This window comes from Ammospiza nelsoni, chromosome 16 (assembly GCF_027579445.1).
Source record: "Ammospiza nelsoni isolate bAmmNel1 chromosome 16, bAmmNel1.pri, whole genome shotgun sequence".
Classification (NCBI taxonomy): domain Eukaryota; kingdom Metazoa; phylum Chordata; class Aves; order Passeriformes; family Passerellidae; genus Ammospiza; species Ammospiza nelsoni.
The window spans coordinates 13,188,931-13,329,674 of NC_080648.1; the positions used below are offsets into that span (position 1 = coordinate 13,188,931).

Below are 140,744 nucleotides of genomic sequence, written 5' to 3' on the forward strand. Positions count from 1 at the left end.
GTGCAGTCTCTCAAATCCAGATGGAGTAGCAATCAAAAGGAATATGAAATTAAGAAAAATGTAGGGAATGCACATAAAAATGTGTCCTGGGGCGAGTTGTTTCCCAAGAATCACAGAATCAGAGTTTCTTTGATTAGGAGCATAATAGTGAGCCTGGCAAAAATGGGCTCAGTTGGGAAATGGCCCTTGTTTATGTGGTAGGACAGAAAGTAATGGAAGTTCTCCATGGGCAGTGCAGAAACTGGATAAAACCTGACACAAATAATTACTTACTGTGCAATTACCTCGGCACCAGAGCATCAGGCCAAGCTCAGCTCCTGTTAGAATTCAGCATCACTGTGCAGTGAAGTACTTGTCTGTCTGTCTGTCTGTCTGCATCCTCTCTCTGTCCTCAGGCCACCCAGAGGAGCACTATGGCTGTGGTTTATGTCCCATCAAATCAAGTTAAGACCAGCCAGTAGGTTAAAAAATTAGAGAGAATGGTAATGAGGAAGACAGAGTGAGCTGCAAAGCACAAACCTTGGAATCTATAAGCCATGAGTCCTTGAGAGTGCAAAATGGGCTGTGCTGCAGAAGGGCTGGGGGAGCTCAGGCACCTCGGGGTGAGGTGGGGTGGTGTCATTTGGTCACTTAAAGAGTCACTGACAAAGGTGTCAGCAAAAGCAGGTTTGAATGAAACTTTGTCACACTGCAACTTAACAGTTTGATGGGCAACATCCACTCTGTCACTTCCTATGTGGATGAAGCATACAGAGGAAAATTGACCAAAATCATCTTAAACGGATTTGCTTGGAGACCAGGGACACAAAAGGATAAGAGTGCAAAGGGTGAGGAAGAGCCTCCCATCGAGTCATGAGGTTCAGAGTGGATCCCCTGGCCAAACTTAGCCTGAGATTTGAACAACTACTTCGATCAAATATAATATATTATACATAGTATAAATATAATAAATAATTAATAAATATTTATTTATATGTATATTTAATAAATAATTATTTAATTTAATAAATAATATGTAATATAAATCTCATAATTATTTATTATTTAATACATTAAATAATAAATACAATAAACAAATATTTTATAAATTAAAAATAAATTTTATAATTTATAGAATCAATTCTAAATAAATTATTTATTGTTTATTATAATAAATATTTTATTTATTTATTTATTTACTTATTTATTGTTCATTATAATAAATAAATAAAAAATAATGAATATAAACAAATAATAAATATTATAAATAAGTTTTATAATTTATAAAATAATTTATTATATAAAATCTATAAAATTATTTATAAAATAATATAAAATATATTGCACTTATCATAAATATAATAAATAAATAAATAATAAAGATTTATTTATACATCTATATATTAAAGAAATATGTATTAAATAGAATAAATAATATTTATTAAAATGTCATAATTATTTATTATTTAATACATTAAATAATAAATACAATAAACAAATAATATTTTATAAATTAAAAATAAATTTTATAATTTATAAAATAGATTATAATTATTATAAATACAAATGTATTTGTATAAAGTGTTTAGCAAATGGGATGGGATGGGATGCGGTGGGATGGGATGGGAAGCGATGGGGTGGGATGGGATGGGAAGCGATGGGGTGGGATGGGATGGGATGGGATGGGATGGGATGGGATGGGATGGGATGGGATGGGATGCGGTGGGATGGGATGGGATGGGATGGGATGGGATGGGATGGGATGGGATGGGATGGGATGGGATGGGATGGGATGCGGTGGGATGGGATGGGATGGGATGCGATGGGATGCGGATGCCGTAGCCCGGCGCGGTGGGCACGGAGCCCTAAAGGGAGCAGGGCTCTGAGCCGCTCCGCTGCGAGTGGCAGAGCCCTCGGCTGAGGGATGCGGAGCGGGTCCCTCCTCTCTCCCTGCGCCCGGGCAGCCCCGGCACAAGCTCCCTGTGCCCGCTCCGCTCGGGCAGCGCCTCCCGCAGCCCCGGCTCCATCCCCGGCCGCAGCGCTCCCCCCGCCGGCCGCTCCGCGCCGCTGCCGCTGCCGCTGCCGGGGATGGCACCGGCCCGGGAGGAGCGGGACGGGGAGGGAGGAGAGAGAGGAGGCGCCTCTCACAGCTTCAGGGGCCAACAAAAGTGTGTGTGCTTCCCTCCCCACTGCCATCCCTCCCGGCCGGCCGCAGGAGATGCGTCCCTCGAAGGGTTTCCCCCGGCATTGTCTCCTCGCTGGAGGCTGGGCAAGATTTGACTGAGTTCGTGCATCTTTCAAACATAAGGGATTTTAAGACTAGAGGATGCTGCACAGGGGATAAGGGCAGTTTGGGAGCTGCTCCTCAGGCCGGAGCAGGGCAGATGGATGGAGGAAATCCTGGCACTGGGGGACACCCTCTGTGCCAGACCCATGATAAGATCCCCCCTAATTCTGGGGGTGCTTGAGCTGCAGTGGCAGAGAGCTGTGTGTGAGATTCCCACTGGGAATGCTGGCTCCATCGACCCCACCACCCTGGGTGCCTGAACACGGGGCAAAGCCCTCAGATACATGGTCAATCTTCCTTTGCAGGCCTGATTTTAGCTGGTGAGGCTCAAACCTGTGTGAAATACCAGCCTTCACACATGGAGCCTAAGGGAATGGTGTAAAGCTGTGTCAGGAGAGGCTTAGGTTGGATATTAGCAGATATCTAGAGGGTGTTGGGTGCTGGAAGAGGCTCCCGAGGGAAGTGGCCACAGACCCTGCCTGATTTTTAGAAGCATTTGGACAGCACATGTTGTAATTCTTGGGGTTGTCCTGTTGCAGGAGTTGGACTCAGAAATCCTGGTGGGTCCCTTCCAACTCAGAGTTTTCTGTGATTGCATGATTCTGTGCTGTAGGATGAGTTTAATTCCATGAGTTTCCAGTGTCACTGTTAGGTAGAGCAGAAGCAGCTCCAGGTGCAGCTGCACCTCACAAACAGTGGGGCTCTGAGTCCAGGCTGCTTCCAGGTGTGGCTTCCAGGTGTGTGACTGGAGTACTCCTGGCGCCACCTTTTCCATCACCTGCATTTTGTACATTTCAGCCACAAACCTCAATGCAGTACTTATGCCACAGTTTGTTTCTCTTACAAAAGCAAGGGTCAGGAAAACAGACAGGACAGCACAAATCTCTACAGAAATCTTTGTCTGACCCATCTTTCCTCTCTTGAATGCAGGAATGGCTCAGTGGGTAACTGCACCAAGAGGAGCCATCTCTGCAGATGCACTGTAGCACTTGGGTCAGGCTGGTGCTGGTTTTGGATCCAGGTTAGTTTTCTATTTAGTTTGTTGTGTTTTTTTCTCTTTTTCAGGTTTGCAAACTGTGTCCTCAGTCAGCACAAACCACAGGGAGAATTTCCACTCGGAAAGTACAGGGGAGTTTCTTTACTGCTGTGCAGCACGGGAAGGCTCCATTTCAGCTCCAACAGGGAAAGGGCTGTTCTGTTCCACCCTTTCTGACTGTCTGGGACTGAAAGCTCAAAGAGGCCAGCTTATTCCTCAAGTCCTGACATAACCCCTTGTATGGCATTTGCCCCAAGGCAGTGAAATTCCAACCACTTGATACTTCAGGCTGTGAACTTGGAAGGGTTAAGAGAGCCCCAGCTCAAACCTTCTGAGCTCATTCTGATGCTCAGTTAAAGCCAGGCCAGCTGCACTTTGTTGTAGCTCTGGGTTGGCTCCTTTGGGCTCTGCCAGGCTGCTGGGACAGCAGTGTTGTCCCATGGGGTGGGACATGGCCTTGGAGAGGGATCTCTGCACATTCAGAGCTGTGATAGCCAGCTCTCCTGGGGCAGCCTGTTGGCTTTCCTGAGCTTGCTGGGGAAGGCAGGGGAGAGCAGGGCTGGAGAGCCTTCCCCTGCACAGGACCCAAGCTCCTGTGCTGTTTGGTGGCACTGGCAGGAGGGCTGGGATGGAAGGAGAGGAGGAGCCTCTCACAGGGGAACAGGCCGAGGGTTTCTGGCTGAGAGGGAGTGACAGGACAGCAGTTTGCACTCATCTCCTGCAGCCCCTGCCTGTCTTCCTGTCCTCTCCCCTGCCCAAACCTTCTCCCAACAGGCCTGGGGGTGGGTCACATCCAGCTGGCTCTTGCAGGGGACATGGGCAGTGGTGCCCATCTCTGTGTCAGGTCTGCCAGTTTGTAGAGCTGCTCCCACGGTGGGGAGGCATTCACTGTGTCTCCCCTGAGAGCCCCCTTTGGCTAACAGCCCTGGGAGGCACTGTGGCCAGGGGAAGGGTGCTGTGCTTCACCTGGCCCCTCTGGGCTGAGCTTTTCCCCCCATCGGGGTCACACACCTTGGCCATGCAGAGTGTCTGTGTCCTGTGGGATCTGCCCTGGCAGGAGTGGCCCTGTGCGGGATCCTGACAGCACATTCCACAGGGGCTGCCAGCAGGGACCTCACAGCTGAGCCAGAGCTCTTCAAACCTGGCTATTTTTAGCCCATGCAAATGGGGGTGTTTATTTTACTACTCTCGTGCCTTTTTGCCTTTCCCAGGGATTTTATTGCTGATGAAACAAAGGGCCTGAGAGCCATGTGAGTGTCTGTGCTGGCTGCTGCAGTGACCCCATCTCTGCCCACATCCAATATTCCCCAAGCCCTTTACAGTGATGGGCTGGAATGGGCAGAAACACCTCATCTTACCTTGGACCAGAACCTTTTTGGGGCTGGGAGATCTGTGGGAACAACTTGAACCCATGCATGAGGTTGGTGATGAGGGGGCAGTCCCACTCACCAGGATGGGATAAAACAGAGGAACATTGCAGGCTGGTTTATTGTCAGTGTTTCAAATCAGTATTTTTTATTACAGAAACTCATCAGGTTGCTCACACTGTGGCAGGAATTTAATAATACAAGGCACAGGGAACATTCAGAGGTAAAAATGAGTTCTCAGCCTGTGAGATTTAACCATCACTTTGCTCCTGTCAGGACCCTCTCTTATAAAGCAAAATCCAAATACCTTCTCCCTTCCATCCTTTGCATCCCTTAAATCCACAACAGGAAAAAAACATTACAGCATTTCCCTCAAGCACGTGGCACACAGGCCACTTTCTGGGCAGAAATATCCCTTCCAAGTGTGACACAGCTTCCCTGGAAGAGCAGGGCTGGAATTGAGGCACAGCCAGGGCAGAGGGGTGGGAAGTGCTTTGGGGCACTGTGATTTGGGGAGAGCCAAGAGCTTTGTCTCACCTGCAGCTGAACCACAGCACCAAGGTGAGGCACACATACACCCTGGGGAACAGGCAGCCACACAGAAAACACAACAGCAGCGTGGTCATTGAGTGATGGTGAAGCATGGAGCACTTTCAAACCTTTATTATTCAAGAGGATTTTACAGGATGGGAATCATTTCATCTTATTTGTTTTAAATTCTGTGCGCTTCCCTATTTGCTGGTTGAGTTTATATTTTTTTTCTGTGCCCAATAACTGCTAAACCCTGGGAATGGGAGGGAAAAAAAAAAAAAAAGGAAAACAAAATCCTACCACTCTCTGTCTTTCTCACCCCTCTCCATCCTTCCTACCACGAGCTGGGTGGCCACAATGCCACCTGCAGCTGCTCTGCTTGAGAACCCAATCCTACATCCTCTGGCTCTGCCTTCCCTCGCTGGCATCTGCGCCTGGGGTGGTGAATCAGCTGAGAGGGTTTTGTGTCTGAGTGTCCAGGAACGTTCTGCTAGCGAGAAGTCAAGAGAAGTCTGAGAGCGGATGGTGAGGCAGAGCAGATATTTAGCACAGGAACAATCAGCAGTGAAGACGCAGGAGAGAGAAAAGGCTGGTGAGAGCGTGTGGAAACAGCTGGGTGAGTAATCTAGTGGTGATAGATAAGGCTATGAATGAGGACTGTTATTTCTCTTAGCACCGTTACTACATATGTTTTGACCTATATTAGCACCTTGTTCCCAGGGAAAAACAAAACAAAACAAAAGCAGTTTAAAAACCAAAGGAAGTGGGAAGGTTAAAACATGACAAAGTTGGCAGCAGAGCAGGAAGGTGAGCGTTTAGATCACGAGATCCTTGTCTATGTCCTCTGTGGAAGGAAAAGAGAGAGACAAAGTTAGGAGGTGGATGCTGCCAAGCTCCCACTGTTCCTGCACCCTCCCCACTCCCCCTCCTTCCCCTCACCCTGTGCTGCATTGTTTCATGTACATTGGGGGTTCTGGGGGTGCTCTCCAGCCTCCCCCACCCCATTCCTCCTGGGTACTTACTCTCCTTGATGCCAAAGCAGCTGGCCCACTCCTCCAGGGCGATGTACTTGTCGTTGTCCAGGTCGCAGGCCTCGAAGAAGCGAGTGGTGCAGTGCTCCATGGGGATCAGGGGGGCACGCAGCGGGGCCAGCTCCGTGTGGGACAGGTACCTGCCAGGGCCACCACACCCTCACTGCAGGGAAGGTGCTGCCCCAGCTCTCTGCTCTGGCTGCTGTCCCTGTGCCCTCCCAGGATCAGCTACTGAGTGCCACGAGGGTCAAGGGCTGGTCACAAAATAGCCACCAGCTGGGGGTCCCTGCCAGCTGCCCCCACCCCACAGGCCTGAGTGTGTGATCACTCCCATGCCCCCTCTGCAGCCCACAGCTAAGCCAGCAGCTGCTATCTCAGCTGCTGCAGTTATCCCAGCCTTTGCACTAAGATATTTTAGGGGACTGTCATAGAACAGTAAATCTGAGAAGAAACTCCACACCCAAGGGAGGTGGGAGCAGCTGGGGCTGGGGGAGGTCCCTCTTGCAGGAGGAAAAGGTTCTTCTACCCCAGCCTGGTTTGCCACAACCTCTGCCACCAGCCACCCACTTGTGTCACATCTCCAGCCTGCCTTGACACCTTCTACTGCCAAATCACCCTGCTCCTCAGGCAGGAGATGGTTCTGGGGTCCTCGAACTGCTCTGGTGGCACTCACCCATCAATGGGGTGCTGGTCCAGCTGCCCGAACTGCCAGTGCACAGGGAAGATGTACATGTTGTAGTTCTTCTCAAAGTCCCTGGCCAGGAGCTCCACGGTGTGGTCACCGGCCTCCAGGCGCTTCTCGTTCTCGTGGATCTTCTTCACCTGCCATGGGAGAGGTGGGGAGGCCTTGTCAGCAGGGAAATGGGGGCCAAGGCTCAATCCCCCAGGTCATTTGGATGTGCTGGCCTCCACTGTGGGGGTGAGCCCCCAGACCCTCGCCCTGTGCCCCACCTTGAGCTTCTGCTTCTCGGTCAGCAGGTTGTTGTCCTCGTCGCGCTCGTACAGCGTGATCAGCACGTTCTTGAGCCAGTCCCGCATGCGCAGGGGGAACTCGGTCAGCTCCGTGTCCAGGCAGGCAGGGATGACTGCAAGTCACACACAGGGCTCAGTGCAGCATCTGCACATGCAGCTCCATGCCCCGGTGCCCTCCCACCTCAGCCCCGAGCTTGCCACCACCTTTGCTCCCCACTGGGCTGTGCCCAGTTAGGGGTGCCTTTGTCTGAGGGAGTGGCTCCACTTACATTTGCAAGGCCCAATGTAGTCCAGGTGCAGCTTGTGTCCCTTCTTGGTTCCCTCCAAGGTGCACTTGGTGGCAAAGAAATGGCAGGAGGAGTCGTAGGTCTTGTTGTCAGTGCCACAGACCTGCACAGGAAGGGGAGATGCTGCGTGAGAGGCAGGCAGAGCCTCCAGATGAGATGTTTAACTTGTTCCTGGGGTGGGCAAGGGCTCCTGCTTCACCACCAGATGGGGACCAGCCACCCTGACCCTGTCTCCACATGCCACCATCTCTGGCACAGCCCACGTGGGTCCCTCTCTGCCCTGGGCACTGAGCAGATCCTGCCCTCACCTTCTCGAAGACGCCGGCGCTGGCGGGGCAGCTGGAGGGGTCCTGGCACACACACATGGGAGAGTTGTTGTCATCCACCTCACACACCTTGCCGTGCTTGCAGTGGTGGTTCTGGCAGGGGTCTGCAGCAGGAGGGGAGCAAAGTTAGAGCCAGCCACATCCTCACATCCCACGAGATGCTCAGGGCACCTCAGCGCACAGGGAAGACTGAGACTTCACCAAGGACACCTCCCACATGTGTTCTAACACTGGGAAGATGGACAGGTTTACAGAAGTTCATGTTAGCCCTGGGGTTTATACTGGACTCCTTTCTGTAGCCACACCAGTGGCTTTTCTGTTGCAAAGATGGGCTTGCAGAGAGCTGGAAGAGGCCACGTCCCTCTTGCTTTGAATGTGCATCCAGGCTGGCATTGTCCTTGTGCTACAGCCCTTCCCAAAGGAGCCCCTCACTGTTTGGGGTGACTAAAGCTGCCTCACACAGGGAGGGGACAGTGTCCCTGCCAGCTGGAGGGCAGGGGAGGTGACTTACTCTCTGCAACAATCTCCTCTACATCCTCGGTGGGTTCCTCAAACTCTCCCACCTCCACCTGGACAGGGTTAGCCCCCACGGGCTCCTGCAAAAGAGGTTGGTGTTTCTGCTGGGGGTGCACAGCTCCTGGGGGGCAGAGCAGCCCCCCATGGCTCCCCAGAGCTTTGTTTGGAGATGCTCTTTGCAGAGCAGTGGGTGCTGAGGGGATGGGTGAGGAGGAGGAAGGACAGAACCACCTACCTCTGTGGTGGGATCCTCGATGACCTCTGTCTCATCGGGCAGAGCCTCCTGCTGCAGAGGAAAATGCACATGAGTGGGGGTCCAAGGGGGATGACCCAGCCTCAAATTGTCCCTCATTCCTCAGTACTTTATTTTTTATAAAAGCAAATCCCCTTGGCTGCTCCAGATGAACAACCCTGTCAGCTCTGCTGTCTCCTGCACTTACCGGCGCTGCCAGGGCATTGCCTGCCAGGCAGAGAAGGAAAAAAATCCAGGCCCTCATCTTTCAGCAGACCTTGAATAAAGCAGAGGAAAAGGAGGGATGAGGAAGGAGGCCCCTGTGTGCTGCTGGGCTCCAGGCTGAGCAGACACTTCGAGGAAGGCGCTCTCTCCATTTCCTGCCTCGTCTGTTCGGTGTTACAGACCCACATGCTGGCTTCTCTAGGCAGAACCTTGGGCCAAATCATGTTTCCAAGATAAATTAGTTTGATTTTGCAAAATGAGACAGTGGGGTTTAGATGTCTGTTGCTCTCCTGGACGCCTTTAGGAAAATCACAGTAAAAATGGCTCCTTCCCTGGAGTTTTTTCTTTTTTCACCAATCCCCCACATTTTTCACATTAAAAATCCCCTGATATGAGTGCCAGGTACAAAGAATGAAACTCTATCATCTTAGTTGCCAATCAGAATAAATATGGAAGTGGATGAAAGAAAGAGATAACAGAGAGACAATGAGACAGAGTACTTGAGAGTTAAATCCTTTAGAAAACCCCTTCCCCCATGGACACAGACACCCCTAGCGGTATCAGAGACCAGTCCCTCATCCCCAGCACCCCAAAATATTGGTGTGTCTATTGTTTTTCCCTTTCCTGCTCAGACCTAGGGGTATCAGAGACCAGTACCCCATCCCCAGCACCCCAAAATATTGGTGTGTCTATTGTTTTTCCCTTTCCTGCTCAGACCCGAGGGTCCCCAGGCTGGATTTGAGGGATCTAAGGCACTTTGGGGTTGTGTCCTGCTGTGAGACCAGCTCCAGAAGGACGAGCCCTTTGCACCCCCCCCAGTCTGGGCTGCTGCAGAGCCCCTGCAGGAAAGGCAGAGGCTGCTGTGAGAGCCAGCAGAGCACAGCTGGTGACATCCCCGTGTCCTTGTCCCCCCCGGTTCCTGTTTGGCAGGGCTCAGTGCTCTGTGTGCGGGCAGAGGGAGCTCAGCTGCCCGCTTGGTATGCGGCTGGCACCGCTGCTGGAACATCCTCTGTGCCCTCCATCCTGCCAGCCAGGGGACCTGTGCCCCTGCCAAGCCTCCCCTTCCGCCTGCCCTCCTCCCCTCCACCTGCACGCAGCCCGCCCTGGGGCCAGCCACGGAGCTGTTCATGATTATTGCTGGGACAGAAAGCCTTGGGTGAGGTTTCTGCTTCTCCCCCAGCGTATCCGATGTCACTGCAGCCTTTTCCTGCTCGTTCACAGCAGCTCTCTGGGTGTAAAGCCACCCCAAAGCTGTGCTGCCAGGGCACCAACCCGGCTGGGCTCTGCTGCCTGATTTAGAGAGGTTTGGCCACTCAGAAAATCCTCTTTCCAATCTCAGGAGCTCACCCAGCCTCTAGTGGGGTGTGTGTGCAAAATAGGGGTCAGGGAAAGGAGGGAAGCTTTTTTGGGATGTGTCTGTGTAAAATAGGGGTCAGGGAATGGAGGGAAGCTTTTTTGGGATGTCAGAGGGCTGGGAGGGGGTGGTGGAGACGGCTGATGTGGTGGCATGAAGGAGAGGGGTGATGAGCTCTTTGGGGCTATAGGGAGGAGTGATCTTTGGGGCTGTGGGCAGGGGTGATGAGCTCTTTGGGGCCATGAGCAGGGGTGATGAGCTCTTTGGGGCTGTGGGGAGGGGTGATGAGCTCTTTGGCTCTGTTGAGGCTGCAGCTGAGCAGCTCCCTCCTCTCCTGCTTGGTGTGATCTGTCCTTTCCCTTTGTCTTGGTTCGTTCTGGAGGTTTCTGTGAGCTCTGCCAGCATTTGCCAGCAGAGATCACTGATTCTTTCTTCCTGCAAGGGTTGTTTGGGAAGCGAGGTGGAAAAGTACAGGTGATTCTGGCCATCTCCTCCTTGCTGGTATCCCCTGGCTAGGAAAGGCTCCTCCTGGGCTTGCTTGCTTTGGAAGGTGCTCTGAGGTTCAGTGGTGCCCAGCCTGGAGGAAAGGGCAGTGCATGCACATGTGGAAGGTGGCACTAAGAAGAACCCAACCCCATGCCAAGGCCATCTTAGATCATTTCCCCAAGCTTTAAAAAAGCCTTGAATTTCAAAGTCTGGGCATGCAGTCAGTGGGGTCAGGGAATTAGGTGTTTGCTAGGAGCCAGCGGACAGCTGGAGCTGCCAGTGTTGTGTTTGGAGGAAGAAGGAGCATGAAAAAGTCTGAGCAAACAACCTCTGCAGAACTGTCTTGTGCCTTAGATGGTAAAACAGATTTATAATAAAATAACAACTTTTTGGAGGCAAAGCTGTGCAGTGAGGACATTACAGAGTCTGTGAGCCCCTGGCTGGGTTGCAAATGGTCATTCCTGAATGCCTGGTGGCCAAAAGTCCTAAAATAACAGCTCAGGAGCCCTGCAAACGGGGTTGCTCTAGCAGGATAACATAGTCCATGGTGCAAGTCTCCCTCCTTGTGGAGCAACCACAGTCCTGCTGTCCAAGAGGATGCTCTTTGGAGCTCAGCATCCATCCCCCAGCTGAGGGACCTGGGAGGATCCCTGAGGGGCTCTGCACTGGGAATGCCTGGAGCTGCTTTGTGAGCCCCATGGAGGGCAGAGGGCAGCAAGGGAGGGGTGCAGCCATGCGGTCATTTTGGACAGAAGAAAAGAGGGGAAAAGATTTCAGCAAGCAGGGACTTAGGCCCTGCCGCATCCTGAAGCAATCAACAGACACCAGCACTTTGCAGGATGCTGGAAACCAGCACAGAAAAGGCTGTTGAATATAGAATATTAGAAGTTCCATGGTCACCACCCTCTCCTCAGGCCTGCCCTCCTGAATGCTGTGGATTGAGCAGACAACAGGGCACCATGGGCTGCAGGACCCACGGGCTGTGCAGATTTTTTAAGACCTGATCCCAGTTACATCCTACACGGGGACTTCAGCTCCCAGTCACTCTTTAAACAGAGTCTGGGGGCTCCCCCAAACTCCCCCCATTGGCTCACCTCTCCAGCACGGCCCTCAGCACCAGCTGCTCATTGCATTTTAAAGCCATAACCAAAAGAAGAAAACCATGGGGTGTAGAGAGGGCAGAGCCTGACCCTCAGCACCTCCATAAACCCCAAGCCAGCTGCTCAGGGAACTCTTTACCACGCTCCCCCCAAGCTTGTGGCACCACCATCAGCTCCTCCTGACAGGGAACATCCTGCAGGGATGCACAGAGAGTCTGTGACACTGGGTCTTTCCTGGGGACCCCAGACAGGGCCTCTGTGGGCTGGGAGGACACTGATGGGGCGGGTGCAGCCTCCAGGAGAGGCTCCATGGATGGTGGAGCTGGTCCATGTGGCGCTGGCCCTGGCCAGGGTTGCGTAAGCCCTTTGGGATGCCACGTTAGCGTGGGGAGGAGTCTCTCCCTGGCCCTTGGGCAGCTCCTCCTCAACCCCTGCTACCCCAGGCCAGGGCTCTGCTGCCTCCTCCCACTGCAGCCACGGAGGCAGGAATGGGCAATGGGGGGCACAGCCCTGCCTGCACCCCAGCCCACCAGCAGGGTCTCCTGCACCACCCTCCCTCTGCTCACTGCCCCTCCGAGCCTCTGGAGGATCTGACCTTCCCCCACCTCACACTGAGTGTGAAGGCAAAGCTGGTCCAGAAAAAGATTCTGCCAAACCCAACTGGGGTCACAGTGCTCAAGGTGCAGGTGGGTGACCAAGTGTGACCCCAGAGACACAGCACCAGGGCTGGGTCCCCAATCCTGCCCTGCCCTCCCTTTGCAGGCAAGGCCCTCTGAGCTTTGCTCAGCAGCCACTCCCAGGCTGAAATTCCATTTGAAGCAGGAGATGTTTGTGTGAGTTCCTGTGAAGCTCCCTGCTGAACACGTCCCTGCACGTTCGGTGCTGGCTCACCCAGATGTGCTGCAGCTGCCTGGGGAGCAGGGCACGGACTGGGCAGAAACCAGCCGGGCTCCTGCCACCTGCACAGACCCCTCTGACACACTCAAAGAGCCATGCAAGGCTTAGATGGAAGTGAAATTCCCTTTAGCTCACACTTTCAGTAAACACAGCAAGGGAAAAAAATCCCCCTACCCAATGTGCTTGTGTAGAGTCACTAAAGACACCACAGCACTGTGTGAGCCCATTCCCTGTGCTGGGAGCTCTGTGTGAGCCCAGAAATGCTCAGATCTCACAGGGCTTGTTGATACAACAGCAAGAGCCCAGCCCCATCACAGCTGTGTGCTGGAGCTGCCATAGTTTCTCCAGGTTACAGACTGAATCCATAATGGAAAACAATTAAATTAGTCCCAAGCAAAGAGCCTGGATGTGCTGTGGGCTGCAGGCAGCCGCTCATGGATGAGCTCTGTGCAGACAGGCGAGGCAGAATTTTGCTGTCCTGCCTGAGCTTTTCCTTTTGTGTGGGCTGGAACTCGGGCAGTGTCCAAAGCTGCCCGGACGCTTTGTGCCAGGTGCTGGAGGTCCCTCTGGCCCCGGGGGTGCCACCAGCTTATCCCACACAGCTCCACAAAGGAGAATTTATTATGTTCTCCACAAAGGGAATAAACTGTCCGATAAATATTCTGCAAAAAATGCAAACCATCTCCAGAGCACTCCCTGGACCTGCCCTGCCACAAGCGCTCCAGCGATAACAGCCCCGACATCTCTCGGACCAGAGGACCCAAAGGTTTCCATGGGAGCCGACATTCCTCTGGGGCTGAGTCATGGAAGAGCGGGGTGTTGTGGAAGGAAGGGCTTGAAAAAAAGTTAGAAAAGTTTATTTCTGCTCTTCCCCCTCCCAACAGCGCCCGCACCCCTGCTCCTGCCGATGTGGCAGACAATGGCTTGGCTTTAGTTGCTGTGCAGGACGCCACAGCTTTTATTTTCTGCTTAAAACTCGCCTGGCCGACCCTAACAAACGGCTGTAATTAATTTCTGTCCTTTTGGAGGGATGCTTTTTGGGCTGTTTCGAGTTGGTCCCCTCTGAGGACTCAAGAGCACTGGTGACATTGCCGGTACCCCCCGTTTCACTCCAACTTGGAACTTATGCCTTTTGTTTGGGTGGGAATTCAGCCCCCAACCGGTTAAATTTCCCCTTTTTTTGACTGGATGCTTTCTCAGAGAAGGGACACAAAGAGCAGAGACTGTCACGTCAGCGGGCCGGGAAGGACAGCGGCTGCCTTTAAAGGAAACGAGCCCTCGTCTCTTCTGTGTGGACCGAAAATTGTGCCCGATGGAACCCAAGTTCTTAAAACTTAAAAAAACTTCCCGAAAGAGTTTTGCGCCTCCTCTCCTGCAATCTCCGTCCCCCTAACAGTCGATCAGGCCGAGTTTGGCAAGCCAGGGCAGCAGACTTGAAAGGCATTCAGAGTTTGCTTGGAACAAAAAGCCGAGTGTCTTTTTTTTTTTTTTTTTTTTTTTTTCCAAAGGAGAAATAAGACCGGCTGCACTGAAAAAAAACCCGCTGACATGAAGCCAGCAGCTCTTTTGTTCTTCCTCTGGATACTCTGGTGAGTAAAACATCACCCTCCAACACACCTCAGGCTGGGAGAAGCGGGGACTGTTCGTAACTACATCTGATTTTTCTGCAGGTTGGTTTGATGTGCCCACACCTTGGTGTCATGGATCTCACTAAAGAACTACCCACCAGCTGAAAACACAGAGAGGAAAAGGGAGGAGAAAGAAGAATGAGGGCAAATCAAACCTTTACAGTCAGATGCCACCAAAGCATTAAAGCTCTGGCAGCGAAATTGAATACGAGACAGTTTAGAAGGGGAAATGCTGCGAAGAGGAGAAGGGGATGAAGTCAGGAGGGGTCTCTAAATGCACCGCGTCCAGCTCCCCATCCCGAGTGACGCCCTGCCAGCACTGGATGGGGACAGGGCAGGGACAGCGGGACCCTCACGAGTGGGGCCGTGGGACCCCCGTGCCGGCAGGGAAAGCGCAGCAAAGGCAATCGCGGAGCTCGGGCCATACCTCGCAGTCCCGGCAGCACGGCTGAGGGAACTTCAGGCGCTCGGACAGGCTGGAGGAATCTGCAAGTTTTAGAAGGAGGCAGGAGGAAGGCAAAGGGTGGGCTGGGTTTCCCTCTGCCTCTCCCCCTCCTCCTCCTCTCTGGCTTTCCAAATCGGTCTCTTCCTCTCCTCCGCTTCCCAGTGGGCAGTCCCTGAGCCTGGCTCCAAAGGATAGACCAGAGGAATCAAGCTGAAAATCAAAGGGTCCCTGTCAGGGACAGAGCAGTCCCCAGCAGTCACTGTCACAGCACTGCCCGCGCTGAGTTTTCAGTTCTCTGTCTCTCTCGGACTGACAGCACACGGGGATGGGGAAATGCCATCTCTCTGCCTGGTTCTGCACCTCCTAACACCTCGACCTGCTGTAATTATAATATTAAATGCTGTCATTTCTCAGTCCCTGAGCTGGTGTTTCCCATCCTCAGGGGAATGCAGAGAAAAACAGTTATTTTGCTTCTCCGTCCTGTCTCCTAACATTGCTGCTATCTGTGACTGCCTTGTGGAGAGGGAGAAGAAAGAATGACCCAGAGAATGTGGACGGTAGATAATTTCATATCTGAAATGCTATAAGTAGGCAGAGAAATGCTGGGCTTGTAGATGTGACTCTCAGCACAATGATCTCTCTGTTGTGGTTATCATCCAGCAGATCTGGACTGACTGAACAAAACCCACAGCCAGAATTGCCACTCAGCTGAATTTGGTGGTCTCTTCAGACATCACTCACTATTTACAGATCATAACTCAGCTGGAGCAGCTGCCCAGCCAGAGGCAGCCAAGCAGCAAAGCTGTTTGCAGTTGAGTTTTCCCATCTGTTCCTCTCTTTGCCCAGAGAGAAAACCCAGCTCCTCTCCCCTTGCTTCTCTCTGTGGCTGAGATGATCTGGGGTGCATCTGCTCCCCCAGCACCAGCATGGCTTTGGCACTGCACTGCAAAGGAGAACCAGTAGCCAAAAATTGCTACAGTTTGGGCATGCCCAAAGAATATCTCTGTGCCATGTCCTGAGCCCTGTGGATAATCCAGCTCTTTGCATCTTGTGATCTCCCTGTGGCTGCTCTCCAGGGCAATGGAAAGATGATGTCTCGTGTAGCCGGCAGGACTGAGGACATCTGGGCACCAGCAGTGAGATTGTGGATGCTGGGTGAAGGACACTGAGATCACAGCAAAATTCAACATTGTGTTTTGTCTCGGCTGCCTGTGGTTTGGGCTCATTCTTGATTATGTGCTATCTTTGAGAGGGCTGAGACATGGACCTGGGTGCTTAGCTCTTCCCACTGATGCTGCTGAGGATTTAGATATCAGCGCAGGGACTGGGCTGTGATGACCTGCCAGGCTGTGCTGGCTCCTTGCTCTGTGGATGCCTTTGTGTCATGGCTCTGTATCAGCTCACTCCTTACCCAGCCTAGCAACACTTCTGCTGCATGTGGGAGGTCAGATGTAAGACTGAACATCCCATGGCCAACAAGGAGAAAAATATAAACAGGACAGAAAGGGAAGGCAGAGGGGAAAGAATGGAGGAGGGGTTAATGAGAACTCATCATCACTTCCCAGTGAACAGGCAGTCTCTGTGATCAGGCAGCTTAGGAGGCTGGTGGCAAAGAACAAGAGAAGAAAATCTTCTTCACCCATTTCTTTACCTGGCTGCACACTTCCAAAAGCCATTCCTGGGTGCTGATACGTGGATGTTGATACCAGTCACAGAGACATTCTTAAATATTCCATGTGACTCTCCCAGCTCCCTGTGGAGGCTGGATTTTGTGGTGGTGTCTGCTCCTTCTAATGCAATTGACTGGAGCATCTTGTCCTGCCACCACAAGTGTCTGTAGATCCCAGGTGTCACTTGTAGGTCCAGTTTGGCTCCAAGAGGTCACACATCCCCTAAACCAAAGTTTAATTTGCTTGAGTCATAACCCAAGGAGCTGGACACAGCTGTTGAATGCTCTCTGCAGTGGATTAGTCACGGCTCGCATTGAAATTGTGCCACTGCTGGTTCTTCTCCTAAGGAAAAAAAAAAAAAAAAAGACATCTGGAAAAAATTTTAGAGAGGGGAAAAAAAAAAGGAGAGAAAAGAAACCACGACTTTTCTAACTGACAACGTGGCAATTGCTCTGCACTGCAGCCTGAAGTTAAGCCCTCTGCTAAGGGCTTAAACAAATGATAGTGCCACAGAGATAATTATAGCAGGGGTTTCTTTGTGGATGTGGTGTCTTAGGCCCTGGGTCTGAGTGAGAGCAAAAAGCAGTGGTGCACTCACATCCGGAAATGGCCCCCAAGCTCATCCAGCGAGCCCAGGGGGGTGGGAGTGAGGGGGGCTCATGGTGCGCAGGGTGGGGACAGCCAGGTCTGTGCCTTGGGAAGGACACAGTGCCAGGCATCAGCAGCGGGATGGAGGGGATCACAAAGAGCCTGGAGCAACAGCCTGGCTCTTTAAACTCAGCAGCTTTAAAGAGCTCCAGAAATGATTGAGAGCTTGCAAAGGAAGTCCTGGAAAGTCCTTTCTACTCTTGTAAGGCTTAGTGGGGTCAGCAAAGAGGAGATTTTGCTCTCAGGCTGCCAGGAGAAAACCTGGACCTCACACATATTTAGAAAGCTGTCTTATGCCATTTGGGGCACTGGATGGGCAGGAGATTGCCCAAGGGGTCTCCTCAGCCCCAGGAACCCTGGCAGGGCTGCAGCAGGTCCAGCTCAGGCTCCTGACCCTGTGCCAGTGAAATTTGGGCACAGCAGATGAACCCCAGGGCTCCCAGTGCTCACTCCCACCTCAAGTGACTGCACAAACTCTGATGGAAACAGCAAACAGAGCAGGACCCTATGGGGCCTGAGCTCATTTTACAGCAAAGCCAAGAGGTCTAGAGGGGTGAGGTTTGAACTCCAGCTAACCCCAGATGAAAATCCAAATTTCTTCATCCTGCTTTGAGCCAGGCTGGGCAGATCTGGGCTGGTGCAGTTGAGAAAACCTTGGTGCTTTACAAGAGGGGAACAATTCTGCTGCAAGAGATGGAGAAAAAGGCAAGTGAGCAGCTCTGCAGGAGTGATACAAGTGTAGATTAATAATCCTGCTGTCACAAATCTGTCAGTGTGAGGAGTCTTTCCTTCCCTCTGCTCTGGGAGGGATTCTCTAATGAGTTTTACTCAGAGGATGTGTCTGCATTAATTTCTGGTGGATGCTGCTGCAAAACAATGAACCCAAAGTGCATATAAATAAACAGGATGCCCTGGAACCACAGTGGGAATGTAATTTGCTAAATCTTCCTCCCTGGGTGTGTGGCTGAAGGCTGAGCTCCTCACAGGTGCAGGGCAGTGTGGAGGAAGTCAATGGCTGCAGGAGTGGGAGCACCAGCTCAGGAAAAGTTGAGAGTAAATGCAGAGCAGAGAGGAATCTGCTTATCCCAGGAATTTCCCATCTCTCCTGCTCTCTGGGAGTGTGTCAGCTGGAGGGGTTCTGGTTTTTTTCCATTTCAGAAGCAGATCAGAGGCAAAAGGGCTGTGCTCTCTGGGCTTGCACTAAGCAGATGCAGGGCACTGAAGCAACATCTGCACAGGGCAGGAAGAGCCCAAATGCACTTGGAACATGCCTGAGAGTGGCTGTGTTTGTCCCTATGTTTGTGGGGCAAGGAATTCTTCCCAGTGGGATGGGGCTCTGTCCCTCAGCTGAGCTGTGGAGCTGCTGCCTGGTTCAGATGGAGCAGATGGACACTCAGTGTCTTGGATGCCTGCACTGGGTGCTGGTCAGAAGCAGATGGAGAAGGAGGAGTGGATTGCAGATTCTCAGCTGTGATCCAGCAGGGCAGGGGATGGAAAGGCAGCTGTGCATGGCTCTGCAGTGACTCATGGCCTGGGAGCAGGCTGCAGAGCCAGAAAGCAGGACAGGCTTACTGTGAGATGTCTGGTTCTTTCCATGAGCTGTGGGGACACCCACAGCTGTCCCAGGGCTCTCTGGTGGAAGGCTCTTCCATGCCCCATGGGGAAGGTCTCATCTCTGCCTCCTTCAAACTGCCCCTGCATTATCATCTCAGTTACTTGGAAATGTGTGGGGCTGCAGGCCTGGGGGCAGCCTGTCTGTCCTCCCTGAAACCAAGCTGAGGCCAAACTGAGCTGTGCTGGAGCTGTGGAGCTGCATCCACAGTGCTTGAGGTGCCTGTGGTACTTGGGCCACCCTTGGCTGAGTGTGCACCCATCCGCCCTGAGAATCCACATTTTTATCTCCATTGCTCTGCCACTTTCTGCTCCAGCTGAGCTCACTTCAGAACAAGCCCTGGCTTGAACCAGGCTCCTGCATGCAGGAGGCTCCATAAACAGGCTGTCCCTCAGAGGAGGCAAAATGGGGTTGGTTTTGGCAAAATGCATTTGGGAGGATTGGGTACAGAGGGAAAGTGTTGGTGCTTGGTTGCCCACTGGGGTTACACAACCATAGCCAGTCACAGGCAGCCCTAAAAGCTGGCAAAGGAGATATTAGGGGAGACAGTGGGAAATATTTTTGACAAGACTTGGGGCAGGATATTTTTTGAGCCTGAGCCACCCCTGTTGTGCAGGAGCCATGTGAAGGGCTGTAGGGTCAGGCAGGCAGGGCTGGTAGGGGCAGTGCTGGGATTTTGGCATCTGACTGTGATTTACAGACATGGCCATGCCAGGCTAACACCAAGTGCAAGCACTGACCTCCACACCATCTCTGCTCGCTGGCTCCTTTCAAATCATCTCCCGTGCACCTTCGAACCTCTCTAAGCTCCCCTGTCCAGTGTGGATTTTACTCTGGGAAGTTCAAGTTCCTTAAAGTCTTCTTACCTTGAGCAATTCCAATCTTTAAGGCCACGTATAGGCCCTTGCAAGAGCCAGTCAGTGCAGGAATCATTCACATCATCTGTGTGGAGCTTGATGGAATTTCACTGATGAGGGAGTAAAGGAAACCCAAGAGGACACAACCCCCTTAGGTGGATGAAAATCCAGCGGACATATGTGGGCAGAAAATACCTCATCCATCAGTGCTTCAGTGTGTGAGCTGTGGGGATCTCAATTTAGCCCTGGAGCTTGTTTACTTCCCTTCAGAAACCACCATCCCCTCTGGCCGGGTTTGCAGAGCGGGGCTGTGGCAGCAGCAGCTGGGCTGTGGGAGGCCCAGGGCTGAGGCCACGCTGTGTCTGTGGGCTTGGGGCAAGGAGGGACGTGGGCAGCCCCAGAATAGCGAGGTCATGTGGGGCCCTGAGCAAACGCTGTGACTTTCCATCCTGTGCCTGGCCAGAGCAGGGCCCTCCCTCAGGAGCTGCTGCTAAAATTAGCAGTGCTTCCCCAGCCTATGCCCTGCATGTGTTATCAGCAGCTGTTTGAGGAGAGGGAGGGACCAAAATCACATTAAAAAAAAAACCTATCAAATTTGGAGAAGTCCCCTTTAAGCTTCTATTTTATGGGAAAAGCAGAGAGAAAGCATCCTTCCTGAAATGTGGGAGAGAGAGAACTCTGGACTCTCCCCTGTGTAATGCTGCTAATGAACATTAATTGTATCAGGCATCTGCAAAGACTAACCAGAAAATTTGAGAGATGAGACACAAGCCCTGGTGATGTCACCCCCCAGTTCCTTAACTTCAGACATGCCCACAGGTACCCACTGCAATCTCTCTCCTGTGCCTGCCCACGTTACCCCAGGGAGCAAGATTGCCCAGGATTTACTACCAGCATTACTGGAGTGGATTTTTAATGGCATGAACATTCAAAATATTCTGTTGTTCACTTAGGGGGAAAAGGTGGGAACTGGGAAATTATGGAAACAGCAGCTTTCTCAATGAGTGGGGTGGTGCAGGGAATTGTCTGAGCCCTTCTGGAGGTACTCAGCTGCAAAACAGGAGGGAGACCACACTGTGCTTTTGGATTATTGAAGGCCACCAGCAGGATCCAGGCACCATGGGGATGTTCCTCTGCTCCTTCAATAATGCACACAGAGGCTGTGGACAACAAGGGCATCTGGGCAGCTGCTGAGGGATCTTGGCTCCTGCTTGTGCCCAAGGGCTCCTTTCCTGTTCCTCTCCCCCAGGGAACTCCGGAGAATCCCAGAACCATACAAGAGTTTGGATTGGAAAGGACCTTTAAAGATCATCCACTGCAACCCCAAGAACAGAGGTCCTCACTGCCTGAGGTGTGCCTGGCCTGACACTGATGCCATCTCTCTCAAGGCCAGGCCATTCATGCTGGTTTTTCTCCTAGGTATTAGAAATAGTGAGTGCTACCAAGGGAATCTGTGCTGCTTCTGGATGGAAAGTGAAAAGGTGGGTGAGAAGTGACACCTCTTTCTCTGACCCCTCCCCAAATCTCTCTGTGTTCAACCATTTCCAGTGCCATCACAAAGTTCATCCCTCTCCCTGAATTTCTGCGGCTCTGGAAGAAATGAAGGGAGGAGTGAGTTCTCATCTCCTGGCCCCTCCTTTTGCACCTACCAAGGGCCACATCTGAAGCGTGGTCCCAGCCTGGTGTGTCTGGGGGGGCTCCAGCTGCTGCCCCCAGCCCTGGAGCAAGGTCTGCAGCCCAGGGAGGGCTCACTGCAGCTGGGACAGGGACACTTTCCCTCCTGCTCCCCACATGTTGTGAGGCTCAGACAGCTGGGGACAGAGGGACAATGCCAGCGTGGGGAGCAATGCCTGGCTGTCAGTTTTGTGCAGATACACAAACAAGTTTGCTGCTCTGGCAGGAACTGGCTGCTCCTCTGTTGGGGCTGCAAATCTGGAAATAACAGCTGGAGGTTTTCAGCATTATCCTGCTCTAGGGATGAATTTTAAAAACCTCTAGCACTGGGTTGGGTCTATTGTTTTCCACGGCAAGGAGCAGTTCATGCCCAGCTCCCTTTGCCTCAAAGTGGATCTTCAGCATTGATTCTAAGCACAGCTCCTGCTGTTCACTGGATCTCTGGGTGGCCCACAGGGAAGGTTTGTTGGCCTATTGTAAGGCCTGGGGTGCAGCTGAGCCTGTGCCATCCCACTGGCATGCTCTTTGGAGGAATTCTGAGCAGTTCTCTGCCAGGGGGAAGGAAAGCAAGGGTATGGCAGGAGGGGGTTGGAGACACTTTGCTGAGTTGATTTCTGGACTTCTTCTGGACACACCAGGACTTGTATCTTCAGCTGTTTATAGCAGAGGTGACCAGCACAAGTGGCAAAGGATGATGATTCATACCTGGGGATATACATCTGTGTCTGTAGCACATGGATCCTTGGTGAGAAGCTCAGCACAGAGCCTTTAGAGCCAGAGCTGGCCTCCTGCCTCCCTATGCTCTTGCTTTGACCATGCTTTGACACACTCTGACCTCAGGGCAAGGCAAACTTGGAGGGCTGCTCCTGAAACTGGAAAGCTGAAAATCCCCCAGCAGTTGTAAAGCCAGCTGGGAGGACTCTGGATGTGCCACATCTCTGCTTTTTTGGCCTCTTCCCTGGCAAAAGACAAGCTGAATTAAGAAAGCAAACGGAGAGGAAACTGTGGAGAAATAAGAGCGGCTCTGTGAGTCGAGGACACTCTGGACTCAGTCCCGTCCCAGTTGCCCTGGAAATTGGATCATTCCCACCAAGCTCCCTGCTTTGCTGGCTGCTCCTGGGAGGGCACAAGCATGAAGCACTGGACAGATGCAGGGGAAAGAAAAAACACAGGGAAACAGAGATGCAAATGTTGGTGTCAGAGTTTTTTCCACCAAAGGGAGACCCTGTGTCCCATGCCTTTGTGGGGATATAAAATAATACAATAATAATAATAACCAGCTGACAAAGGCAAGGGAGAAGCCAAAGGACCTTAGGCTTTATTTGTAGAGCAGCACAGCACAAGCCTGCACTGTGGCTTTTCCACAGACCCTGGGACAGCCCCAGGGACACCAGAGCTGCTCCCCAGGCACCCCCACCCTGGGCCCTGGAGACAGCCCCGTGTCCCAAGCAGACTGGTGATGCAATTGATGGGATCACCCTGACAATAGCTGTGTGGGATGGGGCTTTTTGAAGCTGTGCACAACAGATTAAGCTCGAGGGCCCTGTTGTCATTGCCAGGCATTGTGCACCCTGCTGACATTGGCTTCTGTGGGCCAAGCTCTGCCCACAGCCCTGCAGGAGCTTCAGAGGGAGGGAAATTGCTCCATCTGAGATGGAACAGGAGGGTACTTGCACACAGTGGATTCCTGCTCCATTCAAGCATCTCCTTGCATTTACAAGGGGATGAGTTGTGTTTGTTGTTTCAGCATTTTCTCACCCATCGTTGAAAATAGGTGAGCAGGTCACAGATGGGCTGAGATAGTCCTACCCCAGGAATTCCATGCCAGCTGGCAATTGTGGAAAAGTCAGAAATGCTGCAAGATCTCTCTTCTGTCTTGCCCCAGTGACAGCAACCCACTAGTGTGGAGTGATGAAGAGGAAACTGAAACCAGCTCTGCAGCACCCAGCAGTGCTTAGGGAGGTGCTCAGGAACAGACATGATGAGCAGAGGGACAATAGCAGGAAGGGCCAGGCTGAAGGCTCCCATCCATGCAGACCAGTTTCCCTCATCCCTTCAGGGTACCTGGACAGGCCCTTGTAGCAGAAGAGTCAGAGGGCAGATCTGCTCCCCACAGGGCAGCCAGGGTCCTCACGGCGTGTCCTGTGCATCCCACAGCCCCTCTGAGGGAGCTGCTCCCTTATCAGAGCTGGCTCCCAGCCCTTCCCTGCCTCTGCCCCAATGTGCCACTGCCTGCAGCAGCTGTGGGGCTGTGAACCTCGGCTCTCCAGAGCCCAATAAATTAAACCTTAGTCCAAAAGGGGCTTGGGCTGTCTTTTGCAAACAGAGGCTGTACAAAAGCTGCCTTTCTCCCTCTCGTTTGACTTTGTTTTCTCTCCCTCTCCATCTGCTTTTAGCCAAATGGTTGAATAGCTTCAGTATATACTGTGGGAGCCCAAAGCCAAGGCTGGAGCATGGGGAAGGATGCAGAACAGCAGTGCCCTGTGGCCGCTGCCTTCCGGAGGGGCTGGGAACTGTTTGCTACCCTTGCTCTGTAACCCAGCCTCCATCACCTCACTGAACCCTTGGAGAAAGCAGCTCCAAAAGAAAATATTTGTGCTCTGGCAAGCACACGTGTGCACATTTCCTGCTCTTGAAGTCCTTAATTAAGTCTGTTTTTTGTTTGTTTGATTTGTTGGGTGTTTTTTTTTTTCTATTTATGCTGCCACAGTCTTGGAGGGGGAGTCTGTCAGAACCCTGTGTGCTTTCCTGTTTTGGAGGGGGAGTCTGTCAGTCCCTGTGTGTTTTGCTGCTTTGGGAGCTGCAATGTGGAAAGCTGCCTGTGATAATCACTCAGGGAATCTGCGTGTATCAACAGGGCAGCTGGGAACCAGCCAGGCCTTTGATGTTGCTGTGTGTGTCAGTGCTGCATTGGGACAGTTCTGCAAATCACCCAGCACAGAGGGGCCTCAGCCCAGCTGAGGCAGATTGGCTCTTTGCAGACCTCTTTTAAGAGATTCAAGACCAGCACATTTAGCTCAGAGAGACCACCAAGCTTTTTCCAGCCAGTTTGAGGTCCTCCTGAGGGACACATCATTTGCAGAGAGGTTTGCCCACTTCAGGTGATGCTTTTGACTTTGAACACCCAGCCCAGGGCAGCCCCCCAGCCCAGCTGCACAGCTTTAGCTCAAAGAGCAGCTGCTCAGGGCAATGGTGCTGATGTTGACCCCAAAAGTGTGGGGGTATGATCCTGCCACCAGCCCATCACTCATGGTGCTCATCACCCCCCAGCTCTGCCACTGGGCTGGGAACAGGCAGGCAAGCGAAGGTGGAAGCCTGGGCTGGGCTGTTTCTCAGAGCAAACATTTAAAAGCACAGTAAGACTAGAAAATCCCCATCTTTTGGTAATAAATCCCCCATGGAACCATGCAACACGTGTGTCTTAACACCCAGATAGCCACGCCTGTGAAATTCCTGAGATTGTTGCAAACTGAACCCTTCTTTCCCACCCTGACATTTCACAGCAATTTACATCTCCAAGCCACCAGGAATCACCATTTGCAGGCACTGAGGGGGATCTCCCGTCCTTTGCCTGCTTTCTGCAGCCCGTGGTGCTATTTTGGAAATTCTCTCATTTACTGGGTGGTTCGACTGAGTACAACTGCTCTTTTGGCTAAAATCATCCCCTGCCTGTCATCAGGTAATTAGAAAGTGCCCAAAAGCCAGTGGTGCTTAAGGCAGCCCTGGGATAACCACGGCTTTTCTTTTGTGGACAAATGACTGGGCTTTGGAGGCTGCAGACTTTTTCCACCTAAATTAGATTTTTGTTTAAAATGTTGGGGAAGGTAACACTGGGTGAAAAATGACACCCAGAAGCACAGCAGCAATGCTGCAAACACACAGGGATGGGTGAGAAAAGCGAATGCTGTCTGCTGGAAACACTGTGGAGGGGGGGCCAGGGGGAAAGATCACTTTGAGGCAGGGGAAACAAAAGAACTTTTAGAGCCAGTCCCTCAGGGTTTGCCCAGCTCTTACTGGTGCTGCAGCTAGAGGCAGTTTGTGGATTCTCACAGTTCAGCTGGAGCTGGGCTGAGACCCTTCTGAAGAAACCAGAAGTGAAGAAATTAAATAAAAAGAAAAGAGACCAGCAGTGAAGCCTCCCTGCAGCTGGGATGCCACATTCATGGATGGCAATGAACCATGGACCTGACCAGCTGCTCATCCTGCTGACACATCACTCTTCCAGCAGGCCCTGGGATGTCCTGCACAGTCTGGTGTCTGTGGTATAGGAAAGCTCCTTTTCCAAGTGCCACCCTTTCCTGTTTGCACTGCAAACTGAGCATTTCCTTGTCTGAAAACAGCCTCAGTGTCTGGCATATTGTTTCCTGTGGAAAATACTGTGGTGATGTTATCCGTGCGGGCTTGTCAGGGTCCCTCTCCATGAGATGCAGTCAAGTTCAGGGTAACATGATAAATGATGTTGCAGTTGGGCAGTGGTGGAACAATGAAACTCTGCTTAGGTAGTGACTCTCCAACTCTTTTAGTCTATGAAGTTGTTTTTTCTCCCAAGGCTTTGCCATAAACCTCTCAGGCAGCCACCCTGCAGGCCTGCAGCTCTGTTCAGACTCAACCACCCCAGCTGTATCCAGCCCAAATGCAGCCCACACTCCAAAGTGAGGACTGTCACAGGATGTCATCACTCAATAGGCCAGAGCCTAAAGCAGAGTCTGCCCTCTGCCCACACTGAACAACGAAGGTGAGAGCTGGGAGACTGCAGCCCTGCAGATGGGTGCTGGAGCTTCAGGTATGTGCATGAACCTCCTGGCTGGCTGTGGACAGAAACCTTTCCTTGTCTGCCTCAGAGATAACAGGCTTTACCCAAAGCAGAGCAAGGAGGAGGGAGCAGAGCAGCCAGGGCAGCGTGGGCAGCATAAACTGCTCCCCAGACACCAAGGACGAGCAGCTTGGTTTCAGCAAGATGGAGTGGGAGCTGTCCTGTGTGTGCACCACACTGCCCCTGGCCCCTGCCAGCCTGGCAGACAGCAAGTGCCACAAGGATTGTGGCTCCAAGGCCACTGTGCCATCCAGCTCCTCGCCAGGTGCCAGCACACGTCCTCCCCAGCCACCAGAGCCGAGCCACTGGCTCTGGCCAAGCCTGGGAGGAAGATGAGAGCAATAAATAATAACTGAGCTTGGCAAACACCAGCTCAGGGCAGCAAGGGCAGTCCAGGGAAAGGGATTCACTCACTCCCCCGGACCCTGGAGGGGTCACACAGGGCATCTGAGGGCATGGACACAAAGCAGAAATAGGTCTTGGTTCTGGGTCTTGGCTCTGGAAACTTCCTGCCAAACTAGGAGACTTTAAGGCAAGAAAATGAAGCAATGATGTTACACTTGTAGCCTTTAGCTTCCCTTAATTTAAACAGTAATAAAAAGTGTCTGTAGCGCATTCCTTGAAGTGCTTCTCCAGCCCCCTTCAAGTCCACCTAGAGCAATTAATCATGCTTGGATCAAAGGTAAAGAAGGACTTTGAAGCAGTAAACTACTCTAAGAAAGAATAAATTGCAAAATTAATTTCAAATTAATGTCAAAATTAATTTAAATTAGTTACAAAAAAATTCTGAAATGCAGAGTAACCTTTTCCTCCAAACTTTAGTTGTGTTTCCTTTCTGTAGAACAAGCCCTGTCACTGGTAGGTGTGGGAGAATCCCCCATGTGAAACCAGACAGCAGACTGGGACACACACATGCGATCCCTCACTGGGCTGAAAACCTGAATTAAATGAAAGCAGCAGTACAGTCCACAAGGCTGGTCACTGGGCCAGGAAATGAGAGACCTTGGATATGCCCACACCCTAATCCTTCCTCCATCCCTTCTGTGTTTCTCATCAGGCCAGGCATTCTCTTTTGCACACTTGTGCCTCAAGGCCACATTGAGCTCTAAAGGACACTTGGTTATCCTTGATTTACAGGGGCTGCTAAAGTCCCTTCTTCCCAGCACTTGCATCTCAAATGGAAAGTTTGTTTGTTCTGTAATGGAAAAAGAATTTCCAAGATGCAGATTCCCTGAATCTAAGTGACATTCAAGCACAGTTCTCCTGAGATGTGTTCCTCTGGCAGAGGTTGCAGTCAGCTTCTAAGGATAGCTGCAATTTCCTGGGAGACCTGTCGTGCATGGAAAGGGGAGTTTTCCATCCCTAAAAGCTGCCTCTTTCACAGAAAACCACTTAAAGCAGTACAAAGACACACAGGACGCACAGACACACACGGAAAGTTAAAAGCAGTGCCTTCATTTACTGTGGGACTAGAAACACCACACAACCTCCTCCCCCAGCCCTCTCCACTTCTGGAGCACAAGGCCCAGCTGTCTCCTCCTGCCAGCCCTCTGCTTTCTGACATCTGGCAAAGGTCAAATGACACAGCAAGCTGGGACACATGCAGACTGTTAAGCCATCTTTTTGCTGAAGTCATGATTGAGTTCCTGCAAAATAAATACATAAATGAATAAATGAAGGGGAGAGAACAGCAAGGCCCAGAGCAGATAATGTTATACAGAGATGCCCTCTGTCGGTCAAGCAGGAGGAGGGCCAAAGGAAATCCATCCAGCAGAGCCAAGGATTTGCAACTTCCCTCCCTCCCTTTATAGATGGGCCCCTAGAAACATTCCCTATGTGCTGTGCAAAATTTAAATTTAGTGGATTTTCAGCCTGACTGCTGAAGTGATCTTGCAAGGGCAGTCCAGCCCCCTGCTCTCCTTCGTTTTGAGTCTTAAGATCCTTGGATAAGTCAAAGAACTTCAGTAAAAATGCAACAGGAAAACAAAGGCATCCAGAGAAATGTTCTGCCACGCTGGCCAGCTGAACTGACTCACCAGCTGCCTTGATGTCTTATAAGGAAAGAAATGGGAAAACTGGGCCAGGAAAAGAGACACACCCCCCTTATGTGAGACTGACTTTGCTGTAATAGTTAAATTCTGCAGACAAATAGTCCACAAGTCTCTGCAAGCTGTAACATCCCTTGCAGTCAATACTAGGAAACTGAAATACACTGAAAACTATTTAAGATACTGATCAATTCAGAACAGCCTCCGTCTGATAAGTGGGGTTGTTATTTGATTACAGCTATGATTTTAAATAATTTCTAAGAAGCACAGAGAGCTTGCTCAAATGATACAAACTGCAGATTTTAAATCTGTTGTCAGCCTATTAAGCAATGCAGATCCATTGCACACACATCACTATCAGCTCAGCTCTTTCTTGTATCAATTTAATTCCTGCTGGTATAAATCCCTGATTTAATTTACTGACTGGGAATTAAATCAGCATGAACTGGTTTCAGTGCATCTGTGCTGGGCATTTGTGATGATCCAACTAGACCATTAAAAAAATGTCACTGGATCAGAAAGCTGCAGTGACAGAAACAAATTCTTAGGAGATGCCATGTAATAATTTTGCACACTAAAGAATGATACATGCAGTGAGTGGGCAGCCTTCTCCCACTTTATTCTTTTCACTGAAATTGAACCTTGTCTGCCAATATATTTTACAGTCAGCACAGTTTTGTACATGTCTTCATAATGCTGGAATTCTGGGAAAATTGACAGGCTGCAACCATCAGGTTGTCATTGGAGTAGACAGTTGGCCAGGGAATGTGTGTACTGGGAGCTATTCTGAAACCCAACATTTTACATCCAGAAGAGTACCAGGGAGCTGCTGTTTTTCCATCCTTAAGTGTAGGGGAGGATTAAAAGCCTTATCAGGAGAATCAGCTGTTGGAGGTCCTTGTGCTGAGAGCCAGCCCACAGCATCTCACACCCAAAGGGCTCTTTGTGTCCCATCACCCTCCCACCACTCTCTCTGCCCAGCTGTTAAGTGTGTTTGGGATTTGTTTTCATGCACAATGTGCTCTGGCAAACTCTGGGTCCATCTGGGAATGGCACAGAGACTGTGTTCTACCTCTCCACTACAGCCAAGGCTGGCATCACACAGGCTGTGCAGAACAGCTAAGGGGTCCCTGTGTGTGCTCCAGCTGCTTCTCTGACATGAGGGGTTTGCTGAAGCTGGACCTGCAGATCTTTTTAAATTTGAGCTTTCCAGGAAGATGCTGTTTTACTGGGAGAGCTGGAAAAAGCTCAGATGTCTCTCTTCCACACTGGGTACAGCTGGAATATACCTAGCTCCTCACACCAGGCAAGGCTACTGTGCAGACTTTTCCCCAAGGTAGGAAGCATTCTTTCCAGTCTTCTTGAGGGTTTCCAAGAGGGTGTCAACGTTGTGCTCTGAGTCAATGTACACCTTCTTGTTGGGCAGGTCAATATCAAAGTTGACACCTATGAGGAAAAGCATTTTGCAGAGTTAGAAGCAGCCAAATGGTGTAAGCACAGGGGAAACTCACCTTCACACATCTCTGCTCCCCAGGGCATCAGTCAAATGGACATTTATCTCCTGCCAGCACACTCTGACACCACCACCAGCCAGCAAAACCAGCCTGCTGTCCTGACAGCAGTGGTATGAAGGAAGTTAAATCTGCTCTAGCTCCACATCAGGTATCAGTCTCTGAACTGCTTTAATCTGCTCACTCCTCCTTGGATCAACACAGTCACTCATGTAGGAATCTGTGTAAGCTGAGTTCAAACCAGCCACTAAAATTTCCACCCAGCTCAGTCTGTGCTCTGGTTTAGTGTGAATAGGGTTAGGAAAGGCTCAGGACAAGATGCCTAAACTGGCAGTACCACCTACCAGCTGGAAGTAAAAGGAGGAAAAAGACGTGGATTTCTCTGTGCCTAATAAAGGTGAGCCACTCTCACCCCAGTGAGAGGAACTGGACATGCAGTCTCTATCCAGTTATGTATTTCACAAAACCTGCAGGTATGGATCAGCTTTGAGAACTATGCCTCATCATCACTGAGGCTGATACTGGCCAGCCTGTTGAAGAGTGATGGAGGTGCTGACAACCACACACAGAGACAATGGAATTGTCACAGCCTGGTAATGGGGTCTGGAAGAAGTTGCAAGGCCTTTGCCTTGGTGGCTGGAAGCTGCTCTCCCTCAGAGGGGAACAGGTCCACACAACTGACGAGTGCAGGCCAGATCCTTCTCTCTTGGAAATGCCAGCAAACAAAAGATGGGTTACAATTTTTATAATTTTCCAGGTGGTACTAAAAATAGGCTACACAGACAAGCACCAAAGGCTCTGCTCAGCAGCTCTTCCCTGTGACTGCTGATGACACATCTGGGGAAGCACCACGGACACCCCAGGCCTCCTTGGAAACAGGGCCAGGCAGGACATTCACCTCCCTTCCCTCTGGCAGCCTGAGCAGGGGTCCACAGTGTCCTTCCCCAGGGCTCAGGTGAGGCCCTGGTGACTCAGAGCCACCTGCAGCCATGGCAGCTCCTCCCTCCCTTGACACTTCTCCAAGGGTCACAGACCTGCAAACAACCAGTGACTTGTCACCAGCTAAGAAGCAGCCTCAGAGCAGAGCAAGGACAAGTCCCACAGCGTTATCCTTGAGGATGGAGGAGCCCAGGGCACTGCCCTGGAGCTGGCTGTGCCACAGCCAGCACTGACTCACCTCCCAGCCTGTGCAGGACACGGGTGACTGCATTGGAACAGCCCTCACAGGTCATGTCCACGAAGAACTCGTGTTTCTGGAGACAAAAGAGGCAGTCCAGGGTCAGGGAGAGCACAGCTGGAAATTCACCATGAGCACTCCACACCTGCCTTTTTCCTTGGAGAGGTTCAAAGCCTCCCAAGTCAAAAGGTCCATACACACACCACTAAGGGATCCTCAGCAAAACTGAGAACTCTTGGTAGTCCTCCCTATGGTGTTCTTGTGCTGTCCCCCACAGCATAATCCTGAGGCACCTTTGGAGATTGTGTGGCTACCTCAGAGTCAGCACAAATGGCCATCTCCATGGCCTCTGCTGGACTCAGCCTGTCCAGGGGACCCGAGGAGAGGCAAATCTCCTGCCTCAGCTACTCGCTGTCCTGACTTAAGTCTGTGAGGTTCTCACCTCATCCTACTCTTCTTACATCTACAAGGCTTCTGGTCCCCAACATAATAAAAACAAAAGCAAAACAGAAATTTAAAGGCCATTAGTGCTGTTTTCCCATCCCTCCACTCCACTGGGGCCCCAGCGATATCTTCACTACTTGTGATCAACACTGGGTCAACAAAACACTGTTTGCCTGTAACCAACCACTGCCTTCAACCTTTGGCACCAGATGGGTCCTAATTTCCTTCTCTTGCACGTGCTTATAACTTTCCTTTAAAAAGAAAAGTAAAACTATTGTGCCTGCAACCCATATTTCCTTCTATTCAGAACCACCCTGTGCCCCCTGCCACTGTGAAGCTAAAACCCTCTTGGGATCTTTCACCCAGGAAGGAGCCTGGGATGGAGGCTCCCATTAGGGTTTTTTCAGTGTAATTGCCACTTTCTTCAGTTTTATTTCCTAAAGGCCCTGTGTGCTTTGGGGCAGTGTGCAGGCAGGGGGGAAGGAGGATCCCATCAATGGTGCCCTTCTGTGTCTGAGCCCTGGGGGTTGGGGGTGGCCTGGGGTTTGGGGGAGTTTGGGACTGGGGGAGCCTTGGGGTTTGGGGGAGCTGCAGGATCTGGGGAGGACCTTGGAGGGCTGGGGGAGCCCTGGGGAACTAGGGGAGCATCGAGGAGAGGGGAAACTCTGGGGGCTAGGGGAGCCTCGAGGACTGAGAGAATCGGGGGCTTTGGGGGAGCCCCAGAGCCTGGAGAAGCCTCGGGGGATTGGGGAGCGCGGGGGGCTGAAAGAGCCCCGGAGGTCCTGGGAACCTCGGGGACTGCGGGAGCACCGAGGGTCGGGGGAGCCCTCCCTGCCCCGCCGCCCGCCACGTCCCCCGGCCCCGCAGCGGCCCCGCACCCACCGGCATGGCGGAGCCGCTCCCGGATCCCGGATCCCGATCGCGGCTGCGGGCGCGGCGCGGAGGAAGGGGCGGGCCTGCCCCGGCCTCGGGAGGCGGGGATGCCGCGGAGGGCGAGGGAAGAAGCGGTGCAGGGACTTGGGGTGGTGGCTGGGCCGTGTGGAGCTCCAGCACGGGTGCTCTGCTCGCCTTCAGGCTGGGGATCAGCACGGACAAAGGGCAGCGGGAGGGCTGTGAGGACAGCCATGAGGATGGGCTCCTAAAAAGCTCGTTCGTGTCCGACTTTTGAGGTTTTGAGATTTATTGGCTTGGGAGAGTTTCGGTAGACTGGATATTGAGGGCAGGAGGTAGGAGGTTTGGGGGAAATCTCTAAAGCAGAGAAGCAGAGGAGCATGTTGAGAAGAAGGGTCCTGGTCCTTGAAGATGTGTCTGCTTTTTTTTTTTTTTTTTTTTTTTTTTTTTTTTTTTTTTTTTTTTTTTTTTTTTTTTTTCCCTGGCGGTATGGTCCTTTTGAAGGAAAAAACTTGGGTCAAGGTGGAGGACCTGGGAGCAGGGAAGCTGGAGAGGGGGCAGAGCATCACATCACACCAGGGCTGAGGAGAGCTGGCAGAGCTCTGTGTGTGTCACTTCCCCACCACGTGCTGGCTCTCAGCATCTTCCCCTTGAGAAGCCCAACCTGTAGCAGGCAATGTAACCAGCGTGTTTCTTGTTTTCTGCCTCACCAGCTGGGGGTCTGGGCATTTCTTTTGAGGTGCACAGGATGCTGCTGCTGTACCGATGGTTTTATAAAAGGGGAATTCCCTGCCCCACTATTGCTCTGCAGAGAGATGCCATAGATCCCCCTGGCAGAGTTTATTCGGGGCAGGCTGTTGTGCTGGGTCACTGGGCTCACGTTAAACTTTGTAAAAGTCTGCAGTGCTGATTTATGATCTGGCAGATTGCAGCTTGGCTTAGGCTAAAAATAGTCAGAGGTATTGGGGGAGGATATTAATGCCGAGGGTGGCCCCATGCCAACCCTGTCTATCCCTTGCAAGGCATGGCAGGGAGGGGTTTAGGCAGCACTCAGGGATGTGGCGGTGGGCAGGAAGTAATTTTTATAGGGTGAAATCCATCTCTGAGTGCTTCATGTCATAGATACGTGTGGGATGGGATGTGACACAAACAAATGGAAAGCTATGGCTGCCTGGAAGCTGCTTAGCTCTGGCTCACAGCCTGCTCCCATTCCCTCCTGCTCGCCGGGGTCCCTGGACCAGCACCTGCTGGTGAGCAAGAGGATCTGAGAACTTCCAGGCCTTGCTCCTCCTTTGTAGGTGTGTTAGAAAATGCTGCTGCTTGGCTTCCTCTGGGGCAGACGATGCTGAGTCTGCTTTGCTCAGAAGCTGTGAGGGAAAAGCAGAGCTGGGTGAGCCTCCCGGAATGGGCAGGGGTCAGCGACCACCACGGTCAGCTTGGCGTGAGCGGCCGGGCTGGGTGTGGTGGGGGCGCCTTGGGGCGAGCAGCTCCTTCCGCCCACCCGCACTGGGGGTTTCTCTCAGGTGCGTGGGACAGGTGAGCCCCAAGCAGCCAGTGGAGACACAGCCAAAGCGGGCGGCCACTGCCTGGGAGTCCGCAGCGCTCGGCCGCGGGGGCAGGGCCCTGATTCGCTCCTCAGCCCCCTCACGACGCCCGCCGCCATGTTAGCGCCCCCTCCCTCCCTGCAGCAGGGAGCGCTGCGGAGCGCGGGACGCCGCCCCGCGTGGCGGCCGCCTGCCCCTTTAAGAGCCGCGGCGGGGAACTGTCCGTCATTGCCGAGCGCGCCCTCCCATTGGCCGCCTCTCCCCGCGGGGCCCGCCCCATCTATAACGGGGTTTACCACCACCTTCTCAAGGGCGCTGCAGTGCGGCTCAACCACACTGCGGCGTCCGGCGCGCGCCGCCTTGCGCGCCTGCTGGCGAGGGGAGCGTCGTCCCATTGGCCAAAGCGCAAATCTATCTGCAATCGCCCTCCGCCTATTGGTTCACCTGTCTGTCAATCACTCTCCCCGCCCCGCGGAGCGCTGCCGCATGGTTGGCTAGCTGAGCTGTCCGTCAGCTCTCCGCCCGCCTCCTCACGGGTGTGAGCCAACCGGCATCCGAGCGAGGTCGAGCGCCGCTCTCTGACTGGCTGGGCCGCGCCCGCTGGGATAGGCTGCGCGCCGGATATATGTAGCCGGCCGTAGAGCACGCCGCTGCGTGAGGCGCTTCTCGTCCGCCGGGCCCTGTGGTGAAGCGGCGCCTCCGCTCCCGTCCCGCTCTGCCCGCAGGTGAGGGGGTGGGGGGCGTGGGGAGACACCGGCGCGGCCGCGCCTTTCCCGGGGGGACCGCGGGCCGCACGCACCGCCCCGGCTCCGCGGCGCCCCCGGCTCCCAGTAGGCCGCGGGCCGTGCGGGACGGCGCTGCTGGCGCCCCCCTCCCCCTCATCCCGCCCGCTCCCCGCCGCGCTTTGTGGCGGGCGCCGGCGCCTTCCCGCCCGACCCGCGGCCGCGCGGCCCCCGCGGGCTCCGCAGCCTTCGGGCGAGCTCCCGGTGCCGCGGCGGCCTCGGAGCTGCCGGCGGGAGCGGTGCGGGGCAGGGGGGGCGGCGGGGGAGCGGCTGCTCGCGGGCCCGCATTGTGTGAGGCGAGGGGTGCGGGTCGAGCTTTGTTCTCGCCTTTCCAGGCTCGGAGGTTTTTTCGCTCTCCGCTTTTAGGTTTTGTTTTAGGCAGGTGGGGCCGGGGAGGAGCCCACCCGAAGGCCGAGGTGTTCCCGGTTCAGGGGGAGCTGTGGCTGCGGATGGAGGGGCAGCGCTGGCTGCTCGCTCGGTCCGGACCTGGGTATCAGCTCGGGGTGCCTCCCTTGCTGTAACTTTATAGGTGAAGGAAGTTAAAATTCCAGCAGGAGAGCGTGGATCTTAACCTGGTTTATCGCATGACCTTGGCTGAATCCGAGATTAAGTTAAGATTTAAATGCGAAGTCGTGCTTGTAATGAGACTTTCCAGCATCCTGTAAGGTCCCAGATGAACGTTCTGGAGAAAGCCCAGAGAAAAGGTTTCCATACATCTTCCAGTCGCTCCCAGTGTTGATCTGGGTGTTCTACGGCATTACTCATTCTCTGCGGGCTTACCTGGTGACCTTCTGTGTCAAGGCTTGCATGAATAGAATAAGCAGTCTTTACCAAAAAAAGGATTTTTTTGTTCCACCACCGGGGGAAAGCAGCATTTGCAGCACGCCGCCATGTTTCCAGTGTGTGCTATTTTTGGCAAGCCCCTGCTCTCACAGCCAGGAGTGACAGATTTGGGAAATCTGGACACTGCTATCAAGCTTTGGAAGCTGATGCTTCCAGATGCCATAAATCAAACGTGGCGAGGGGTGTGTTGGATTTTTTTTTTTTTTTTTAGCTAACAAAGCTTGTTAGATTGATGTCATAAAGGGAAGTGCAGAAGTTGACAGACAAAAACTGCATTTTATACCTTTCCTGATTTTTTTTGCCTTCGACCAAATCTTCACTTTTCTTATTCTCTGTCTGTAAAGAATAAGCCAAACCATTTTTCTAGATAGCTCTGTGATACTTCCATGATGCTGATGGCAGCATCTTCTCATCCTGTGAACTGATCTCACCTTTCCTGGAATGTTTCAGTCACCATATATAACAATGTAAAGTTGTGAGTTTAGCTTTTTTGTTGTAGTGGATGGTATATGTAGCTAATTTGAAGGTTGGCTGGAAGTGTTCACATGCTTCAAGTCTTACATCCTTATCTTTGTGATGGAAATCTCACGATCTTTTTGACAGCATCACGTGTTGCAGGGACTGGTTTGCTTAAAGGCACTACTGAAACCTGCTAGAAAGTGTAATTGTACAAAGTCTGTTAGGAAAGGAAATCAATGCTGGGACCTTTGCAAATGTATGCCATAATTTTATAAATATAAATATTTTTAAAAACCTTAGGCTTGTATACATCAGGAGTAAAGAGTGGCCCCAGTTCCTGACTGGGGTAAATTTGCCCTTTTTTTGCTAGGTTGTGTTAAGTGTGGACTCCTTAAGTTTAAGGCAGGGAAACATAATGAAAATTCAAGAAGAAAACCTGGTGGAGAGGACTTAGTCAGTGTGTGCCAAGCCCATCAGGATTTCTGTTGGAAATCTTTGTATTTGCAGCCTGAGAAACAACAAAAGGATTTGTTTGTGCTGTGATGGCAGGACCACTGCTCTGCTGCTCCCTTTGGTGCTGGCACCACAGCATCAGTAGAGTTCAGCACATCTGGTGGAGTTTGAACACCTGAATTTTAAACAGAGTCTTTAGGCACTCAACGAAACAGCAAATTCTTTGTTTCAGAGCTTTATTTTTCACATTGCACATTGTAAGGCAAACATACAGAGCAACACTTTACTGAAATGGAGATAAAGCAAAGGTGATGTTGTTTTAAGTACATCTTGATATTTCTGTTCAAAACAGTAGGAGCTGATGAGAGAGCACTCATAAAGGGGCATAAATGGCCTGTTAGAATTAGAAAACACCATTCTGGTTTTTCATATTAGCACCTGGGCCTTTTTGCCTGACAGGGCTGATGGCTGAAGAATGAAGGAGGAAATCCAAGCAGAGCAGGACTTCAGCAGGGTGGTGCTGGATGCTGTGCTGGCTCTAGTCTGCTCTGCCTGGAACAAACCAAAAGTGATAGTTTGCTCTAGAAGTCCAGGAGATTTTTATTATTTTTTTATAGGTGCCTATATAAAATCAGCTGAGTTAAAGTAGTTTTTTGATTTCCTGGGGTACCTACTAGTAGACTTGATAACCTTAAGCTACCCCATTGAGTAATTAGAAAGAAAACCAGAAGTGTGATCCTCAGGTACTGTAAAAGAATCCTTAAACCTTGCAGGCAGTGAGTTGTGCTGGCTTGAGGTCCCAGCTTTGCTATATTAAGTCTGGAGCTCTTCCAGGAGGCCATGGCTGGTGCAGAGCAGCTTTCAGAGCAGGACCTGGCTGCTGTCAGTTATGTAGGAGTGATCTGTGCTGAACCTGACTCCTTGCTGAGGCAAACGTGCAGCTCTGCTCTGCATTGCCCACCCTCCATTTCCATCTGCTCTGCCCTGTGCTGTTCCCTGCCTGCTGCTGGGCTGGCTGTGCTTTGTTTTAATGTAACAGTGCTGGGATGGGTCAGTCCTGAGTGCCAGGATACAGCTGATACATCAGGTTTAAGCCTCTTCTGTGACCTAAGTGGGTAGTGGTGAAAGAGTTGATTCTCTTTACAGTTCTCTGTTGCTTGGCATGCAGAAAATATTTTGAATCTTAATCTTGGTGATTCTAATCTGAGTGGCATTAAGCTTGAATTCCGCTGTAGTGTTGGTGTAGCTCAGGGTTCTGATCTGCCTCTTCTGACTGCTGATGAGTAACTTTTGCTTTTTTACTTTAAGAAGCTGCACTGGAGCCAAATGGAAAATTTGCAGACCTAAGAGAAGATGGCTGGACCTGCTGCCAACTTCATCGAGATGTTGGAGCAGCTCTTGGATGTCAAAACAAAACCTGTTCTAATGGCAAAATCACAGGGTCTAAGTAGCTGCTTTATCATGAAGTGATCTGGAGAGCAGTAGAGGCAGAAAGCAGACTTATTTCTTACTAAAGAAAAAGTAAACAAACCATTCAGCACTATCCTACTGCCCTTCAGGATGAAATTTATGTGTTTAAAATGTAATTTTGCAGAAAAACATTGCTCCTAACTGAGGGGTCAATGAGGTTAAAGTAAGTTCAGTTAGAAAGGCAAATCCTTCCCCCACATTTGAGAGCCTGTTTAGGATAATCTGATTTTAGGATTATTAAAAATGTAGGAATATTTCTGGGAATTCTCAAGGCTTTGCGTTTTCAGAGAACTCAGATTTTGTGTTCCTTTTTGTGGAATTTGTTTTTCCACAAAAAGGAACACAAAATCTGAGTTCCTTTTTGGCTTCTGTCAAATCACAAGGGCCACATGTTTTTCTGTATGCTAAATGCAACAGAACTCTCTTTTTGTGAGGCTATGAAGTGTTGCTCCTTAGGCTCAGGACAAATCACTTCAGTTTAATGTTACAGCAGGTAACTGCTGAATAGAAGTGAAGATTGGTATCAAGTAGAAACTTGGAAGCCAGGTGAAACAGCTTTAAAAAGGAAGGAAAAACCCTCAAACCCACACCATACTAGGGTGTGGAAGGGGAGGCAAAGTGTTTTAGGGAGGAAGAGAAAAGCCAAACACCTTGTTAAAAATTTCTTACTGTATCACTTAGTTTTAATGGCAGGTTTTTAGGGTTCTTCTGGGTTAGATTTTTTCCCCTTCTCTTGTAAGCAGAACCTGATTTGCTGTTTGTCTTTGGAGCTTTATGCTCTTAGCCACAGGAATAGTGTTTGGGATCATTTTCCTTACCCAGATCAATGTTCATCCCTTACTGTAGGTGTTTGCTTATATCAGGTACCCTGACTTACACTTCAGGTGATCTTTGTGTTTTTAATCTGCTTTTGAGTTTAATGCCCTGGAAATAACATTTCTCCAAAATTATCTCTTTTCTTTTAGATTGACTGAAAACATTAGAAATCTTCAGTTTGTCTCTTTCTTGCTTGGTAGAGCTGAAAAACACAAGTGCTGAATTTTGTCTAAGAAATGGCAGACTCCACCATATCCATCAACTTGTGGATCACACTTAGGTTTGTTAGCAAAAACACAGGCAGACTTCTACACTGACAGCTCTTCAGCAATTGCTGCCTTGTTTATTTGTGTTCTGCCACTGTTTGAAGGGCTGTGCATTGCTGCTGAGTAAGGCTTCCCATCTGCCACTGGCAAGCAGAGGGGTTTGGTACTAGCATGGGCAGTGCTGAATGTAATTCTGAATTAGTTTTTAATCTTGTGATGAAAACTTCTTTTTATTGTGCTTAAATTTTGTTTGAGTGGATGATTTGATTAGAAAACAGTTAAGCTTCTAACTTAATTTTTCTTATCCATGTGTTGGTGTGATACATGGCTTTTCTAGAGAGTTCCATGTCAGTGTGTCTCAGAAGGGGCTCAGGTATTGCTCTGCTTTTCTGCTGCATCTGGATAATTCAGCATAGAGAAAGCTGATTGCCTGAAAAAATAATATTTTTTTTTAGGTTCTAGTTCCCTGTAACACCTCAAGTATCTTATGAATGTAGGCACTGCCTGTCTTTGTAGGTTGTGTGGGTCATACAGTCGAGATGAGTCACAAGTGAAAGGAGAAATAACTGTGCTGTTTGACAGTCAAGATCCACGTTTTATTAGGTGTTTGGAAAATTATTAAAGGCCCCTCTGTCTGCATGATATGTCTGACACTTCATTCACTGCTTGCTTCTGGAAGTTCCTGGTGAATACATTCACCTTACAGACTCTCAGTGTTTCCTGGAGATGCTTGTAAGAGTTGAATGCTGGTAACTTCACAACTTGTCCCAATTTGATCTGAAAATATTTATTTATTGCATAACTTATCCCATCATTGAGCTTCCATTGACAGTGGCTACCAAGCATCTTGCCTCCTGTGGAATAGTGCTGACTTAAGATAACTTCTTCCAGGCTGAATACTTTGCCTCTGAATCTGTCAAAAGGCAGAAAAGATGAGCTGGTTACAGGTAGGCAGCTGCAATGGTTTGTGTGAAATACAGGCTGTGCTGCTGGCACTCTGTCCCAGTGACATTGTCTGCCTCTGCATCCAGTGGGAGGCAAATATTGAGACCTATTTTTTAAAGCAGATTAGTGTTTTGGGACTTCATCTGCCTGCTTATTTGAGGTGCATTTTCAGCTCTCTGTAATTTAAGCTCAGGTCAACAGCTGGATTGTTTTTGGTGTCTTTGTTGCCCTTGGATAGTTAAGGCTGTATTAAAAGAAGGGTATCTCAGTGGATCTGTCTGCAGTCTTTGTGTTTAAATACACATTTACTTATCACTCTTCTACTTGAGAGCAAGCTGGTGTGATATAAATCCCCAGCTGAGATGGGCCCTGGAATTTGCCATGGGGTGCAAGTTTAGCTTGTTCACTGTGATATTTTATATCATGGTTCACACAGGTGCCAGCCTCATGGTTTTTTCTTTTATTGCTTAGTCAGCAGCAGAGCAGATGCCAGTCTTGTAAAATGTATGGAGAGTTGGAATTAACTGCATTTGTTGTTTTGTAGTTAAACTTTGTCTATATTATCCCTCTTAGAGGCCTGCTGGTGTTTTCTTCCATTGCTTTAATTTTTTTGTCCATAACAGCAGCAGTAACTGCTTCTAGACCTGGTTATTCCATCTAAATAAATGGTCTGTGGCTTTGAGCATGCTCACCTGTTGCTAAGCAACTTGGAGAAATCCCAAATGACACTTAATTATGCAATCCCATTAACTATTGACCAGACCTTTAATTTCCAGCAAAATTGCTGTTTGCCACATTTGTGTTGTGTTGTGCTTGGATACAGACCCCTCTTTTCTCTGTAAGCTTCTCCTGCTGTTTCTTCAATTTCCAAAAAGCCTTTTTTAGTTAAGGAATTCACTGATACCAAAATGAGGGAGTGGGGTTGTGTGGAAAGTTTGATAGTCTGAAATGATGTTTTGGCACCCTGTGAACTCCACCAGTTTGTAGAGGTGGAAGGAGTGGAGTTCAGATGTGAGTAGCCAAAGGAGAAGGGGTGAGCTGTGTGTAATATTCCACTCAGGACTAGAATTGTAGGAACTTTGGGTTTCTTGAGAAGGTTCCTTGTATTAAAATACAAGTAAAAAAAAATGTAATTAAAGATGGCAGAGAACAAAGAAATGAGGCTAATGTTAAAAACACATCAGAGCCTGTTGAGATTATGATTCAATTTTAATTTGTCTTCTTGTTTGTTCTAACTTTTTTTCTTAGCAGAAGTTTAAAATTGCCACACTCTGGGAAGTGAACTTTGGGTTTTGTTCCTTTGGCTTCTTACATCAGGCCAAGGAGCTTTTGCCTGGGTTGTCCTGAGAGCCCCAACATCCTGTGATGAGCATAACACACACTTCTGTTGTGTAGGAAGTCCAATAGAAGTAACATTCAGGCTAAACTTGCCCGATTCAAATTTTTTTTAAAAACCCAAATCCACAAAAACCCCAAACAAATTGAGTTGGGACAGCAGTGATTAGTTTGCTTTCACCACGTTGCAGTTTGGTAAGGAAATAATAACCCATGCTAGATGTGAGTGCTGAGTCCATTTTTCTGAGCACTAATATACTAATAGGTTTTGTGGGCCTAAATCTGAATTTGCTAATGTGGAATTTACATAAATGGCTCTAATTTACATAACACTATTTCAGAAATTGAGTGCCTGACATTGATTTTCTGCCAAGTGGGAGCATTGTGACAGATGGTGGAATTTTCCATCAGCCAGGTGATAACCACTGTAAAGGAGGTATTTGTCTTCCTCTAAGTCCTTGGCTTAAGAAAGGGGCTCAGTTATGCTGCAGAATTGTTATAGTGTACTTGTTAAAATTGGATTTATCCAATTTGTTTTACATATGGGATAATATGAACACATGATTATGAATGAATCTTAAATAATCAGATTTTCGGCTTTTCCTGTCAATTTTCACCCTTTCATCATTATGTCAATTGACAGGAAAATGTGTGGATAAGCTTTTATCAGGAGTAGCACAGTGACAGTTCAAACTGTTCAAATAGCATTTGGTGCTATTATGTGCTGTGCAATGAAAATGTAGTATGAAGTATTAGCAGTTTTTTTGGATCAGGGAATAGTGGAGTAGTAAATTGCTCATGAGTGGTAGGGAGCAAATGCTCTCTGAGGAGATGCTTGGCTTCCACCATTCAGGTTGTGCTGGCTGGAGAACAGGAGCAGATGGCAACTGGCAACGTAGCAGCAGGTGCAGCAGCAGTAAAAACAGATTGTTGTCCTCTGATTAGGTCATGTAGGTCTTTCCCATTTCTTTTCAGATCTGCTTGAGAACAACTGGGCACTCAGCAATTCCTCTTTTCATGGTAGGAGTTAGTTCTGATAGATTTTTCACCCTTAGCAGGAGGGAAGTTCTTTTATGCATATTTTTAAGCATGTAAATATGACAGACCTAATCAAGCCACTTCACTTCCAATATTTTTTGAGACCAGCACAGAAAGTGATGTGTCTGTGGGTTAATGTGGGTGAGGGCTTTCACTGAAGATCAGAAATGTGAGAGCTGTTGGTGAATCAGCTGTTGAACTTTGAGTGCTGCAGGAGGATTTTGCCATAATGTGAGAATGTTTGGCTTTGTACATTGGTGTTCTAGGAAGCACTCGAAAATAATTCTCAGAAGAGCCCAATTCATCATTTATCAGAACTGAATAGAAAACCTGCCTATTTACATTTGTAGAAATAAGCTTGAATTCCAGGGAAACTGGAATTCACAAAGAAATGAAGTGTGCCTCCTGTCATTCTCCAAATGATGATGTGGTGTATGGTGGGACTGGCTTCCTGGCTGTAAACTGTCAGCACAGAAGCAAATTTTTAACTCTTGTGCAGCAAAGAAATCCTGCCTTGTCAGTTAAGCTGACTGGAGCTAAAAGTGCAGTAAAAGTGCAGGTCCTGTCACTCTGCCATGTCTACTCCCACTGCTTTAGGCCTGGCCTGCTCCTTCTAGAGCTTCACAGGTACTCAGGAGGAAACACAGTGGGATGAGGAAGTCAGCAGTGGTAGTCACCACTTAGCTGTACTTTACTTTTGCTGGGTTCTTTTACTGTCTGATAACATTTTATGGGGATCTCATTTAACGTGCAGTAGAAGGCAGGAGTTCACCTCTTGGGGGTTTTTGTCACCTCAGACTGTGCTGTGGGTGTTGGACATCTGTATCTGTAATAAATTACATTTTGAGTTCAGAGGCTTCTGCAAAACCACAGATAGTATAACCTTCCTGAAATGAAAGTGGTTTGCAGAATCTGAGCATTTTCTGCAGGCCAGACCCAGCCATGGACTCTTTCTTCCTTTCTGCATGGTTAACTCTTGAAAGTCCTCTAACAGCTGAAAGCTCATGAATGTTTTGAAAAGCCTGTTTAAGTTCTAGGTCATATTTAATCTTATTTTTTCTGCACATTATAATGTAGGTAACATTTCTTTATGTGGTGATGATAGGCACATTTCCTGCTGAAAGAAAGGGAGTTCATGGGCACGTTTTCTGGAGCTCACCAGATGTTTCTTGCTGTATTTAAACCTAGAGAAAGGTGTGTTTTAAAATAGAATGGGAAAATTTCTCATTTTTTCTAGACTTAAAAAGATGGTAATATGTGATTATATTAAAAGCAGAGCAAAACACCTCAATGTATACAAAATTATGGCTCTGCTGTTGTGCCTTCTGCCTTGAGTCTTAGCTGCATTCCTGCAGCAAAGCTGATTGCAGTTCATTCTGGCCCCTGCTGGGAGCTTGGGTGTGATGACATCCTCAGATCTGTTACCTGGATGTTCTGACAGTGTGGCTAAACACTGCCTTGTCCCTTGATTACCATGTGTTGGGTGTTTGACCATGGCCTGAGATAGATGAAATTTGCCAGGTTCATTTGGACTTAGCTTCACCCACACTGCCAGCTTCCATGGCATCTTCCTAAGTACATTAATCTCTTTGGGGCTTAAAGCTTCTGTTTTGCATTCCTGGTCCATCCAGCAGTGTGGTTGTGATTTCCTTTGCAGCTCTGTGTATGTTGTGTTTGCAATTAACACCAGCCTGGTCACCTCTGTCTCCTGAAGCTCTGCTCTCTTGTCAGTTTTTGGTGTCTAAAGAACAAATTCTCTGAAATTCACTAAATACAGTGAGTATTAAATGTTTAAGATCCTTGGATGAACTGGGATAGGGTTGAGTACAAGCAGGTGGGAAAGCCACTCTTTTTCTTTCCCTTTTGCTATGTTTGAAGCATAAGTTGTGGGCAACTGAGTTTTCTCAGGATAGGGGATGCTCTTGGGTATTGTGACAAGAGAAAGCTTGTCCTGAGACATGCCTGGCTTGGCACGAGCTTTTGCAGACTCCTTCTGGATTATTCTATGCTAAAAGACTACTTAGTTTGGCTTCCTTTTTTTCCTCCCGTTCTGTGTTCTGGCTGTGACCCAGTCTGGGTTTCCCCCCAGTCGTTGATGCCATCATTTCTTGTCACTATTTATAGTTATCAGTATTAAATAAAAGCTGATAAATGATCAGTGATTCCTGAATTGCTTTTTAGAGGGCTCAGATGAGTAGTGTCAGTTTTGACTTGCTTGTCATACCTGGAGGATGTGCATATGGAATTTGAATACCATGTGGTTGGGAAGAGGGCTCTGTAGTGAAGGAGACGGTTGCACCAATCAGTAGAGAGTGGGGGCTTAGCAAACTGAGTGTGAAGCAGAAAATCTGCTGTTGGTTCTGTATTTGGTACCAAGAACATGGCCTGCTATTGGTGCTTATCCCTGTGAGTTTAAAACTAGTTTGAGTGAGTTTGAACAGTGTTTGAGTATTTAATAACAAGGAAATGTGGGAATCTGCTCTGGTTTGAGCTGAAGATACCTGTAATGTGTAACCAACCTGCAAATACTTTATTTTTGTAACTTACAGCTCCATGGAAGGTAGGTAGAAGTACCCAGATGGATTTGTCCCTGGGCATGGGTGGTGCTGTTCACTTGACTGGTGGTCTGAATTTAAGTGAGAAATGACTTGCTGAGATTGGTGGAAGCAGGGGAAGAGCAGTTTGTGTTAGTTTGTAGCATAATAATTTTAATATAATCTAATATTCCTGCAGAGTGCTTGACACTCACAGCAAGTAGCGCTGTGCTGCTGATAAAAATAGATTGGACTTATTCTGACCTTCTAAAAATGCCCTTAATACAGTAGCACAGGCTTTGCCTGAGAACATCTGACTTTTAATTCTGATTGTGAAGTCAAGTGAGGTAAGTAGAATTTGGATTGACTGTAAATGTCTTAGCCACTTAGCAAATCCTCTTGAAGAACCTTACATGCTTGCCACCTGCTTTTTCCTGAGGATATGTGGGATGCTTAGCTACTGGCAGGTTATGAGGCCATGCAGCCTCTCCCATCTCTGGTTTGGTACCCAGGAATCCTCTCCCTGGCACCAAAACTCTGATGACTCTGAAAACACATTGCTTAAACTGCTTACAGGGTAAAACAGTCCTGGTGTGTGCTTTCCACTGTGATTAGGTGGCTTATGCGATCAGGATGAGAACAGCCATTTGAAATGCTCGTGGTTTATGGAGCTTTTGTTTTTTCCCCCAGTTTTCAGTTGACCAAAGAAATGGTGATGGAGAAGCCAAGTCCCCTGCTGGTCGGGCGGGAGTTCGTGAGGCAGTACTACACCCTGCTGAACCAAGCACCTGACTATTTGCACAGGTAAAGCTCTGCTGCACTTGGAGCTGGTTTTCTGGGTGAATTTCTTAACTTGTGTGTTAAAATTGGTGAATGATCTTATTCCTGTGTCTTAGTTTGCTGAATTTTGTCACTTAAACTGATTTATTCAAGATGCTAAGCGTCGTTTACTTTTGATTTTGTTCAGCTGGGTTAAAAGACGGATAATAAAGATTACAGGAGTTCTTTAAATATCTGAGTTCTGGTTCTTGCTGAAATGCTGCTTGCCACTTCTGCTTGTAATCAGTGTAAAGTGAAGTTGGAGAAATACCACTTAGTTGACTATTTCTGTCGTTTTTGGCTTGATAAAATGCCCTCTCACTAGAAGGAAAGATTGAATAAGCTTTGTGCATGTCTGCTGGTCTCTCTTGGGAGTCACACCAGCTCTTTCTTAAAGGAAAATAATGAAATTGTGAATATGCAGCAGACTATAATCTATTATCTAAACAAATCAGTCCTGTTTGGTGTGACAGGTATCCTTCTGAAACTAGTCCAGTTTATGAAGAGACACTTCATTTTGTTGTATTTTGATAAAGTTTCTGACAACTTCCCCCCATCCAGTCTCAGCAACAGTTACTCAGAGTGTTTCTCCACTTGGGTGAATAGCTGGCCTCATCCCTGTGGGTCAGGGGACAGTTGACTCTGTGCCATGGAATCCATTCCAGTCTTATCTGCTGGCAGAGTCCAGTGCCATGGTGCTTGGGGCATTTCAGGTGGTAACCTCTCAGTTCCAGAAAGGAGGATCTACTTGCAATATATTTTTTACTGTAAGAGAGCAAAACAGTCCCATTGCTCCTTGCTCAAGCTTGAAATCAGAACTTGAGAGGGAGCCTTCAGCATCCCAGATGTTCAGGGTTTTGTTTTGGGGACCTCATGCAGAAAGAGGATAATGGGATTGGATCATGAGCTCTCATGAGACTTGGGTTTTGGTTGTTGGTGCCTGGGTCTCTGACACACCTGAATGCTACAGCTTACATTAGAAAATTTTGGTTTCCCCCCACCCTCTGATTAGTAACAGGATTATGAGATTTTGTGGCTTTATTCTGGTGATTCAGACAGGAAACTTACTTAAAAGTGAATTATTTGTACTGCACTCTAATGTAGAGGCTCAATGTTCTTACACAGCAAAGCTTGGCATTAAAATATTTCTTTCCAACAGGTTTTATGGAAAGAACTCTTCCTATGTCCATGGTGGCTTGGATTCCAATGGAAAACCAGCTGACGCAGTCTATGGGCAATCTGTAAGAACTTCTAAATAAGAAAGCTGTTCTTTCCTTCTATTTTGTCACCTTATGGTTGAGAAGAGAAATGTATCCAGCTGTGACTGACCCACACACACTGTTCAAGTGCTTCCTGTAAAAAAAAGGAAAAAAAAATGGGGAGGAAAAAACCCTCTTGACTGTAGACAGCAGTAGTTAGGCAAAATGTGCTTCCTTTATAGAAAGCTTATAATGTAAAATTGCTTGCAAAGCAAACTTAACAAGCATCTTGCCAATCTATCTCTCCAGAGTTAGGGAATGTGTCTTAAACCAGTTTTTATGATTTTTCTTTCTCTGAAAGCTGCTTACTTGGCAGAAATGGCTTCTGCAGCATAACCCACGTGTACCATTCTTTCCTAGGATATCCACAAGAAGGTGCTGTCACTGAACTTCAAGGATTGCCACACAAAGATCCGTCACGTGGACGCCCACGCCACCCTCAACGACGGCGTGGTGGTGCAGGTGATGGGGGAGCTCTCCAACAACATGCAGCCCGTGCGCAGGTTCATGCAGACCTTCGTGCTCGCTCCTGAGGTGGGTGTGCTGCTGGCACCACTGCTGAGCTCTGGCTGCCTCAGGGCTGTAATCTCAAGGGTTAGACTAGGAACGTTACTTGCCACAAAATTCAGCAGTTACGTTCTGAAAATTCCTTTGGGAATCACACTACTTCTGTGTGATTGTACATTGACCTTGGATATCGAAATCAGTTATAAATATCCTGACTTTGGACTCCTAGGTTAGTGCAACACTTTTTTTTTCTTAAGCATATTAAAATTATATTGTCTTTGATTTGCTATCCTAGCAACTGTTTTTTTACTGAAAAAGGGGTAGTAGAAAGAGGGAAATGCTTCCTGTCACTTTGAAAATATGGGTTCCAGATTTTCTTTTTCATAAAGTGCTGACTTAGCATTTGAAGTGGGATTTTTAAATAGACTTTTTTAACAAAGCAGTTCACAGAAATGAAAATGATAGTGAAAAAGGAGTGTTGCAAGATCACTCTGTTTGACAATATGACTTGGAGACAAAAATTGATACTTTGAACACCAGGAAGTTGTTAATCACACTTCTTTAGTGTTGTGAGCTATTGGAATTAAAAGCACTTCAAAAATTTTTTTTCTTTGTTCCATCCATACCTAACTTGTTAAGAGTGATGTGTTTTTAGTTTCTTGCTTTCCCGCCCCACATAACATTATTTTCTTAAAAGAGGCAAATTTGGATTAATCTTGTGGGAAGGACAGCTTGCTCAAACCTTTCTTGTTTTCACATTATTTCAATTTTTAAATTACTGGATTGTTGTAATTGATTCAGTTCTTCCCTTTGATTTGTTCTTAGGGCTCTGTTGCAAACAAGTTCTATGTCCACAACGATATCTTCCGCTACCAGGACGAGGTTTTTGGGGACTCTGATACTGAGCCTCCAGAGGGTAAGCAGCAGAAATTTTTGGATGGTTCTGTTGGTGTTTGGTTCTGGATCTATATCAACATTCTATTCCCAGATTAGATTTCATGTGCTTGTAGGTTTTTTCCTTGCCTGTGGTTCTTTATGGTCCACCAAGGAGTTGTGACATGCAGATGATTATTTTTCTGGCATAATCTGTTTCTATTACAAGAACTGTAAGACTTATTTTGGCAGTTGCAGTCAGATTTGTAGGTTATAAATCTTGTTCTCTGAAATACTTGGAGCACATTTTTTAACCTTGGTCAAAACTGAATAACCAAAGCGATAGTGGAAATATACAAAAATGTCTGTTTCATGTCACATCTCAAAAGTGCTTCTTGTGTGTTCTTTGGCAGAAACTTCACCTGTATTTTGTGATAAGTGACTTGTGTTTGAGCCTCTTACTAAAGATGTGTGGTTTTTTTTTTTTTTTTTTCTTTTCTAACCTTATTTAGAATCAGAGGAGGAAGGGGAGGAACCTGAGGAAAGACAGCAGACACCTGAGGCTGTTCCTGATGATAGTGGTGCTTATTATGAGCAGGCTGTCAGGTAATAATATATTTATAGATGAAATCAGGCATTCTGTGGGACAGGCTGCTTGTAGAACAGGTCACATGAATTTATTGCTATTAATAGTTTTCTTCTGACAGTCAAAAAAATTCTGTTTATTGATCAGCTGAAATTAAAATGCTGTTAGACTGAACATGGAGACTGGATTTTTTGTTTTGCTGCTTCATAGTGTACCAATGCAAAATGTGCATCCTTGTGCAATGTGGCCTTATTTGGCCTTGTTCTTCCTGTCATATGTCATGAGCCTGACTTCTGTATTGCATAAGTAGCACTGCTTATCACCAGTAATAGAATAAATACAATAACACCTCTTTCCTGCTTTATGTGCTGCTGTGTAATAGCAATGACATTGAGGAACACCTGGAAGAGACAGCTGCAGAGGCAGAGCCTGAGCCAGAGGCAGAACCTGAACAGGAACCTGAACCAGAGGTGCAGGAAGAAAAGTCTGAGCCAGTATTAGAGGAATCTGCTCCAGAAGAGACTGTGGAAAAGAGTCCTTCTCCAGCTCCTGCTGATCCAGCTCCTGCAGTGCAAGAGGACTCCAGGGTAATGACTGTGGATCTCTCTTTCCTCTAATGTGGTTTCATCAGTGTGGCTCTCCTGTCTATTTACACAGCTTTATTTTTACCTGGGGATTTTTGTCACTTCTCAGTGTTAAGGAAGGTAAAGTAGACAGATTTGGGTTCAGGAATGCAATACTTTGATTAACCTTGATGTGATACTTGGTGTTTGGTGTTGGGCCACTGCTGTGTCCCGTTTCAACTCTCCATTGTCATTGCACTGAGTCTTTTGAATTTAAATAATTTGAAGGAAATTGTGGGGAAACTGCTATTGGCTGGCTCCTGATTTTCAAGTACAAGTTAAAATTTGTTCCTGGTATCCTGTGTCTGTTAGCTGTCCTGTCAGTAATAAATTTCAGATGGAGATGTAGTTAGTTAATATCATTCTGTTTTGTTTTTTTTTTTTAAGACATTTTCCTGGGCATCAGTAACCAGCAAGAACCTTCCTCCCAGTGGGGCTGTCCCAGTATCAGGAATACCACCTCATGTTGTGAAAGTACCGGTCTCACAGGTAGGAATCCAGCATCTGGAGAAGTTTAAGTACTAAACTGGCTGACAGGGGAAAAAGAGTGAAATCTGCTTGTTTCTGATTTGACTTCCCAGGCCCCAAAGACTTTAGCATTCTGTGATTCCTGGTAGACTTTATGAAGATGTTATTCCTTGGTTTTTGGGTTGAGAATTAATTTTTACTCATGGAGGAAAACAGGGAATGTTCATGGGAATGCTGCTTGCTTTTAGCATATAAGCCATCATGAGCTAACATGTGTTTTAGTCACAGGTGGAAAAACCTATTACCTTTTCCTGTATTTTTTTATTACCAACTTGATAGTGAGCTCTTAAAAGCTGAACCTGCTGGTATTTCTGACTCTCAACTGTTCACTCCTTTTTCAATTGATGCAGCCCCGCCCTGAGGCAAAGCCTGAATCCCAGACCCCCCCTCAGAGACCTCAGAGGGATCAGCGAGTGAGGGAGCAGCGAACGAGCATCCCACCTCAGCGGGGTCCTAGGCCAAGTAAGAGGAGCTGCAAAGAAGCTGGTTTCTGTGCTTAAAGGTTTTGGAGAAGCAATGTGTTAATTGAAGCTTTTAAAATATCATTATTTTTGTCAGTAAGCACACGATTTTTACTCAAGTAAAAATTCAAGCTTGGCCTCAGCCAGGTGATTAAAAAGCAAATCATTACGCACATGCTAGTGTAGACTGCTTTCCTGTTTTGTATATGAATGGATAGACAATGTGAATTGATTCTTTCTAATGGTGATAATTCTGACCATGGCTTGTTTTTCTGTTTGTTCTTGTTCTGTTTGTTTTTTCTGTTTGTTGACTTTTCTAAAATCAGTTTTGCTTTTCTCTTGAAGTTCGCGAGGGTGAACAAGGCGATGTTGAAACCAGGCGGATTGTGAGATACCCAGATAGTCATCAGCTGTTTGTTGGGAACCTTCCCCATGATGTGGATAAATCTGAACTTAAAGACTTTTTCCAAAGTAAGTTGGTTTCTTTGCTGCTCTCTGAGGGGGTGGGGGTTGCAGCCATGGGCGTGGCCAACAGAGCATTCTAATGTATGACCCAAGAACTTGGCTTTTCTCTTGCAGGCTATGGCAATGTTGTTGAACTCCGCATCAACAGTGGTGGAAAGCTCCCTAATTTTGGGTTTGTGGTGTTTGATGATCCTGAGCCGGTTCAGAAGATCCTTAGCAACAGGGTAAATAAATTTCCAGGCAGTGGTTTTTGGTCTGTTGACAACAGACAGTGTTTTTCAGCTTAACAGGAAGAGAATGTACTTGATACCTTTAGATTTTTTTGAGCATATTAAAGTAGATGTGATGTTTTTCCCTCCTATTACCAAGATTTGTGTAGTCTTTGTCATTGAAGTAGCTTGTAGGAGCTCATTACAGAGCCTTTTTCTAGTGGGAGATTGCTGAACACAGGAAGTGTATAAACAGCTTTCAGGAGGACAAGGTAGAGAGAGTCTGATTCTATGGATAAGTAGAATCTTGTTTGTCAGAGGCTGAAAGGAAGAAGCTGTATTGGTGTGCACACTGAAAAGAATTTTGCTAACAAAGGCAGGAGGTACCTGCTCAGCCTGTCAGCAGTGATTGCTAATGCAGAATGTGTGTCCATGCCTGCCTGCTGTGGTAGGCAGGGACTCTGGATGCACCCTCATAGCCATGCAGGGAGCTTTTCTGAAACCCATCAGAATGTTCTGTGTTCAGCCTGAGATGGCTTTTCAAGGGTCACTCCTTCAGATCTTTAGTTCTTCTACTAAAGCCCCAAGACTGGATGCATGGTTTTGCTATTGCCATTGTTTAGTAGGTAATCCTAAGACCCTTCAGTCTTTCATGGAGAGGAGGATATGAGACAAAGTTGCAGGAACCTGCTTGACCTTGAAGAGCTCCTGGTGACCCATTAATGACAGCACCTTCTGTGCTTCTGTTGCAGCCCATCATGTTCAGGGGAGAGGTGCGCCTGAACGTGGAGGAGAAGAAAACACGAGCTGCCAGGGAGGGTGACCGCAGAGATAACAGACCCCGTGGACCTGGAGGCACTCGTGGGGGGCTGGGAGGTGGGATTCGAGGGCCTCCTCGTGGAGGAATGTCCCAGAAGCCAGGATTTGGAGCTGGAAGGGGGATCGGGCAACGCCAGTGAATTCATCGCGGATGTTGACGTGATGGTGCAAACCCTTTTTCCTGCAGATTTGTGAATTTCAGCCTTGGGTATCTTGGAATGTGGCCCTAGCCTGTTATAGACTGCTACGTTTGATACTATTTTGGCCCCTTTTTGTTTGTGTTATGGTTCTGTGATTTATTTTTTTCTAGTCCTTGTCCCAGATTCCAGCTTTGTGGAACAACGTTTTAGGAAAAGTGGATTTTAAAAAGAAAAGAACTGAATTTTCTTCTTCACCTCAAACTTACGGACTGATTTTTGGTTTTTTTGGTACCAGTGGTTTTTCCTAAGGAATGTCTTTCTTTTTTCTTTTATTTTTTTTTCCTCCCCTCTTTCTAATGAATTTGGGTGCAGTCAGCGGAATAATATTTCACGTGCATGCATTCAAGAGCCTGTAGGAAAACATAGTTCTTGGCAAGTATTCCAAGGGCAGAAAAGCAAAACTCTTGGTGTTTCTTTGAGGGTCATATGAACATCCTCCGGTCTGGAGACATTGCCACTTGAAAAAATTGACTTTCACCTTTCTGTGGCGCTGTAAAAGTGGAATAATGGGTATCCGTAGAATCTTTTTTCCTTTTGATACATGATCACAGCAAGGAATTCGAACTACTGTTTTACCACTTTGAAATTTTGGATTGTGGGATAGGTTTTAAATGTCTAGAACTTGACTCTTCAAACACTTTTCCTGAACTTGTGAAATTTTTTATTGAAATAGGGAGTTTTTTTCATGTTTAGTTTGTATTTGTATAAAAAAAAGCAAAATTGTTGTGCCTTCTATTTATCTCTCATTCCAGTTTTGGCAAATTGTTTAAAAAAAATAAAATAAAAAAGGTCTAGATTTGCTTTATCAAGTCAAGAGTATTTTGGAGTTTGTCCAAGGGGAAGAGGCTCTTCAGTCACTAGGTTTACATGGTAGAGGTGGTTGTAGCTAAAGGTCTTAATACCTTCTGTGCATCACTTTGCATTTAAATTATTGAAAACAAATACTTCTTGGATGCAGAAGTAAATAATTTGAACTTGAAGCTGGGCAGGTCCTGTTGTAACTATTGCAAAATTACAAGCAAAGCAGAAATACCTCTGTCACATCCTTTACCTTTCCAACTGCTGTAAGTAATAATTATTTTTGCAGTACTTCATTCCTTGCTTCAGACCTGAAGTGGATAAGAAGGAATTTTTGTCAGAAGTATGGCAGGTGCTTGTCTGTCCTGGTGTTAAGATGTTGAACACTCTCCACTGCCTCTGGAAGAAGATGAAACTGAAAATACAAAACTGGGTAATTTCAGACCAAGAGATCCTGTAAGATGGTGCTGCACAAAGCAGTATTTCTGTAATGGCTGGTGTTAAACATTTGGATAAAAATGGTGGATTTGTGTTTCCACTGGACCTCCAGGTCTCTTGGTAGCACAGTAGAGCTGTGTAGGAAGTTGGCTAATCTGTGTCAGGTGTCAGTGTTTCCATGTTTCTTGGTTTATGACTATAATGACTGTGCATATGCAGTGTATCATCTCTTGACCTGTGCTTGCTGTAAGCTCTGGAGCAGAGCTGCCCTCAGTATTACCTGTCCCCAACAGTCATGTTTTGCCTTTTCCTCTGCCAGATTTATTGGTTGAAGCTGGTTGTACTAAATGTTGCTGAAGTGTTGGTTTCTGTTTTATTTTTCTCTTTGCATTTGTTACACTGTTTGTCCCTTCCCTCCTTACACCTGTGTCAGATTGGCCTGCCTACCATCTGTACCTGGAGATGTGATACCTTAGTGAGCTGGGGGAGTGTGAGCTGTGCTGTGCTCTCACAGCCAGCATTTGGGGAAATTCTGCTGCTTCCTCTTGTGGTGGTAACTGGTATTTTTTTAAAAAAACAAAAGCTGTCTGCATTTTTCCTATCAGGAATGCCTGTGAGGTGAAAGTATGCAATGGAGATCTTTTACTGAACCCTGTCCTTGTTGTTTGTGATGTTTTTTTCCCCCTTTGTTGGGTTTCTACTGTTCTTGACGTTGAATCCGAAGACTGCAGTAACAGGTTGCACTTCAGACTTATCAAAGTGCTTTTAACAGAAGCTTTTATAGCTCTTAACCAAATCTGCAAAAGCATCCATAAGCTTGAACCCCCATTTCTGTAGTGGGAGCTGGACAGTTCTGGCTCATTGCTGTCTGATTTGAAAGAAGAGTGTCAGTAAAGAATTTTAAAGGGTGAAGTGTGTGCTTGTTCTCATATGAATCATACTCAATATGTTGACCCAGAAAGTCATGTTCTTGTCCCAAGATGACAGGCAAATAAAGTATTTACATAAAATTCTGTGGGAATGTCTTGTAAAGAAACACTTTCAAAAAGAAAGTTATGTTACAGAATGGCTCTTGGTATTTGCATTTTGGTGGCTCTGGTACTCACTAATAACAAAGTCCTCTGAAGAGACTTGCTATAAGATGTTGCACGTTGATTTTGATGTTTAGGCTTTATGTAGCCTCCAGCCCTTCTGCTTTCTGCCTTGCTGTACTGTTAAAACCTCAGTATCTCTTGTCTAAGGCCTCCAGTCCTTTCTGTACATTCTTGAGGATGACTATGAAGAAGCCACGATTTGATTTGCCTCAGCTGGCTGCAGTGGGCTGCATGAGCTCCAAGGAGGCTAATAATAACCAAGGTAGTCCAGCTCTTTCTAGGAACCAAATACTGCAGTCTGAAATGCATCAGACTGTTGGTGTCTCCTTTCTAGTACCTCCAGTCAAGACAAGGAGGTGGTGGCACTGAAGAGCTCTTGGTGTCCCAGTGCTCTGCAGGGAGTTGGCAACTGAAGAAAAGCTGTCTAGAGCCATAAGACTTCTGCACCCATCACAGCCTCATGGACAGATCTGGAATAACCTTCATGGTCAAGATACCTTGATCTGCCCTTCTGAGAATACAGAGAGTGTTTCATGTATGACTGGTATGATCTGGCCTCTTCTGCCTGATCTTAATAGGTTAAGACAAGTAGAAATGAGGACGTTTCACTTGCAGGGGTGTTTCATGGCACCCAGACCAGAACTGGAAGCCATGAACTGCCCTTGCTGCCTTCCTTCAAGAGGATTGCACAATTAAGAATTTAGGTTACCCCTTGAGCACATCTGCAGTACTGGGATGCACCAGCAGACTTGTGTGGGGCTGTTTTGTAAAGCTGAACTGAGATCTGTGTGTTTGGGCATGCAGATGTTGGTTCTGCATTTCAGGATTCAGACTGGGATCACTTCCTTGCTCTGCAGGCCCCTTTTTTTTTTTTCTTATTTTTCTTTAAATTTGCTCAGACTGAAGCTCTGGTGTTGCTGGGTGCCCACCCTACAGGTGAGTGTGGAAGTGGTGAGCTTGGCAGAGAGGATTTACTCTGGAGGTAGATAACAGCCTGTGTGGTAACAGTGAGCTCTGACTTCAATCTGAGCAACTTTTTCTCTGGTGCCACAGGGCAGAGATGCCCTTGAGACCTGGGAATTCACTGTGCATGGTGAAAAGGGTGATTCTGGATGCAGGTATGAGGATCCAGAGTTGATCTCTGCAGCTGCTTATTCTGCATATCTTAGAAGGGCATATTTTTGAACTGTTTTTGCTCTGTTACAAGGTTTTTTTTTGGGATAGGAGCACGCACTGTAAAGTTGTAAGCTGTGTGTGCTGTGGGAAGAAGGAATTCCCTCACTGATTTTGTTTCCCAACACTAAGATCATTATCCTTATTTGCGTGTTATATAGGAAGAATGAGGAAAGTTGGTCCATTAAAAACTTTTGGTTATGACACATGACACTGAAGAAAATTCTTTTAAATTCCATCATCACTTATAGTTTTTAGAGTAATGGCACATTCTCAGAATAAATTTGAAGGGCAGGATCCTGCCTTTCTATTTCCTGTCACAAAACGCCATTTGCCAAGCTGAGAGGGACCTGCTGTTCCACTGGTGATATTTCAAACTTGACAAAGCACCTGACAGTGGAAGGAAAAACACTTTATTGTGACCATCTTTGTGATTCAGTGCGAGTCCTGCATTCTGAAATGTCGTTTTGGGTGTTTGAACCAAGGTCACTCCATCCACCTAAGAATTTTAAAGCTATATATAAATAATGTCCTAGCTTGTAAAATAGTACAAGAAATAGATTTTTCTTTGTGTTTCCAGCTGCTGTGTGGAACAACCAGCAGTACAAAATCCATGGAGAGAAATTTCAGAAAAATCTTTAATTTTTTTTTTATTGGAATCAGCATGAATGTATGATTCAATAAATATATTTTATATACATTTAACAGCAGAAACTTTACATTCCATCTTCAAACTGCTGAAATAGAACTTCTGTTTTAAAATTTTTTTTACAAGCCAGAAAAATAATTTGCCACTGTGGCTGTGTGGTCATGCAAATTGTCTAAGTTACAGGTTTATGTCTTGATGTAAAAATACTGATTTGAAGGAAGCAATTGCTTTGCACTCTGACCCTTGTAGCAAAATATCCTTAAATGGAGTGTAAGGCCATACCCACTTTGTGTATGTATAGATTTATACATATGTATATATAGTAAATTCATACAGAAAATACAGGGACATCCCTTTTTAAGGGGGGTAGGGAGAGATATGTAAGTACTTAATGATTAAGCTGATTTATTCATTTTGAAAAATTTTATGTCTTACATTTTAAACACAACTGCACTTTATATTTTGTATTTCTCACCTGCCTCCTTTGTTCTTGAGAGGAGAGCAGCGTGAAAATTGAAAAGCACTGACTTTTCCATTCTTTTTTCAGCTTGTCTAAATGAACCAGTAGAGGTACTCAGAGAGCACTTGCATTGCCCACTTCTTTCTTCCTTCTTACTTTAACTCCAGGGATTCTTACTCTTAATATTTTTCTGATTATCTCCTGTGAGGTGTGGATATTTCAGCACCCACCTTGCAAAGAAGAAAGTGAAAACAGCTGCATATGCAGCTCTTTCATTATTGTAAAGATGGTCATGTGAAGTTAAAGGGAGATGAGTTTTGTCCTGTTAAGAGCAACTGCTCCTTTTTCCTATGCTGAAAAGTTGATCAGACTGGGTCACTTTAAAGTCACTGCTTCTGAGATCTTGATGAGATTGGAGAAAGAAAACACTCTGACCTTGTTGCCATCCTTTCCTGTTGATAAACAATGTTGGGTAAACATCCTTTTTGTTTTGTTTTTTTTTTAGCAAGCACATGAAACTCCACATAAATAGCTCCAATCTGGATTCAGTACTTACAAAAGAACACTGATATAAGGGCTGTGTTGGACCTGTGTGTCAAGAGGCTCTGTCCTTCAGCCAAGGTTTGGGTCTGTGTTCAACCCCACATTCTAACCCTGAGGGAGGGTGGCTGGCATTGCCCTCCCTGGGGACAGGGAGTGCTGGCAGAGGGATGGGACACCCTGGAACATCCCCACTGCTGCTGCTGAACCAGCCCAGCCTCTGTAAACAGCACCAAGGCGCTGTTGTGTTTGGGAACAAATGAGCTTTAGTAAGCCAAGTTTTGGAAACAAAGATTTTCTTCATACAAATGGCTTGCAGATGGGAGAGATACAGAAAATGGGGCAGTAGAATGCCACTGCTTAATAGGCTTTTTTTTCTGAAGTTTTTGAGAGGTGTTCTTCCTAGATACCAGATTTTGAGGGTTTGACTAGTGAAATAAATGCTGTGGGAAACTGAGATAATGTTTATCAAGGACAGAAGGAAAATGCTGTCTAGGTGCTGAACTGTTCCCTCTTCTATTTGTTTTGCATATTTTCAATTGGAAAGTATTCCTGCTGTGTGTGTTTGTATCTCCCCTCCAAAGCAAAACCAAATGTGCAATGGTTGTCCTGAAGAGAACTATCTTAATATTTTTATTTTTCTTCTAAATTCATTTACAAAACAATGTAAATGGATGTGCGTTTATAGTTGTATGGGAGAAATTTGTGGGTCCTCCCCCCCCTTTTTTATGTCACTTAAGTGTAAGTTTTTCATTACTCCTTAGCTGTAATTTAACAAGCATGATATGCTGTACACTGTGGTGGAAGGTGAGAGACAGCACAGCCCATAAAATGTCACTGTCCACGATGTTTAGCCTGCTCATGGCTGTGGTTTGATCTCAGGTGGTTGGTGACAAACTGGGACAGGCTTGTGCATCTTCAGGGTTCCAAGGCTGCTTCCAGAGTGGTGTCACCAGTGCTGCAGGATGGCAAACTGCGATGGAGTGCAGTGACCTTTGCGTGTCAGGCCATTCTTAGGTGAAGTCCTCTGCGTGTTGCTTTGTCTCTACTTTTCTCAGTCTCTTAATCCACTGAAGTGTTGCTGTATCTCACACACACACACAAGTATGAATGGCTTTTAGCACAGTTACCTCCCATTTCAGTTCTTTAGAAACAGTCAAACCTTTGCTGCAGCTCGGTAAGTCCACGAAAGAAGAGGTGAGCTCTGGCCATGATTAGAGCTGTCAGTGTGTCATGGCCAGACTTGGGAACCACACAAACTTCTCCGTTTGTGTAGGAATTCCATTTCACAGTAGGCTTAAGATGCTCCAGGCAGTGCATTTTTCAGGATCATTCATTCCACATGCATGTGGTGAGGTTAGTCCCTTGGCCTTTGTGCCTCAGGTACCTCTGGAGCTGCTGGCGTTCCCTGACTCCCTGCCCTGGTCACAGGGAGCACCAGGCTGGTTGTACAGTGAGAAGGAGCTCAGAGGCAGAATTCAAGCACAGCAGGTCACTCTTCCCATTGAGGGGAAGGTTAACTGCTTACGTGCCTCTCAAATTCTCACATTACATCACTGTTTGGATCTTAATGTTTGTTTCTCCAAAATTACAATTTGAACACTCCCAAAGCTGACAGATCCCCAGATTACCCTGCTGTTGTGACCTGATGTAAGGATTATGGATCAATTATTGTTCTGAAATGTGTGTGTGGCTTTTAAGTGCCCTGTCAAGTTAAGTGGCACTGGTCAGGGCTGGAGGGCTGTGAATGGGGTGGGGTGGGACATCTGGATGTGGAGGTCCTGTTTTCACAGTTCTCCACTCTGGGCAGGTTAACTTGGGGATTTGTCAGCTTGGCCCATGCTGTTTCTGAGCTTATTTTCTCTTCTGATCTAACCCTAGAATTGGAAGAATGACAGTATTCAGGACAAAAGCATACCAGATGTGGTAAGATTGGAATGGAAAGGAAAGTACAGATTCAACGTAGGCAGAGTGTTTAAAAGCCCTGGTTCAGTTGTTTCCTTGGCCTAGATAAGCACAAGGCAAAGGAACTTCTGCTCCCTTTGCTAAGATTTTGTTGGGTCAGCCTCTAGCTGAGCATCTCTTGTACAGCTGAGCTCTACTGTTGTGACCAAGGGACTGGCCACAGCCCCTCAAAATGGTAAGGAGAGGATGTAACAATAGCCTAAGTCATTAGTGGTTATTTTAAATTATTCTAGTTTTCCTGATCACAAGTGGGATTGATGGGAAGTGGAGGCATGCATCTGTCCAAGGACTTGCCAGGATGGTCACACTCCTGCCTGTGAAGGATGTACCTGTGTCCCACACCTTGGCCTGCAGCAAGGTGTGATCCCAGCACAGCAAGGTGTGATCCCAGCACCATTCTCAGGTAACAGGGGCTGTCCCCTCTCCACTTCCTTTCCTTGCTGGTCTCTCAAGCCCTGTTTTTAGAGGTGACACTGTCCATGCTGTCCCATGTCTCCTCCTCCATGGGACAAGTCCAGCCTCCTGAATTCTCTTTCCAGCCCCTCAAGGAATAAGCAGCAGTATTTAAAGCCTTGACTCCCAGTAAGACCATATTGTTGCAGTGACTGCACTTGACTACAGCAAGGAGTGAATACTACACGTTCCTCTCCCTTACACAATCCTTAATCTGCTCTTCCTTTCTCTTTTCAGATCCCTGCCTTCACTCTACTCTTGGCTGGGGAGCTGAACTCTCAGGACTCTTCTACTTTCTAACAGTGCAGCCTCAGCAGAGCAGACCTGGCTGAGGTCACAACAGGCTTGTGGCACATCACAAGTTCCAGAGCTGGCCCTGCTCCTCAGGAACTCCTTGGTTCTTCCCCCCAGCCCGAGTAACGTGGTGAGGACACTTCTGAGAATGTGTGAGTGCATACCCAGGGGAGGTGGCTAAAGTACCACCTGTGGCACAGTCTTCAATATTGCATAGTTTTCATTCAGGAAAGGTCAGTGTTTTGGGATTAGGTGCCAAGCAAGAAACTCTGGAGCCCAGGCCCCAGTTCTGTTCCCATTGCAGGCCCTGCCCTGCTGATGTGTGCAGGGCTCTGCCAGAGCCTTGCTGCTTTAAGCGGTTACCAGGCCTCCACTGTAATTGTGACTGCAATGGTGTCATCACTGCAAAGGTGGTTCAGGCTTGAACCTGGAGCAGTAATTTAGTGCCCAAATCCTGTGGTGTGTTTAACCCAGGCCATCTGGCTCAGCTGGTTGCACCCTAAAGCCTGATTCATGTTTTTGTCAGACAGGTAACCCAGCAGTGCTGCAGAGTCATCAAATGCCTGGATAAGGCAGATGTCCTCCCACAGACCCTCTGGGGAAGGGGATTTTGGCTTGCTACAGTGCTAACAGTCCTGGGCCCACCTTCCCAAAAGCCTCAGCAGCAAAAACTACCTGTGTGCCTCAGACCTGGCAGCTCTACCTGCCCCTGCTTGTGCCAAACCTGACTCATGTGCCACAGCAGTGACATGATCACAGCCTGGGCATGTGGTTACTGCTGATACCTCATGCCCCAGTTTCCTGGATAGGTGAGGAGGATGTCCTTGTTTGACTTAAGCTACTTACGCAATTCAAGTGGAAAATCTGTAAATAAAAGCTAAATTCAAGCTGTGCTGATGGCTTATTTATGCTGGTATCATCCTCTGCCCAGGAAAACATGGATGATTTTGTACTGACATACTTGACCCTCGATGTGGGGACAGGGTTTTTGTCCCCTCTCCTGGCTGGGAGCAGCTGCTCCCTCTCCCTTGTGCTTTTTGAGGCTCTGAGTGCTGCAGGGATTGTTAAACCCACACACAGCAATCCCCTGCCTTTCCCCAGAGTGGCAACATCAGCTTGTGCTGAATCTGTTCCATCTGTTCCCTCTCCCCGTGCGTGGTCTGGGTCAAACCACAGCTCGCCCAGCCCCAGCACTGCTGGGACCCAGTCCTATCCCAGGATGGGCTTCAGCACTGTCTGCAACAGACCCAGGAGCAGGAATATCACAAACATAACACTCCCTTGTCATTTCTGCTCAGAAACCTGGCACAAGGACTGCAGCTTAGGTTTGCCAGACTTGACGGCCATATTTTAATACAATCATATAATTCCTGCTGCCTTGCACCATGCTCGTTGGCCTTGGATGGCAGGAGTGATGTGGCATGCAAACTAAACCTCTCCTAGTGCTTTTCCTTCCTCTTCCTGTTCTCTGCCACTCTTTGCCAGGATCCTCATTTGACAATTTAACCAGTAATTTCCTCTGCTGGGGGCTGAAATCATCCCTCTTGTTTCCTGCTCTGTGGTTTGGGTCCTTTCCAATGTTCCAGCAGCCAGAATGACAGCCAGAGACTGAATTCCCTCTCACTGACCCTGCTTTCTTTCACAGAAAGCTCTCAGTGGCCACCTTGGCATTCCCCAGGAGTCTGTCCATGCCTGGCTGGCCATGAGAGCACTTCCCTGGGACCTGTCACTGTGCCTGCCCGGGGGAATGGTTTTAGTGACATGTTTTGCCAAGACACTGATCCCAGGCCCTTCAAAGCTTGCAGTGCTGAGGAACTGAGCCCCACAGGAATGGAAAAAGGGGACATGAACACAGAGAAGTGCATTAGACTTGAATGAAGTGAGATACTTGTACACGTTCATTTGAGCAAGAGATGTGCAACTGCCCTTAAGAAATAATTGTTAAGGAGGAAGAAAGAAGGGAATGGGAAGACTTAAAGAACCTGAAGTAATTTAAGATACTAAAGTTAATGACTATGAACTTCTGCTTTGGTGCTCATCCTAGCACCCTGAAAAACAATCAAGTATCTCAATTTTCTACTTAACCAGTGCACTCTCTCCATGCACATAATGAAAAACCATTGATGCAGCACAAGATGCCCCTTCCATCCACCTCCTTTGGAGAAGAAGACAGGAATTTGTGGGTGCCTCCAAGCTGGGAATGGACCAAATAATTCCTTTGCTGAGCTGGAGTCTGTGGGATGCTGCAGCAGGATTGGGGTTTCAGGTACTGGGGTCCACATTGTGCTGTCCACTGCTACCAGTATCAAGGTTTTGGAATAAGGGATAGGATATTGAAAGAGATCATCTGTCTTTGGCACATGGATAAGAACTATGTTTTATTAAGTAATGGTAGTACAGTACGAAAATATGATTGTATGCAACCCTTGAAAAATATGGCACCACTGAAAGCAGCCTTTTCTCCTTTCATATGCTCCTTTCTTTTCATAAATATACATTGTAAATGCTTCTAACCGTTTTTCTACCAGCATTGGGAAATGAAGTCTTTAAATCACAGTCAAGATAAAGGGCAGCCAACAGTGTAATTTGAATTATCTTTGCTTTGCAAAATGAAAGATCTTCAGAAGAATAAGAAAAAGCTTCCAGAAAAGTCTGAGGAAAACAAAGCCAAAAAGAAGTTCCTGTTTGGAGGATATGAGATTATTCAGCATTTGAAATTGTTTGATAGTTTTAGAAGCAAAGTCCCCCAGGCCTGACAAGCAAAGTCTTCTAGGACAGGAGAATTAGGGCACCACCAGAGCCATGGAGGGAATGACCTGAGTGTTCCCAGGCAGCTGGTGCTTGGCCAAGGCCAAGGCTGAGCTCTGCAGATTGCAGCAGCCCATGTGCTCACTGCTCTGTCCTGGACCCTCTTCAGCACCTCTCTGGCTTCCACGGCACTGGGATCCCAGGTGGATCAAGTATTAAGGTGGGAAGAAATCTGCTACCTGATCAAAATATAGTAAGCTGGTGTTTTTTTACTCTGGACAATTATATTTATGTGTAAGGAAAAAGAATTCCTGCTCACAAAGCATTACGTCTCCAGCAACATCTGGAAATAATATTTGGGATAAAGTTCTCTTTTTCCAAAGAAGCCAAGTGAATTAGGACCCAATTTTCTCTCTTTACTGCCAGAAAACTGCTGTTTTATTCAGAGGTTTTGCTGCTGAGCCTCATTCTTAAGGAAAGATAAAAATTATGGAGTTAAATTCCATCAATATGCTGGGAAGTTACCCTGCAATATCAAACCCTGTGCATTCTTACTAATGAGCATAATTGCTGGCACCATTAAAGCAGCCTACTTTAAAGATGAGATAAGTTATCAAAACGAGTTCTTTTGCAATACAGAGAGTAAACACAACCTGGCACAGATGGAGGAAAGTCTTTGATTTTGAAAACCACCCAGACCTGCCAGGGGGTCATGGGACAGTCTAAAGTCTTGTCTAGGTGGTGAAACTCTCTGGCAGGATATCCCTGGGACAGTTATCTCAGCACTGTCACACCTTCACCAGGATTCCCGTGTGTATCCTGGTGGGGTGTGACTTGCTCACTGTCACCTGATGGCCCAAATGGAAACTGGCAGCTTGAGGAGAACAACACTGCTTATGGTGAGCATCAGATGTGCCCAGAGCTTGGCAAAGCTGAACTGGAAGCCAAGGCAGGCTGGTAAGGGTGTGATTCTTATTTCAGTCCCTAAACTTCCCTGGGCTCCACTGGCAGCTGAAGTACTGGCAAGAAAGAGCATCTCTCTGATGATTTTCAGTCCCTACATGCCTTATTCTGTGCCAGGAAGTGGCACTGGAGCTCCAGTGAAGCAGCAGCTGTGACATAACTGCATCTGCACCCAGGAGGTCCAGGATGAGCTTGGGATTCTCCCATGTACAGCTGGAGCAGAATGAAGTGGGGTGGAAATGTTCTCCTCCTCCTTGCTCTGTTCCTGCCCTCTGTGTTTGGGTTTGATGTAGGACCAAAGCTCAGCTAGGTGGGAAGATGGGGCACGGGATTTGTTCACCTACAGGCAGCTCCTTTAGGAAGGAGCCCTGCAGCCCTGGAGAGCCAGCCCAGGTACCCTGTGGGGACAGAAGGTGTGTGAGCCAGGCCAGGTTGCCCCACTCCAAAGTGCAAGGTCCAGGCAGCGAGGAACCAGGACACTTTTACCCAAATGACAGCAATTTGAGGTCATTCACCTGCATGAGGAAGGAGCTGTGGTATGTGGGCTGCCAAGCCTCTGCTGTGCTGCCGGGCAGGAAGGAAATTCCCTGGGTTTGCCTTTCATCTCAGACAAGGACATGGCGGCGTTTGAAGCAATCACAAACCGCAGCTGGCACAGCCGGCCCTGCGCACGCGGGGAGAGTTCAATAATTCAGCACAAACCCAGAGCCAGCAGCAGACTTGGGCTCCAGCCAAGGCTCGGGACGCTGCCCCAGCATCAAACAACGCCTCTGCCTGAGATCTCCCTGCCTGGGAAAGCACCGTCTGCCAGGGGAAGGAGGAATCCTCAGCCCACAGGATTTCTGTGCTCCAGTGCAGGGAAAGGGCTGATGTGCTGGCTCGTGCTCCCATTGTGTGACCTGGTGACCTGTGCCTGTCTCAGCAGTACAAAGGGACTCAGAAAACTGGGTGGCCTTTGCCAAAACATTGGCCCTAGTCCACACAGAGACTGCTGTGGTTTTTATCTTTTTTTTCTCCTTTTCCCCTCTTTCTATTTTTGTCCTTTCCTCCTTTCTTTCTTTCCTTTTTTTTTTTTAATTTTTTCCTCTTAAACTAAAGTGATTTTAGTGCTGGTGAAAGGTGCTGAATGGCAGCCTTGGAGATGGATGTCCCTCTACTCAGCCCCAGCAAGCCCTGCTGTTCTCTCTGGTGTTTCTCCTCCTGGCATCATCCCTGTGCAGGACAGATCCCAGGTTCCCTTGTCCTCTCACCTGCTTCTTTCTGTGCTGGTTGGGACACCCATGGCTAAGCATGACTTCAACTCCCATCACAGGCTTGGGTGCTGCTGACTGGGCCAGGCTGGACCTGGCAGTGCCCCAGGGCACTTTGCTGTGAGCTATTCCAGCCTGTGCAGGAGGGAGCTGTGTGCTCTCACAGCAGATCCCCAGCCCTGCTCCCATCCTGAGCAGAAGAGGGAGGACAGTGGATGCACCCCATGGGTGCCACTTTTCTCTCTGCCTTCTTTTGGTGCCTAACCCAGAGCTGACCCCAAGTGCTTCAGTGCAGACTGATTGTCTCTTCCTTGGTGCTCTCTTTCACCTCTCTCCCTAAAGTGCAAACGAACACAACGGAGTCACCCTGGGTGCTGCAGCCAGCTCACACCCAGGGGCCCAGAGGGACAAGTGGGACATCAAGCCCTTGGCTTGCCCACAGGCCCCAAGCCAGGCTTTCAAGTAACACCCTAGAGGTGCTTGGCACATTTCTCCCCACCCCAAACACTGATGCCAACCTGTGCTACCTCTTGGGCAAAGAGAAACCCCTTTGCTCACCCCTTCCCACCTCCCTCCCCCCTGTCCCCATCCCCACCAAGCTGTGCCAGCCTGCCCCCTCTCTCTGCCAGGCAGCAGAGAGGGGCAAAGCAGCCTGCTCCATCTTCCCATCCGTGTTCAAGGTAAAATGCAGCACCAAAATTGATACAAAAATAGAATTTTGGGTCCGTTGGCCCAGCTTCGCTATTAATATAACTGCTATGAAATGTCAGAAAATAAAAGCTGCTCTCTCTATACACACCTGCCCCCCACCCCCCTCACTGACAGTATTGCCACACGCCCGGTCCTGTCAAAACAAGGCATCAAGATGCCTGTTTTCTCTACATTTTAAATACAATTGCTTCCATCCCCCCATTGTAAACAAACATGGCAGAAAGGGGTTTGGAAAAACAAAACAGAACAAACAAACAAAGCTTTTTTAAAAATCCTTCATCATTTCTAGTGCTCTGAATAATATTTCTGCCTCCTGGGACTTGAATCCTGCCATGTTGTTTAAAAGGACAGAAGGTACCTGTGATTTCTGATGAAGGCTCTGATGTCCTTCTCGGGTTTCCTTTGGATGCTCTCTGGTGGGGATGAGAGAGATAATGTATTTGCTTTCCTCTATGCAAAAGTCACAAAGTGTTTGATCGGCAAACCCGTGACTAAAAAAAGTAAATATATAAAATAAACAGCAATCCACAGCCTCTTTCTTAAGTTTCCCCATCTATCCAGTTTTCAAAGTGCAAAACCTAGAGAAGCACAGAATTATTTTCTTGAGGTGTTTTTCCCCCTGCGTGCTTGACTGGAATGGCCTTTCTATAGCAAAAGTCAGATAAAGCGTAATTGCAGTAGTTTCTGCACGTGGAATCATGAATCATTCCAGTGACTTGAGAATCTAAGCTGTTAATAGGCTAAAAAAAGGATTTGTGTTTGTTGGTCTTTTTTTTTGTTTTGTTTTCTTTTTGCATTATAATTAAGCATGAGTATATATTACTATATTACACTGCTTGGATTGCTGGAGCAATCCACATCTTTCTATGCTGTAAAACTAACTCCCACCCTGCGCTCCCCAGATCAAGAGCTTCTTTTCTCCTCCCTGTGCCAGACGCCCTCAGTTCACATGATTAAAACTCCCTCCCAGCCCCCCTCCCCCTTTTTTTTTTTTTTTTTTAAAGTAGATATTGCCGCATTCTTAAATTCATGCATTGCTGCATTGCTATTGCACATATATAAAGGATTGCTCGCTCCCTCCCGGCTGCTCCCCTCCCCTCACTGGTTGTGCACGTCCTCTCTGCGGACTATCTTGTAGATGATCCAGTAGAAGATGTTGAAGATGAGGAAGGCCATGGGGAAGCCGATGCGGGAGATCTTGTCGATTTTCTTGGCTCTCTGGATGAAGAGCTTCCTCATCTCCTCCGGCGAGCGCGACGGCGGCGGCACCGGGTTGGCCGTGTTGTTGTTGTTGGCTCCCTTGACAGAGATGCCGTCCTTGGCTTGCAGGCAAGCTGGCCCCATCCCGTAGGCAGTGAAGTTGAACCTGCCTTCACCAGCTTCGTCCTCCTGGAACAGATTGAGCATGGGACTCTACTTAAAATGAGATATAGACAGCGCACCCTTGCTATAAGGCTCTCCGCTGACAGCGTCCTGCTCTACACAGGAAAGATGTTCCAACCGAGCCCCGGCACCCTTGGGCAAACCCCTGCTCTTGGGAGATCAGCCTTATAGAGGGGTGCCAGCTGTGTGATGCACAGATGCAAATCAGGGGATCCAGGCACCCCGTGGAGAACAGCGCTGACTTCCACCCCGTGGAAGTCTTTGACCTATTGGATGGTTTGTGGCACTGCTTTCATTTTTCCAATTGCATCCCCTGTTTTGCTTCTGCCTCTCCCTACCCCCTCCCACCTCCTATCAGCACCTTCTTTGCTTGGCCTGTGCAGTTTCAGCTTGCCCAGAAGGAGTGGGCTCCATGTAACTCACGTAGCCAAAGCTGCAGCTGCTTCCTACAGAGTTACATGGATGTGCAGGAGCCAGGAGCTGTCCAGGAAAGAGCTCTGCAGGCAGCGTGCAACCAGCCCTCACTCGCCTGCCCACGGCACCCCACAGCCATGCCCAGGAGCCAAATTTCAGGTGAGGAACTGAAGTGCCCTTCTGTGGGTCAATGGGAAGACATGGCTGCTTGTGGTAATGCCAATTATTGACAAAAAATATAATTTGTGTTCTAATAAAGGCAAACGGTGTTGCTGTTTGGGTTTTTTTTTGGTGAAAGCTTTGCTGGAATCCCAGAATGATTTAGCCCTATTTTATTGAGCACAGGGATGTAATGACAGGGAAAACTAAGTTTGGTCCAAGTAATTCAATCAGTGATTTGCAGAGGCAGAGTTAGAATCTCAAGTCTCTTGACTTCAGGTCACCGAGGCTAATTGTAGAGCAACAGCCTTAATTAATCATTAACAGAGGCTGATCCATGCTGTGTCCCCCAACACTGACCTAACAGCCCCCTCCCTTGTAGTTGCCTGCCCACTGTGCCCTGCTGCCCCTTGCCCTGTCCTTTGAAGAGTCTTTTCTGGATGGCCCCTGCATCCCGTGGGCAGCTGCATGGGATGAGGAGCAGGACACAGAGGATACTGCCATATCTGAGCAAAGCAAAGTTACCCAAATAAAATCAACATCTGGTTTTCTGTGATACTCAGAACTTATGAACCTTCTCATCATGTCTGTAATGCAGGGTAAAACTGCCTCTGCTCTTTTCCCATTGCACAAATAAACACTCGCCCATGTCTGGCTTAACCTAAACCTCTTGATCCTTAATTTACTGAATTTTTAAATATTTTCATTGCTGAGGGCCCACTGGTTGTGACTTTGTTTTGGCCACCATGGCTTTGTTTTGGTGAGTGGCATACCAGGGTTAGAGAAGACAATAGTGCATTTTTCAAGGTGCCATGTCAAAGGATAAAAGCAAAGATCACCAGCCATGCTGGGAAATGTTTCCAAATGCACTCCATGTGGGTCTGATGATGGTGTCATGTTAACCAGACTGGTCCATATCACTGCAACATCTCACTGTGTTTTTGCCTGGTGTGTCATGCCTAAACCAGTCAGAGCTACCCAGACAAGTCAGGACATCAGGACAGAGCAATTAGTGCCTTTGGCAGCTGCATTAGCCCATTTACATATTAGCAGTCAGCTTAGTTTTCTGATGAGCCTGCAAACCTTGTTCATTTAGCTTTTGCAAGTGTTTTTGTTGATGCTTTGCTCCAATTAAGTAGCTGTGAGATTGAGCAGGGACTGTGCTAACAGCCTTGTGTTGAATGGAACAGCTCTCCAAATATCTCTTAAACGAGTCTCTGTATTAGTGGCTTTATTTTCCTTCTTACTGTTTTATCAACAGACTGATCTGCATACAACAGCACAGATCCAGAGACAGGATGCCTGAATCTAGATGAAGAGATAAATGCACTATGGAGACACCCATGTGGGTGGCTTTAGCTCTGCCTCTGTTCAGCTGCATCTTCTGAACCAAAGCTTTGTTGATTTTGGGATGGCAGACCCTGTTCTGGTTAAACACAATCAGTGGGTGCTGAGGGTCTCATCTGTTATTTCTTTTCCTTTGCATTTGTCCAACACTTTTCATCCCTGGTCCTGACTGGGTTGAGCACAAATGAACAATGATCTCCTGTTTTGCAGATAGGATGACTGAAGCAGAGAGAGACAAATCTAGAAAAATACAGGGATTCCTGCTCCTCAAACCCCACTTTCTCCTGGAATGGTAGCAGTTCTGCAAGCGTACACTGTGAACTGCTGCAGGACGGGTTGGACCCTGGGAAAGAATTTTCATAGCTGGGACAGTGAAACAATGGAATGGGAGAAGGTTTCTGGGTGGGACAGATCCTGGAAAGTAGACAAATACCTATGAGGAATATTTAAGGCAGACCTTGGTGGTCACCTATGGGCTTGCTTGAGATTTGCATCAGCAAAATTGTTTTTGTTTTTCTCTCCTAGAAAATGTACTGGATTCTAATGCTCTCCTGAGGGCAGCCTCTCAGGCCTGGTGCTGAAATTTTGCTAACCCCTTTCCTGGTTCTACCAGTTTTATAGGGACAATTCTCAAGTGCCTTTGGCCTTGTAATCACAGCCACCTTTATGTTTCTTTCTGATGTGAGGTGAAGTGTTTGCTGTTGGAGCCCAGGCTGGGGAGCTGTGGGAGCTGCGTGCATGCTCAGATTGGGGTTGGGATCAGCCACGGCAGGTAAGCATGGAGCAGGCTAAGGCTCAGAATAAAGCTCTTTCTTTCCAGAAGGAATTTGCAGTCAGTCTGAGAAGCAGATGCTTTTGAACACGGAGATGGCAGAGACAAAAGAGGTGTCACTTACCTCTGGGCTGCTGCAGGCTGTTGTGTTGGGGGTGCTGCTCTCTGACAGACAGACAGACACCCCTCACACCACCCTGCCTGCCTCCCCCAGCCCTGGCTGCAGCTGCTGGGCAGGAGAACTCACCCCAGAACATTGCTGTGTGACACTTGTCCTGTTGAGAACACCCCTTTTGGCTAGCAAAACCCAGCTTGCTGGACTCCAGGGCTCAGCAGGCTGTTAGAAGAGGCACAGTCCATTGAGGCAGCTCTGCTTTGTGGTGTGTGAGCCTCCTTAACATCTGACCAGACACTGGGGACCTCCCTGGGGGCTAGAGGCTTGGTTCAGTTGACCATGGTGTTCTGCTGGGACAGATTTCACTGTGTCCTCCATGCTTTATGTATTACCTTATGATGCCTCCTCTTCCTCCTGAACCTGAGCAGCTCTTTGTGCTGCCGGGACACGAAGTTGACAGCGGCGTATTCCAGAAGGGCAGAGAACACAAACAGCAAGCACACAGCCATCCAGATGTCTATGGCCTTCACATAGGACACCTGTGAGTCAGAAAAAGAGACGGAAATGGGGTGGCTTCCTTACCCAAATGCATTTTTACTTGGTGTTTTACATGGCTGACATCTGTTCTTGGATACCAGAATCACACTCATTTAATGTCAATGTGCTATCATGTCACTGAAACCCCTCACGGGCCCTTAAGTAGCAACAATTCCACAGCTTTTAATTTGTTCAGGCCTTGATTGTGATTGTTTATATGCAATGAAAACAGTAATCCACCATACCAGAAACCCTTCATAAAGGTAAAATCAGTACTGGTATAAAAGTAGGATGGTCAAGTGACTAAAAAGTTAAAATGTAGAGTGCACATCCATGTGTGGTTGTTGCAGGGGTTTGTAAGGTACAGAGCTCCTGGTTACTGGGAGTTGTGGTGAGTGCTGAATCTTAGGGGAAGTTTTGCTGCAAGTCATAGAGAATTTAAATTTTTTTCATGATGTGACTGGAATTTGCTGTTTGTCCTTACACAGGAATTGTGCAAAGGCAGCAGGAGGATCTGTGTAGGGATTTCCTTAAGTGCTGTCCCCAGAAGGGGCACGAGTTCCCTGGTGTCCCAAGGGGTCCCCTACCTTGGGCAGTGATGCTCGGGAGCCAGAGCTCTGCGTGGTCATGGTGAGCACGGTGGTGATCCCCAGCCCCACACGAGCAGGAGCAGCATCCATGTTGATCCAGAAGGAGATCCAGGACAGAATGACAATGAGAAGGCTGGGGATGTACATCTGGATCAGGTAATAGCCCATCTGCCTCTCCAGGTGGAAACGAGCTTCTATACAGGTGAACTTGCCTGAGGAGGATGGGAGATACAGGGGAGGTTATTGGGAAGGCACAGTGAGCCTCCTGTTCTCAGCCATTGTCTGGGGATTTTCCTTTTCCTTGTGTTGCCTAAACCAGGGTCTTGTTAGGGGAGGAAATGAACAGCTGGGGTTTGGCTTCAAACTGAAAGAGAGAAGGTTTAGATTAGACATTAGGAAGAAATTCTTCGCTGTGAGGGTGAGGAAGCCCTGGCACAGGTTGCTCAGACAAGTTGTCACTGCCCAATCCCTGGAAGTGTTCAAGGCCACGTTGGACAGGGCTTGGAGCAACCTGGGATAGTGAAAAGCGTCCCTACCCATGGCAGGGTGTTGGAGCAATATGGTCTTTAAGGTCCCTTCTAAGCCAAACCATTCTAGGATTCTATGAACATTAACATAGCAAAGGAAGCCCTTTTGTGGTATGTCCTATGTCACTTAAATGTCAAAGACTAAAGAAGGATTTAGGAGAGAAGATCCACACCAAACACCCTTGAATTGATGCAGTTGTTATCAGTGACAAGAGGATTTTGCACATTTATGTCCATTAGCCTTTCATTTGCTGCATGTGTTTCCACATGTCTCTTATCTCTGTAAGTGTAGGACAAGGCCAGAGTGCCACCAGACAGAGCAAGACTCTGGTAAATGCATAATCCTGAATTCCTCTCCACTGAGCCCCTCAGTTAAGGGTTAACAGCACTGACCTGTGTTGTAGTGCTTCGTGCAGTATCTCAAGTCCTTTTCTTCTTTGAGGATAAACTGAGGCAGTGTCAGCCCATCAGCAACTTGCACTGCTCCTTTTTCTTGCCACTCAAATATGAGATCATTCATTGTGTAGCCAACTGTTGAGAGGAAGGGACAAATGTGGCATGAATCACATTAAATACTGATCTGGAAAGGGGCAGTGTTGCAGAAGACAGCTTGGAGGCAGGGCGCATCCTGGCCTTCCCTGACAGTGCTGTCATGAATGGGATTTGGGTTGAGGCAAAACTGCTTGTTCATGTGGGAAGAGCCAGGGCAGCCACCTCCACTGGAGCTGCAATGGATTTTCTGCAATAAATAACATTTTTTTCTTCAATTTGGCTTGCTGAACTGTTTTCTACTGTTTCCAACTCGTCTGCTTTCTCTGGAAGGAGCTCATCATCTTTCCCTCCTCTGGGACAAGCAACATGTACAAGTGGCAGATGTTCATCCAGAGAGAAAAAATCCCACTTGCAGCTGAAAGCACTTTCACCTCTCCTGCAGAGTGAAAGGCCAATGTAAACACGAGCGAGCCAGGGCTCCTCACATGGGATCTTGTGAGGTTTGGCTTCTCTAGCAAACGTCACATGGGCTGAATGAATGGCAAATCCCAAGCAGGAGGTTGTCCAGCAAGGCTCCAGTGAAGGCTGGGCTGGGGATGGGCTGCAGCTGGGAAAGGAGAGGGCAGGGAGAGCAGCAGGGAAAGGAGGCTGTCTCCTCTCTGAAATGTGCACAGCACTCACAGCTCTCCAGCTGCATGATGCACGTCTGGACGTCCATGGGGAAGTTCTTGAGGTCCATGGGGCAGGCCAGAGTCAGCGTGATCCTGAGGAGAGAGGAGAGCACAGGGCATGGCAAATGGTGGCACTGCTGGGGGCTCTTGGAAGGTTGCAGTTTATTGCAGCCCTGTGGCATGTAAAAAATCTCTGTTTCAAAGAATGAGTCGGAGTTCTTAATTTCTCAGTCTCAGAGTTGTTTATTGTATCTTATCTATAAAAATTTTTCTCCTGCCCTGCCGAGGTCCATCCAGCAGGACAATTCCAGGCACTCTGCCTGCCCCTGGGGCGGTGTTATGTCTTTATACTAAAAACTACGTGTACAATGTTTACAGTTACTTTCCAATACCTATCACCTATGTCAGACAGTGATCTTCTACTCTAAACCAATCCAAAAGTGCCACCATCACAGCAGAAGATGGAGGTAGAGAAGAAGAAGAAGAAGAAGAAGAAGAAGAAGAAGAAGAAGAAGAAGAAGAAGAAGAAGAAGAAGAAGAAGAAGAAGAAGAAGAAAGGCTGGACACACCCAAGTCCCTCCACCTTGTCCCCAAAACCCTGATTCTAAAAACCCCAAAATCTACTTTTCCACCTAGTGATAATTTTATTATTACGCTACTTAAACTTCTGTGGCTTTCAGGTCCTCATACAAAGCAGGTGATTTGCTCCATGGGTCACAATCAAGCCCATAGGTGTTCTGGGCTGTGTGCCAGGGTCTCTGAGCCCCCTGGCAGGGTCCCAGCAACTCTGGACACCCAGAGGGATGCACTGAGTTCTGACGGGGGGCTGAGCTGGGGGAATGACAGATCATGCATCTCTTCCTGCCTGTGCTCTCACTCTGGTGCTGGACAGCATCAGAAATGCTGAACATTTGGATCTGTGACCCCATTCCCATTCTCGTTTCATTGCAGAGCTCCCTCACAAACTGCTCTGCTGCTTTTCCTGTTCTGCCTCAGGCTCACAACAGGCTGGGTGAGCAGAAAGCCCAAGCCCACTCTCTGGAACCCCCAGAGGCATTTCTAGAGACTGGCACTGTTTGTAAATCTCTGAACAGAACATTTGTGTGTGATAAAAAAAACACCAAAAAGAAGTTTGATCAAGATCATATCACAGAATCACAGAATCACAGAAATTCTAGGTTGGAAGAGACCTTTAAGATCATCGAGTCCAACCCATGTTCTAACACCTCAACTAGATCATGGCACCAAGTGCCTCATCCAGTCTTTTTTTAAACTCTTCGAGAGATGGTGACTCCACCACCTCCCTTGGTAGATGATTCCAGTATTTGGCCACTCATGTAATATGTTTGTGTGTGTGGGGAAAGAAATACTTCAGTGGGATTTTCTGCAGGGAAAATGCCTTGTGCTAAGCCAATATGAACTCCTGCACCTTCCTGAATTCCTGCAGAGCCCTTGAGATCTCTATTTCTGTCTCCATTTTCCACTAGGTGCAGGCTGCATTTTCTGTGTTATATTGCTGTGCTGCTCTGTACCGTGATCTGTGCTTAAAATGTTTGGTTGGTTCAACAAGCTGATACTAAATGATTTGCTCCAGATAGTTAGACTTGAGTTATTTGGTTTGATAATGTTGAAAATGCTGTTCCCTGAAGTGTTTAGGGTTTTCAGCTTTTTGCCTTGATGTAGAAATATCAGAGTTACCCAGGGGACAGAAATTGAATTTTTCTATCATCAGACCTACAAGAAACGTATCAGGATGGAAAGATACTTTAATTTAAAATCTTATGTTGTCAGAAATTCTCAGCTTGAGTTTGGAGACATGTTGGGACAGAAGATGTGACAAAGTCCACCTTGTAAATGCCTTGCCTGGAGTTTGATTATTGCTAGTAGTAGCAAAAACCTGTTAGAAAATGGCACAAGAAAGACTATTTCTCCTTCTGGAAACTCTTTGAATTTACAGTGTGCTCTTTAATTTTAATTTACAGTTTCTTTTTAATTTTCACAGGAAAATGTGCTTATAAAGAAACCTATATTTTCATTCAGAGATGAGTGAGATAGGAAAGTTGTTCTTTTAAACAAGAACTGAAATATTTTCAGGTTTTTGCCTTGAAAATGGTGATTTTTCCATGCTGAGTCATTGCTCTGTTGGCAGAGCAGCCCCAGGGCTGGGGCACCCTGTGCCCCTCTGCGCCCCTGCAGGAACAGGACTCTGTGTCCTGCTCACTGCCAAGCTGCTGCTGTTGGTTTTGCTCCCTGCCTGGTTTTTAACACGAAGAACTGTGAGATTTCCTCATTCAGCCAACACACACGGCAATTCTCTTGTTGTTTTGGCCATCAGGGATTGGGTCTTTGGGCTGGAACCACCTTGGTGTTTGATGGAGACCATCTACTTTGCAGCATTAAGCTGCTTATTTCCCATTTTACAGCTCCACACTGCTTTTCCTTCCCATTGCTGCCACTGGGAGCTGCAGTGTGAGATGGGGTGTGTGTCCCATGGGCAAATTTACATTATACATGAGGTGGAAAAGTCTTCAATACAGAGTTAAACTTTCCCAGTCTAAGCCCATGAAGTTTGATCTTAATTTCATTGATTTAAAATAAAGTTCGAATGAATGAAGTTGGAAGTGAAGGTGGGGGCTAAGGTTGATTTCCTGTGGGAAATTCAGTGCAATTAGTTCAATTTTCTGATGGATTCTTGGATCTAGCAATAAAGGGATAACTGGGAACAACCAGGCTGAGACAAAGCCATGGGGCTGTACTTAGCATTTTCCATGATTTTCACTTTTTTTTTGGTCAGGAAATGCTGCAGCTTTGAAAACAGAGTGTTCATGAGCTTCTACTGGTTTTCACACAGCACAGCTGGTTTTAGGCTTGCACTAACAGAAGATATCTGAAGTAATTTTACATTAGTGATGTTAAGGAATCTACTCCAAGCAGAAGTCCTTGAACTGAATGAGTCCATCCCAGACCAATCCTCTGTCTCAATATGCTTCAGCAGAGGTCCCTTTTAACCACATTGCTTCATCACTGCTAATTGAATGATCTCTCACCTTAAAACCCCCTAAATTTCTCTTTTCCACCAGCATGCCCAAAGGCTTGGGTGACCTTGGTGGAGTCAGCTCACCTGATGCTGTAGAGGACGTTGCCGTTCCGGGAGATCCTCAGCAGCTTGTTGTCCGTGGTGATCTCATGGAAATGGGCCCCTTTCTCGTTGGCAAAGAACAGGTCAGGCTTCCAGATGGAGTCCAGCATGGAGGGGTCCAGGTCCAGGGAGTCGTCGGGGTACTCGTTGTAGGCCAGCCGGGGGTCGTTCCACTGCTGCCGCAGGAAGATGTTCACCCTGTAATCCTGCACACAGACACACAGCAGGGCTCAGGGCAGCCTCAGGGTGCTGGCAGATGGGGAGCACACACTAAAACCATCCTAAAATGAGCCAGACCACGTCCAGGCCTATGGCTCCCAAGCTATGCCAAGTGGTTTTGGTATTATTCCTCAAGCAACTGTTATTAATTTCTAGCTTTGTAGCTTACAGCTATGGCATAGCATGAGCAGCTGCCTGTCCCTGCATCCCTCTGCTACAGCAATTGTCAGCTGTGTGGGAAGGGCCAGCACCTCTCTGTCTGGATCCTGGGGCTGCAGAGAACAGGAGCAGTTGCAGAGAGCAGAATGGCCACTGTCAGCAGGAGGATGTTCCAGGGGAGTAAGTGGGGAAAGAAACTGAGACCAGCTTCCTTTCAGTGCTGAACTGTCCCATATCGTGACTATCTGTAGTTCACCCAGCACTGGGAAAGGAGAAGGCACAATGAGAGATATTGTCCATGAAAGAAAATTTCCCTGTGTGTCTGCTAATGCAAGGATAACTCAGATGAGCTGATGGGAGCACCTGCCTCTGGTTAGAGTTTATGAGCAGGAGAGGGATTTGCATGAAGTCTGCTCTCCTAATCCTGAGTGTTCTGGGTTTCCCCCCTCTAATGTCAAAATGCCATAAAGGCAACAGATTTTATAGGGTGACCATCTTCCTTAATTGAAGGTAGTCCCTCAGCACTATGCAAAATTATACTTGCTCCATAACCACAAGTCTGACAGCTCCCCTAAGTTCCCAGGTCAAGGTTAGCTGCAGAGGCTGAGTTCAGACACTACTGGAAAATTAGGGGCAGTTTCTCTTCTCCCTGTCTGACCAACAGCTTCCCATGCTCCTTTTCTTCTGACTTTCACATAAGAAAGTGAGCCAACAAATTGAAATGGGTAGAGGATGTGCCAGCTATCAGGAGAGGGGCGAAAGCTCCGCAACCATAAATTAATTGACATTTTCTAAGTATAGAGGCAGACTGCGTCTGAAGAGCAGCATATAATAAACCAATTCCACTGCCCAGGCCCAAATGAATAGTCCTTCTCATGATTAAGGGTTTATTTGCTGCCTTTCTAATATAAATGTACTTTGAAGACTTTTATTAGGACACAGTTAATGGAGGGTGTCTGATGTGCTTGCTGGTGTCTGATACCTGCTGCAGGCACCCGGTGAGAGGCTCCCCTCCCTCTGCCACCAGCTCTGTTCTTTCCAGCTGGAGAACACAGAGCTCTGCAGTTGGAGGGTGCCTGTATAGGAGAGTTGCCTGCATAGCAGAGATTTTCTCATGCTGCTGCCTCAAGAGCTCACTTGACCGTGAACCTACAACCTCTTGTCAACAAGGACACAACTCTTGTGGTGTCCAGGGCACTGGAGGGTTGGGAGAGGATGTTGCAGCAAGGTAGAAAAATCATCAAGAAAGGTTTCATAAAATCAAGCCTGCTCTCCTGGAATCAGTGGCTGGCCTTGTCAAAACCAGCACTTTGCAAGTTCTCATGTGAAAGCAATCCTGGGAGCAGTTTGTTAACATAATCTATTCCTGGGTAAAAACAACCTGTATAAACTGTTTGTACACCTTTAGATAGAAAAATGAAAACTATCTCTTATGAACAACTTTCCCTGCATGTGCACACTGAGTTTGAGTGACCAATCAATACAGGATAACAACTTGTTACTAACCAATAAAAGTAATTGGCAAGAAAGCTCCTGACCAATTGGAGTTCCACACTGTCTGCAAAACTGTACAAAAAGGAGTTATTCAATAAAGAATAGCCTTTTTCCACAGGAAGAAAATGGAGTCCCATGTGGTTTATTCCCATAAGAGGATTGTGTGGGGTGCTCTGTGTTTTGGACAAGGCACTTCTAGCCAAGCACATGGTCTGGAGTCTGTTTCAGGCCACTTGGTGCCATTTGCACCCTCAGAGCACAGGAGCTGCTAATGACATTAATGATTGTGACAACAGCAAATGAACCAGGGACTTGACGCTAAAAGGAGCAAACCTCTGAACACAAAAAAGAGTTGCAACACTCTTCCCTTCTGCTGATATTCCAAGTGTCACCTTCACGAGTCCTAGTGCATCCTTCTGACTTAATTATTCATCTCTGTCGACCCTGGATAATGTGTCTGGAGGAAATGTGAATAGCTGGGGACAGCTGGGGACCAGGGTCTCAGCACAAGCCTGGAGAAGGAAAGGAGCCATGAATTCCCACTTTCCACAGCAGGCAGAAGCTTCCAGAGCTACCTGTATATTTTCAATTCTCTCTTTTCTGTGCATCAAGATCTGCAGCCATTACAGTCAGGGGAAATCAATGTCACTGACCTAATAGGTAGAAAGCAAAAGGTTGTTTTGCTTATTCAGCTACAAATAAGCTGGATGCTAGCAGGTCAGCTCCAGTTTGGGACTTCTGTCATGTACAACACAAATTAAACTCATGTTTGGAAGAAACTTCAGTGGTAGCTGCCCAGAAGTGTGCTCAGCCTGATGGAGAGGTAGAAAGGGGGAGGGAATGGAGCCAAATTCTCTCTGACAGCCTGAGTTACTGTGGATAAGCATTGTTGATGGAGCAAATTCCCTGCTTCAGCTCCAAAACTTGCTAAAAGAATAGGAAAGGGTGAGACAGAAAGTGCTGGGTGGTTTGTGCTGCCACCACAGCAACAGACCACAGGCAGAATGATATCCACAGTCTTTGTAACCATGAGGAGCCACTTTAATTAAACAGTTGTGGGCCAAATGAAAATTAACTCTCACAGTGGGTGGGTGTGAGAAGGCCCCTCCTAATTCACCTCTAGAGTGACAGTGTCCTGTCCTCAGGTCCTGCTGGGAACAGTGCAGGGGCACCTTGTGAATGTGTGGAGGGAGAAACTGCACCATGTCCACCCCAGGGATGTGCAGCAGTGTGGGGAGTAACTCTGCATTGTTTTACTTTGTGTTCCTCCTTTGGAGACAAGTGTTGGCTGTGGGTATTTTTTGTTTTGGAATACAGAAAACAAGGCATTTACGTTGTGATATAAAAAGGGCAAGGACGAAGAAACACGAAACATGCACTGAATGTAATTCTCTGGCTTTGCCATTTCAGGGCATGAATATTTTATCTGTGTGTGCATTTATGCAGATCTTCCTACTCAGGGAGTTTACTCCACAGTCCTGGGCTGCTCACTGAGAGCGTGGTTTTCTCCCAGATGCCTTTGCCCTCATGTCATTGCACTGCAGCGTTGAAGGCTCTGAGCAGCCTTTTAGGTTCCTTGTGTCGAGCCTCATTTGAACATTGCTGTAAAACCAAGCTCTGTGACTGCAAACTGGACATGGCACTGCCTGGGGAGCCAGCAGGAGGCATGGAGAGTAGTCAGGGCATGTCTGTGCTGTGACACAGGCTAACAGAAGGGTTACAGTGCTCTGCACCAGCTGAGCATCCTCTGTCTGTCCTCAGCATTGCAGTCAGGCTGAGGGGTGATGAGCCAAGCAACACTCATTCCTTGGCTACCTGGAGAGACACAGCATTTCTCCTGCATGCTGTATAGGACATCTTAATTAGCATCTCTAACAAGTTCACAGTTATTCCTAAGTGATAGACAGCACTGGCCAATTTCTGATGTGAACTTTCAAGCAAAGAAAGATGTTTGACTGGGGCTGCAAACTTGGCAAAAAAAATAGAAGTAAAAATTTCTTTCTCCATATCCTTCTTATCCCTCACATTGCTCATTTGTGTGCCCATCACATCCAGGCATTGATTATCTTGTGCAGCCTGCTCCTCTGGCTGGCTGGGGAGAGGGGAGCAGCAGCTCTGTGCAGGGAAGGCATTCAGGAGCTTTGCAATTTGGCACAAAGGCATTTCACTCCCAAGAGGGAAATGGCACAAGGCAGGAAGAGAATAACTGGAGTGATCAGAGTAGTTCAATTTGATAATGCTGAAATGAAATTCTGCTTGGTGACCTCGCAAGGAGACAAGGAAACAGAAGATCGTTTGAGACCTTCCCTTGCCAGATCCCAGGGCCTTGACATCTCTGCTGAAAGCAGAGGAGGCTGCAGGCAGAGCTGGGCAGGAGGGATGGAGCCCCTCAGAACACTCCTTTGGTTTTCCCTCCTGACTCAGGGGCCCTGTCAGAGCAGCCTCTGCACTGAACAGTTCTGGGGAGAGATTTCCCCTTTGATAAATTTACATTTTGCTGGTAGAAAAATCAGGGTAGAGACTGATCTCCTTCAGAAGGGGATTCTGGGACCCCACCAGAGCATGAGGGGCTTTGTTAGCATTGAGTTAATTCTCTAGAATGGGAATGAACAAACCCTTTGAAAGCAGCCTGCCTTGTCAAGGAGCACTACAACAGACTGCAAGAACACCAAGAAGCAGCCCTAGGAAGGTTTAATAGCCAAGCAGCCAATTTGAAACCAGTGTGAAGCCACACCTGGGCAAGGGAGGAGGAGTCTGTACCAGGGAAGGGCAGGCACCTGGGGAGGGGTGGGAGCAGTACCCTGGTGCTCAATAAGTGTGGGCATTTTTATGCTGGAACCTACACAAGGAAGGTTTTTCTGTGTCTTCCTCCAAAAAGTGGGGATTATGTCTCTCTGAGCCAGCAGAACTGCTGGGATATGAGCTGTAACCAACGTCCAGGATTGCAAATGTAGGTATTTAGTACTGAAGTTTTGTTTTTCAGCTTGAGGAAGTTTTGTGTCCTTGTATTTGAATTGCACAGTCCTATTTCATGGCTTCTTTTTGTTTTTTTCTTTTCCCCCTCCTTTCTCCATTAGTGCACAGACAAACTCCAATCATGGACAGCTGGAACACTGCAGGTCTAAACACTGAGATGGCAGCAGACTGTGAGTAGCTGTGAAAACCTTTTCATTTTGTGTTTTGTGGCTTGTTAGGTGCTTATCATCTCTGTGGGACTGATGGTTGGGTTTAAGAATGACTGACTGCAGGACGTTTTGCTCAAAACCTAACTTTTGCTATGGTCTTTGTGCATTGAAACTCATATATTTTGCTGATTTTGGAGTGAGTGGGACCAGTATTAAATGTGGGACCCAAGTTCTTCATCAGAATCTCTGCTGTACTGGGGTTTGTGAGTCTTGATTGAATTTCTTGGTCTGCTTTGCTTTGTTTTCTTGTTGGGAATCTCATGTGCAGATGTCTCTGAGCAAGCATTTAGCATTTGGACAGTTGCAGCCTCCAGCTCCTCCTGTCCCCAGGAGATGCTGGGAGCTCAGTTGTGGCTGTGCTGCAGCTGGCTGGAAGGTCACATTTGCTTTGCTCTTTTCAGATGAGATAACTATGGCATGAAAGCAGCAAAAATGAATTTGCATATTTACACTGTGTCTGAGGGAGGCTGTGCTGGCTCTTCTGTGATTTTTCTTTCTTTTTTGGTCTCTTTGCTATGTGTGGGTCCTTTTTAAAAGGAGAGTCTAGGAAAGCTCATCCTGAGTCCAGCTGCTAGCATTGCTAGGTGATGATATAAAAATGTATAAAAAGCCAGTGGAAGGCCACAAAACTGCAGCTTCCACTGGAAGAGTGAGCAAGGGCATCACTTAATTCCAAGTGTGCTGTTATAGCAGGGAATTTGTTAATGAAATGCTCAGATAATCCCATCAGTTGCCTCATGCCTCAAAGAAAAGCCAAAGATGGTGCAGTTTATTCACTTAAAACCCAAGACCTGTTCCCAAGGTGGTTCACTTCTGTTTATTTGGAATGAGGGATTTCTCCATTTGCTATAGGTTTCATAGTCTGGTATGGCCGGGGCGTTGTTTATGCTTTTGAACAGCAAAAAGGGATTTAAGAGCTTGTGTTTAGGAGTTGTTTGTTGTTATATAATTATAATAATTGCAGAGAGTGGCTGCACCTTGCACTTGTCCTTGGGAGTCCCCTCTGTTGGATGCACAGCTGCAGCGATGCTTTGGGACAGGGGGGTCTGGCTGTTGGGATTAGAACTCTCCCTCCCTCTGGAGCACAACCGGGGATGTGTTCCCAGTGTAACCCCTCCTTGTCCCCAGAGCTCCAGGCAAGTGGGGCTGGGTACCAGCTCTGAGCTGCAATCCAACATAAACGTCCCATCAATTATGTGCACCACTCTAGGGGTTTTTATGTTGGGTCTCCAGCTCTGCAGGATGCTTAAAGGAGTTACTTCACTTCCCTTGCTCTAAATCAGCTATGCCTTAGGAATGCGATTTGGTGGATGACTTTGCCTCTTAATTTTTGTTAAATTCCCCCTAACCCTGCAGCAGTTTTCAGATCTCCATTTATTGCCTTGTTCATTTTGAGCCTTTGTGGGGCAGGCAGCAGCTTTCTGCCCACTCTGGGTAGTTTGTGCCTTCTCTTGGCTGCAGCTCATTTTCTTTCCTTCTGGGGTTTGTAGTCCCAGCTGTCTACATAAAATACCTGTTTTTTTTTCTATTTTTCTGTATTTTCTCCTCTTCCTCTACCTCCCATGAGGCCTCAAGCCATAAGTGAGCACTCTCTAATGTCTCTAATCCACTGTGTGGTGAGCTCATGGTCTACACTGATTTGTGATATTCAGGCAATGTGAACTTAGAAGGGAGCAGTGGTATATTCTATAGGAAGTATCAGCCCACTATGGAGATATTTTAAAGCCTTCTCTAAGTACGTGTGGGCTACCCATAGAACTTGTGATTTCTCCTGCAGGTAATAGTGTAATAATAATGAAATATAAGGTGATGGAGCACTCAGACCTGAACCTGACCAGGCTTAAAGTACCTAATGATGGGTGTTTAAAACATAATTTTCTGCCTCCTTTTGGCCAGTGAAGCAGCTGGGGGAGTTTTGCCATCATCAGTCCCAGGGGTCAGTGATAGGCTGTGGCTTTCTTTCTGGTAAAACACTGATTTGCCCCTCTCCATTTTCAAGCCGCCCCCCCTTCCTCTGATGTTTGACCACTTGTTTGAATTCAAAATGGTTTCAAGACAGGACAGTCTGTTATTCCCAGGAGCTGCTGGGGAGCTGACCCTGCCTGTTTGTCCTGCTGCACCCTCAGACAGCAGGGAGGGACTGGCAGCTCTGCAGAGCAAACCCCAGGTTCCAAATCCCCAGGACCTCTCCAGCTTGCTGAGATCTCCTTTTCAGCTGCTCCAGTACCTGTGTTCCTTGTGTTGCTGTTGGTGTTTACAAGCAGAGCTGCTGCTCCCACACGAGAGCATTAGCTCAGGCTGTGCTGCTGTGTCAGCCTGACATCTGGGCTGCCTTGTCAGAGCTGCTTTGGATATTTCCAGACAAGGCAATGTGCCCACAGGGTGTTCTCGGGCTCCCATGGGGATTTTTTTTTCCATGGAAGATTGCCTATGAAATGAGTGGCATCTGGAGATGATAGTGAGTCCCTGCAGCGTGTCTTGGAGGTGAACTGCGTCTCCCTTGTGCCAGTCTGTGCTAATTTTATGGAGCATCCTGCTCACAGGGATCATGTGGCATCTTTGGCTGCTCCAGTGCATCTCTCAGTGTGGGACAGATGCACTGAAAAATGCTTCAGTGGAATGTGCTCTGAGCATTGCACAGATCCTTCGTGGGCTTGTCCTGCTCCCTTGCACTCTGGGTTGGTGTGCAGGAACAGCATTTATTGCCTGTAAGGCCAAAGGAGGTAACCAATAAAGAGTAAATTAGGAACAGATGTGCATTTCAGTGGCAGCTCTTCCTCTTTTCCTTTCTATACAAATGAATCCACATTACGCTCCCCACCTGTGAGCCCTGACAAATTCTGCAGTCAGGTAGGAAATCTATTTCCTCGTGCTTGGACAGAATAACAGCTTTTGTTTTCTCCTCCACTAACACAACTGAACCATCCCAACCCAAATATTTCCAGCAGAATGATGCAGTGTCAGAAGAGACTCAAAACCTGAGCTGTGGCTCTCCTTTGACAGTCTGTGCATGCCAAGTAATTTGTTCAATTCAAGGGGTGTGATCTCTATGCAAAGCCTAAAACTTCCTGCCTGAATGCACAGAATGCCTGAAGCTGGAGCTTGGCATTCTTCATTCAGCATTTTTCTAGAAAAAGAATTACCAGAGGGTAATTAAACACCATATTTCTGGATTATCTTTAATTAGCGCAGCAGTAAGGCACAGTACCTCCAGAGTTTTCCTTTGCTGTTCACTGGTTATGTCACAACCAATCTCTAATAGTTTTCAGATGGAGCAATTATCTCCTGTTCTAGTGATCCTCTGCTCCTAGTGCCTTGCCAATTAGATACAGCCTTTAGCCATGCTCACTAATTTTGTATGAAGTGAGCCTTAACTCAGAAATATTGGTTTTGATTTTCTACTAAACATCATTGTCTACCATAAATGTCTCCAAGAAAACAATCATTGTAACCTTTAATAATTCTTTTAGTCTTTGGGAATCTGAAATCCTGGTGCAAGCTGAATTTGAGTTCAGCTGATTTCCCTTCTCTTTGATTCCAGATTAATTTTGGATTTATGCCCACTTAAACACAAAGTATCTGTAACTGTGGCTGAGCTTGGAGTCTCAGGCAAACCTTCAGAAAAAGATTATTTGTTTTCCTTTCTGACCCTTGTCCTTTGCTCATGGGGTGTTTTTATAAAATGCAGATGGAGACTCTGATCTTCAGCTACATGAAATGAGTCTTGTTGACCATTAATTTACTCAAACTTTGAGCAAGCTTGGGAGCACTGGGTGTTTTTCCCTGGTCCCTCTGAGGAGGAGGAGGGTGATGCTGCATTTCCTGGGAGTGCAGTGAGGCAGAGGCAGCAGCTGAGCAGCTGTGCTGTGATTTTTACTTACCATGGTTGTTTCTGCAATCGAACCAAAGCTGTTGATGAAAATGTTGCAGCTGACGTTCACTGGAGGGCCTGCATGACAAACACAGATTGAACAGCAGCTCAGAGCTTGTGGAACAAAGGATTTCCAGTCTGCAGTTAAAACCTGCTGTGGGAATGGGTGAGCAGGGGAGGAAGGCCTGGGTGACCCAGTGTGGGCTCTGATGCCCATTTGACACCAGGCTGGGCTCAGGCTCTGCCTCTGTTCCCCTCTTTGGCAGTGTTTACAGATCTCTGCTCAGATGAATAGGAATGGATCAGAGCCAGCCAGGACAGTTTCTAGGTGTCTTGACCTGGCTATATGAGTGGTAATTTCACCTTGAATGTGATAGCAAAGTATCCCAGAAAGGAGCTGAGAGATAATTGACTTTTATTTAGATCTATACTTATGAAATAATCACTGTTCCTGAACTAGGATTATGTGCTTCCCTCAAAGCCAGTGCAACAGGGTGGGCTGTAGGGATCAGGCTGGCAAAGCAGCAATACCCCACATGATGATGGTGACCCTCTGCGCCCTCGAACAGCAGGGAGGGACAGGCTGCTCAGCAGGGTAAAACCCAGGTTACAAATCCCAAAGGCCTTTCCAGTGTCCTGAGATCTCCTTTTCAGCTGCTCCAGTACCTGTTTCTTGTGTTGGTGTTCCCAAGCAGAACTGCCCATAAACCCCAAACCCCCGGTGGTGATCCTGATCCAGGCCTCTCAGCTGGGTAGGAGCATTCAGGGCTCTGCCAGCAGGAATTCTCTGGCTGTCGTGTTTGGGCAGGAGGTAATCCTGGTATCTGGGCTGGATTTGCTTTCAGACCAAAACTGTGCTTACCCTGCTTGTACTGGAGAGGTCAAGTGGTCACAAAAAGAAAGGGGTGGGGGCTAAGGGATGAAAATATTGTGGTTTGAGGCCATGGGAGTCAGTCTGTTTGTGTAGTACTGATGCCCAAAGGAGTGGCTGGAAATGTTTCATAGCATTGCCTGGGAAATCTGAGGTGGAAATGCTGCACTTACACAGAGGGAGATGCTGAGAGCTGCAGTTCAACACAAAGCAAAATGCTGGGGAATATTTTGGAGCCAGGGCATACCTGGAGCCTGGCAAACCTGTGACTTGGATAATTCACACATAATGATATCTCACACATAATGAAATTATTTTTTGTAGAGGGTTGAAGCAAAAGGGGCCTCTGCTCTGGGAGCTGTGGAGCCAAAGGCTGCTGTGGGCACTGCCCAGGATGTGGTGGGGAAAGGCAGAGAGCAGAGGCACAGCCCCAGGGACCAAGGTCCCCTTTTACACTGGAGTTAATCCCATATCATCCCTCTGACAGATGCTTCTGGGCAGATAAGATCTGTGCCAGTAGAGAGTGTGGATTTTCAGATTATTCCCCCGTTTTTTATGGAATCAGGGATGGTGTCTGCATTGCCTGGTGGCTCAGCCTGCTGGGGGAGTGATGTTCCTGTTAAGGTCACATCTGCAGTCTGGCAGTTGCTGCAGCATGAAATACTGGGGGGAGGAATGGCTTTAATGAGAGCCTGGTGCCTCTATTCACTGCAAATGTGTGGAAATTAATACATTTTCTTGATTGCTGAGGAACATTTGGAGCTTTGTTTTCTCCTCTCCTGCCTTGGCCTCCTCTGAAAGTTTGTGCCTGTTCCCTGCAGTGATGCTCTCTGCTGGGGTTTTCTTGGTGTGAGTCCCAGGCAATGTGAGCAGGCTGTGCCCAGCCAGCCCCCAGACAGGCACTGCCAGCTCAGCAGCATCTCACACTGCTCAGTCTGTGCAGCTTTCTCCAGGCTGTTAAACACTGGCATGGCTTGAGCAATCAGACACAATTAAATGTTTTTTTCCCCTACTTTCGCCAACCCCTCTTATCCAGAAGTTTATCCATATGCTGAAAGCACACAATTATTAGGCTTTAGTACTTGTTTCATCCCTTCTGTTGAGCTCAGGGGTGATGTTTTTCTGCTCTGGACTCATTCACAAACCACATAAAAGGTCCTTGAGCAGGTGATTCCCCTCCCAAAGGGCACAGTACAAGGAGAACACTGAGCTGATCCCTGGATGAGTGCACATGCTCCTGACTCTGACAGGTCTGGGATATTTTGGTCCCCCTGCTCCTGATCCAGTGCTGACATGAAGCTGAGGGTGGGGTGGGTGCATGTGAAGGCTTTTTGGGGCAGCCCAGCTCTTCTTGAGGCACTGAGCTCTTCTCAGGATGTCCAAGGTGAGCCATGAGCTCCCTGCAGGATTTGGTGATTTTGGGGATCTTTTAGCTTGTGAGAGGCTCTAGAAAATTCCCTGCCTGCCACTGAAATATTCCTCCTCTCTGCAGGGATGCAGCTGTGGAGGAATGGAGTTTTCCAGCAGTGGGGATGAGGGCACAGCCTGGGTGAGAGGTCCCTGCCAGGCTCCTCTCTGTCCCTGCTGGAGCTCCTGACTTCATCCTCCACCTGAAAACCCAAATACTGCTTATTTCTTCTCAGAATGTGAATCCACAGCTAAGTCCAGACTTTACAGCATTTACAGAAAAGCTGCAATCTTCTTTTTGTTAATCTTCCCCTCCCCAAAAATCAATCTGATATGGATCTTCAGCATTATTTTCATTTAGATCTAAGCAATTAAAATGTCCTTATGAGTTACTGCAGTTAATTTAAATGATGTGCTTTGAGAGCTACAACCCCAAGCTCTGTAAAACACCTATGCCTCCCATATAAATTGGAGCCTGATTTATGTGTGGGAGGCTAAGCCAGCAAAACTACCCTGAGGGGAAGGTGTAGTTCATTGGAATAAAACTGAAATTAAATTATCTCAAATAAAAATACAATACAGCTGCCTTCAGCAGGAAGTGAATGTATACATTTCATTAAATATTAAAGTTTAATTTGTGTGTGTGCATAATTTAGAGGTAGGCAGGTTTACAGGGTGGTATTTTAGCTCCTTGTCATTTGGATAAGAACAGCAGTGTCCTCTGCTGCCTGGTTGGTTACTGGGACACAAGGTTCCCATCTTTCTTTGGGTTTAAAAGCCCAGCACAGAGTTTATTGCTCAAAGCTGGGTGCCAGGTGGTGTCACCAGTGATTAATGGGTCCTGGGAATCCTGTCAGCCCTGCCAGTGCCTCCAGGGGAGAGGGAACTGGTTGCAGGAAACAAAAGAAGTGACTAAAATGAGCTTTGGAGATGGGCAGTGGCTGACAGGAGCAGGTCCTGCTTTATCTCTGGGTGTGATCTGGGGCTAAGGAGCCCCTGGGAAAGCGAGCTCAGTTAAAAAGAAAGGAAAACAAAAAACATAGACTGGTTTGAATTGGAAGAGCCCTTAAAGCCCCTCCAGCTCCATCCTCTCTACCATGTGCAGGGACATCTTCCATTAGACCAGCTAGAAAAAGCCATCCAGAAACCCCACACTTGCTAGAAGAGGTGTTTTGAGGAGAAAAGATGTTCTGTTGCCTCTGCCAGGGCTTGATTAATCAGTGCTGCTTGGCTGCCATGGAATATGGGGCAGGCTGGAAATGTGGGTGGGGAGCACAGAGCAGTGCTGGGCTGAAAATCCCCTTTAATGTGGGGACAGGGGTGGGTTTGGGCTGCCCTGGCATCTTGTGGGGTTTCTCTGGAGCTGATGGGAGAGGCTGCAGTGGCTCCAAGGGGGGAGCATTGCCTGCCATTGGTGGGTGCTGTGGGCAGTGACTCCAGGGGAAAGCAAAGTTGGGCATTTTATCTTTACCTCTAAAGAAGTTCAGCTCCAGTCACTGCTTGGTTTGACAGGATCCTTGATCTCTGTATTGAGATTGATGCACTGAGATTCCCTGATCCAAGCAGGGATTGGGGGGTCCTATATTTACAGTATATGAAGTTCTTACAAGGTTGTTTCCACTCTGAGCAGACATTTGTTGATGTCTTTCCAGAAATCTACAGGGATCCATGTACCAAATAGCCTTATAATACATACTTGGTAAGAACATAAATATTCATATTTCATACAGCATTAGGAAGATATTAATGAGGGTTGGATGCAGTTTTCAGTCCCAAAATGAGAAAAAGCTGGGTTTTTTTTGCATACCTTTAAAATTTGGTCTGATCCTGGCATCGTATCCTGAAGTTCTCCCCATCAGCTTGTCCAAGAAGTCAGAAGGAGACATGGGTTTGGGGGCAGATCGAGCTGCTGCTTCAGCTTCCTTGGAGGCTGCCAGGCTGTGCAAGTAGAGATAAAGAGGAGATTTCAGCGTGTATCCCATATTGGGGAGGGCTTGGGGTCCAGAAACAGAGCAGTCAGCATCTTATTCCTGCTGAGGCAGGATGGGTACCCATGTGAATTCCTAATGAGGCTGGTCTCAGCTAATTTGTTTGCCCAGCCCAAACATCTCCAAATACAGAATCCCAGCTGCCACCAAAGTAGAAGAGAGATGATGAGCAGTGAAAATCCTTTTGTGAGTTTAGGTACAGCTCCTTGGTGTGCCACTAAATTACAAATGTGAACTCTGGCGCTGAGCTCCACAGGTAAAATACACTCTGAGATTAGCCTTGGGCAGCAATTACTGCTTAATTACAGGGCAAATAGCAGGGAGCATATGCAGTACTCTGGCAGTATGATTTTTCCAAAAGGCAAGTAGGATCAGAGAAATCTGGAGTTTGAGGTTTAAATGAGCATCCTGTGGTGGCACAGCTAATGCAGAGCCTGTGGGGCTGGAGGGGACAGGGGTGGTTCTGCTGATCAGCCCAGCCTCTGCCACTGGTACCTGCAATGCAGGGTCTGAGCTCAACACAGAACTGGAGTGTCTGGAGTGTGATCCTGAATTTTTTCTCATGTTGGGTTGAAGATGAAAGGAAATGGAATTTTTCTGGGACCTGTGTGTACTCTGGGGCAGATAAATTTGTGATTTCACTCTTTCTGTAGAAGACAAAAACCAATGGTTGGTAATTTGCCTTCTGACTCCATGGGAGTCTGCAAGATCTGCAGGGTGATAATTTGGGCTTAGGAAATCTGTTGTTGCCATCTACAGAGGAGCAAGTAACCCTTGGTATTAGCTGCTCATTCTCAGCTTTGCAGGAAGGTTTGACTTCCTAGACAGGAGCAGACACCATTCAGTACCTTCCCTCTGGTTTTATGGTTTCTATTTGGATGTCAGTCTCTTCCCAGGCTGAAAGTGTTGAGTAAAACTGCCTAGATGATCCAAAAAACCCCATAAATCACCTATGCAACGTGGTTAGGATGAGCCTGTGGGTTCAGGTGCCTGATGCTGAGTAAAGCCTGCAGGCAGCATTGCAATGCAAATGTACAGTGAGCCAAAGGAAGCTGTTCAGAAGGAATTGAGTGCTTTACACTCTGCAAAACTGATTTTTTTAAAGTATAAATGCTATGGGAATGATGAGGAGCCCCTGACAGAGCAGCTGGGAAGTCTAAGGGAGTTTACAACAGGCACAAGTCATTTGGCTACACATGTCCTCACAAGTGACACCAGAGTCCTCACCTTGGGAAGTTTCTAGTGCTAAGTACTGACACAAGATCTCTTGGGAAGAATTTGGGACTGAAACTATGCATGGTATTAATGTGATGCTGCTCCCAAAGATGGGCTCTTCCAATGCAAGTTTGAGCTGAAACCCCAAAGAATGACATTATCTTGACAAAGCCTTGATAAGAGCGTTTGAACAATTTGATTCCTCAGAAGTTTAAAAATTCAGATGGGATTCTACAGTGCTTGGGTGCCTAATTTCAAAATCAGGAATCTGGTTAACTGCATTGCTTTGAGTTTCTTTTCTGGTGTCAGCAGCAATGGTTTGCCAAGCCTTGGTTTTCAGTCCTGCAAACTCACAACTGCAGTCTGGCTCCTTTTGCAAGTTGCAACAGAGTTCTCTGATTGCTGGATTTTTAACTGTTAAAACCATTTTAATTTGCAGTGAAGAGGGGAGATTAATTCCAGTGAGAGCCTAAAACTAGGACTTTATTCACTCCATTATGTACTCCCAATCCACTCCCCCACTGGAGCATTTCTGAACAGGCTGCTGCACTTCCTTCTCTCTGACCAGGTGTGCATCTTGCTCTTGCTACAACCATGTCCCCTTTCTTGTCTTGTCCCCATCTCTGCCCCAAGGAAATACTGCAAAGCAGAACCAATGTGTTTCAGGGGTAAATGGGGTTGTGAAATGGGTGATGGTTTTTAATTTAATTTGTTTTTAGAAGGAAAGCAACAGGGTGCAATTGATTTGCAAACGCAGAAGAAAGCTGGGAGTAGGAGGACAATCAATACTGGGCTTGACTGCTGCATTCCAATGGAGTGTCTGCATGGCAATGAGTCCAGAGAAAAGATTTCAATTAAGCAGCAAATGACTTGGTAACCAAAGACTTCTGCCATTTCAGCAAGATGCCAGACAGTGCAATACACTGATTCCTTCTCATTAACTGTAGACTGGATGAAGTATATGGAAATGGAAAATGTGTGTGGGAGGGGAGAGGCAATACAAACCTAATAAGCATCTAATAATCTTTAAGTGGAAAAAGATAATTAGAAACTGCAATTCCCCTGGCATTTGTTTTGAAAATGAGGTAGAAAAAAGAAAAGAAATCAGTGCTCATCTTTCCCCTAAATTCAGTGTGAAAGTCTCTACTCAATATATACACCCCACTTCCAGTGAGTGAATCTGTGTTTCTTGGGTGCCATTTTCTGATCCTTTCTGCATCAAAGCTGCAAATAAATTAATTTCATGGGCTCACTTCCCACATGGAAATAAATATTTGGATAACTGAAGCTCAGAATGCTCTGGGAGAGGACCACCCTCTCACAAGCCCCACTGTTTTCTGCAGCTTCCTGCCCATCCCTGTCACCTCTCCCTGGGAGCACCCCTGGGGATGTGCTGAAACTCTCACACAAGGCTTCAGTGGCTTGATGCATGGTTTAAAATCTGTCTGGCTGCTGTGTTTCTTTACCTGGGAATGGTGAGTTCTGAGTTCCCCCAGTTTGTTTGGTTACTAGATGCTTTCCTAAAACGAGACTCCCCCTGGATTTACAAGAAAGCAGTGCAGAGGGAGCAGCTTTTCTAGAAGCAGGTAGCTAAATCTACTTTCTATCTTAGAAATAATGGCAGAAAGCACCACTGGGAGCTACAGAGGCTGATCCGCTGAGGTGGATGCGTTCTGTCTAACAGAGCCCCAAAATCTTTACTCTGCTTGTGACAGCTGAGCTTTGGAATGGCAGCTTAGCTCAGATAGCACCCAAAACTTCTGTCAGCTTCCTCTGTCTTCCAGGTCTGTCTGGGCTAGTGCTTTATGTGCTGTCTTGGGAGCTTTCTGGGGTTTTCTCCATCCCTCAGTCCTTCCAGAACACCCTCAAAAGTCCCACAGGACTGTTTGTCTCCTGGCTCACAGAGACAAAGAGAGGGAATTGGAGAATTATTCCAAAATTATTGGCACTGGAAGAGAATTGGAAATTTAGTGGGGGTTGTGTTGCTCAGAGAGAAGATTTATTCTGTGAATAAACAAAGGGAGGCAAAGGCTGTAACAAACCCACCGAGGATGGAGTTTGCAGTGGTGTAAGAGTTGTCTGAGCTGAGCATTTTAATAGCAGTCAGACAGAGGCTTATCTTATTTATGCTGCTGTAATCCCTAGTGGATCTGGCTGAGAAAGTGCCATCAGGCAGTCATCACAGCAGCTACAATGGGAAGGATCTCTTCAAAGGGTCGATGAACTAGCATAATCTTTTGTGATATTAATGCTGGTGTGTAAGCAGGCACCAGCAAGCCCCCGGGAGCTCCAGCCAGGAGCAGGATGTGAGAGTGGTGGAGATGAGCAGGATTGAAACCCTTAAAACAGAGCTTTGCAGGACACCTATTGCTGGTTTTTCCCAGCCTATACAGGCACTGTTTACTCTGTCTGTATCATTTTGTTTCAGCTAAACAGATTATATATTCTTATAAACAATTATTTGGTTTAGAATGCGGCTCTTCTGCAGTCTGGATGTGTCTGTTCACTTGATTCCTGGCTCTCCAGTTGGCTGTTTCCTTCTCTTCCTCCTCCCATTTGCATGATCCTTGAGCAATATTTTTGTCCTTTTATTCTCTTTTTTGGCTGTGGCCATGGTTGTCCATCTAATTAAGTCCAACATGACAAAATGCCCTGTTCTGGCTGAATGCTGATACTGAGAAATAAATTTTTCTCTTTTTTTTTTTCTTTTCAAAGAGGAGTGATGAAGGAATTTAATTAGCACAGGGCCTCAATTCCCTTGTCAAATAATTTAATTGTTAATCATTAATTCTGAGTGTAAAAAAATCATGTCTGGCAGCAGAAACAAACTGTTGCCAAACAAGTGTTTGCAAAGGAAATATCTCTCTGCAAAGTGTGGAGGGCTCAGGTTCCTGTGAAGGTAAAGTGATGCCACATCAGCGGCTCCAGAGAAGTGGGATCTCTGCAGGCTGGGGAGATATAGAAGATGCTTCACCCCTACCCTCGTTCTGTGCTGCTCAGCAGAGGTTTCTGAAGTGGTTGGTTTGGGGTTTTTATTATTTTTGAAACACAGCAAGCCAGAAACCTTGGCAGGGATGTGTTGGGAGTTGCGTTCAGGTGAGCTGCTTCACACGTTTGTCCTTCAGATGTGATGTGCTCTTTAAGAAATATCCCAGGGGAGGGAAATACCCATCAGGTCTGAGGCAGGCTGAGGTGTGCAGAATAACTGCTTCCCCCCTTACCTCCAAAGCCAGGCTGGGGCTGGGGGATGTGGGAGAACACATCAGCTTTGTTTTATTGACTCCAGCAGGCTCTGAGAGGGGCAGCTGCACATCAGAGCATTGTGCTGGCCATGATTAACAGTGCAGCCTCTTCTTCCTCCTCCTGAACCCTCCCCAGGCACAGAGCAGATCCTGGAGCTCAGCAGAGCTCAGAGGATGCTGGAGCTGCCTGTCTCTCTCTCCTCCTCTGCAGCAGGAAGGACAGATCATCCTGAAAAGGAAGAGAGGCAGCCCTAAACTCTGCACCCGGACATTTATTTCTGACTGCACACCAACATGTTATCTAGAGGGGAATGCTGCCAGACCCTTGCTGGGAAGGCTTGGCAGAGACTGCAAGCAGACTTTTTATTTTAATGATTAGATTTACTATCAAAATTAATAGCACAATCAATATTGATATGCAATTCAATTAAATAGGATGAAACTCATTGCCTGCCTGTTTTTCTCCATCACCTTGTTCCAATTTCTGGCCCGCAGCATTAGAGGTGGAAAGGAGATGGAATAGTGGAGGTGAGTGGGAGAAGAGAGTCCCAATACTGAATTTTTGGCCTATCCTGGTGCTGAGTAGAAGGAGCTGAGAGTGTTACAGATGTGCTGCCTGCACAGTGGTGATCTCAATCCCTTGGTCGTGCTCAGCTGCTGGTGTTTTACAGCCCCTGGTGGAGGGTGTACTCAGGGGGCAATTTTAAAGTTAATTCTCACAGGTGGGAAGGGAATTTGGACATGGTTGTTTTCTTAATCCAGTTGAGTGTTCAGGCAGGGAGCAGGCCTGAATACAGGAACAGGATGGGAGAGTGGATGTGTACAGTGAGGCTGGGGAAATATGGAAATTGAGAACCTGGGGAGAGATTTCACTCGGAGAAAGAAATGGGCAATGAGCTATTATTTGTCTCCATTAGTGGAAGGAGGATGGGGACAGGAAAGGAAGAGTAGGCTTGTTAAATGTTTCTGTCCTGGATGGCTGTGCGCTGCTGCTGAGAGCTCTTTAAACCGGTTCTAGCTCTTGCACCAGAAGTAACTGCATTGCAGTAGTCACAGGATGTAATCGGTTAAAGTTTTAACCCAAAGGATCCCAAAACACTCTCAAAGGTCCTTCACCCCCCCTATTGTCACTGGCTCCTGTGGCTGTACCTGAGGAGAGGAGCTGGGAGGCACTTGTTCCTGAACCTCAGGGAATTAACCCTCTGCGGTCATTCCCATCCATGGAGAGCTGTAACAACTTCACTGGGGTGAGAAAAATCTCTTCAGACTGCAGCACAGACTGGTGTCTGTGCTCCACTGCCACGTTCCTGCAGCTCATGGCTCCTATGCCATATGGCAAAACACTCTGTCCAGAGCTATAAACCATCCCAATTACACTGATTAACTCTATGGAAAGACACCAGCACTTGGAACATTTGCTGATGCTGCCTGGACAGAGCAGTAAGAAAATAATAAATGACTAGACAATTGGCTGGGGGGAGGAGAAATCTGCATGTTGTATATAGTTGGGAATGACACAGGGAGACCAATGAATTGTATGGGAATAATGCTCAGTTTTGTGCTAAGTCTGCTCCTCACAAGGACTGTGAGGTTACTCTTGCTTATCGCATACTAAAAAGTGTTTGTTAAATTAATTTTTGAGCCACAGGCATTATCTCTAGTGACTTTCTCAACTATTCCCTCTTCCAGAAGCGTCTATGGCTCTTGGAGTCCATGCAGTGACTTTTTGGAGATGTATGATCCTAAGCCTTTGAGACAGGTGTGAAAACAGTTCGAACAACAGAGAAGCACAAGTCAAAGCTCAGGTTTTAAGCACTTGTGAGATAAACCCAGCAAACACCAGCACTGACTCTCACCTGTGCCTATACTGAGAGGCTTACAAAAACCACAAAGTTATAATTGCTTTTTGTCTTTTGTGGAAAAACAAAGGGGAAGACATCCTTGCAAAGACAAAAGCATGTGTCTGTAGCTTCACACACACACTGCATATTCCTTTTAAAGTCAGGAGGGCTAAGTCAGATATTCAAAGTCGCGCATAAACAGCCCTCCTGAAGGCACTAAATAAAGGGGGAAAACGTCTTAACAAGGTGAAACTTCATCATCTAGGTAAGAATATTCTCTTTGCTGATGTGCTCCTGATTGGGTGTTTGGATGGAGAGCTGCAATGGGAACCTCAATTGACGTCAGAGGGTTTTAGATCACAGACCAGACAAGTGTCAGAGAATTCCGAGAAGTCGTGGGTGCTCTTCTATCTATAGCTCTGCAGTCACTCCCATCAGTTCAAATAGCTCCCTACAGCAGCTTTTTAAAAATTAGTTTTGCTTTAAGGATTTATGCTGCTTGTTAAGGTGGTGTAAGGATATTGTAACTTTTTTTTTGTGAAATCAGAAGTGGTATGAATAGAATTCTTTTAAGGGATATGACACGTAGTTCAGAGTGCTGGTGGATTTTATCTTCTGAATCTGAACTTTTTGCTGTGGATCCTTTCAAGAGGTCTCCTGAGCTAACCTATGTAACCTACCTGCAAAACTGGGGATCCTGTGGTAAAACTGGGGTTCTCTGATGAAGTCTGTGCTATGTAAAATGAGTTGTGTGATGAGAGCACTCATGTTGATATGTTCTGATGGAATTGATCATTGTAATTGCAACACAAATACCCTGCTGGACCTGAGTGTTCCCTCTGTGCCATCTGTGATTCCTGGTGTAATTCATCAGTTTATTAATGAGTAATAATGAAGTGTAACTTCTGCAAGGAATGGCCAAGCCCTGGGTCCCCTGCCCAGGAGGGATTTTCTCATCCTCACTCTTTGTTTGGTTGGGGAACTGAACAAACCAAACTCCATTTTTTCAGCCCTGGTGCAGGAGAGCAAGTTGTGTTTGATGAGGTTGCTGCTTTGTCAGCCTCACTGCTGGGAGATGATTTCAAAGTCCGCAGCTCTGTGTCAGGGTGTGATGGATGGGACTGGAAGCTGGACAATGCTTACAATTCCCAGGCCCGTGGGGTGGCAGGAGAGGTGGGATACACGCATTTTGGGTTGTAAATGAGATCTTGGGAGAGCTGGTGCAGGAAAGAATTCTGTGTTGTTGTGTGGGTGTGCCAGCAACTATTGCCCTGGTCAGCATTGCTTCCAGAGGGTGCAAGCACGGGGAGCAAACAGACAGGATTGTAAACATACCCCTCAGAAAGTCACTTTGTGGAAACAGGCTGTGGACAAAATTGTTATAAGGAAAGGTTCCCTCACCCAGCAAGCCAGAGGTTCTCCACTCCTCACTGAGGTAATAATACCTGTGTGAACATATCCTGCTGTAATGGGGGACTGAACCAACATTGCACAGCCACCAGCAGGGACATTTGGAATTAAGACTTTTTTAAAGGGTGCTGATAAGAGCTGGCCCTTGCAAGCTTTCAGGTTTTGTAACTCCCCCATAAAAGAGAGGAGGAGGGGTCTCTGCTCGAGGCTTTACACAATGCATCTTTTTACAGGCATCAGCCGAAACAAAAGAATAAAACCAACAAAATTGGAAGAAATCACATAAAGGCGAGAAAAGCATGGTTTTGTTTGGATTTCCTGCAGCATTCCTAGCTCAGCTGCGTTTTGCTGCTGAGCCCGACTGATCCCGCCCTGATCCCCCTTGCGCTGCCATTTAATTGATTTGTGTTCGCTCCGGCCCTGCCGGGGCTGGGTGCAGGATTTGCATTCTGGGCGAGTGGTCGCGGGCAGGGCTGGGGAGCTGCTGGCAGCAGCTCTGCTCTGAAGGCAGCCCGGGCTGATTGATGGCACTGCAAGCCCTGCTGCTCCAGCCATGCGACACTCCGGGGCTGGCAGCCGCCGGTGCTCTGTTCCCTCTTCACCCACCCACAGTGAGGCACTGATAAACACAAGAGGCTTCCCTGGCTGGCTCCTAAGGCACTTGGGTGTTTTGTCCTTTTTTTTTCCTTTTATTTTGTTTTATTTCTAGCAGGCTGTGAGCCTCAATGGAAGAGCAAAGAGGGAGAAATCAAAAGGAAAGCAGAGGCGCTGAAGTATTTTCTTATGTTTTGACCTCTCTCTCAAAATCTTAATTTCGTGAGGCTTGGTAAATTAAGATTTCTGCTGCTCTTTTTGCTGGCACTCATACCCAGCAGAGATGTATGTACAGGATGCCAATGGTGCCCATGCACCAGGCAGATGTGGTGCAGTCCCCAAATCAGCATCACTGTATGGATGAACTAATTGTCTGCACAGTGGGCAAAGCTCAGCTCCTGTGAACAATGGGTGCACCTGCCTCCATCTATTTCTGTTCTCTGCAGGCCCCCTCTGGGCTCTGGCCTTGCTGAGGGGAGGACAAATATTCTATTTCTGGATTTTTTCAGTTTTGGTGCATTAGTTTCTTGAAGCATCAGAGAGATTTAAGAGCAGCTTGGAGGTGTGTATGGGATCGATAGCACCAGATCAGCTGGACTGTATCAGCACTTTCCCCAGAGGGGAAGGGAGCTGTTACATTTTGCACCAATCTTGGCTAAGAAATCCCAATGCAAACCACCTCCTTTGGAGGGAAATGGTTCCTGTTCTGTCTGCCTTTGTAAACACAAATGTAAATTGTATGGATACTTGGGGGAAAGGGTGAGAGAAAAGAAATAGGTGAATTTTTTGTCTCTGTAAAGGGTACTGACCTGTTGAATTAGCAATAGTTTATTGTGCTGATACAATGCAAAAATGCCCTTTCCTGGGCTGTGCAAGTAGGTCTGGAAGGCAGCAGTCAGACTGGTGTTGAGTTTTCTGGGCATGGTGCTGCTGATCCTTCCAGTGTCTTGCAGCAGGAATTCCTGCTTCTTTCCCTCCTTCCTTTTTGTTTCATGTATCCCAAGCTGATGTTGGATTTTGGTGTGTTGTTGGTTTGATTTGGGTTTTTGTCATTTTGTCAGTTTTTTTCCCCCAAACTAAAGTTATCAAAAGTTCTTGGAATTACTTTTTTTGTCCCTCAAAAAATTGAATAAAACTGTGGTGGGAAGGGTGTGCTGGAATGACATTTTCAGCTTTTGAAATCTTATGATGAAACCTTTCTCTTGGAATGTGAGATGCACAGGTGTAACAGTAGTTCATGAAAAACCCAATAATTTGTGCCCTAGATGATAGATGAAGGTCAGTAGAAACATGCCAGGTAATGAGAGCAAAAGGGTAATTTACTGGAAATAGTGAAAGCCTAATTTAATGTGCCACAACAGTGAGAGCTGATACAGGCAAATAAACCAGATGGAAGTCATAACTTGTAAACAGCCTATCTGTTGTCTTAGCATTGATCACTTTGGGATCTCAGAAAAGCTCCAGGTTATAGAAAATAAGCAAGTGAGAATGGGTGATGTAATTTTACATAATTAAATGCTGTGAGTTACTGTGATTTTTAAAACATGATTTATTTTTATAAGACTCTTGTCTTTCATCAGTACCTAAATAGAAATTCTATTCATTAGGCGGTCTGACACCTTGTTTTGACACTGGAATTTGGAGAGTCCTTTTAAGCTGCATGCTGGGATGAAATGAGAACCAGGCCTATCTGCTGCTTTCCTATTGCAGATGAATGATTGCTGCTCAGTGCTGGGATAATAAAGTAATTTAATTTTGGACATTGATTAACTTCTTAATTCAGATGTTGAGATCCTTTTCTATCCAGGTCAGCTCATGAGGGTTTGGTGAGATGAATTTCTTCAGCCCACAAGGGATGTTGTTTGCCCAGGACCAGGGGAGATGCCCTGTGCTGTTGCTTATGAGAGCTTTCCTTTCTGGCTGGAATCACTTGGTCAGCAGCAGAGTGAACTTCCTGAGCCTTTTCTTGTGCTGTTAAATCTGGGACACTCAGTCAGGGCTGCTGACCTGCTTCACACCTAAGGGACTCCAACTCCTCTTACGGGAGAAGGAGAATAAGAATTCCCATGCCTTCATTGTTGTTTTTGAAGGAAGTCTCTGTTGTGCCTTTGCATGTAATGGCAGAGTCTGACCATTCCCTCCAATCTCCATCTCTTTTCAGAAGCAGCAGCTCTCAGGTATTTGAACAGTAAATCTCTGTTCTGCCAGTGGGACTTGCTGCAGTGTGGGGTAATGTTCAGCCAAGGTGGACAGCCAGGCTGCATTACCTAAAATCTGCACAGCACCACTGCCTCAGGCACCAAGGGTATTTTATTAGCCCATTGTGAAACGGCAACATTCCTTGTAATGGTTTTGATAAACAAGTTGGTTATTTAGGGTTTTCCTTCTCTTTGTACCCAACCTAAGGTAGGGGGGGAAAGAATGGGTTTTTTTCCACAGACATTGGTGGAGCCTGTCTTCTGCTCTGAACCATCCACAGAGCAGGTCTGGAGTTGTTTCAGGCAGCTGTCTGGCTAAGAAGAAGGTTAAGACTAGGCTGTCAGAAAATGTTTTATGTAGTTTATGTTGATTTGTCTTAAATGCAAGAGTCAGGATGGATGGATCAAAGTCCCTGCAGAAGGCAGGGTCCCAGACATTTTGTGCTTTTACTGCAATGACGCCAAATTAATCTTTCTTTACAGAATGATTTATAAAGATTTCTAGAATTGTCTACATGGTCACATTTTCAAACCTTGGCTCTGTAACCCTTTTAGCAGGGTCTCTAATGGGGCTATTAAAGGTTGCAGACCAAGGCAGCTAAAGAGTATCCTTAGAACCATCTGGTCCAAGACTTGCTAAATCACTTTTATTTCATGGAGATGAGGTACACTCCAGAGGCACAACAGGTCATAAGGCACAACTTCTAGTGGATTTTAGTTAGAATGGAAAATATTCTGTCACTATTGACAACATCTGCTACATCATTTATCTTGTGGCTCTGGAAGTCGCAGGCTGGATCTTCACTGTGTAATGTTACCTCTCCCTGCAGAGCTATAGCAGGAACCTAAGAGATATGGTGCAGGTTATTCTTATTCTTGGTATTTTCAAGGAGATGAAGCCAGCAGCTCTCCAATCATCCCCTTTACTTGCCAAGACTGTTTTAGGAGATGGTTTGTTCATGGTTTTTTTTTTCCTCCCTGCAAAGCTGAGGCTTCATGTTCTCAGTGGCACTTTCTTATTGTTTATCAACTGGCAATGAAGAACTCTGTTATGACAGGAGGGAATATAAACAGGCCAGGTGGAGCAATCCAGTAGGGACTGAGGCTGGCAGCAACTTTTAGCCTGTGACTCACTTGGAGCAGTTGCCTGGAATCACTCCTGCAAGCTGACAGATTGTTGTTCAGAAGGGGCCAACCCTGATCTTGAGTCACAAAGGTTGTGCTGTTGATTCCTGATATTAGGACCAAAATCAGGCCCAGAGGTTTTCGAAGCCTCACAGGACGGTGTCCATTTGGGTAAGGGGTCAGTTCTAGGGCATCTTTTCTCTCCTAATTTTGACAAGGTGCATTCCTACCTCTAGCTTATGCAGTGGTGTTTCTGGACCATTGCAGCTATGAAAATTCAATGGTACCACAGAAAATCCAGGATAAGGGAGCATTTTGTTCTGCATGAAGGAATTCACAGCTGAACACTCAGGGTGTGTAGTTAGACTTTGGGAGAATGATTGATTGTAAATGTCTCCATGGATATAAGTAGGACATCTGGAAATCCCTGTGTCCAATTTTGCCCCAAACTGTCCAATCTATTTTAAAGAACTAGCACTTTGCTTTACCTAGATACCTGTAAGGAAAGCTTGGCCAAACAAGCTGTCTTAATCTCCCATCCCAGCCCAGTTCCCATCCCTGCCCAGGTTCCCAGGAAAAGCCTGAGTCACAGCTAAGTGACTGCAGTCTGAGGAGGCAGGTAGCAGGATGGGAAGTGATCTTCCATAAAGAAAGGCATGTCAGAATAAGCCACATATCACAAATTCCTTCTGAAACACCCCAACTGGAACAGAAACAAATATTATATTGGCAGTACCATAATGTTTGCATTCACACACCAGCTGTTACTCTTTCCCATGGGGTCTTGTTTTTTAAATGGCTGGTGGAGGACATTTCTGTTAAGCAACAAATCTAGCCTTATTTTCTATATTGGCTTATTTTTCTATATTAGCTTTATATAATTTTCCTTGGAACATTAGATTTTCTTTTTATTTTTCTTTTTTTTGGATATATATATTTGTGTGGTATATATGCTAACATACAATGGATTCTCTTTGACAGGCTGACAATAAAGCGTGGTGCACTTTGTAATTTAAATTAATGCATACTTCTCTTATGGATTATTGGATTATCAGCTTTGGGTTTGTTAAGCATCATGTATGACTGAGTTTGAGTAGGAGTAATTGGCACACATAATTTATGAATGACTCTTTATTAATAAACTTCTCTTACTGAAACTGAAATAGCAAAGCTATTCCTGGACTAGAGAGGCTGGTAGATTTTTGGCCTGTAATAAATTGAACACATACCACAAAGCAGGAGAGAAAAAAAGAAAAACATTGCGTAGAGTCAGTTCTGAGCAGGAAGTACTGATTAGTTTTTTGTTTTTGTATTTTTTTTTAATGTATTTAAAACATTATTGCAGTATAGAAACCAATCTGATTTCATCCTTTCCCTGTAATTGTCTTAAAGCATTTTCAAATATTCTTAAATGGTGATTTTGAGGAAATTAAAGTTACAAAAATACCTTTTGGATGCAATATGATGTAATACCACATATCTCTATGTATAGTCTATAACATTATGAACCTTTGCATTGGAATCTGAAGTGACGGGTTTACCAGGGGTTTGAATTTCTCACGGCTGGGATGGATGTGCTGGGGACCTGTCAGTGCTTACACATGTGGTGTGATGGAGCACAAGTGTGAGCAGGATCTGCAGGACAAGTGTGCATCAATTTCACTGTTCTGGCACTTCAGAGGCTTCAGTACCAGGGACATAGCAAATGCAAGCCTGGAAATACTGGGTTTTTTTCAGTTATGCGATTTTCTTCTTGCTTTCTGGTGTTTGTGTTGCTTAGTCTTGTTTGTTTTGTTTGTTTTTTAACCCACTCTTCCCCAGTGTTGAACTAAGAGTTTATTGCACATTCATTTGCTCCCTGTCAGCCTGTCCCACTGTGTCCTGCAGGGCTGCAATACACTTGTGACTAAGATGAGAAAGGATGGCTCTAAAGTGTTGGTTATTGAGCACTGCTTCTCAAAGATTGGTGATTTTAGTTATTTCTAGAACTCTTGTTTTACCTAACATAAACAATTACTGCTTTGAGTTCATGAGACAATCTTGCTGTCTCTGAATTTCTGTGGAATTACAGGAACAAGTGGGGATGTTCCATTGTTTTTATATCTAGAAAGACTTTTGTGTTCAAAAGGAAAGAGGATGCTAGCTCAAAGTCTGGCTAGTACTGGTTGGTGCTGTGATTCATAAAATAATAAGTATTATGCCAGTGATTTTAAGCAAATAATGCCTGTGTTTTCACATTAAACTACAAGATGAGACTTTGGCAGAACACAGAAGTAAGAGCCATGCAACTGAATGGAAGGCTGAGACTGATGAGCAAGTTTAGATCATGAAACAGGGTTTTTTTTTTTTCTACAATTGCCTATATTGGTGTTTCTCACTTGCTACAGCAGGTTGCATTTTTCATTGAAATATAGAATCTTCTACTGTCCAATTTTTTTTCTATTTAATTAAAGCACTGCAAGGATAGATGGACAAGAAGTAATTCTTTAAGACTAAAGCTGTTCCTTCTGTCTTAGCCTTAATGAGAAACTGAACACATCTAAACCAGAGTCAAAATACAGCTGGGGGATAATAGGCATAATTGGAAAAAGCTCCCCCCACCCCCTTTGGCTTTTATTTAGATTCTGCACAGATAGAATAGTCAAAACAGCATGAAAGAGAAAAAAATAAGTTGGGAAGGAAGGAGATTATTCTTTGCTTTTGGCGATTTTAAACACAGCCAGCAAAGGACAGAGGGTGATCCCTCAGAGGCAGGCAGTGGAAGCATCCCACGGAACTCACCTGCAATCTGAGCATGGGGAGGGGGCGAGTTGGGAATATTTACCCGGGCAAATTCAAGTGCAGCATTGCCAGCCGCCACTAGCTGTCACTTTGCAAGCAGCGGGGCTCGATGTTTTCAGCACTGCGGTTAGCGAGATTGCGGTGCTAATTAAACGGAGTAACTCCCCGAGCCGCTGAATGTCCCGAGCCCGGGGCTGGGCGACAGCGAGCCCGGGGGGTACCGAGGGGAGGCAGAGGGCAGCTGGGGGCAGGGGTGCTGCCCTCGGCTGTGCCCCGAGCTGGGCTGAGTACCGTGCCCAGCCCGGCTGCGCTCCTCGCGTAAAGCCGAGCCTTACCTGAAGAAAACGATCGTCTCCCACACGTAGACTCCGAGCGCGTTGACGTTGCACATTTTTCCAGCTCTCACTGTTGTCTTGTCTTTTTTTTTTTTTTTTTTTTTTTTTTTTTGTACTCCGTGAAGGGTGGGCCGGTGGGGTTGGCCAATAAAGTAACCGGGCACTTGGGGAGAAGCGGTGGGGAGAGCGGCGGAGCCCCGGCACGGGCGGGCTCAGCACCGCGGACAGCGGCGGGCGGGCTCAGCACCGCGGACAGCGGCGGGCGGGCTCAGCACCGCGGACAGCGCCCGGTGCGCGCCCGCTCAGCACCGCGGACAGCGCCCGGTGCGCGCCCGCTCAGCACCGCGGACAGCGGCGCCGCTCCCGCCTGGGCTCGGCCCTCCTCCGCCGGAGCCCCCGCCACCGCCGCTGCAGCGCCGCTCGGGGCCGGGGCTGCCCGCACGGAACCCTCCCTTCAGCGGGATGTCGCTCCGGACATCAGGCTGGCGACAGGGGCGGCCGCAGCTGGTGTAGGTTTGCCATCAGGGTGCTGGCGGTGAGGTGGGAGAGGGTGGGGGGACACGACGACCCTCAAGAACCCAGGGTTTAATCTCCGCTGCTGGCCGGAGTGTCCTCGTAATTACATCCACAGGAATTTGTCAGTGTGGAGCCGTGCTGCAGTCCCGCTTGTGGCGCTTTCCTGCCCGCCGTTTGGCTGCTGTTGATTCCTGCTTCCTGGGCTGTTTTCCTCCCGAATAAGTTATTGCTGCTGTAGGGAAGGTGTCCCATCGCTCAGGGCTAGAGCGGAGGGGAGCGAAGGGGAAGTTTCTTGGGAAGCACTTCCATTGTGCTCGGAAAGAAAGTGGCTCAGTGTCCTTCTAATGCATGTCATCTCCCCTCTGCCCTCTCTCCCCTGCTAGGACTCGCCAGATCTTGGGAGTTTCTTGCTGCATTAATTTACTAAACTAAAAAAAAAAAAAAAAAAAAGAAAAGAAGGAATAAAAGGAGGGGGAGGTGGAGAGAGGGAAGGCAGAGGGGAGGGGGTAACTCAGCCTCTCCACCATCCCAAGGCCCTCCTCTTAGCTGTGCTCATTGGTCTCGGGGCTGAAAAAACTACTCTAGGACGTGGTTGGATAAACGCATGTTGTTCAGCAGAGGCTGTTAACCGTTAAAGCGCTGATATGTTTTGGTTTATTTCAATTTTTTTAACCCGAATTGCTGCCTTTTTAAGAAGTCTCTGAAATCGTCTCCCTTGACAGGGCAAGCAAAACGTGCCTTAAATCTCCATCTCGTGGAAGATCTGCTTGGCTGGCAGCTGATGTGTGTTGCTGTTGGGTTTTAAGGAACATCTCTGTGTTGCGTTTCTTTTGTTGTTTAGCTTTGATTTAGTATTTTTTTCCTTTTTCTCTTTGTTTTATTTGATTGGTTGTTTTTGGTCTTTTGCATTTGGTTTTCAAAGAGCTTTGGCAAACACCAGAGCCATCAAGGCCAGGGCAGGTAAGGAGCTTTCAGTAGTTTCTGATCACAGCTCCAGCTGTGCTCGCAGGGTGCTGAGCTGCTGGTCAGTGCGGGGAGGATTGGGGTCCTTGGTCACTTTGTCAGTGTCACTCTGCTGCTTCTCATCAACTTCTGAGAATTGAAACTTAGCTCTCTTAAATAATCCAGCATTAATTTCCTTTTCTTCTCTATTGTCCCACTGTATTGGGATTATTCTTCTTTAAGTTCTGTTTTGTTTACTTGTCCTGTGCTTTGCAAAACTCCCCACGGCAAAGGTTTGGTTTAACCCCTGTTTAGCTGTCATTAATCTGTTCAAGGACTCTTCTTATCCCACATTAAAGGGTGGAGGATGGCTGCTTTCTTCACCACTATTGCAGCCCCTCCAGACTGGGAAATAACTACGTTTTTCTTCTCCTTTTGAGTTGCATCTCAAAGGACCTTATTGCCATACTAGAATTCACCCAATGTTTTTGATCTTCTGATTTATTTTTATTTTTTTGTTTTGGTTCATTTTGTTTTAATTTTGTTTTGTTTTAAAGCAGTGTGTCTATGTAGTGAAGCAGACAGAAATATCCTTTGGGTCACCATTCAAAAGAAAAGAAAGACCTGCTTGGCTTCTAGCCACTGGTACAGTGGGAATTTAATCGGATTTACTCCAGCTCCTGGGTCTCAGTGTCTGGATAGATTAATAACAGGCTCTGATTTCACCTCATGGAGATTCCTGGGGACGTGATTCCATGCAGCACTCCCTGCCTGCTGCTGGCTGGCTCCTCGCTGTCCCTTCTCTCCTGACATTTGTCCCCACATGGATGAGCCTCTGTTGCTGTATTTTCCAGCTCCCTGTGTGCTGACAGACCAGAGGAGGAGCTCCAGACCGAGAGTGTTAACAGGACCCATGCAGCAGAAAAGAAATTGTCTTTCTCTGTTTTGTTTTTTTGTTGGTTTTTTTTTTTTTTTTTTTTTTTTTTTTTTTTTTTTTTTTACTGGGAAGCAGTACAAAGAGCAGGAGAGCAGGGGGTTTGTGCTTAAGATCAAAAAGCAGATAAATCTGTATTTATATAGGATAAAGAGTCTTCTTGGCTGTTAGTGTTGAAGGGTCTCAAAACTGCTTTTCCCAGGGAAAGAACTTCTCTGCTTTGCTGTCCTCTCTCCTGGTGGTGATGGTGACCAGGGGGCCCAAGGACTCTTCAGCTGATATTCAAATATTTCTTCCTACTGGAGAGAAACTGGAGCATTATTTGCTTTGACATTTGGAGAAATGGAGGAAAAAAAAGTTGCAACAGAGATTTGGAGTAGGTCTAGGCACTGAGTAATTTAGACCAGAAAGTAAAAAATAAATGTGAATTTAGGGATATAAGTTTTGCATTTTTTGCATGTCTTAATGCGATGGCACCAAAGGTACCCACACATTCTGCTTTACATTTTTGCCTGTGCTGTACTATCTCACCCCTTCCTGCTTGCCTTGGTACAGTGCCCTGTACTGTGCTATGTGAACATGTCAGGCCTTGGCCAGGATGATTTCAGATCCTTGGAATTCACATCCTCTGATTTAACCCTATGGATTCCAGAAACAGCCTCACTGATAGCCATCCGTACTTTCTGTGTTCTGTAGTTCCTGATGTTGTTTCATCTGTAGATATCTCTGATGAAGTTTCCCACATTTGTTCTGTACCATGTCAGATATTTAGATTGTCTTCTGTTCTCCCAGAAGTTAAGGGCAGATAAACTGGAAATCGAATAATGTCTGCAATCAATTTTATCACTGCTACTTTAAGTCACCCTTGTCATCAGGTACTTCTCTCCCTGGGTCTGTCCTGGCTCCCTCTTAGACCAGGTTTTAGCTTTATGCTTGGTTTTGCTGCAGTGGTTTGTGATTTATTTTTTTAGGAGAAGGGTTCACTTGACAGGTCTGCTCCTTTTCAAGCAAAGTCCAAATGGCTTTGAAAGGCATTAGTCTTTCTCTGGTGGCACTTGCACAAATTCAGAGTTGAAGATAACTTATCATTATGTCAAATGAGGCTCTAAAAATTAGAATTACCTCCTGCATGTTCATCTTGTTTTTAGTTTCAAAGTAGGTGAGTCTTGTAAAACTCTCTTGTAGGTGAAATTGTCTGGGAAGATTCTTTGTCATCTTCTCTCTGGGCTGTGAGTGATGGATTCTCTTCAATGTAAGACACCACAAAGATAATGGTTTTTATTTGTTTTTCAGCACTGAACTAAAACTTGGGGACATCTGCTGGGAAGGGTGTGCATGAGGACTGATAAAAGCCAGGGAATATCAGTTTTTCCTTTATGTGGCTCCTCCCTGATCCTTTCCCTTTGAGAATTCTTCTCTGTGAAGAAAATTATTCTTCCTGGTAGACTGTGGCTTCATTCTGGTTTTGATAGTTGATAGAATTGCTTAAAGACAAGGAGAACACAGAAGGGCGTGGAAATCACTGCTGAGAATTAACCTAAAGATTAATTCACAACTGCAAGTTGATTTCATTCCTGATCTGTTTTCCATCTCTAGCTTTTACAGCAGGTAGACTTATTTTAGACTCTTCTTGCTTTTTAGAATTCAAAATCTGATAATAAATTCATCCTGGTGATAAACTCCTTCAAGTTGACCATGCACTGCCTTCCTTCCTCAGATAAATGATAGAATTTTTGGTGAAGAGGTGGCCAGCACAGCAGTAAAGTACACTCAGCATTATCTTGGGAATACAAAATCCATTATTGTCAGTTTGTTCTTTGGAGAATGGCTAATGAGGAAACAGTGCCCCAAGAACTTGGATTCCGCTTCCCAAGGCAGAGATTCAAATTGCTACAGCAGCACTACTTGCCTTTTTGACACTGAGCAAATGAAAAACAAATTTTAAATTAGAGTTAAGTTCACAGAATTTTACAAGGTTCTATAAAGTAATTTCCTATTCAGCTAATTTCCATGTCGAGTAAGCTATTTCTATGCAAGAGGGTTCAAGTAAATACAATTTTCTTAGAATCTTGAGAACCTGGAATTCTTTTTTTTTTTTTTTTTTTTTAAGAAAGTAATTGCTGGTAAAATAACACCATAAAGTGTTTCTTCAATAAAGTGCAGAAAAAGATTCTTTACTTAAAAGATGTACAGATGAAAGAATTCACTGGAACTAATGTAAAGGTCCATCTTCCACTACTTTTGGAAATATCCATCATCTAAAAATATTTTTAGAATTGAACACTGATGAAAAGTTTTGTAAAATCTCTTTAGATATGCATTGGCTCTTTGGAAAACAATCACTGGTGTCTTGTATAGAAATTCAGCAGCCCAAGACTGGAAGGCAACAAGGGATGAAGGTGAGGGGTTTGTGGTGTAGGTGATTGATATTTTTGACTGAAATTCAGAACAAATATCACTTTGACAGCCTATTATCCCGCATGTTTTTAAAATTACAAATCTGATTATATTTGAAGTTCAGCCCTACAATTTCCGCTGCAGACAGAGAAGTTCCATGGATTGTGCTTGACCTTCCCACTCCTGGGCACTTTATTTTCTGACGAGTAGGAACTGAGTTTTCATCATGGGAAACGTGGGTCCCATGAGCCTGGTGACATCCAAGCTGTGATCACAAACTCTGGAAGGGCAGTGGAGCCCTGGGCTGGGATGACTTTGTGACACACTTTGCAGTGTCAGGCAGGAGGCCAAGCAAAGATCTCACTTTGTGCAACATGATTTGAATGTGTGTTTGTCCTCCCATGTCCAGGTTAAGGCAGTAATCCCTGAGGAAGAGGAAATAAAAAAGAATGGACGGTTGTTTTCCCCGAGGAGTGCTGAGTTATTAATAAATTTCCATGTCTCATGTGTCACAAAATGACACTTGAGCTGTGAATAGTCTTGCTGAGCATCACAGGCTTGTCATGGTTACAATTTATGTAGTGTCTTGCAGTTAGAAAGCAGCAAGGACCTCATAGCCCTACAGAAATCACACTGCTAGAATTGCAGTGCAATCCTAAAAGAAAATTACACTCCCTCTAGAAACCTGCAGTATTTAGGTTAATTGTTTCTGACCTGTACAGAACAATTACCAGGCCATTCCCAACAATCCTGAAGTATCATTTCTTTCAAAAATTTTGACCAAATATTTTTTTGGTTACATTACTATGTGAATGAAAAGAAGCCAAAGCTACTTTTACATCCAGTCTTGTCAGAACTTGTTGGAAGTTGTTGGAAATATTCTGCAGTGGTAGGAAACATTCTCATACCTTTTAGTGTTGTGAAGCCCATTGCTCCTGCCCTAGCTGCCCTCAAGTGCTGTGGGAAATTGAACTTTTCTACCCTTTATCTTGCTTTTAAATGAAAGAAACCCTCTATTTATTTTGTTGTGAGCAGGCACCAGGTTTTGCAGAGGTACAGAAGGATTCAGGGAAGATCTAGAGTTATTCACATTACCCTCTTCATTTCTGTTGTCCTGGAATAAAAACAAGAAAAACAATAATCGCTCAATTAAAAAACCCCACACCTGTCAACAAAAAAAAAAAAAAAAAAAAAAAAAAAAATCCCCAAACTAAAAAGGTATACGAGGATAAAGAGGGAAATAAATGGAAACAAATACATTGAACACTTTCATTGCTTCACTTGTCTTGTGATTTCAATTCCCACTGTGTGTGGGAAATACCAAGAGTGGAATCCTTTAGAGGAAAAGTTTGACTGGAAACAACAGACTTGGAAAGGAAATTGAGAAACAACCAGTGATGCTGAAGTGGTCCCTCAGTGTCCAAATGCTTGGATACAGGAGCATCCTCTTACATGCCCCAATTCACTCACAGGACCAAGCAGCAAAATTTATCTTCTGGAGTGAAAAAAATAATCTGCATTTTTGTATTATTGTTATTTTTTAAAAGCCTTTGGCAACAGAAATATTTGCATGTCAGACATCTAAATGATAAAAAAAAATCCTTGTAGCATTCTTCTTCTTTTAAACATTGTGAAGGGGTTGATCTTCCATCCATTTTAATGAAGCCTTTTGGCTTTGAGGGAGAAGCGTGGAGCTGCTCTTGTTCAGGATCTCAGTTGCTGAAAGTGTTGATGATTGATAGGCTGGGATTCACATTGCACTAGCAAAAAAAGGGCTTTTCACCCATCTGAGGTGCCTCCAGCCTTGATGACACAACTGAGGTTTCACTATCAGCAGGGACTTCCCTCTGGTAGGATGTGATTCCTCCTTCAGTGTCACAGTCCTCTTGACCTGTCCCACTTAGTTATTTTAGCCACCTGGGAGCGGCAGCTTTGGCTGTTCCATAGCCATCCAAAGCAATCCTGCCATCCCTAGTGGGCTGAGCAGGGATTTTGAGAGGTCATTAGGCAAAGGATTTATTACCTAGCTTTATTTTATTGTTTAAAACCGTGGACTTGCAGGGGTTTCCCTTAGCATCGTTGATTTGGGTGATTTGTTTGGTGTTCACAAAAGCCTCTTGTTTCTGCCCCTGTGTTCCAGGCAGAGAGGGCTGATGTAGGGCTGGGTTAGTAAGGACACCTCAGCACCAAATTTACTGATAACTGTTTCTGTAAGTCCCAGAGGGAGGTAAAAGATGCCATTTGAAAATCTCAGCTGGGCTGGGTGAGTTGAGATGCTTACCTCACCTAAAATCCTTGCCTCAGGTGTATTATCTGTGCCTCAGGTGAAAGAGAGAGAACAGAGAATTTACCACATTTGCTAAGTTGCTCGTTATTGCCTTGGGCTATGTATTTCTTTGCAGCTTGCTGAGCTAAACCCTGTGACAGGTACAAGGCCTTTTTCATGCCCTCCCTCAGCTCAGTGTTTGCCCAGGGCTTGGACAAAATTCCCCTCCTGCCACCCCTAGGGTGTGCAAAGTTTGTTCAGTGAGCTCTGATTCCAACATTTGGTCTGACACAACTGATGGTTCACCAGCTGGAGAAGGGGATTTGCATGGGCCACTCCTGGGGTTCAGCAAAGGGAATTTGGCAGCTCTCAACAATGACTTATCCTCTGCCAAATATGATTCGAGTGAGTGTTCCTCTGTGGACAAGATCTGCTTGATCATAGCACATGATAAAGCTCCTCCTCTAAATGACTGCCACCATTAATGAATGGAATTCCTTGATTTTCCTAAGATACTAATAATTAACTTCCTCTTGCACAGTGAATATTCCGACAGGTGCATGTTAGAGAATCTTAGATCTCAATTCTTTTTGCCCTAAATGCAAGATTGCTTTTTCTGCCAGAATCAAAATTTTCTTCCCTCTTCATATATTAAATTATATTAATATTAAAATCTCCATGGGTTCTACCAACTCTCCAGGCAGGCAGCTGCTGTGTCCACAGTTCAGACATGAAACCAAAGTGCTACTGCTTGCAAGTTTTGCAGCATTGCTCTGTTGCTGCTTTTACATGCTCTGTGCTGGAAAGCCCAACATTCCAAAACTTTTGCAAATCCCTGCAAGCATCAGTGGCCTGTATTTATTAGAAGGAATGAATGCAAAAACTCAGGGTGTAAACAGAATATGTTTTTTTTAGTAAAAATACACTAGCTCTGGGGTTTTTTTTTTTTTTCCCAAGCATCAATACAATTATTTGTAGTAAAAAATCAGAGTGTTACCATGAATTTTTCCTTTGGACAAATCAGAGAAAAGAAACCTCCAGCCTGTTCATAATGTTGCACCACATTGGCCTTTTTGTCTTCTATAGCTTTCCCTTCCCATGAAAATAGTTCTCTGCCAAGGCAATTGAACTGAACAGAAGTGATTTATGTAGTCTGTGCAAAGAGAAAAGGCTTTGTTAGATTTCAGGGAAGACATGGAAACACCCGGGGTGAGAAACAGCTTGCGTGAGAGATGGGAATCACAATGCTCTCATTAAATCCCCAGCCCATGGCCAGGCTGGCCTCTCTTTGCATTTGCTGCCTGATTACCGAGTCCATGGAGCTGCTGTCTGGAAACAAAAAGCAGTAAATCAAAGCAATGGGCAGCTTTCAGAGGGGACAGGAGGGTGCCATCTTCTCCTTTGGCTGGTTGTCTAACACCAAAGCCTGTCCCTGCACAATTCTGCTTGCACGTGGAAGTGCAAATACACCTCAGCTTTTTAACTCTTCATGCCGTGTTATCATGGTCTAGGAGAGACTTCTTATGGAAACAAATCTTCCGTTCTCCTTCCAGGTGACTTATCCATGGGAAAATCACTCCCTTCAACTGGTAGGGAATTTTGTTTGACATTGTGGTTTGTGACTGGGAGAGAAAAGGAGGGAGTAGCCTTGGTTTGAAGCAGTTTAATTCGACATTAGGCAGAACTTTGAAGACGATCACCTGACTGCAGGTTAGTGCCTGTATAAATTATACACAAAATGCTTTTTAAACTTTGCTTTTTTAATTGGTAAAATACCATCTTTTCCTCAAAAAGTCTGCACTGTTTTGGTGGAAGGCTGTGGAGGAATCCAGCATGAAATTGCCATAACAAAAGGTGGAGAAAGTTCTGAATAAAATGGGGGTTACCGTGGACTTTGGGCAGTCTGACACTGCTCCTGGCACTGGGTGATGTGATGTATTTATTGTCTGATAAATTCCACTTAGCATTGCACCAGCTATCCATAGAGGGTGTTCCTATACTGGATAAAACCTGGGACCTCTGAGACCTTGTCTGCTAAAGTTTGTTGGCCCAATAGACTGGCTCACGTGGCAGTGCTGGATGCTAGAAATCAATACAGCTGCTCTTGCCTTGTCCTAGCCCAGGAAGGGAAAGCTCCAGGGACTGATTAAGTTCTCTTTGCGGAAAAAGCTACTGCATCCTGAAACATTTTAAATAAATGCCACGCGTCTACAGGTAGTTCTGCATTTAATTCAGGTTTTATAAGAGGTTTGCTGTACACTAAATAAATGCAACTTGATTATAAATAGCTTACTCACTGTAAACACACATCTTATTTAATAGATTGTACATCTCATTATGCTGTTCTCATACTGTTTCTTAATTAGTAGGGTGAGCTGTCACAGTGAATTGTCATTGGCCAGGCTTTCCTGCTGCTGTTGTGACTAAATTCAGTTATCCATTTACCACCACAGCCCCAGAAACAGGCATTTACTTATGAAATGTTTTAATAAGCCAGATAACATTCATGCTCCTTTTCACTTGGCTCAAAGATGTTTTATTTCATGTCCAAAGCCCTCAGTGGCATCAGCTGGCCAGACTGTCCCATGGGGCTCTGAGGAGGAAGAATCTCTGGGAAAGGCATGAGAGGTGTGGGTGTGGAGTGGATTTGACAGTTTACCAAATTTGTAGGTGCCCAAAGATTTTGAAAACCTCTTCCTCTCTTGGACTTGTGCTCATGAGGAGTCAGAGGGAGGGTCTGGAGAATTTTGGCTGTGCTGGTGGCTGGGTTTGTGTGTGGGCTGTGAGTGTGGTACTTGTGCCAGCCCTGGTGATGGTGAGTGCAAGTGACACGTGTCTGATGAGTCAGGTCTGTCCCTATGTGCCCCTGAAGGATTCAGGACTAAAATATCACTGAGGACCCATTTGGGAAGGGAGCTAGAGCTGCCTCAGGGCCAACACATGAGTTTCTTTCCTGTTCCAAGCACCAAACTGGAAGGGTCATGCAGCTGGGAATGTGCCAACACCTCATACTTGCATGTCTATGTAAGTCTACATGCCCATGTCTATTTTATGTGCATTCATGAGCAACAAAAACACCCTTTCCCCAAAGAAATTGAGAGAGTTGGTTTATGCTGCCCTGTGAATGATTTAGGTGAAACTTCATGCACATGACTTGTGTGGTTACCAATTACCATTCCCAGAGGAGGAGCAGAAGGAGGGAGAAAAGGGGAACTTGGTATGATGGGAGTTAATAATCAGTTTAATTCACAATCTCCAGCTCTTCAAAGGAGTTGCTAATAAGTGTTTGTCTTCTCTTTTCCTCCCCCTCCTTTCCCCTTAGGAGCCTAGTGAGAGACATAGACAGCACTGATCAGAGAAGGCAAATTGTAAAGGAGGGAAGAAATCCCCAGTGGAAACTCTTTAATCTGCCTCTGGAAAGGCCAATTTGTGTTAATAGGACAAAACTGTAACGTTTAATATTAATTATAGGGACTGGGGGAGGAGCACATGAAGGATGGAGGCAGAGAATAAACTGGAGGGAAGGAGAGATCCCATTGCAAGAGCTTTTTGCTTTACCAGGAAACAGAGCAGCCAGATGAACTCTGTTTTTCCTATCAGTGAAGTGAAGGAAATTTTATCTGCAGCAATCCAGCTCGATTCTGCTCCCAGCAGAGAAGTTTCAGGTGCTGCAGACAGACCCTGCTCCTCTGTGTGCCCCAATGCACTCAGTGGACATTGCTGAGCTCAGGCAGGGTCTGTGTAAGATGAGGAAAATTGTGTGGAGTGGATTTCATTGCACAGAAATCCCTCCTCACCTGGGCTCTGGAGCACCTCAACCTGGCCAAGGAAGGGGACCTTCCCCTCTCTGAGGAGCCCACCTCCAAAATTTCTAACTGGGTGTTGTGGGCAGAGAGCAAAGGGGAGGAATGTCCTGAGGGCAGCAGGGACTTGCCTTGCAACCCTGAATTAATGCAGCCCTATCAGTGTCAGCTCCTGCTTCTGCTGCTCATCTCAGCTCTGCATTTGGCACCCGTTCCTTCCCTCCAAAGTGTGATAAAAAGATGATAGGAGATTTAATTTCCAAAAAGGGACACCCAGGCAGGCAGCAGGATGCCAGCTGTTGGTTAGATTAATGTGGGAAGTTTTCCTTATCAGATGTGTCTCTGTTACGGACAAGCAATGTCTCAAAAAAAAAAAAAAAACCCATATAAATGTCCCTTTGCTGATGAAGCATCTTGGTGATGTTCCATTACAAGCAGGATGAACATGAGCTGGATTTCATCTGACCTTTAAATTACCTCCATTTTATCAGTTCAATTTCATCAGCAGCTCCTTTGAGAATGAGCTCCCACTTGGAATTAATAGATTCCTTTGCTGCAGGAAGCTGACAGGGGCCTGTGAATAGCCCAGGCAGAGAGTGCTGTTCCAGAAGAGATCACATCTGGAGAGAGGAGCACTCTGACACAGGGGGAGGTGCCTGGCAGGGCTGTCTCTGCCTTGATAAGGCTGTGTTCCTTATAGGAGAAAGTTCATTACAAATGGTGACAGTGGCATAAAATCCTAAATCCATTTCCTCTCATCTGCCAGACCTGTGGGGGCAGGAGACAGGTTATGTCCTTAGCATCTAAGAATAAAAGAAAAGAGCTTCTGTAGTTCTGGAGATAGAAATCAAATTACTCGGTGTGTGAAGGGGCTGGATCTGGGGATTGTTAGGGAATGGTACTAGATTTTTTTGTTTTCTGTGGTGCCTAGTGCTGAGTGACTTTTGTTACACCTTCCCAAGGCTGACTTTAGCAGCCAAAGCCACCAGCCAGGGGCAGCTCTTGCAGTGAAGGTTTCCTGGAGGGTTCTGGGCCTCCATCCCTCTCACATCTTGGTCTGCCCCTTGTGGGACAGAAAGAGACCTCAGCAAACACCCAGGCTTTGCCACTCCCCTCACAGAGCTGTCCACACCCAAACCACCCCAGTGAATGGAGTTTAAATCTCACAGATAGATGTGTCTGGGGGTGAAATGATGCAGGGAAGCTCAGGAGACTCAAAGCTGCTTTCCTGGCCCCAGGGGAGCTGGGGGTTGTTCTGTGTTTGTGATGGTTCTGAACCTCAGCGGTTTGGGGAGGGACAGCTCCCAGGAGCTGCATGGTACAGAGAGGATGTGAGAGGCAGGCATGGGCTCCCAGCAGAAGGTTCCTTCATGTTTAGCTGAATTCTTCTCCTGAGTGACCTTTTGGAGTGTGATTAATCCCTGGGCTATGCATGCACTGATGGGTTTTGTTGTCTAGACTGTGCTTTGTCATATCAGTTCCTGGCAGTCTCATCTACATCCAAGTGAAACATTTTTGGGTATTTTTTTCATAGTTTTCATTTTTTTCACGGTGCTTTTAGAAAACTCCACAGTGAATCATAGTCATAATATCATGTATTGTCTTCCACAGCCATTTTTAGGTTGATTTATATATTTATATTGCAGGATGTCACCTCTGATTGAACCTCCCTCCTTGCATCACCTTTAGGGCTGCTGCAAACAAAGATACTCCTGCATTTGGTGAGGAAGATGGAGTTTTATAATGGAGAAATAGCCTGTTGATAGTAGTTAATCTCCTTGTTTAAAGACAAAAGAGCCATTTCATCTTCTAATTTAATGATAAATTGCAGTGATTCATCAGGGAAGGAGGGTTTATTAATAGAGAGGATAATAAATGGGCTGCAGAGAGATATGAGAAAATAGTTTTGTCAAATAAGGGATTTAGGGGGGGAAAAATGCAGAGCTTGAAGTCAGAACTGGAATCTTCAGAATCATTGGTCCCTCTCTGTACCCCTCACATCAAATCAGGGACCTTCTCTCCTTGTGTCAGACTTGCTGCTTTAGGTTAAATTCACACTGTAAATGATCCAAGAACAGAAACACCTACAGAACTATGACACATCTCCAGATCCAGAGGAGGAATGAAAATACTCTAGGAATGTTCTGTGTTGAGGGGAACTGGAACTGTCTATGAATTTGGGTTGAACTAAGGGAATTGTTTCTGACAAGACTTCCAACTGTAAGATAAAAAATACAAAGTACCTTTTCTTTGATAGAAAATGGGTTTTGGAATTCCAGGGTCTGGTATTCACTTTGCAGAGATGGTGTAGGCAAAGCCTCCCATGCAGACATCTCCCTTCAATACATGAAATGGGATTTTTCTTAGGTTTGGATTAATAGGAACTGAACTTTGGCATCTGCCCCTGCAAATGCTGTTTAAATTTGCTGAGGACAAAAACTGGGGATGAGATTTTCTAAAAAGTCACTGACAAAGTCCTTTTTGTTAGGAAATGTTTGCTTAGGAGTGAAGATAAACTCTCGTTATCTCCAGATAGAGGGAAAAGTAAATCTGCATTTCCCTTTTCTAGCAGGGCTTTTATTGAAGAAGAACAGGCAGAAGCTGTTGATCTTCTGAGAACATCTACCCCTTCCTGTCCTTTGCTTCTCTCAGGAGAGACTGATGTAGAATATATTTCCTGTAGGGCACTTCAGAGGTTCCATTTGGACACATAAATGAGATCCTTTAAAGTGTTATTTTGGTGAACAAAAAAAAGTTACATTTTGATCAGATTTTGTGTTTTTTCCCCATTTGGGCCACCAGCTAAACTGATTCTCCAGCTCCCAGCTGTTTTCCAGGCCACAGTGCTGCTTCTGACCAGCATTGTGAAATGGGTGATCCTCCTGATGCTCTTTAACAAACAGTTATTAATTGTGCTTGCTTTGTGCCTCCTTTGAAAGAGGAAAAAGGTTGGGAGGTGCAACGCTCAGCTCCTCTTTGCCTTGGAGCAGAGGAGAATGTGGGTCAGGCAGAGGCATCACCTGCTGTGCCAGGGGATTAGATTAGAACAGATTAGAACAGGGGAGGGAGAGGGAAAATCCCTCTATTAACAAACTCATTAGTGCTGGGACAAGGCAGACCAAATTGCTCTTCAGAAAAGCACTGTCTAGCTGGATTTATTATTCTCTGTAATTAGGGCCAAAACAGGATGGAGTGTGGTACAAGCAGGGACTGAGAGAGGAAATGCGGCCTGTTCAAAGCCAATTATTTGTAATTACTCAAGTCGAGTTGTGACATTTACACCGAGGAGAGAATAAGATCACAATGGTATTTCCTCACATGAGGAGGCTGTGCTGTGCTTGCAGGCTGTCTGCAGACCAGAAACACTGTGAGGGAGATGGTTTAAAGGGATTTCTCTGAGACAGATGAGAGGCAGGATGCCTGGACACATTTGTATACTGGTATTTAGGGTTGCACCTGGGGAAGTGGATATTTGTCTTGGATTGGAGATTTGTCTTGGATAGTATGGACCCAGTAGCTCTGGGCACCATTCACAGGCTGGCAGAGGTCAGAGCTGGGCATCCTCAGGGAAAAAGAGCCTTGTATGGAAGTGACCACCCCACCCCAAGCCTCACAGCTGCTGTTGGATCTCACAAAGCTTTCCAGGGAAGATTTTCTCTGCTGGATTTGAGTTCTCAGTGCCCTGCAGTGACTGCTCTGGCAGCAAAGAGAGGGGCAGAGCCTCCCATGGCAGGGAACAGGAGCTCCAGCTTCACCTGCCCCGGCTGAGCTGCCAGCAGAGCTGTCCATGGCAGAAATTGGTGCACAAGGGGAATAAAAAGGGTTTCCCCAGGGAAATCTGCCGCTTAGTGCCTGCCCAGGAGAGGCTCTGCAGGCACTAGTTGCAAAAGCTTTTGTCTCTGCCTCTTCAAACACAGCAGCCTGAGGGGTTTCTTTGAAAGAGGCTTTTTGGTGCGCTGCTTTCAAGCGGCAGGAGATGTGTGCTGGAGTTGCAGGTGGTCAGCTCCACTCGGAGCAGCGTGTTTGCAGGGCTGGCAATCCCAAACTCCCTGAGCAGAGAGGAAACATCACAGAGATTTGAGGCTTCTCCGTGCCAGGATGTGGCCTGGACTTTGGAAACAACACAAACTCAAAATGCTTTCATCACAAAAGTGTAAGCATCTCTGTGGAGATCCACAGCTGGCTTTAAAAGTGACCTTTTTATTTTTTTTAAATAAGTTATTAATCAGAGTATAATCATAGTTAGCTTAAGTCTTCTTGAGTTATTGTTTTTCTTTTCCTCTGAGGCTTCTCAGCTTCTCAGGAGAAAAAAATCCTAGCAAAAGGAGTTTTTCAGAAAATATGTCTGTGACCGGCCTCCTTCCATAGTGCATTGTTGGACTGGTGTTAGTCCAGCACCTTGGGCTGGCAATTCAGTCCTCATTTCTCAGCATATCTCACAGCTCAGCAAATGTAAAAGCAAACCAAAGCTTTCTGTCTCAGCCACTTAACATGGGAAGGACTTGCTGGGAGCCTCTTTGTGTGTGGCGGACACATCTTTGTGTCTGAGGCCATCTGTGCCCCGGGGAGCTGCTGCTGGGCTGGGCAGGGTGGGTTGCTGCATGCTGGAGCTCACCTGGCACTCTGCAGAGGCACAGCTGCAGCCTGGGTGCAGCACCAGCTCAGATGTCCCTCTGTGTGGTCCCAGGAGAATCCCAGAGCTGCCTCCACCCTCTCCCTTTCCCTCCTCTCCAGTCCTGATTTAACACAAAACTCCTTTTGCTTCGAGTCAGTTGACTCTCAGTCATGTCTCTCTGCAGCACTGAGCTGTTTCCAGATCTGCTCTGAGAGCACAGTGAGGGGGAAGGGAGGCTAGTTTCTTATTGATAATAGCTATCTTTAACTCTACAAATAGCCCAGCCTCTGGGGATGGCCCTGAGCTGATGAAAGAAGTGTTTATATTGGTCCAGTTCCTGTGCAAAGCTTGAAAACTGACAGGAGAATAATGCAGAAAATGTCTTTCTCTAGGAAAGCACAGCATGACTCGGTGCTTTCTCACATTTCCTTCAGGGAAAACAGGGTTAAGAGCTGATTTATACAGAAAGAAAGGAAAAGCAAGAATAAAACCTCAGTGCAAAACAAGCAAGGCAGAAACTCTCCTGTTATGAGATGGTTTCACAAACTAGAAGAGAAATTGGGTGCTGGACTTCAGTAGAAATGAATGTTATCAGACAACTTTCATTTTTCTTCTTGCACCTACTGGGCCAAGCATCCAGAGAGGATATGTCACATAGCAAATGGGCTTGTCAGCCTCTGGAAAACACAGGTTTTGTAGCTCAGGACTGTTGGAACCCATAAAGTTAGAGGGTTTTTGGGAAATGGTTAAAATGGTTAAAAAAAAGTATGTAGGCCTCAGGCTGAAGTTCTGTTACAGCAGAAAAGTTTCCCAAGCAAGCAGAAAAGTTTCCCAAGCAGTAGACGTGACAAATAACAATAGGCCTCTGTAGAATTGGCTTTAGGATGGCAACAAGGTTATTTAATGTATATCTTTAGAAGGTTAGCATGAATAGAACTCTGTTCTTTGTCTCCTATGAACTAGTCTTTGTTTTAACTATCATTGCGTGTGCTTTGTGGGATTGGATGGAATGCTTGTCAATATGTGGTTTTCTGTGTATGATTGGCTGAAATCTAGACTGAGATGATTTTATGTCTTTCTGTATCACCCTACCCTAGAGAGACATTTTGTGTAGATCAGTGAGCTGTTAACATCATGTCTTGATTGTTTTGAGACTGATGTGCTGGAAATAAAAGCAAAAATCTCTTCACTGGTCTGGTTCCAATGTTGTCCATATTTGGACGTTTTGCCGCGGCAAGTGGGTTCCTTTTTTAAGACGTGGGTTCCTGACACGATTGGACTTATATCTACCCTTCCCCCGCAAGGACAGGAATCCAGAAATGAGAAAGGGTGATCCAACACCAGGAGCCTTGCAGTGGCACAGGCAGGGCTGCCATGGGGTGACCATGCAAAGGAATCAGGGACAGGGGGAGAAGACAGGAAATCTGCATGGATGATGTGATTGTGTAGAGGGGGAGAAGGTGGCTGAGCTCTAAACATTTTGATTTTCTGTAGAATTAGATATATCTTGTCTGCTTTGGCTGCTAGAGACACGACCCTGAGCTAGAAACTTTTGCCAAATGCTGTGTCAGTTGTAATTTTCTAATCAAGTTCCTACTGCAGCCCATCAGAGACAGATAAACAGATTCTCTTCAGTCTCCATCCATGTATGAGCCATCACTGTGTGCTTTGGGGCATTCACAGCTACAAAAGTACTTTTTTTGGGTGTGTGTGGGGTGGCACTTGTATATCTAATAAAAATAGGGATAAAATAAGTGTGGAGGATTAAATAATGACAACCAAAATAATAAATTTGGTTCTTAACATTTGTGGAGGTGTTTGGTTTTGTTAGTGTTTTGTTACACTTGTGTGATTTCTTAAACTTCAGCAAATGACCAAGATTATTATAAACATGCCCTTAAATGTGACACAGTTTTCAAACTGTTCCTTTTGACTGGGTCTCGTGCTATCCATTATTCTTGATGTTTGAGGGGTCATTTAAAGTCCATGGTATCATTAATGAATCTGAACTGGAAGAAATCCAGCCTAAATTATGTCTGGACTATTGTGAGGATGGTGAAGGAAATGATACATTTTTGATGCCTTCATTCCAGCAATGCTTCTGAATCTGTCTTTTTGTTTGTGCATTTGTCAGCTCTTTGGAGTCTGTGACTGCATCTTTGGGGGGACAAAAGGCATTTCTGTGCCTGCTTGTGGATGCTGTTCAATAGCACAATATATTTGGGTATCTCCTCTCACTCAGATTTTTGTGAAAGTTCCTTTCCTTTTTATCTTCCTTTTTAAATTTTTTTTCTTTTTTTTTTGCTTGAGACCTTAATTTCAAGGGTTACTTGCTAAAAGCTCCCTCCCCATTGTGTTGCACTGGAAACAGGCTCATTAATGGACTTATTCATAATCACCAGCCAGACCTACCCAGGGAGATCTGTGGGCTCTGAGCTGACGTGTCTGTGGCTACCTCTGCCAAGTGGACATCTATTATTTTCTCACCTCAGCCACAGAAATGGCTCCCCCGACAGAGGCACTTTGCTATACCACAATAGCCAGAGATTGCTGAATATTCATTATATCTGACTGCCCAAAGTGCTTTGCCAGCACATGGTGCTGGAGCCAGGATGTTTTATTGCCTTCTTGCCTTTTGCTTTGCTCAGAGAACGTGGTGTGGCTGCTGTGGTAGCTCAGTCAACTTCCCCATCTGAGTTCCTTCATTCCTGCTCTGCTTGGGGAAAGAGGAACAAAGGGGAAAAACTGATTCAGGCCGGGTGCTTTAGCTCCATGAAAGTGAAATTTGCAGCCCTGTTATTCTGCTGGGAGATTGATTAAAGAAGACAAGCCTTTGAACTTTGTTTCAAACAAGAGGCAGTTGTAATAACTGTAATTTTCTGCTTTATATTTCCCCATGTAAAGGAGGGAGGAACTCCATTTCCCTCTCTGTCACGGTGGAAATGAAGGGTGTAGGTACCCTGCATTCAAACAGAGCAGCCACAGATGCACTTTGTACCTCTCAAAATCCCATTTTGTGTTGTTTACTGAGACTTAAAACTGGCTCAGCTCCTTTGTGGGCTCCCAGCCCGAGTAAGGTGAGCAGCAGAAAGCACCTGGCCATCGTGTGGCAGGATCATGGGCTGAGATCTCCATCTCCCAGCTGGAGTGAATCTCCCTTCCCTGGCATTTCCCAGCCTGTCCTGTTTGCTGCTGGGCTGCAAACATCCAAATGCTCATAGAGACACAATCTGCAGGTCATGGGGGAATTGCCTTTGATCAGCAGCAAACAATGAAAATAAAGTGCATTGAAGGGAATACAGACATAGCTAGCTTTCATCTGTTCTGTAGGAGCAAATGCCAAATCCTTGTGCTCAAAGAGCTGTGTACTCTTCAGGCTTATGCAAATTTACAAAATTTCCCTTTTGACAAAAATCCTTTTTTATTCACTGCCATTGTAAGAAAAGGGTAAAAAAATGAGATGCACCTTTGATCATTATGTAATTACGTGAGGATTTATCTTCATGGTTGTAGGAGATGACTTTAAAAAGCAGTTTTCTGTTAATTCCCTCCTCCCCATGTTTTGAGTGACTTAAGTTTAATCCTTTCCCCTGTCTGACTGGGTTCAAACCTGCTTTAATTGTTTCACAGAACGTTTATCTGGTAATAAAGTTGTAGGCAGGGGTTTGTGTGTGTGCATGAAGGCAGAACTCCTGCTTCAGTAGTTGTACTTTATGTGTAATTCAATATTCAGCAAGGGAAAGAACATCTCCTCACCCAAATGTCGAGCAGTCCTGCATCTTCTGAGCAGCCAAAATTCCACATCTGGTGGGCAAGAACCCTGGGGAATTGTGGCTTATTTGGTGGCTTGAGAGGTCTCTAGAAATGCAGATTCAAATTGTAAATTGAAATGTAAATTCTGCCATTAGGTAGAAGGGGGAATTGAATCCCAGTGCAGCACAGGGCATGAAAGAAAACCTTGCTGTTATTGTCTGATGTTTGTGGGTTTCTGTGCCTACCTAAAGGATGTGGCTCAAATCACTGATAACCTGCTAAGCCATGCCTAACTGTTGTGTTAGCTCTTGTCTTTCATTAATTCTTTTTTAATTAAATGCTCATCCAATGAATGTAGTTCTTGCTGAGATGCTGAGCAGTATTTAACTCTGTGAAATTGTTAGGGCTCTGCTGCATTGACCCAAACTTTTTTCACTGATTGCATGATGAGATTTCTACTTTTCCTTCTTCTGCAGGTGATGTTTTCTCTCCTCTAAAGGAATTTAGTTATCAAAAAACAGGGAATGGAAGGACAAATATGCCTTATATCTCTGATACTCTGCAGAGATCCCTTTATACAAGGTTTTATGTGCAAGGAGTACACGCAGGAAGATGTGCATGGAAAATAGTGTCTGTGATGGCAGTGATGTGGAACTACTCTGTTTGATACCAGTTTAGTTTGAGGCTCTCTATTCAAACTCTCTTGACATTACTGTTGTAAGTTAATTCAGAATAATTATGCCACAATTTGCTCTCTGTAGATCCTACAGTCAAATCTCTTCCCATTGATGTCACCTAGTTCTCAGCTCAGTAGATGTGCCTTCACTGCTGGAAATGAAATCATTTAGGTTTAAAAGACATTTTCCCTATACTTAAAAAACCTGTTAGGCAGTTTTAATACCAAATCCGTTCCAGCTATAGAGGCAGAATGGAATAAACTATCTGTGTGTCTGGCTGCAGGCATCAGAAAATCCACTTAAAGAACTGGATTTTCTCTTTTCTGATTCAATGTTTGCCTTCACTGTATCCAGCCACACTTTGCAAAATAATAGGTTCGTGTACTCCCTCTGCCAACAATATTAATATTTCAACACTACATAGCTGAACCAGACTTCTTTGTTTGTTTCAGTATTAATTCTTTTTGTGCAAGTAAACACTGCCCTTAGCTTTGTGGGCTTTTGATTTGCTTTGGGGTTCAGCTGAGTTGGTCAGCACAGGGGATTTATGGTTTTGCTTTCCAATTGTAACACATCACAAACACCGCCTGGTTTACTATCAAGCTGCAGATTTGCAAATGGACAAAATGACAGATATCCTGAACTTGGATGGGGGAATCATAACTTGGAAAGTTGTTGCCAATGTCTTCATACAAATTTACATGCTATTTATATATCCATGCTGATAAAAAATACACCAAATTTTGTAGTAAGTTTCCTTCTCTTGTCTAGAGTTCAGCTGGGCATTTTGCTGTGCAGCCTTGAGGTGTGTAGAAGTGCTGAGTAGTTCTGTCAATAACCTTTGGTATCATGAAAGATTCTTAGGAGATCCCAGAGCTGCTCTTAGAACAGCTGAGAGTTCATGCTGAACCCCACAGGCACACACAGGGCAGGGCTGTGTCAGGACCAGATAATTCTCTTTCTTTGGCACCTGTGAAACATCACTTTCACCATTCTGCTTGCTTATTCCTAGCTCATTGTACTGCCAGCCTCTGAGCTCCTTGCCTGAATTTTCTCAGCTTAGTGGTGTTCCCTTTCCCTCCCAATAAATTCAGGTTGATCTGATGTTTCTGCAGTGCTGTCCTTGCCAGGTCTCTGGCACTCAGGTGCACCAAGCCCAGCCCCTGTGACTCAGACTGATGGAACTGAAGGCTCAGAGTGGTGCAGCAGCCCTGAAAAGCAGCTCAGGGAATTGAGGAGTCCTGCCTCACTCCAAGATATGAATGAGGGGAAGTTAGGGGAAGTGTGGGCAGATAAAATTCTGCCTTTTAGCCATCAGTGGGGGTGGGCATGGAAGGTGGAGCTTACAGAGCAGATTCTGATGGTGCTGATTTCATTTGGACATCAGGAGACGGATGCTGGAGGTCTCCCTTGGTTGCCATCTTACACAAAGGATTCAGATTATTTACCTTGTTAATTTTATTTTTAATAAAAATTTTCCATCCCCCTTGATTCAAGAGGATACCAGTGAGGGGATTTCTGTGTAAAACAGGCTATTTTTGTTTACCTGAGCATCCTGCCCAAGTTCAGTGCATCTCAGTAAAGGTCAGCCCTAAAATCACCCAGGTTTGGCTACAGCAATCCCCACGTGGGTGTCCTGCATGAAGTGAGGTGCAGGGACACAGCATCACTGTGTGAGGGTGGGTCTGTGTTCTTCATGCCTGGTCCAGAACTGGCCAGCCTGATGGAAGTGGAGAAGCCACAATGTCAAAAAGAGGCTGGACTACCCAGGTGATGGGAAATTTAGTCATAATTCAAGTTTCCATTTTAGATGCTTTACAGCCTTGGAAATTTGTTGCCATTATATGGCTTAAATTTCAAACTAATTTAGAACTAACCTTGGGATCAAAATGTTCTTAGATTTTCTTTCTTTTCCCCTCTCTGGGACAAAAATATTTAACTTTTGAAGGAGCAATGCCAAGCTTGTACCTTTTATGAGCCAGTATATTTTTAGCTAAATCACAGCATCTATGCTATGCTTTTTTTTTTTTTTTAATTTCTCATACCAAATACAGAATTTTTTTCCTTCAAAAAGAATTTTTGAATAAAAGCAATTTTCCTTTATCAGTTAGAAATTAGCCCCTGTTGTGATCCTTTGATTTCTTCAGTGTACAAAAGGTAGGGCACAGGGGATTTTTAATTTCATGGTTTGTTTGGTATTTCAGAGGCAGTGAACATGAGTGGTTAGATCAGCTGATAGTGTATCAGAAATCACAACATTTTGTGTAGCTTTTATCAAGTCTTTTAAATATTCTTTTGCCTTATTAACCCCTTCTGATAGGCTGTTATTTATACTCTGCTTTAAAATGAAAATAAATCCTCACAAATGCCAAATTCACCAAAAAGCAGTAAAAGATGATAAGTAATTTAAAGCACAAATATGAAAGGGGATGAATAGGATTTCTGCATGGACTGGTGCTGTTAAACCTCTGCTCCAACTCCATCTTGTCCAAACCCACCCAAGGATGGAGAGCTCTCTCTGGGGTGACCTGGGGACACCCAGACCAGACAAATTCCTCTTCTCAGGAGGAAAGGTGTCCTCTACCAAGCTGGACACATGGATAAAGGGGCATTTTGGGACAATGTGTGTACTGGCATTTTCCACAGTGTGCTTGCTTGCAGATAGCTGGAAGAGGTCAATACCAGGCCAGTATTTTTTTTTCTCTGTCCTAAAAATCACTTAAAATGCCAATGTGCTGGGGTTTTGGGGCTGTTTTTTTTTTAATTTAAAAATGATATGAATTGTCAGAATTCAATTCTGGCGAAATATTCTGCAAAATTTTGAGCAAAACAAATGCTGTTTTAACAGGGATTGTTTTCAGAAATGAGATGTATGAAACACAGCATAATAGCAATAATAATTCAAAACCAGAACCTTGAAAATTGTTTTGGCCAGAGTCTATAGAAATCCTGATGAAAAGAAAAAACCCAGAAAAATATGAAGCAGGGGCAATTTCCCAGAAGAAAATTGCCACCTTTTAACAGTAAATGCTTTACCTATTCTGCTGTATGCATTTATGTTTATAATTCAGCAATTATTTAGGCTTCTGTTGCATTCTGTATTTTAATGGCCAATTGATATTTAACTACCTTGTGATTATTAATGCATTTAATTAAGCTTACTGTTTCTTCTTTACTGGAACAAAGGAATCCTGGACACAACAACAAAGCCATTTCATCTCCTTGTACAGGACTGAGGCCATTTCTGCTGTATATTGAAAATCAGGTTTATTCAGTGCTGCAGTGTGAAAGGAAATACAGAATAAAGCCCACTGAAAAATTGAGCCAGGTCCCAGGTGCTTGAAAAGTGAAAAATCTCTGTCTCAGCTGGGAATGTGCTGCTGGTCCCCCTCAGCACCTCCCTTTGTGCTGCTGGGAGGAATTCTGCTCTGCCTGCAGCCTCTGAGTTTAGGGAAGGAGGACTGAAGGGTCAGAATAAAACCCAAGGCACCAGCACAATACTTTCTCCACTTGACCTCTGGATCTCTTTCCCTCATTCCTAAGGGAAACCTTTATTGTAGGAAATTCAATAGAAATATAGCAAATGCAACAGAAACACAAATAAGAGTGCTGTGAGTCCTTTCCTCTCCCACTCTGCTGCTCTTCACTAGAAAACTCTGTACCTCCACCTGATAGAAAATCTTATCTGACCTGACAGCAGCTGATTTATTCACCAGCTACAAAAGCAACATCAACAATTCTGGTGTTGAGGAGGAGAAGATGCTGCTCTAGGAAGGTGATAACCTAGAATGGGATATTTCTGCACAGAGAATTTTGATTGAGGTTTGATTTTTGGAAAGGAGCAGGAAGAAGTCACTTTTGTAGGTGCAGAGGAAGGTCCTGTGAGCAGACTCTTGGATTTGTGTGACCCTTGAGATGTTTCAAATGTCAGATTTTCTGCACATTTTTTTTCCCCAGTGGTGCTGGGGAATTGTCCCTACTCAAAGTTGTGTACCAGAAGTGCAGAGTGTTTGTTTTGGACAGGATGTTCTTATTTACTGCTGCTCGTGAAGCCTCTGGCCCAATGGGATTCCCTGCCTTGCTGACATGAAGATGTTATCACTGTAAATATTCCTGCTGTTCTGCATGCCTGCACCTGCAGCGTTGCTGGGCTGGTGGCAGAAATCAATCAGAGCACCAGCAAAACCCAAGGGTGGAGATCTCCAGAGCTGCCAGCTCCCCTGGGCACCCAAATCCCCCAGGCAGCCCTGCAATCTCAGCCTGTAATTATTATCAGCAAACATTCTGCTGTTGGGAGCAGGTGAGAGCGGCTGCAAGGAGCTGGCTTAAACCCAAGGAATTTGTTTGCCACCTTATTATCATAGTAACTGTGTCAGGGAAGAGATGGGGTATTCTCTTGCTGCATTTCACCACTTTGGTGACTGAGATACAGAAAAATCAACAGTCTGACCAGAAATCTCTGTCCATTTGGGAATTTGAATAGAAATGTTCTATATTCCAGGCCAGTGCCCTAACGTGCATCTTTCCTCCCTTGTTATCATGCATTAAGGGAGACATGGATGATTTCAGTATGTCATTTTCATAGGGAGTGTTGACATTCATTATTTTTTCCTGTATTCCTATGAAATAATTTCTGAAATTCTTTCTTGTAGTAAATTAGACATTTTGGAGTTTCAATTTTTTTTTTAACAAGATTTTCTTACTGTTTCTATATTAATCCATGCTAGTTCCAATTGTGAATTTGTTTCATTTTAATTTGGATTTACAATAAACCAATATTTTAATCCAACCTCATGATTTGTCCCAAATCATCATCTTCAAAAAAAAAAAAAAAAAGTGATTGATTTCACAATATGTCCATGTGAAAATAGAAAAATAGAAGTAATATCAGAGAACTGTCAGCATTCCAAGATAAAATAAAAAATCCAGAAGTACAAGTTCTCAAAATATCCAGTAGTTTCCTTCATTTAAATTGGTATAATATTACTGTAATATAGAAATCAGTTTTGTGCCAGTAGCTTTCCCACAGTCAATCTGTTGAGATGAAAAGATTGCAGCCAATGTTGTCTGAGACTAACTAAACTCTCACAAATTAGATCCAGAAAAGTAGCAGGAATATTTTCACAGCCAGAACCAGAAATTCTCCTGCAAAGCCACTGCTGTACAGAAGTTTTGGAACAGAGCAAAGATGAACGTTAGATAACAAACCTGGTATTTAGCACTTCTCTTTACCTTGTTCTGCCATCCTCTTTCACCTTGTAAATCATCTCTCATCCCTCCTGTTTTTGCAGCAATGAGCCTGATAGGAAAACAGAGTGAAAATTAATTAAATGTGGGTGGGTAATTGTGTCCCACCTCGACTGCTGAGCCTCTTGCAGCTCTGTGGTACCCAGTGCCTTCCAGGAGAGCAGGGAGCAGTGCAGCTCACAGCTGGCACGTGTTTGTTCTCTGTCCCTCCTCGGGGGAAATCACTTTCAGCTGAGTGATTTGGGAGGAATTCTTTCTAAATATGTGCACACGGGATGCTAAATATTTGCTAGGAAAAGGCCAGCCAAATTAATTGCTCCTGGAGTGGAGGAAAATGGAGTTAGGGAGGATTATTTTGTCTCAGGAGTGAGCACTGTAGGAATTCATTCTTACCTGCCCAGAGGTGTGGTGCTGCTGCCACAGCTGCAGCATTCCTTTTGGGTGGCTGTCAGGGAACCTGGAGGTGAGGACTCACAGAGAGAGGAGAATATACAATAATTTAAATAAAAATATTTATTCCTTACTCTGCTTAAGCAGAAGAACTCCAAAGCAGTGCTTGGCTGGGGGGGCAGATATCACCCATGGAGTCTCACTCAGGAAATCAGGAAATTGTGTCCTCAGAGTTGCTCCCAAGTTATCCAACATGCAAATCAGGAACAGGACATGTTCCTCCTGAGACACTGAGTCTCCAGGTTGTTCCAGGGCAGACAATGCCTTGTATTTATTGCCCTGTGCATAATTTCTGTGTGTTCCCATATGTAGAGCTTTGTCCCTGACAACTGCTGGCATCTGTGTCCCTTCAGTGCTCCCCTGTGGGACTCCTGGCCTTGCTCAGTGCATCACATCTCTGCTTCACTGATTCTGCACTGGTCCAGACCTGGGAAGGGTTTTCCTGTCCCCTCACCATGTTGTATGGAGAGGGAGGAAGGGAGAGAACGCCAAGATAAGATGGTGAGCATTTCACTGCTCTGTGCCTCAGCACCCTTAGCAATAAAAATATGTAAAATATTCTCCTCCATTAAAATTTAAGGTTCATTTTGTGACTGTTCATAAGGGCAGAAGCTGCTATAGAAATGGATTTTTTTGAGTGTTAGTAGCTTTAAGAGTTATCACAGCTCTGAGCTGGGTTTTGCTATACATCCATGTTTGTCCCACATTTCCTACAGCAATTTGTTTTTCCTGTGAATAAAACCTCTACAGGCACCTTAAGCACTGTTTTCTTACACCAGTGTTTTTGTTTAGGATACAAAACAGATTGGGGTGACAATTTTTACTGCCTTCTAAATAACCTCATATAAAGTTGAGCATCTTAACAGTACAAGTTCTTCTCCAGGAAGCTTGTGCCTGGACAGTGCACTCTGTAATGGCGCAAATAATTAAATTCAGCAAGCTTGGGTGAAAAACATAATTGAAATGAAGGTGATTTCTTCTTTATGTAGCTTTCCTGCTTTTCCTTGCCCAACACCCGCTCGTTGCTGCTGTACTGAGCCCCTGCCTGGCTCTTTGTGCTCCCCTGCCCCTGGTCCAGAGCATCACTCTGGGTTCCCAGGAGGGCTTCAGGCTCAGGAGAAAATGCTGTGCTGGGAGAGGAGTGCCAAAACAAACCCTGTGGTGCCTCTTTGGAGGGGAATTGAAGGTCACAGGCTGCTCTTGGGAAGGGATGAGTAGCATGAAGGATTGGCACCTTCAACTTTCTGTGAATCATTGGGCACCCCTTGAGAGGATTTTGCCCTAAAACAGGCTCTGTTCCCACCCATGGAGGAGCCGTGGCTGTGTGCAGGGTTCTGTCTGAGGCTGTTTTGGGAAGGCTGAGTGATTTCAAGACCTGGTGTGGGAGAGCTGCTGCTCCCTTTCCTTTGCTCTGTGACTTTCATGCATCCACACAGACAGCTCTGTTCTCTAACCAGCTTCCCCAAAAATTGGAAATGAGCTGGAGGGGAAATTAAAACTATCAGCTTACCCTCAAATGTCCTGTGAATATGATTTTTTTTTTTAATAAAAGCTCTTCTAGATGTAAGGAACAATAATATATCTTTCTCCAGGCTATTGACTCTCCTGTAGAGAACAATGCAGAGCAGTGTCCTTACTGCAGCAATCACAGAGGCTGTTAAACACCACCTCCTGGGAGGACCTTGTTCTCGTCTAAGCATGATGCTTTTCTGACTAATTTAAATTTATCCTTATTCAGCTTCATTGCTGTCAGGGCTGCTCCTCAAAATAGAACCTTTTCCATAGGTGCAAGTCTCTAAATGCTGATCTGGAAGGAGGCAGACTTATGCCAGATTTTAAAAGTTATCTATTTAAAATTCTACTTTAAAAATTAATATAGGTTAGTTTTAAGATGATATTTTTATATGAAGTGGCTTTTAGGCAAGGAATTTCTTTTTTGCTTATGTTATTCCCCCTCCTTCTATATCATTCTGTGCAACTATCCCTTGGAATCCAACGTGGCAGGATAACATTAACTTTGCTTTGTGGATATCTTCAGAGCTGATGTCATGGTAGCCTCTCTGTGAGGGATCTAAAAGTAATTTTTTATGTTTAATGTTATTAATTTTATTATTTTCAATATTTTTGTAAAGGATGGTTTCACAGATTTTTGTTATTTTCTTTGTAGAAACCTTTCCTTTGATTTGTTCTCTGTGTTAGAAAACATAGGGTTTTGCAGCAGGGCTGGTTTGGTTTGATTCTAAACATTTCTCTGCTTTTATTGACACTGAAGCTAATAAAAAGACTCAATGTTAGGAGAAGAGATATTATTTTCCTTGTAAAACAATACTGGCGTCATTCTGAGAGAATTCTGGTGTCCTCCCTTGAGCCCAGGGCTGTCCCAGCTCTGTCCTTCCAGTCTGCTGCTGCCTCCCAGCCTCCCTCCAGGTGCCACCATCTGCAGCTCCTGGGAGCTGAGAACACACCTTGATTCCCTGCCTTTCCTTCCTGGGAAATGGAGGAGTGAGGGAGAGAGGAGCAGTGCAAGGCTGAGTGGTTTTCCATGGGGTTCTGTGAGACATCAGCTGCTCTGAAAAAGCAGCAGCTGAGAACAACCCTGCTGTGAAACTGCCTTATTTCTGATTCCTACCATGAAGAATTGTGATGTGCTGTGATAAAAATTGTCCTGTTGGTTTCTGGGCAAGCTTGGCCAGTCATGCACCATTGTCTGGCCAGTCTCTCTTGCTTTGGGATTTTTGCATCATCCTTCCCATGTTAATAAAGGAACTGTGACATCCATAAAAATTTTCTGAAACAAATCTGGGATTAGCCTAGTTCAGGGAACATCTGGATCAGTGGTGCTGTGCCCTGTGCACTGGGAAGATGCCAGGAGCTGTCCTTGTCATGCCCTGGCTGTTGAAGGAGGTGGTGGAGTCACCATTCTTGGAGGTGTTTGGAAGACATGGAGATGTTTCAGTGGCTGGCTTGGCAGTACTGGGTTAATAGTTGGACTTGAGGATATTTAAGATCTTTTCCAACCTGGACAATTCTACGTTTCTAAACTGGTGTTCTGGGCTTGGTTTAAAACCCTGACTAAGCTTCATCTATGTGTCCAGTTCCTATCTGCTGTGGGGTTATTTAAATGAAAATGTCCCCCTCTGCTTTCCAGGCCCCTTCTCCTTCTTTTCTGACTGATGCTCTTGACCTGAGTTCCTTGGGTGCTCCTCTGTGATCTGCCAAGGTGCAAAATTTGCAAAATTATCTCCTGCCTCCAATCCCAGCGTTCTCCCACCCGTGGTATGCTCCCTCTAGTTCTGTCTGGTGAGTCTCCTGCCTTTCACATTCAAATAGTTCTTTAAAAAGTCACAATACCTCTGCAAGTAGATAGGTAGATCCCAGGGAAATCCGCTTTGGGAGTAGTAAAACAAAATGTATTTTGTGCATTTAGCATTTTCTTCACTGAATTGAAGGGAAAGAAGTAAAATAAAAGAAGTTTTAGCTTCTTGTCTGTAAAGTTTGGAACAAGCTGAGATGGTTAACTTCAGTGTGGACTAAAGCCCTAAAGCATTAAATAAAAATATTAGTGACATGACTTGTTTTGTGTAAAAGGGCAAAGAGAACTTGCCACATTCACACCTCAGCTGTCCTGGCAAAGCTGCAGTGGGCACTGCCCTGCCCAGCACCTGGAGGAGCCTGGGGTCAGTGCTGGCTGAAGCACTGATTCCCTCCCTACCTTTTGTGTGTCATAAGGGTCACCCAGCAAAGAGAACACAGCCTTTGGGCTGGAGACAATTTCTTTTTAGTGCTGGATGTGCAAATACTGAGCTGCTACACAAGGAGGGTGTGATGTGCTGCTTGTCTGAGCTGTTTACATTCCCTGTGTGTGTGATACTCAAAGCTACAGAAACCTGCCCATGTGGATTGTCTGGGCAGCTGCTGTGGAGCTCATATAAGTGTCATAACTTCATATAAACTTCTCTCAGATGTGCCAAACTGTCAGCACTAAAGAACACTCTGGGCCAGCTCTTAGAGGGTCCAGCAATTTCTTGTGGCTTAGGCAGTACCTGGGAAGGTTCTGGTTTTGCCCTGCTGACTTCTGAAGATGTGAGTTTTGATTCTCAGCAACATCTGGACCTCTCTTACATCCAGCTGGTGTGGGAGACTTATTAACCTTTGCTGAGCAGAGTTTGCTTTTTGAAAAATGGATCAAAAGAACATGTTTTGATACATTAAAAAATGCATGTCATAAAACTGCTGTTTCTGTGCCTGCCAAAGCCAAGAGCTACTCAGGCGTGAGAAAGAGCAAAGAGGAAAAAAAACCAATAAAACCTATCCAAGCCTAACAGAAATATTAGGAAAGGAGATGAAAGACAACCACCTGGGATGCCCATGAAACAACTGATTTTAATCCCCTGCTGGTGCTACATGTTTCCTGAGAAAGGGAATTTATAGATGAAGGAAAGACTGCATGGATAAGGTGCTTGGTCAGTGCTTGTAACCCTCAGCCTGGGGCCAAAAAATCCTGAAAGGCAAAGAATGATGCTTTTTTCTGTAGATATCAGGAATTCCCCTATTTCTTGCATGTCCTCTGCAGATCTGATAGTTCTTTAGGGAAGGAGTGTTGGCCTCCAGTCATACAGAAAGGAGACAGAAAACATGCACAGGGAGGAGGTGCTATGGACTTAGGAGCTGCTTTGGAAAAATGCTTTGGAGCTGTCTTTGGAAAAATGTAGCTGAAAGAAATTTATAGCTGATTGGAGAGACTGGGAAGAGCTTGGAAATGGTAGCACCAACTTCATGCTGCTGAGATAAAGCTTGTAATACAGTGGGCTTGTGAAAACCTTCAGGATTTATCCTTATGCAGCAGTATGAGTTTGGACAGGGGCCAGGATGCCATCTGCAAGTGTCCAACAAAAATCCAAAACACTTTATAGAATAGATATTGCCCTCCCTCCACTCCCCAACAGCAGCTCCAGCCAAGTGGGAATGGAGGAATTTTATAAGATTAGTGGGCTACAGGCTGCAAGCAGAAGCTAACCTTGTCTGCCTCTAAAGCCAGGGGTATAATCTCTAAATTAAATTTACATGATTTATCACATCCAGGAAGACTGGTGAAACAACAAGAAAAAGTAGAGCAGAGGGGAAGAGATGATGGCCATTGGACTGGAGGGGTTTTGTCTTGTCAGTGGTAAAATGCACAATTCAAACCACTGAAATGGGATTAGTAGTGGGTCCCCAAACCAAATTGTACTGAAACACAGAGGTGCTTAATATATTGTGTGCAAAATGCAGTATCTCAGGACAGAGCCCCATCTGTTGTCACGGAGGAATCAGATGGAAAGTGCATTAAAAGTTGGAATTAGTCCCCACTGGGAGATCTGCACTGAGTCGTGGTGATATATGGGATCTGTGCAAAGGGAAGAGACACAATATTGTCCCTGTGATTTATGCATTGCAGTCACTGCCACTTTCTCCAGAATTCCTGCTCTCTTGGCTGCAGACAAGCAAAGAGAAGGTCCTGGCTCCTCTGTAGTCTCCTTGTGCTGGGGGTTTAGTGGTGGGGCAGCTCTGCTAGGATGGGGAAATGTGTTTGAAAAGCAAGGAGAAACTCACACAAAATGCAAGGGCCAACAGAAGCTGGCCTAGGAGAAGAAATAGCAGATTTGATTAATTTTATTCACTTGGTGAATAATGTAGAGTCAAAACATAGAAGGATGATTTGTTTAAGCATCTCAAGTATGTTCCTTCTTCACAGCCAGCTTCCATGCCATCCAGTAAAGGCCCTGTAAATGTAAGTATGGGGAGAACAAACTGTGAAATAGGGCTGTGCAAGGCCAGGCTGCCTTTGGAACAGAGGGGGTCTGCAACCAGGCTCAGTCCATGGGTGAAGAAGAGCTAAAACCATGATTGCCTCTATAGATAAAATAAGAATAAGACCCAGGACAGCTGCAGCTGCTGAGCCTGTGATGCTCCCGATAAAACTCACCCTGTGTTTCCTTCTGAGATGCCCAGCACACCCCAGTGCTGCTCAGCTGCACAGGCCTGGCTTTCATCCAGCCAAGCCTCTGATTTTACTTTGCTGCTTCTTAAGTAACAGCTACAGCTAGCACAGGTATAAAGACACATCTTGGAAACCTCCCCTACACACCTTGCAAAGGGACTGATTAAAGCTTTCTTGTTATCCCTGGGAAGTCTGGGGCCTCCTAGGGAAGAGCTGTGAAATCGTTTTCCTTGTTAACTGCTGGGATCTTCTTGGAAATCCTACCACATTTCATTTTTATTACCTGCTACTAGAACTATCCAGGTGGCTTATTGAAGAACACTTGTCAAAAAAATGTAGCATTCTTCTTTTATTAGGAATAAATGAAATTTACCTCATAACGCAATCTCCTTCTAAAATAACTACAGATCCAGGCAAAAAGGGATTGAAGATAATATATTTTCTTCATTTATTGCATTAGCGTTCATCATATTTCCTTGTATTTTTCTCTTTTTTTTCTTTTTTTTTTTTCTTTTCTTTTTTCTTAAATAAATCCCCCAGGTATTTAAAGGCAAATAAAGACCATTTTGTTTTGTTTTTGCTGAGTTTTGTTGGTTAGCTGGAGCTGGCACATGGCCAGGCTCACATCCACATAGTCTCCGTTAGAACTTGGTGGGGTGCCACTCCAAGGAGACACCTCATTAAATTCCTGTTGGCAAATGTTTGTCACCTTCTCAGGAGCTCTGCAGTGATGAAGGTTGGGATTTTCCTCACCTCATCTCTGAGCCAGTTCCTGGGTCCATGCTAACAGACATTTTCACAGTTAGCCAGGATTACCTGCCCTCTAAAATGTGCTTCTCTGGTGTTGACGGAGCCTGGATGACAGGCCCAGGTTACACATTGCATTTCTAGATGCTTGCAATGAGATGAATTCCATTCTCCAATTCCTTCAAAACTATTTATTTGATTTTTCTTCCCTGCTGCCTCTGGCAGGAGTGTTTCAGATCAGTTCTTCCCTGTGCAGAGAGATCCTTGCTCAATTCCTCCAAGGCTTGACCTTTTCTGAGCTTTTTCATTTATTCCACCTGCTTCCCACATTTGCCATGGCCCCAAACAGTTTCATACCATCTCATGAATTCTCTTTAGAGTTATCTTTTCCCTTGGTCACCTCTGAGTCTCCTCTCTCCAGTGAGTACAGGTCATGTTTGCCCAGTACTCCTGTGTGAGCAGCCAAGCTGCTGAATCAGTCTGGTTTTACCTGAACTCCTTCCTCACAGCAGCATCTTCTGGGCCAGGCTCTGCCCTGCTTGGAATGTGACAGGGAGGGTCAGGAAGGACACGAGGAAATTGTTTTTTCCTTGGCAGAGGCTCTTGTGCTACAAGAGCCCTGGTGCAGCTGTATGTCCCTAGAGTTGGGAGGAGGTTGCTGAAGGCAGTGCAGGAGCTCCATGAAGGGGTTTGTGCCAAGTGTTATAGGGTGGGAGCTTTTGGGCAAAATGGAATAGATTCATGGCTCTCTGGCTTTGTTGTGTTTTTTTTGGGGGGGGGGGGTTGTGTGTGGTTTGTGTGTTTTTGGTTTTTTTTTTAGGTTTTCTTTTATATTGTTTTAATTTTTTGTCATTGTTTGTTGTGGTTTTTTACCTCTCCCAAACCAAACATCATTTGGGACCCTCAGGCACACACTGGAAAAAGGTTGGACATTTGGTGAGCAGCTTCCCGGCCACATATACATATTTCCCCTCCTTATTTGTTTACCTATCTTGTTACCCTGAAATTCACTTTTCTATGATCTAGGTTGTTTCTTCAGCTTGGGCAGCAGAATGCTGTGGAGGGAAGGGCCATAAAAGCAGAGCATGGCATTGCCTGAATGGCACAGCTGTGAGATGTGCTGTAGTTTGGGACTGATTATGTGTCAGTCACTATCCAGCACTGAGTATTGCACAAAGTGGAGCATCTTGGTCACAATCTCAGTTCGCTGCTTGCTGAAATCTAACAATTTCCTGTGCTTTCACCTGGTCTCAGGAGCTTTTAGCAGAGGTACACACAGAGCCCTGGGACAGCAGTGTAAGGAAGGCTGGCATGAGAGAGAATTGGGATTTTTGGAAAAAACTGATGAAGAAATGGGATGAAAGAGAAGCTATTTAACATTCTGGGCTTGCTCAGATAGACAGAGAGAAATTCCCTCTGGTGAGGGATGGGGTGGGCCCATCCTGCCCCACTGCAGGTTCTTGATCCTGCCCTGTCCCTGCCTGTTCCTGAGACCTCCAGGCTGAGACTGGCAGTGCAGCCACATCTCCAGCTCTGTCTCTGGTCTGGATCCAGCACAGGCTGTGTCTGCCAGAGCTGGGTGATCTAGCTCTGAGAGGGGAAAAATATCCACTGTAAACCTCACCCAGAACATCACTGATCTGGAAGAACAATTCATAGGAACCAGAAGAATGAATGATTTATCAGAGGTAGTTTTGACCCTTGCCAGGGCTGTATTAAACACCTTCTTTCTTTCTGGCTGGCTGGAGAGACTGGGTATGTTGATATATGTTTTTCCCATCTTATTCTCCTTTATCTGAGCCACAGTGAGAGAGTTTCAGTTTTTGAAAATGTGTTGATTTAAGTTAAGAGGAAAGGAAATACACAGAAATGTGGTGTGCTCTGCTGTTGTAGAGGGGGCCAAGTGGTTTGTGGCAATTTTAGTAGGAATTATTTATTTCTCAGTCTGATGTGGAGAATCTGCTCTGGCTCCTCACCTGCAATGTCTGAATCTCAATGGACCTGCATGTAGGCAAGTTTTGGTTAATTTCCATTAAAAATATGATTGGTTTTAGTTGGGGGGTTCACTAGGAGCTGTTCCCCATGGACAGGAAGGGTTCCCCACTCCTTGGAAACTTCACATCCAAAGCTGGTATCTCCCACCCCAAGTTCAGCCCACCAAATTTTGATTCCAAAGTATCTATGGTACCCTCCAGACAACCTCCCATTTCAGTCTGAGAGCCTGATAGGCACCTGCACAGGGCTGAGGCTTCAGATTTAAAAGATGTGCATGTGACACTTGGGGACATGGTTTAGTGATGGGTTTAGCAGTGCTGAACCTATGGTTGAACTTAATGAACTTGAAGATTTTCTCCAGCCCAAATGATTCTATGATTCTGAATGAACCTATAATTCTTTGTGGAGTTTCCAGCCTTTTACTGCCATGAGTGGGAAGGGGAACCTCATATTCCCCACCTCAAAAGGGAGGTGTCCCTTGCCCTGTGTTATCAGGGTGACAACACCCTTTGTACCATAAGCTTTTTAACTTCACAGTGGAGAAGTAAGAAAACTCTACATTTTGTCTAAATAAAAACCTTTGAATCTGCCAAATACTTGTGAGACAACAAAACTTGCAAATTGTCTGGAATGTGGCTGCCTTATGGCTGCTTTGTGGGTGTAATTTTCTCTGCTTGCTGGTCCTAAACTTTATTAGCTTTGGGAGAATACCACTGTGTTTTGGTGTGACATTTACAGTTTCCCTCATGCAAATTGGCCCAGCAGCAGCCCAGGGACAGCAGACCATGAACTTATAAGGGCTGGCAGGAGAGTGTGCAGGGAGATCAATAAGGGGCTGTGATTTCTCCTCCCAGAAGAAAGGGAGCTGCATCAGTGGCTGTGGAAGGATGCTCTGGAGAGCTGATGCAGAATTGTTTGTGTTTTGTTTCAGCTGCCCTTTTTTTCCAGCTAAATCAAACTGGTATTTTGGGGCTGCACTGCTTAGTTTCAAGCCTCGAGGCATTTTTCTTTCTGTGTGATGCTATTTAGTTTATTGGGTTTTTTTGTCTCTGTGGTTATTTTTAAGAAAAGTGGTGAGGATATCTATTGTTCCTGTCTTCTGTTTCCCTAGACCCTTACACAAATTTGTAATTTATGTAATTCAGTTTTTTTGAAAGAGGAAAGGAAGAGAAAACACATTTTGGATCAGAATTTGAGAATCTGTCTTAGAAAAAAAAATATTTTGGCAGAGGGAAAATCAAGTTCTATAATTGCAATTGATTTTTGAGGTTCATCATGGAGTTTGCACTGCAGTGTAGACTTGAGAGCAAGGAGAGAAGAGGCACAGTGGGCACGATGAGACAGTGAGCACTGTAGAACCTGGTGGTGCAGGGGAAGGTGAGATACTGCAATTCTCTGAGGAGGTGCAGGTGCTAATTCCAGTATCTTGGAGGAAGGTGCACTATGCAGCAAGAGCTGGCACTGCTTTTGTGTTTGGCTAGATGTGGCACTGATTTATCTCAGGAAGGAGTCTCATGCAGCGGGGCACTGTAGGGAGATGGTTGCTTGTGATTTACTCATGCCAAACTCGCTTTGAGTTTTATTTTTAAAAAGCCTGTGTAGTCTCTTTTCCCTGCCTCTCCCTCCCGTGCTGAGCAGCACTAAATGCTGTTTGCCACTGAGGACGTTTAAACTAATTTTTCCAAAGTGCTGACGAAGCAGGACACACTTTTATTGCTGTCATAACACGGCTCCAGCTCTCTCCCTTGATTGCGTTTGTACAACACTGACCTTAATAAGCTCTCACCCGCAGGAGCTGCTGGTGCACCCTGAGTGACAGAGTGACAGCCCATCTGCTGCCTGTCCTGCTGGCCAAAACGACTTCATTACCAGGGGCTGGCAGGGCAGCTCAGCTCTGCTGTGCCTCCTGCTTTGCTCCTGCCCTGCTGGAGCCCGTGGTGTGTGCCAAGGTGGTTGGCAGGGGCTGGGGCTCCTGCTGGGAGAGTCTCTGATGGCCCAGCACCATTCCTGCCACTGGGCAAAGTGCTCTCTGCATGTCAGCACGTTTGCAGGCTGCTGCAGGACCCAGAGAGAGGCAGCAAGGGGAGGAGAGGGGCAGGGCAGGCTGAGGGAAACCGGCAACTGAAGCCAATCTTTGTGACGGTGTTCACAGGAGTCCAAGGATGAGGGAAGAGAGGAGGATCTGACTCCATGTTTCAGGAGGCTTGATTTATTATTTTATGATATATATTATATTAAAACTATACTAAAAAAATAGAAGAAAGGATTTCATCAGAAGGCTAGCTAAGAATAGAAAAAGAAGGAATGATAACAAAGGCTTGTGGCTCGGACAGAGAGTCTGAGCCAGCTGACTGTGATTGGCCATTAATTAGAAACAACCACATGAGACCAATCACAGATCCCCCTGTTGCATTCTACAGCAGCAGATAACCATTGTTTACATTTTGTTCCTGAGGGCTCTCAGCTTCTCAGGAGGAAAAATCCTAAGGAAAGGATTTTTCATAAAACATGTCTGTGTTACATCTTTGCCTGCCAAGCAAGTGTTAAGAAACCCTTTCAACTAGCTGCCCTCAGTAGCATGACAAGAAAAAGTTGGAAGTTTGGGGATCCTGCTCCAGACCTAGTAATAACATCCTGTGTCTGTTTCTGATGTGTGTCAATCTGTGCCAGGGGAGGTTCAGGTTGGACATCAGGAAGAATTTCATCACTGCAAGGGTGGTTGAGCATTGCAATGGGCTGTCCAGGGAGGTGGTGGAGTCACCATCCCTGGAAGTGTTCAGGAAATGACTGGATGTGGCACTGAGTGTTGTGGTAGGGTTTGGTCAAAGGCTGGACTCAATGAACTTGGAGGTCTTTTTCATCCTTAATGATTCCATGTAGAGCAACATCCATCCTTTCTTTCTCCCTCTTCCACCCTGGACTCCTCT

General features: G+C 46.2%; 4 protein-coding genes and 1 long non-coding RNA gene across 7 annotated transcripts; 2 read left to right on the plus strand and 3 right to left on the minus strand.

Annotated features, from left to right (window-relative positions):
• Nucleotides 1-4,787: 4,787 nt before the first annotated feature.
• On the minus strand, nucleotides 4,788-14,852 carry SPARC (secreted protein acidic and cysteine rich). The gene is made up of 10 exons (XM_059483428.1): nucleotides 14,682-14,852; nucleotides 8,773-8,841; nucleotides 8,568-8,618; nucleotides 8,328-8,412; nucleotides 7,799-7,920; nucleotides 7,473-7,593; nucleotides 7,183-7,316; nucleotides 6,905-7,053; nucleotides 6,223-6,371; nucleotides 4,788-6,044 (listed from the first exon to the last, which is right to left on the minus strand). The coding sequence occupies exons 2-10, from the start codon at nucleotides 8,827-8,829 to the stop codon at nucleotides 6,016-6,018; spliced, it is 897 nt and encodes a 298-aa protein (XP_059339411.1). The 5' UTR covers nucleotides 8,830-8,841; nucleotides 14,682-14,852; the 3' UTR covers nucleotides 4,788-6,015.
• Nucleotides 14,853-27,407: 12,555 nt separating this feature from the next.
• On the minus strand, nucleotides 27,408-32,164 carry ATOX1 (antioxidant 1 copper chaperone). Its single transcript, XM_059483626.1, has 4 exons — nucleotides 32,036-32,164; nucleotides 30,710-30,785; nucleotides 29,311-29,467; nucleotides 27,408-27,619 (listed from the first exon to the last, which is right to left on the minus strand). The coding sequence occupies exons 1-3, from the start codon at nucleotides 32,039-32,041 to the stop codon at nucleotides 29,334-29,336; spliced, it is 216 nt and encodes a 71-aa protein (XP_059339609.1). The 5' UTR covers nucleotides 32,042-32,164; the 3' UTR covers nucleotides 27,408-27,619; nucleotides 29,311-29,333.
• A 1,942-nt stretch (nucleotides 32,165-34,106) lies between these two features.
• G3BP1 (G3BP stress granule assembly factor 1) lies at nucleotides 34,107-52,687 on the plus strand. Of its 2 annotated transcripts, none has more exons than XM_059483417.1 (12): nucleotides 34,107-34,313; nucleotides 45,220-45,333; nucleotides 46,508-46,589; nucleotides 46,968-47,141; nucleotides 47,940-48,030; nucleotides 48,500-48,593; nucleotides 48,956-49,160; nucleotides 49,584-49,685; nucleotides 50,075-50,186; nucleotides 50,531-50,656; nucleotides 50,765-50,874; nucleotides 51,612-52,687. In XM_059483417.1, exons 2-12 carry the CDS (start codon nucleotides 45,239-45,241, stop codon nucleotides 51,816-51,818), a joined length of 1,398 nt encoding a protein of 465 aa, XP_059339400.1. In that variant the 5' UTR covers nucleotides 34,107-34,313; nucleotides 45,220-45,238; the 3' UTR covers nucleotides 51,819-52,687. The 2 variants fall into 2 exon arrangements, with proteins under 2 accessions (XP_059339400.1, XP_059339399.1); XM_059483416.1 differs by having other exon boundaries at nucleotides 34,113-34,313; nucleotides 50,744-50,874.
• A 13,825-nt stretch (nucleotides 52,688-66,512) lies between these two features.
• Nucleotides 66,513-103,601, minus strand: GLRA1 (glycine receptor alpha 1). 2 transcript variants are annotated; one of them, XM_059483540.1, is made up of 9 exons: nucleotides 103,496-103,601; nucleotides 88,574-88,704; nucleotides 84,499-84,566; nucleotides 75,543-75,766; nucleotides 72,432-72,514; nucleotides 71,652-71,789; nucleotides 70,729-70,943; nucleotides 69,997-70,143; nucleotides 66,513-66,803 (listed from the first exon to the last, which is right to left on the minus strand). In XM_059483540.1, exons 1-9 carry the CDS (start codon nucleotides 103,549-103,551, stop codon nucleotides 66,513-66,515), a joined length of 1,353 nt encoding a protein of 450 aa, XP_059339523.1. In that variant the 5' UTR covers nucleotides 103,552-103,601. The 2 variants fall into 2 exon arrangements, with proteins under 2 accessions (XP_059339523.1, XP_059339522.1); XM_059483539.1 differs by having other exon boundaries at nucleotides 66,513-66,827.
• On the plus strand, nucleotides 80,284-87,357 carry LOC132080394 (uncharacterized). Its single transcript, XR_009419559.1, has 3 exons — nucleotides 80,284-80,382; nucleotides 80,510-80,578; nucleotides 86,852-87,357. It is a non-coding gene; the product is annotated as an uncharacterized LOC132080394 (long non-coding RNA).
• Nucleotides 103,602-140,744: the final 37,143 nt, after the last annotated feature.

Bases quoted from the DNA above. Each gene is read 5' to 3' on its own strand.
- SPARC (XM_059483428.1), bottom strand. From the start codon at position 8,829: ATGAGGGCCTGGATTTTTTTCCTTCTCTGCCTGGCAGGCAATGCCCTG. The intron at 7,317-7,472 runs GTAAGTGGAGCC...TGTGACTTGCAG, and splicing joins CTACATTGGGCCTTGCAAAT to TCATCCCTGCCTGCCTGGAC. The intron at 6,372-6,904 runs GTGAGTGCCACC...TGGCCCTGGCAG, and splicing joins GACCAGCACCCCATTGATGG to GTACCTGTCCCACACGGAGC.
- ATOX1 (XM_059483626.1), bottom strand. The intron at 29,468-30,709 runs GTGAGTCAGTGC...TTTTCCTCATAG, and splicing joins TGTCCTGCACAGGCTGGGAG to GTGTCAACTTTGATATTGAC.
- G3BP1 (XM_059483416.1), top strand. From the start codon at position 45,239: ATGGTGATGGAGAAGCCAAGTCCCCTGCTGGTCGGGCGGGAGTTCGTG. The intron at 46,590-46,967 runs GTAAGAACTTCT...ATTCTTTCCTAG, and splicing joins ACGCAGTCTATGGGCAATCT to GATATCCACAAGAAGGTGCT. The intron at 50,657-50,743 runs GTAAGTTGGTTT...GTATGACCCAAG, and splicing joins ACTTAAAGACTTTTTCCAAA to AACTTGGCTTTTCTCTTGCA.
- GLRA1 (XM_059483539.1), bottom strand. From the start codon at position 103,551: ATGTGCAACGTCAACGCGCTCGGAGTCTACGTGTGGGAGACGATCGTT. The intron at 88,705-103,495 runs GTAAGGCTCGGC...CTACTTGCACAG, and splicing joins GAGACGATCGTTTTCTTCAG to CCTGGCAGCCTCCAAGGAAG. The intron at 75,767-84,498 runs GTAAGTAAAAAT...GTCTGTGTGCAG, and splicing joins CGATTGCAGAAACAACCATG to GATTACAGGGTGAACATCTT.